The following is a 127,500-nucleotide window of genomic DNA, read 5'->3' on the forward strand; positions in this document are numbered from 1 at the left end:
CTTAGTTTGTTCCTATAATGATAGAAGCCTAACTAAGAGGTGAATGAATCACCGTTGGGATTCAAGTTTGACAACATTCGCTTGCAAAACAAAATAACTAGTTGAAAATGACAGACTTCTTTCAGATGAATCTTGCCCTAAATATTAAACACTGAGCTATGTTTCACCCTATTGGATTGCTGATATAGAACTGTGTTTTTTCCTTGCATTGAGAACACCATGTAGCATTGTCCAATGTGTAAACAAGACAACATAAATCATCTCTCAGTGGGCTATTGGGATTAGGAAGCATAAAGGTGGAACATTGCACATCAAACTGAACTCATCATTGCAGATATTGTGTGTGTTCCATCTATCTGAAACCAATGGACACCCATCGCCTTGCCCGCAGGGTAGAGTGCTCAAAGTCTTGGTTTTTATTAATTTGTTCATGAGATTATAATAAGAGTGTTGACTTGTCCCTCTTTCAAATGTTAAAATATAGACCGTAAAACCATCTAATTGTGTGTGTTCTTGCTTTGGATACGCATCGCTATGCTATAATATTATTAAATCTTTCATCTCAGTAGATAATTAAAAAGGGTAATGGGCATAATATCTACCAAACTTGGTAGACCTTCAAGACCATGTCCTGTGACTTGAAATTCTGATCGTGACCAATAGGCCAATGTGCTTGAGATTAAACTCATGTATGCCATAATTATATTATCCATGTAGGAGCCATGAAAAATGAGCAATGCAAATAAAAGAAGAAAAACATTAAATAAAACTATAATAAATATTTCTGCACAACACTCGCTTATAAAATAAAACACATATAAAAAACATGCATAGTTTGCATGTGCCCTCCCTCTCCCTCTCTCTCTCTTAATTTATTTCTGCCTGCTCTCTGTAGGACTTTACAAAATAAATAAATAAATGTGACCCATTTTTCGCTGCTGTGAGGCACACAGAAACAAGCACCGGCAGCCACCATAATGGCTGGTGCCACCGTTTCCGTGTGTCTACTCTCTGGCCGTCTCTTACGGTGATTTCAGGCTCGGTGGATGTGCCCCCAGCCCACCTGAGAGGGGCTGTAGGGGGTCAGACTGAGGAGCGACCAGGTGGGCAGGAAGAATACGAGAGTAGAGAAGTAGAGGAGTGAATGAAGTGAAGAGCGGGGGAGAAAGAGAGAGAGAGAGAGAGAGAGAGAGAGAGTATGAAAGAGAGAGAAAGAGATAGAGTAGGAGAGAGAGAGAGAGAGAGAGAGTGCGAGTGAACGAGAGCGCGAGAGAGAGAGAGAGAGCGAGCGAGAGAGTGAAAGAGAGTCGTTATATCAACTCTAACAGGGCTGATGTTTCAGACGAGCCCGTCGCCTTGGTAACTGTCGGAGCATAATTTGTAAAGCCGAGTGGTATTAGGCTAAGTGAGAGCCGCCGTGGCCAGAGTGAGCCGAGTAGGGTTTACTTGGAGCGGGAGGGAGAGAGAGTGGGGGAGAGAGGGAGGGAGAGAGAGAGAGAGAGAGAGAGAGAGAGAGAGAGAGAGAGAGAGAGAGAGAAAGAGAGGGGGAAAGGGAGAGAGAGGGCGAGAGAGAGAGAGAGAGAGAGAGAGAGAGAGAGAAGGAGAGGGAGAGGGGGAGAGGGAGGGAGAGAGAGAGAGAGAGAGAGAGAGAGAGAGACAGAGAGCGAGAGCGAGAGAGAGAGAGAGGGAGAGCGGAGGCAGAGCTGGAGGACCGCGAAGGCGGGAGGACGAAGGCGACGAAAATTGGAAATCCATCCGCTCATTAAATGGAGCGAGGCGCAGCATTGTTTATTCAGCGTAAATACTCCACCTCATAACGCAGAGCCGATGATGAGACTCCGCAGCTATAGCGGGGTGATGGATGGCTTGCATTACTGAGCCCAGATCCAGAGGAGAAGCCGGTTCAGGAGTTCATTGACGCCGCTTTAGAGCTGCGATTGATCGCCGCCTTCCCTCAGTGCACAGCAGTGGTGAACTCACCACTAAGCAGTGCTAATCTGGACCCCAGTCAAGAGGCTCAACTGGTGGATAACCAAGGTGGCAGTGTGTATTAATGCCTGGCACATAACCAATATAACGCTAGGCTGGTTAGTCTTCAAGACTAGGAGGCCAGAACTCAAATCAAGGGTTTGAGATTGATTTTGTGGATCAAATAGGTGGAAAACACAGTGACAAATCAGAAGAAAAAAGTATCAATAGGCAAAACAGTCAAAACCACCAAAAATCTGAAGACACGGTGAGAGCTTGAAAAACAAAATGACACATTAGAAAAAACACCAGGGCGATTAGAACCGCACAACAACTCCAGTCTACGAGCCACATACCGTTAACGGTAAAACAAGCGTGCTAAAAAACGCACAAGAACCAATCGGAAATAGCAAGGTGAAACAGAAACCACAACAACAAATCAGAATCCACCACCACAAATCAGAAGACACAGTGACAGATTGAAAACACAACAATACATTAAAAAACCACCACGGCGATGAGTCATGTTTTCTTTGGGATTTCCGATATTTCATTATGATTTCTGATATGTGGTTGTGTTTTCAGATTTGTGGCTGGGGTTTCTGTGACGCCGATTTGATCTCAGATTTGTTGTTGTGTATTCTGATTTGTCATGGTGTTTTCTCTTTTGTTATTGCAAACATTTTTTTTTTCTATTTGTCTTTGTGATTGGCACCAAGGGGCCACTATACTTTTGTGTTTTGGACTCAACGCACATTGCGTTCGTATGTAGGCCTATATAGTTGGATGAAACTGTGAACAGGTGTAAAAAACGTCTTATCTTATCACAAAGACCTAAGTGCAACTACTATAGTCACGGTTGAGCCTAGCGCCTTCACACGCTCTACGGCAGACTCGGCAAAACAAAGTGATTTTGACAATTTCTTTGGAGAGACAGTTCTGAGGGTTTAAGCATAGACTGTACTTAGTATTGTCCTTTGGCCCCCCTTCCTCCGTCACCGCGTGCTGTCGTCAACAAGGTAAAGTTACCCCAATTAACTTGTGAATAACAGAAAAAGGAGACTTTGTGTCTTTGACAGACGGAGTGATAAACAGCATACTCTAGGGCAGTGGAGGCAGCTGCCAATCAAGTGAAGCCATGAGTGTCGGCATTGGGAGTCTCCAGGCAGGGGAGGGAGCTGCACACACCACTAGGTCTGAGCGTAGGCCCGCCTGGGGAGCAAGAATACAGGTCTGAGCTTAAAAATAAATAAGTTGTTTGGGTTTAGCTATGTGTGGTGTGTGTTCTCCTTTCAGAATGTTTACTTCAATTGTAAGGAAACCCTTTGATTCAGCTCACAATCAACCTAATCGTAAGATCGAACGTTCTACGAAGGAGGGGAGGCATGTTATCCTCGTGGTCACGACCAACAGCCACTTTGTGATACTTGATTTAGCTAATACCGTTGTTCACTGTACCATGTATGATAAATCTAACGAGAGGCTGTGTAGGAAATAATCCCAACGCCTAGGTGCAAATGCCAGAGAAGCATAACTCTCTCGGACCTGTCCTGTCTTTAGCAATGTGCATGTGTTCTGTGTTAAGAAAGGTTCAACTAAACAGAGAGAGGCGCTCGGATAACGGCAGAACAACCTGACACCCAACCCAACCCAACAGTCTTCAGCATAGGCGCCGGTGTTCTTCCAATTTATGCCCCCTTGTGTTTGCTACCTAGTTAGTTCTGCGCATGCGCATGACGACACTATTGATCCGCGGTGTAGCGCTGGTGTAAAACACACATAATGTACCCCTGAAATCCCCAATAAAGACGTATTAATACTGTTTCAAATAAAATCAAATAAAATAGCATAAATTGGCCGAACACCGGCGCCGCTGGTCTTCAGCTCTGGCGAACACTTTGGGGGGGGGGGGGGCTGTTGTGGGAGAACAAGTGCATCAGTGATGGATGCACGGGTGAAGCTCCACCGTTTCTTACAGCAAGCGCCCATCCGTCTTACTGTCGTCCCGCGGAGAAGGAGGCCCCGCCGATTGCAAAGCAATGATTGGGAGAGATCGCTAACTCAGCGCTGACCGATCACTCAACACACACGGGTCAGGGCGTCCGACGAAACGTTAACAGGGCGGGAGAGGAGAAAGGTGGAAGAGAAAGAAAAAGAGGAAAAGAAAAGAAAAGGGGGGCCAGCGATGAACGCTACGACATGCGGCGGCTTCTGGTTGTCATGCCAACCTCGAGCGAGTTGTCACGGCGCCGACAAAGACGGATGAACCGCTGGTGGCAGAGGCCAAGCGGAAGGGGGGTCTAAACATAGGCCGTCACTGGTGTGTCACAGGGTGCGTGGAACGCTCTGCTAGTGAAAACACACATTACACTCAAACCCGTGTCCAGACTAAAAACACCTCACACGCTGGGCTCACAGCTCCGTCTTTAGACGGCGGTCTGACAGCAGTAAGGCCCTGATCCAGAAGACTTCAAAAAGGGAAATGGGGTGAGCACCGGGGGGGGGGGGGGGGGGGAATAACAACACGGCTCATCAGAGTTGTTCAACCACTCAGGAAGCCCATGGAGAGGAGCCATGATGGGCAGCTCCGGCCAAAGGACAGGAAGTACAGCCCGCGGTGCCAGAGGAGCTGTTCCAGGGGCAGATGGGATGCAACGGGTCAATCTCCGCTTGGCGGCAGAACACTTGTTCTGAGATTGTGAGCCAACAACCTTTTTTTTTTATGTGTGATGGTTGCTTGAGCTTCAGCTGTTCTCTGCCATGTGGGGTCTTTGCAGGGTCTCGTTTGTGCCCCATTGATCAGACATCTGTGACTGATCGTGCAACATGTAGAAAGGTTTAGTCCTGCGGTGAATTGCGTCGCTGTGCTGATGAGTTTCATGGGGAAACCGGTAACGATCCCTTTTTCTCTTTCTGGCATTTTGTTATTAGAGTGAGATAGAGTGAATGACGGCAGGCAACAGTTATCTCAATCGAAATTAATTAAATTAAATTAATTCACTCCATTATCACAACCCCTCTCCTTGTTAATTTACATAACTATAATTTTCCAAATTAAATTATCCCGTATTTCAATAATTAATGTTTATTTCAAAAATAATAAATTAAGTTGTTTACTGATTATGGATGTGGTAGGTAACCATCTGGATCCAATTGATTATTTTTTATATCAAACAGGCCCAAATGTTCCACAAACTTAAGATATTTGAAGACAGCAGTATACCCTACCTCTGTATCATACATTTACATTGTGGCGATGCCATTTACGTTCCACACCAGCTCCATGCACCCTCAATCTTATAGTTATAATGTGACCTGAGGCTGCACTGTAAACCTAAGGGTACAATTTTACATTTTTACTTAATAATATATTAGAATGTAATAGGTTACATTATAATGTAACCAATTAAATGATGATGTAACCTATGGGTTACTTGATAGTGTAATTTATCGGTGACTTTACAATGTAATAGGTCAAATCATAACCTATACATAATGAAGCAACCTATAGCCTCCATTCCTTTTCTTTCCAGCGCTACTGTAAACGGGCAGCTCCTCTCGCAGCGACCCTCGTACCAGCCTGCTGCGGATGGAAACACTTCTCCTTTCAAAAGATGGCACAGGCTTTGTGAAGACGACAGAAAACGTCAATAAACATCTGAGCTGTAATGATCCAGGTGGCAGCTTCACACCGAGCACCACATGAAGAGAACAACGTGGGCTGCGCTGCCTTGAATCTCCCACACACCGAATTGAAATAGCATTTGCACAGCTGAGCCCAAGGCATGACCGTCAAGGTAAAATGCAAACGTGTGTAAATTCTTGGAGACAAAAGACACAATGCCAACAAAATGAACCTTTGGATGTATGAACAACACACAACTCGTAACCAAGGCCTGTATCCAGTCTGTGGAATTGATTTAACAACCTGAATCAAATGAAATCCTCTGTGCACTGGTTATACTGCCATCAACTGATGGCTTGTTGTTTCATTCATATTCGTGACTGTAACTAACTAATCAAGTCTGTGGTGGTGACTTATAAAGTCTGTGGTGGTGACTTATAAAGTCAGTGGTGGTGACTTTTAAAGTCTGTGGTGGTGAATAATAAAGTCGGTGGAGGTGAATAATAAAGTCAGTGGTTGGGACTAATATAGTCAATGGTGGTAAATAATAAAGTCAGTGGCGGTGAAAAATAAAGTCAGTGGTTGGGACTAATAGTCAGTGGTGATGACTAATAAAGTCAGTAGTGGTAACTAATAAGGCTAGTAGTGGTGACTAATAAAGTCAGTGGTAGTGACTTATAAAGTCAGTGGTGCTGACTAATAAGGCCAGCGGTGGTGACTAATAAAGTCAGAGGTGGTTACTCACAAGTCAATGGTGGTGACTAATAAATTCAGTGGTGGTGAATAATTAAGTCTGCGGTGGTAACATAGAAAAACCTTAAGCCCCGATAATGAAGTGAGCCTCACCTCATGGCCTCTCATCCTCTGGAAGTGGCCGAGGGCGTCGCTGATGGTGTACACACGCACGTGTCCCATGTGCAGCCTTCCCGACGGGTACGGGAACATGGAGAGGACATAGAACTTCTTCCTGCCCTGAGCAAAACACATGTGTTTTCAGATTAGACACCAATTTCTACATCAACATTTTCTCACACCGCTATCTACCACAAGTTTACTTGACTAAGTTCACTCGGTCAAACAACTGAACGAAGTGAAAAAATAACTGCCTGCTAGTGTGAGCTCTCCAGAGCGTTCTTGGCTACCAACAGTGTGGATCAGCAGTTTCCAGAAATGGGACTGTGTGCTCCCAGCAGAACAACAAGTGTGGGAACACCAGGGTGCTTCATCTTGTGACTGACGCTAAATATGAACATGATATATGTACGGTTAGTGTTATGTCCTTCCTGGGGTAAGGGCTTCTTAGCAAAAATGTGATTGGAGAGGGACAGCGAAAACTAACACTGAGCACCGCTGATTGTTGCCGATTGTGATTGTAGGTTATTCAGTGTTTATGTTCACATTTGCATTGTAAACACGTGACAGGCAAATCAAAGTGGAAGTGTTTTCCTAAAATGTTACCAAAAACATTGGTAACATTTGTCTTTTTTATGAAATAGGTCTTAAATGAAAATAAAAGGAAATAAAACTGTTAAATCTATTTGTTCCTGCACCTGTGCAGACGTCAAGGAAAATACATTTTTTTCAAACAAAGTTGTCAAGTTTGATAAAAATCATTTAGAGATTGAAGTCCATTGGATCTCCATTCATTAGCTGAAGTCAACAAAAGGAAATAACTTATCAGTCCCTTTCAGAGACGATGATCCTTTTAATGGCCAGACTATAATAACACAGCCTGACGCCAGGCTGTTGTCACACAACAGACCTTCCGTGGAAACAGACTGACGACTGCAGCAGGAAGTAACTCTGTCTAGCCCTATAATTATTACTTAAACCCTAACTTATAAGTAATTTATAAATGATTTAGCACAGAGGCTGCCATTAGTCTCCCTGATTAATGTTAGCATGTCCCTGGAATTACATTCAGGCCTGGGAGACACAATGTGAGACTCTCATTAGATTGCTTCATGATCAGACGAGGCTAAAGGTCCTCGCAGTGGATTAAGGTCCCTAAACACACCCAAAGATCCAGGAGAAGGACGCATAATATAAGGCCTGAGGATGCCTTAGCTTCACTTTATCCTTTTCATCAAAATCTAAAAAGGCCAATGACATGAAAAGATCAGACTCCTCAGTTGTGTGTTGGCTAGAGGTTTTAGACCTCCAGCTGAAAGGTTCTAGGTTCAAACCCTGCCACCGTGGAGTCCGTTCTCCTTTACTGCTGGGAAAGATGCACCCTGATTCCCACCCTACAGAAGTCTCTGGATGGGTGCTACACCAGAATGCTGCGTGCAGTACTAAACATCGACCAGAATGGGCATGTTATCCAAGCGTGCGTACGACGTTGTCTACCCCATACCTGCGCTTAACTGACATGTATGAAGAATGTCATGCTTTGGATAAAAGCAGCTACTAAATGACTACATAGCTCAAATAAGACTAAAAAATATTAAGAATAATATTAATAGCAATAATAACATAACAACAATAGGAGTAATATGACAGCTGAGCATGTTCACCTCCTGAGGCAGGTCTCTCCTCCACTGCTCCATGATGCGTGGGTGCCACCATTGCTCTACTTTGCGCCGCGTCTCCGCTCGATAGTCCTTCTCCCACAGCCCCGTCTCGCTGAAGAGCGTGCGAGCGCCGGGGAACCGCACGCGGGGCCCAGCCCTCTGGAGAACACACCTCAGCCGGCCCACCTGGTGAGACCGAGCGAGGGGATGCAGAGCCAGGCTGCACACGGACATCATGTGCATGACTCAGGCCACCTGAGCACCACAACAGGCAGGGGAGATCAGATGATGATTATGGCGCTTGTGTGTTCTGGAATGAATTTGTCCTTTAACGGGGATAGGAAAATGCACTTGCAGTTGGAAAAGATGTTAACGAAATCTGAGTTTTGTGCTGCCCCTGTAGTTTGTTTTAGGTGTTTAATCTAGGCACTATGCAAGTGTTCTGCAAATAGCCAGTGTTCCAAAGTGTTCCAAACCAAGGAAATAATTAAATTAATAATGTATGTTCTGATTAAACAAATATCATTTTGTACTGCTACTCACCATTAAAAAGGCGAGTATACAAAGAAATAAAGTTACTGAGTGCTCCTTGAAGTCGTCCCTCAACAGCCTCCAGCTGTAACACATTTTAAACACTTCATTTGAGCTCCCCAAGGGCAAATCATCCTATTCATTGTGTTTGCTGTTAAGCCAATCAGCGTACATACATACTCTGTCTCTCTTTCTGTCTTGCACAAACACACACACAGACACATACATATACATATACATATATATATATATATACATATATATATATATATATATAAAACAGAAGAGCAGACTGTCACTCAATTAATCTCTTGTTTAATCTGGTTTTAAAATATCTGCCATCCCAGCTTGAATTAAAGGCTCTCTCTCTCCCCTCTCTCTTCCTCTCTCGCACTAGGAAAAACGCAGGTCTAGCAATCTTTGGGCTAAACAACTCTGGATAAATATGTATGTCTAAATATATGCATATATCTCTGTAATTTTACTGTAATTTGTGTTCTATAACCGCAAAATGGTATGCGCACACAATAATCATACACAAAGACACACTTTGAGAAGACATCCACATAGCATCTTTGGCTGCAAAGTATGACTAGACCAAGGTTCTTTGTCTGTTGTTCTGATTGCCATCATTTTTAATATGTCGAAAAATGTAAAATGCAGCATCCCTAGCGTGACTAAACCATAGTGTGGATTCTGAAAGTCAAACCGCTCTAACTCCTCACCCATTGACAGCTTGTATTAGCTGCCTATCCAAGCACAAAAAGTTATACTTTTCCTTTAAATATTGCAGCACTAAGAATCACTTTGCGGCTTGTATGGCAATGCTTGTTCATTTTACATGGCTGGTAAATTATAATATGATTCCATCCATACTTTGTATATTTGTAGTGTAGTCCCACTAAGTCCCCAGTCAGCAATGAAATTAGGGTTTCCCTCTTCAGTTGAAGAGTTTTACCTTTTTTACAACGCCTGTTTACTACCCGTGTCTTATAGTTAATTTAAGTGAAGGTGGAATAAAATAGTCAAAATAGCCTTCTGCTTTCCACACAATATATATCGGAAGCAATGGGTCAGAACCTTGGAACAATGGGGTGTGTGTATCATTTATCTGATGACCAGGTTCCCAAATCAAACCAAAATCAAAACAAAAGGCAGATAGAAGCCAACCAAAGGGGATGGACATCACCGGTTGTCCATGAATGGGAATGTTCAACATTATTTATAATAACCATGTCTGACAGATCATGTCGAGATGACATGCGATGACAAGGAAATGTTTCTAACGTCAAAATACCATTCATTTTACTTTTAAATGATAGGCTCATATTACAGCGCATTATAGTCCACGCTGATTGACAGAAAACCTATTATCTATTCTTAATAGAACATTAATGCAATAAGAATAATGCCATTACCAATCCTATTTATTTGACTTCTCTATAGCGATCACCATATCAACACCAGATGCTAGTGTCCGCACAGGGAATGTACAACATGCATAGTCAAGTAGCAAGTAGCAACTCACTGTTCATCCAAGTTGCCTGGTTTATATAGGCTGTATGTGTGATATTTCATAAAGATGTCGCACAAAGAGTCACTTATCCAACAGTTTATTCATTGAGATGACCTGTTCCCGGTGCTCACGATTTCAGTATGGGCGGCGCCATCTTGTTTTTTAAACAACTTTATCAAACCCACCTCCAATGACAATGTGTACGGCTGCGAATTGATGTTTCAAATGTAATATGTATTATCTGTTAAGATATCTCTCTCTCTATATATATATATATATATTCATTCATTATGTACAGATATATATCATATAATGTCTGTATATATATAGATGCATTACATTAAACAGCAATAAATTATAAATAAATATATATAGATATAGATAGATAAAAGGTTAAGATCCAGAAGTTAAACTTAAGGTGATGGTGTGTGTGTGTGTGTGTGTGTGTGTGTGTGTGTGTGTGTGTGTGTGTGTGTGTCTGTGTGTGCGTGTGTTTGTGTGTGTGTGTGTGTGTGTGTGTGCGTGTGTGTGCGTGCGTGTGTGCATGCGTGGGTGTCTTGGTGTGTGTGTGTGCATGCGTGGGTGTGTTGGTGTGTGTGTGTGTGTGTGCGTGCATGCGTGGGTGTGTTAGTGTGTGCATGTGTGTGTGTGTGTGTGTTTGTGTGTGTGTTTGTGTGTATGTGTGTGTGTGGCGTGTGTGTGTGTGTGTGTGTGTGCGTGCGTGCTTGGGTGTGTGTGTGCGTGCATGTGTGGGTGTGTTGGTGTGTGTGTGTGTGTGTGCATGATTGTGTGGGTGTGCATGGAGGAAAGCTTCTCCCACTGACGTAAGCGAGCTAAACTGGGGGCTGAGTTTCTCTGTCATACATCAGAGTCAGAGGAGCTGGCGCCCCGGGCAGGATGTGGCTGAGAGGAGAAATGGGAGAGGGAAATGAGTTTGGACGCGATCGAGACTCTCCTGGTTCATCACAGAGAGCAGAGTACGGAGACGCAGGGTCGGGGAGGGGGCGGTGTGCTCTCCTTGATGAACATGAAACCTTGTCCCCAGAGGTTAGGTGCTACGAGTACCACTGGATTGCATCCATTCAAAGTGCTTCATGTCCTAATGGATGAAATCAACACCTACAAAGACAAGGCGTTATACCCCGGGGTTCTGATTAAAATATTGAAATATTTCCATCCCTTGTTTAAATAATGTAGTGTTTAATGTACAGTAGTTCATACATTTAACCAAACCTATTCCCAGGATCATGTCCAGCTGACCATCCAGCTGACCATGTCCAGCTGACCATCAAGTGTGTACAGAGGGCAGGAATAAAGCTAAATATAGATTCCTGGAATACATTGAAATTGGACTGCTGAGCCGTGTGGCAAATGAGCACATCATCAATGTCCAATGATGATGGGAGATCCGTGGACATTTGTATTTATTGGGCAAATTGAATTGTTGATTGTCATCTGTGGGAAACGCCATGTTGCTGCTTCCTGCCTTGGCAAGGGCACTCTTGTTTTTTGCTGGTTAAATAAAGGTTAATTACACAAATGTCAAAGAGCTGTCATTATTACTATTATTATATTGTGTTCCTTTGTGATTAGATCTGGCCCATTCAATAAACATTGGATGAAGGGCCGGGTGAATTACAGAGCCGTGCACCATTATTTTATTTTTATGCATAAGGTTAATTATTATCGAAAGGTTTTACATCAAGCCTTGATTATATAAGTGAATGGGGGAATGGGACTTGATGAACAATCAAGATTACAGAACGAGAAACTCACATAATACTACACTCACAATAACCACTTCATAATAAATAAAAAACAGTCAAACGTGACCTCGAACTGTTTCAATATTGTACGATTTGTGATGCTCTGCTGGCAAATTACTTTTGGACTTTTCTGTCAAATTTGTTATTTACTGCTGTCAGTGTGTCTAACCCAAATACAATAAAATAATTCAATAAATAACACACAAAAATAGCTTAGGAAAATGCTCATTCTGGCTTGCTGATAAGGCGTCTATTATTTATTTATTTATTTATCTATCTATTTTTAGTCGTGTTTGTCATTGTTGTTATGTCTGCTCTACGTGCCTTACCTTTAATTGCCCCCTGGGGATAATTAAAGTTTTCTTGAATCTTGAATCTTGTATTTGCTGTCTGGATATCACTCTTTTCAGCCTTTCAGGACAGGCCTACCTCTGATAAGCGAACTCCCTGCCAGAATGTTGGTTCACTGGCATTCACTTTGATTAAGTTGAAGCAATGTTTTCTAGAGCCATAGCTCTACAGAGGTGGTAACAGGACGGCTGTGTTTTCAGGGATCTGGGATCAGTATCCCCTCCTTCCCTGAGCAACTTTCCCTCCCCCAACCCCCCCACTTAACATCCCATTCCTGTTCTTCCCTGCAGCTTACAATTTCCACAATGACAAACTGCCCGCCGTGATCATTCCCTTTCAGTGTGTCACAGAACACGGTAACATTTCCCTGGCCAGACCTTCAGATGACAAACTGTACGGCAAAGTGTATAAGACAATAAGGTTGGGGGTGGAGGGGGTTTGGGGGTGGGGGGTGTAAGATCTGGCTTGTCCTGACCTGTTCAAGGGTGCCCCTCTTGAGAGATAGTTGCGTGTGATATAAATCCTCATCCCCAGATTCAAGCAGATTCAGGATTCAATCTTCACCCCTCCTCCATTTCCTCAAGCCCGGCCCTGGAGTTGTCTCGTATGCTTTCTGCACCTTCCGTCATTGGTTTTCCTCGAACTGTGGTTCAAAGGGGCAGGTAACCATGTTAGTACCCATGATGTTTCACATGGGCAGCTGCAGCAGGCTCTTTGTGGGGGTCATTGATCTCTTCCAGGGGAGGGCCCACAGAAACAAAACGATACGCAGGAGTCTGATGATTCGTTGAGGCTAGTGCTTCAGGGTCTGAACAAATCACTCATAAGTTTAGCAGCCGTTCTTTATAGTGCATCTGTTTCAAAATGTTCCTTTTATTTTTGTTACATTTGATGATCCGCAGAACTTGTATTCCTCTTGGTTTGGAAGAGCAGCCTTTCAGAACAGTTGTATCCCTTCACTGAACAAGCATTTAGGAAACCTTATCTTTGTGCATGTTACTAAAATATCTACTTTTGTCACCATTCGTTGACACATAAAAACGATTGTGATGGTCGGCATTGCTATGGCTGAAATGGGATGGCCTATGGCTTAGTATTTGCCTGCTTTGTGTCTGGTTTTTGTCTCATTAGTGCTGCATAATTTATGGCAGAGAAACCAGATGAAAGCTACCTATTCTTTGCAATTAATTAAAATCTACTTCAACTTACATTCATTGTGTGATGCTGACCATCCTTTAGAAAAATGGTTGGACCCTTATATATGATTCTAACACAAAATAAGGCAACGGTTAAAAAACAAGTGATTACAATTTGACTAATATGAAAAGACGACAAGCCAATATCAAACCATATCCACCAACAGCAGTGATACGATTAACACACCAAATAACAAGCTGCTTATCTCCAGAGAAATATCTTCCCCACTTCACATGTAACTCTTCCTCGACTTGGTTGAACTGAAGAGCCGGTATAAGGTTTGGTTACCGTGGTGATGAGCCAGGGAGCGCTTAGTTATTGAAGGCATAAAAAAAGATTAATGAAGTCAGAGATGGACGTGCACCAGTCACAAAAGACAAAGAAAAAATAAGTATAGGGAGAAACCGAGTGGACACGGCCATCCCAGACTCCAGCCCTAATGAAGACAGCGTTTATAACGTGTCTTCGGCTTGATAGAGGCTGGCTAGAGAACACTACAACTCTTCTTCTTGGTTGTACAAAGAGACACATTTTGAGGAAACAAATATTTTATATATTCTCCTTTGGCACAAGAGACTTTTATCTCTTTGACATTTGCATTTTGGCACTGAAGCAATTTACATTTTTATAGCATAATTAATGAACACGAAAGTCATTTACATTTTTTGCTGTTCGCCAGCAGATTGCCTCAAGAGAATCCTGTGCGGAGGAGGTGCGAGTGGAAATGGCTGGGAGTGTTGGGGTGAACTAGTAGGATGTCTGGAGAGGACAGGAAAGGGGCCTATTCGTAAAAGAGACCAGAGAAGGAGACGTATTCTAATTACACTAAGTCATCAGCGCCTTTTCATTCAGCTGGCCCTCACATCAAATGCGCTCAGGCAGCACTAGACTAAATCACACCATTATAGGGGGACAAAAAACAGTTTATGTAAGTGGCAGCGTTCGTATTCTCTGATGAAGATTAAACAGAATAGCTAATGGTTATTTATCCCCACATGAATCAGCTGATTATGTTCTTTTAACTGACTATTCCCAATGATGAAAATGTGCTTTGTGTACGTGGGCTGCATTACTTTCCTACTAGCGTTGTGTCAGGGGATTATAAGGGATTACGCTTAAATACAATTTGGGGATCCCAAAACGTTTAGTAGGAAGGGAGGATAATATGGATACCTCTGCTGGGAATATTCAGTGTGCATCTGTGTATTCTGCTAACAGCAGTATATCAGTAAGGCAAGTGTAAACAATGGACGTTTGGCAGCTCAGACTATCGCCCACTCGACAGCAGGACAGTCGTTGCCTCTTGGTTAGGTTTCATCTTGGGCTTGATTCCCTTGACCTCAGCCTAGATAGATTTGTGAAAGCATAATTTAATTAACACAAAACAGGGACCAGAGTGACGCACGTAGGAGGGGAGGCGGTTTGAGGCAGCAGGAGGTGCCACAGAAGACCAGGTGTGTGTGCCACTACAACGGGTTTTATTAGAAGCTCTCAGGAAGAAAGGAACTGCAGCTGCGTCCCCGGTTGTAATTTTGATTAGAAACAACCATTGCGTGTGTCTGTGTGTGTCTGTGTGTGTGTGTGTGTGTGTGTGTGTGTGTGTGGGGGGGGGGGGGGGGGGGGGTACTAAGCTAACAAAGTAGTTTAGTAGTTACGTTAAAGCTCTTGTAATCCTGATGGTTGATTATTGATGCACCCCCCCCAAACACACACTCTCACACACGTGTGCGCACACACACATGCGCACGCACAAACACACGCACACACACACAAACACACTCACCCACTCAGACAAACGAGCACAAACACGCACACTCAAACACACACAGACACACACACACACACACACACACACACACAGCCTAAGGTGACATTTACAATAACCACAGAATTAAGACTTAATATCTCATTATGCAATATAAAGCTGCGGGTAACAATTATGGACCACATTTTGGGAAACTGAAAGTGCTGATACCGCAATAAGACCTGCTATTAGTTTACAGATCTATTCAAAAGAAGATGAGTGAAATGGCAATTTGTTGGAATAGGAGTCGTGTAATATTAAACAATTCAATGTTAAGAGATTATGAACACCATGGCACAGTTTTAGACGAATTATTGACATTGAAAAACATGTTTTTAATAATAAAATGTACTAGCCTATGGGCCTATTCCATTTAAATTGTTCGGGGGTTTATTGTCAATCATTAAAATTTTGCGTATAATGCACGTTACAATACGCTATCACACTATTTTAAAACGAGACTTGTAGTCCTACTGCTTTAAATCTCATGTGGCTCAACTTGTATTGTTATTGCTCTGCATCTCCAAGCAGGCAACGGGAGCCGCGCGCGCAGTTGGAAACGCGCGGCGTGTCCCCGCGCAGGTGGATCTTTCTCCCGCCACTCCTGACTGCAAGCTCTCGTGCTCAACGTTCACAGTACTGACGACGCAAGGGTTTGAGCACGGGGGGGTCGTGCATGGCGAGGACAACTCGAAATATGCCTTACATCTCCCCACCCTACAACACGAGACGATTGAGAAGAAGAAGTCATCAAGGTAGCCTACTTCAAGCACAGAACCCCCCAAAACCACAGGAGGAGTAGAAACCTGAGTGACATTACTATTTCTAGTGGTCGGGTGTCGGTGTGTGCACAGCTCTCCCACCAGGACTACAGTAGGACCCAGTCCGCTACCTATATTTCGTGTGATCTGGTGGCGTTCTACGGCTCTCCAGCGGGACTACAGTAGGACTACGGATCTGGTTCCCCATCCCCACCGGAGAGGACAACCAGGGAGCTCGGCTAGAACACGGTCCCCGGCTGCCCAGAACACCATGCACAGGGCAGAGACGCGCCCAATGCCATGCTGAACCTCTCGCCGCCGACCCTTCTGCGGGTAGTGACCGCCGTGGCCGGGCTGCTCCAGCTATGCCACGGCTGGAGCGACGAAGACCTGCTCCTGCCGCCCGTCAACTCGACCAACAGGTTCCTGGCCAACCTGGAGGTCGACGTTCGCTACTCCAAGAGATCCGCGGTGGAGGACAGCGAAGCCTCGTCGTCGGACGGCTCCCTCCAGACCCCGTCTCAGTGCAACGTGAGCGTCCAGCGGCTCCTGCCCACCTCGCTGGTGGCTCGCTGGGACAGCAACTTCGGGTTCCAGTGCGACGTGTTCATATACACCACAAACAACCACGGAAGGGCTTTTTTCTCGGCTTCCTTCAACAGGGCCATGTCGCCGGTGGTGATCGAGCACCTCGGCGTAACCGGTGGGCAGCAGGAGCTGAGGCTGTGCGTGGGCTGCGGTCTCTCCCGGTACAGGAGGTTCGGCCAGGGCAGGTCGAGGGGCCAGCAGGGGACCGGGGACTCGATCAATTTCTGCTGCGTCGATTTTAGCCTGGATGAACTCAAGGGGGACAAAAGTTGGAGGCTCAACAGAAAGCCCATCGAGTCGACGCTGGTGGCGTGCTTCATGACCCTGGTCATCATCGTGTGGAGCGTTGCTGCTCTCATATGGCCGGTGCCCATCATTGCAGGGTTTTTGCCCAATGGGATGGAGCAGAGACGGCCGAGATAATTCAAGTTTTTGTTTTTTCTTTATTTTTTCTGGATAAAAAGCCTGTGCTGCCTATACTGTTTGTAGCCATCCCAGCGGAGGTTTGTAATACGTTAAGCCAAATGGGGTTTGGTTTAGATTTAGCCGCTAGACCTCAAGGTGAGCTCCTGTAATAATGGAGCATTGTCTATTGCCTAGGTGTGTTTGTTTTTAACCCGTGTAGGCCTTTTTGTAGGTCAGCGTAACCGTGCTAACTTTTATCCTAAAACTCTGTATAGTTTTGGAACTTTATAGATTATTTTACTTTTAGGCTTATATTTAGGAATAGGATTTTTACATAGAAAATGTTCTTTAAACTGTGCTGTCATATGATATAACTTATTTAGTCGACTTTAAAATACACATGTAAGGTTTAAAAGTATATTCTTAACATATTCTCAGAATATAAAAGGTTTCTAAAGATAGAGATGATGCCAACATTTATATTGTCCGATTTATAATATCAAGTTCAACTTAAGAAAAGTGATCAGTTGTATTTATGTTAAGATTACTATAATGAAAATAAAACGATATAATATTTACAATATCTTCCCAGTTTCATACTCTTATTTCCAAATGAAGTGTGTGTGTGTGTGTGTGTGTGTGTGTGTGTGTGTGTGTGTGTGTGTGTGTGTGTATGTGTGTGTGTGTGTGTGTGTGTGTGTGTGTGTGTGTGTGTGTGTGTGTGTGTGTGTGTGTGTGTGTCTGTGTGAGAGACATAGTGTCTAGTAATAACGCTATAAAGAGTAATAATTTCATTTTAAGATAGCAAGGAAGTCTTAGTTATTTGCATGGAGCACATGGCTTACATAGCGGCCTACTGGTCGGTTTATGTTAAAAATGTCTCCAATCCATTCATTTATTTGGAGGGACTAATTGGACTAAGCCTGGAAAGCTCGTAAAACTTTTTTGATAAAACTATATTGCTCTAATGCCTAATGGCTGACAGATTTAAATGGCGGTAGCCTACTACTACTTTATACACATTCGTATACGCATAGGCCTGTACTGAACTTAGAGACGGCAGGCTACTAGAGGCTACTAGATGGTATGGAGCGTGAAACGGGGCCTGGTGCCCCGCCTTACCTGGAAGAGGTGTGGTGTCCCACTACAGGAAGTAGGCAGGCAGTTGGGGAATAATCAACAGGACGTTGCCATCATTTTCGTCGCTATGAATTTTCTTCCATCATGAAATACAACCGCAACTTTCCAGGGGCTTCGACTTACCACCACCTGTTGTTCGACCATGGTCTCATCAGCGCTCCGACGGGCCGTAGGGGTGCTCCTACTCACAGCTGCGATTCTCAATGTGTCAGGTTAGTCACGTCCTCCTCTGACTGTGTGGCTGCTTGATGACATTTTTACGAGGGAGAGCGTAAAACGTGTTGGAGTTCTGGATAAGTTTCTGCTGTTATGCTATCTCAATAATGAAGTATGGGTGTGGGTGTGTGTCTGTGTGTGTATCCACATGTTTTTAGTTTTTTTTATAGTCGCCGACCCTTCCTACCTATTGGTTGAATGAACGCCGAATGATAACATCTGATCCGATGTGTGATCCATTTTAAACCTGGACTCTACACATTTCGCCTGGGAAACGTATCTGTATCTCGTTGAGAGATGCCCGTTGAGGAGAGAAATAAATCGTTGTTGTGTGTGTTTGTGTGTGTGTGTGTGTGTGTGTGTGTGTGTGTGTGTGGGGGGGGGGGGGGGGGGGGGGGGGTGGATGGTGTTTGTTTGTGTGTGTATACAGGCCACTGTTTGTACTGGAGTGGGTACATCAAGGGTGATTGTGTGCAAAGCCTAATCTCTCCCAACACAGCTCTGTCCTGCAAATACAAAAATGCTCTGAATGGGAACACAAACTATTTCCTATCAAAAACCATGGTGAAAATGTGTAGGACACAAAATCACAAGAAACAAGCCACCGCCTTTCGCATGGAAGTCCATCCTTTCATGTAGAAGTTGTAACATACAGGACATGTTTGTTAATGTGTGTCCGTTCTATCCAGGGTTCCAGATCCGGAACCTCAGCCTTGACAGGGGCACTAGCTACAACTTTAGCAATAGTAATGATGGCAGACAGTCAGAGTGCCCTGTGTGTGTTGGGGAGGGTCAGAAACAAACATGCAATGCATGGGTTCTGCTACAAGGCCCTGGCTCTGTCTCAGTGGTGTTCAAGTGCCCCAAACCGGAAGACGTCATCCACTTGGAAGTGCGTCGGAATATCGGTAAGGATCGGTTCGCATGCGCCACTGAGCACAATGGAACGGAGGGTTGCCTTATGTAACGATGCGATCATGTTATCCATTGGCGCTGGATACTCACAATATTTGCTCACGTCTTTGAACACTCTCTTTTCTGTTGCCATGGTAATTGTGCTCTGTAGAATGCACGAAACAATCCTGCAACGGAAATATCACCATGGAGGAACCAAGCTCCCTATTGGGGTTCAACCGCGCCTACGTTTGGACCCTGAAGGCTGCAGCACCCAAAGCCTTTCTGATAGACTTCACCAGGACCGGTCTGAGACAGGTCCATTCCTCACAAGTGTGCCCAGACAAGCACATCTACACCCTGCAGTCGGTGGGGAGAGTGGACATCGGGAGGTACTGCAGAACCGGCCCCATCGGCCAAGCCCAGGTGCTGAACCAGGGATCCTTCTCTGTGCACGTGCCCGCCAAGGAACCACTGCAAGCGGGAACCTTCAATGTTTCAGTCGGGGAAGAGATAAAAAGTGAGCGTGTTGCCAGATTGGATGTGTTATAGGTTCACGAAATGTGAACAATTTATATTCATATGGATTTCATGGGGAAATCTCCTGCCATTCAACGGAACAATACCCTTGATTTCTGCCTCCTTTCAGCTCTCGCCAAAATCAAAGTGATCCTACCGACGGGGAGTTCGTCGTCGCCGGTGGAACTGCTCTCCCCGAACTACCCGCAGAGCTTCCCCGACGACGACCTGGTCCAATGGGAGATCCAGGTGCCCGGGAAGCACAGCGCCGCGGTCCAGGTGGTGAACCACACGCAGCCGGCCTGTCGGAAGAAGGGGACCGCCGTGGTGTATGGCGAGGGCGGGAGGGGCATGCTGGTCCTGGGGCTGTCGGACCCCCAGCCGGCCCAGGAGAAGCACAACTTCACCATGACCCTGAAGAACTGTGAGATGGACCTCACCAGGAGCAGCCCCCGAGGGCTGTCCCTCCACCTCAGGGTGACCGCGACCCCCACCGGCCAGCCAGGTCTGTGTGTGTGTGTGTGTGTGTGTGTGGCTTCCTGCTGGGGTGGGACATCACTGGTGTACTGGGGTCTACTGCTTTATCATTACTGGGGAACGGGTGGGGACTCGTTACTGATATGCTGGTGTATACTGGTGTATGCTGGTATAATATTAATGGTATACTGGTGTACTGCTGTATCATTACTGATATACTGGTGTAAACTGGTGTATCATTCTTGATATACTTGTGTACACTGGTGTACTGGTATATCTTTACTGATGTATTGTTTTATACTGATGTATTGGTATATCATTACTGATTTACTGTTCTTTACTGGTGTATTGGTATATAATTTGTGATATACTTGTGTATGCTGGTGTACGGTATATCACAGATTTACCTTTCTATACTAGTGTTTACTGATATAAAATTACTGATATACTGGTGTATACTGCTGTACTTGTATATCATTACTGATATACTGGTGAACTGGTATATCATTCCTGATAGATATAATTCCTGATATACAGCTGTATACTGGTGTACTGTTATGTCATTCCTGATATACTGGTCTGCTTGTATATCATTAGTGATAATCTGGTGCCATGACTACTGTCAAAAGTTATGACGTCTGTATTTATTTTAGTGCACGTTTTTAGGCCTCCCTAGTGCACACGGGGAATGGGATTGCTTGCAGGTTTACAGCCACTCCCTAATTAAGATGGCATCTCACTGTCATAAACCATTTGCCTGAAGTCCAGCAACGAAACGTTGCATGAAAATATTTTATTGCAAGTTGCAAGTTTGTTTTACACTAGTGTTCCCTTTCTGTAATGTATTCTTGATTTATATACCAATCTGAGTCACATCACTAGTAAAACATATGACACTCCATTTTATTGTTTTTCCCTTAATACCAGTTCCATTCTCAAAGGTATCCACAGACCACTTTAGACAACCCTCCTTACCCTCTGAAGGGGCAAGAAAAAACACATCACTATTGACTCTGTTGGGAATGTCCAATATAGAGACATAGACATTGCTTTGTCCTCTAGATATCCCATCTTGTTAGAACACAGCCCACCAGGTTAATACCAGACTTCCCCCTGTTGGTTTTAAACTACGTAAACTTGCATTTGGATATCCGAGTAATGGTGGGGAAGCTTTTGGAAAGATTAAGCATTATGCTCCGAATTTCAGGGAGCTCCCAAGATGTGCTAACCCCTGAGTCATGTGTGTGTTGTAACTCGGCTGTGGGTAGACAATTCATGTTTGGGCAAGCAACAAGGGAAGAAAATAAGGGTAGATACAGGTCACTGTCTGTGCACATTATCGATTTTCCCATCTGTTATTATTGAGTGTGTTTTTCAACATTGACATTTCTATTTGTAGAAATGTTGTGTTCTGTGGACCTGGGGCAAAGTCAGGGTCTTTCCCTGAACCTTAAGAAGATCCGACCTGACTCGGAGTGTCTGATGACAATGAACTCCGTGGCCGAGGGGACCATCCTGGTTCCGTCATACGGGGTTGCGCAACTGTCTTTCCAGGACTGTTCTCCAGCCGACGTTTGGGTCACGGCCAGCAGAGTCATCGGTGAGTACATTTTGAGTCATGTTTATGTATCAATAACCTTATTGTGTGATTTACCCCTCCTAAAGAACAGACTATAAAGTACTGAAACCAGCACAGTGTTGTTGTGTTCAAAGGGTACGATAGATCAGATTCTATGTTTTTCTTATGGTAGACATCCCCATTGAAAGCATGTGTTTATGACCAGCTGTAGCTCTGAGTAAATATAGATGCTTAACTTCAGCTTGGTAAACGTCCTTTGTTGCCATAGAGCCACTCAGTAGTTTTGGTCAGCTGTGTCCACCCTTATAATTAACTTGACTATTGTACCTTTCCTAAAACGTGTTGAACAGCACTGGTTTTTATGCGGTCCTAGCAGTCGCTATGAGTGCAGCGAAGATACCACAGAGTGCTGCACACTGAGGTTCCTTTAAGCAACTCATTTTTTTTCGACGAGCTGATAAAAGGGCTATCTACCTGACTATTTTGTGTGTATTCCAGAAATGCTAGACTGCTAATCAGAGCAGCATTCTCCCACTTGGACATTTCAGCTGTAATAAAAAAAAGGAGAAAAAAAAATTAAACAACAATTCAACATTATCCTCAATCCTTCAGTAATCATGAAACCGTTCTGTGTATTTTCTTCTTTCCCAGAATGCCGTAGTTTAAAGGCCTGCTCCAGGAAGCCCTTCCCCCTGCGGGTCCCCTCCCTGCCCTCCTGTCTCCCAGCCCCCCTGAGGAGCGTCACCTGGTCCCTGGTTCATCCCGCCAGGGGCAGCACGGAGATCCTCAGCCCCGGCGACGGACTTAAGCGCTCGCTCCCCGGCCAGCCCTGCAACGGCAGCCTGGTGCTGGCCGTCGCCGAGGACGACGGCCGCACGTCCCTCGGAACGTTCTGCCCCGGGGGGCCCATCCATAGCATCCAGTTCCGCTCCAACGTGTCCATCACGGCCTCCGTCGACCAGGGGAATCCGAGGGGGGTCCAGCTCTCCACGCCTCAGTCTCAGCTGGGAGCGCATTTCAAGGAGGAGATCACAGGTGAAGCCTTTAGCGTACTGCGCCAGTGGGTCACATTATACTGATAGGCTGGTGTATGCTGGTGTAGTATGACTGATATACTGGTGTATACTGGTGTATACAGTCTATGGGCTATACAAATAAAATTGAATTGAATTGAATTTGATGTTTGATCCGTCGTTCCCTCGCTCTTTGCTCCGTGTGTCGCCCAGAGGACAACATATTCACCCTGTCGCCGAAGGGAAGCGAGCCCACCCTCCTGGCCAGCCCCGGCTGGCCGACGGGCATGCAGTCCTACTCCAGCATCTCCTGGATCGTCAAAGTGCCCGCCAAGCAGGAGGCCCACTTAGTGTTCATCAACCTCAGCCAGCCCAAGTGCAGCAACCGCCACACCAGCATCCGGATCCGCCTGCTGGACTCGGCCGAGGAGATGTACAGCCGGCGGGAGGACGAGGAGGCGGAAGAGCAGGTGGACGCCCCCGGCTCCTTCTACCTGAACATATCCAACTGCATGATGGAGAAGGGAGAGTTCAGCATGCTCACCGAGATGACGCTGCGCAAGAGCAGGAGTAAGCAAAGCACGCAAATGCATTCAAGAGATCCCAGAGAGAGAGAGAGAGAGAGAGAGAGAGAGATTATTATTTTGGTAAAGCAAGGTTTCATGAGTGTTTTGTTCTTGTTTGGTGATGCGCAGACATGCTGACCGTTATCGCGAGCGTGGTGTCAGTCCTGCTGGTGATCGCTGCTGTTGTGTTGGCCGTGGTCTGTGTGGTCATCAGGTGAGCCACCATCTGGCCAATATGGCGTCGGCAACGTTGCATTGTTATCGATTTGTAAATAGTTAATTACACAATATATTCTCATCCTTCCAAAATCCATGATTTTATTTCAATTACAATTTTATAAATTGTATATATTTTATAGGAATATCCTAGTTTATACTGTTGTTTTTTTGGTGTCGTTTTTTAAAGGGACTCTTTAAAATCGACTCACTTCCATTCATGTATTCATCTATCTATTTATCGCCAATGTTCTCAGGAAGAAGAAGAAGGAGCTAAGTCGCAATCAAGTGTCCATCTACAACCCCGCCGGGGCCGTCTTCCGTCCTGGGGAGAGTAACCTGCCCGGTGAAGACGAGTACCACGTCTACGCCTCCATCGAGGACACCCTGGTTTACACACACCTGCTGAAGAAGGAGCTCAACATGGAAGGGGACGCAGACGTGGACACGTACCGGCCGTTCACCGGGCCGACAGAGCCCCACAGACCACCGTCCGCTATCAACCCAGAGTTGGACACGTACCGGCCGTTCACCGGGCCGACAGAGCCCCACAGACCACCGTCCGCTATCAACCCAGAGGTGGGCACCTACCGGCCGTTCCTGGGGACGCCTAATATAGGCCCGCCGGTGCCTCGACCCAACCGAGCCAGTCGAGACCAGTCCATGGTGCAGGACGACCCGCAGGCCCCCGACGGCCAGAGTGACCTCGGGGCCCCCGAAGAGCCCGCCTCTGAACGGCCAGCACTGGGGAATCGGATTGAGCCGGAGGGCAGTGACTGAAGAGAGAGACCGCTCGGGACCCCCACCTTGTTTCCGACGTCGAGCACACATTCCCTGGAGTGGATGTGAGAACCCGTGCTAACGCAGCGCCTTATGAAGAGGCCATCCACCTCTTTTCGTCGTTTTAGTCCCACCAAAGCCACAGAGGATGAGAATAGGATTAACTTGGTCCAAGCCCTCTTGGACCAATCCATACCTGGTAGGAATGCCTCGGTGCGAAGACGCTCACTGGGTTAGTGAAATGGTCAACGGATTTGAGACATGGAGAGCTAATACACTCTGTGTTTGGCAGAATTTGGAATATTTGCATTTCTTTGGAGTAGTTTATTGTTCGAGTATTTATATTTGTGTTATGTGGTACAAAGTACTGTGGTACTTTGTGTTATGTGGTACTGGATGAGGGTTACAATATTATTGTATGTTACAACATACAATATGTATATATTGTGTTCTGTGTCTCTGTTTTGCTGAGTAATGAAATGCGGATTTCACAATGACAAATTAATATTAAATCAATCTTTGTATGATTTCTTTCAACTAACCAATTTGTGATCATCATTTTAATTATTGTCATATTCACTCATCACTATGATTGGCCCCTTTTAGTCCCAGGCCATTAAAAAATAGGTGAGCATCCTGTGTGAGATTCAGTCAGCTCAAAATGTCCAACGAGAGCTTTACAGCTTAGGGACAGAGAGAAAACGCTGTATGCCTTTGGTTTTCCATGGCGTGGAAAGGTCCATTTCCGCGCATGAGAACTTCCGTATTTGCGTAATCACACCCTGCTGTCATGGTTATTTTTCTCCTAATGCAAAATATATTGAAATATCTGATAACTGACATTGTGGGATTTGTAGTCAATGTAGAATTTGTGCCAAACAATTATTCACTGACTCAAAATACCTTGTGGATGTGTAAAGTATACTCAGGTTGCAGGCATCGATCAGATGATGAGAAACATCCACGCATCAGGTCAGAGACACACGTAAGAGCTTCTGTTGCTTACTCAACTCACCGCAGCAGAAGACCGGAGAAGAACAGCAACTGAAGTGCTTTGCATGGAATACAGCCACTGAGCTCCTATGACTGTTCGTGATCAAACATTGCAGCCACCAATTTCCTATAAAGAACCTCTTCCGACAACCAAAATGTGCAACGGCAAGGGCAGAATTATCGTTCAGTTTTTTTGCTTCTAAAAAATAAATGTAGTCTGCAATCAATGTATAACATGTATAACGTAAATGTATGATACATATAAATGGAGTCAAATGTAATGCTGATGTGTTTATTAGTATATTATGACACAGTATCGCGGGACTTAAGACTACAGTTGTGAAGCAGCAGGACAATGTTTTTAGCTTTCTCAGTCCTGCATTCCTGACAAGCTACGTCATTTAATTACGTTTTAGAAATGAGTAAATCGGTTTTGTTTTTATTTGCATGCACAGGTTACAACTTCCTATGAATATCGGTTCACACAAACATGCTTCATGTTTTACAAAAGGACAACAGGGGCAGTCCTCGTTAAATGATATTAAACTCACACACAGAGACCTTTTCAGCGCGGCAGTTTTCGTCAAACCATTTCCCATTGGCCGAGGTGGACATGATGGCACAGTTCTGGCCCCGCCCACCATCCGGCTGCAGAGTGATGACCGTCTCCCAGTTCTTGAAGCGCACACCTTGCCCTGATTGGTCCAGCCACTGGCCCTCAGTGATCATATCATTGATCCCTAACCAGACGTGCTCCTCTTGGCCGATGCTCTGGAGCACGTACTCATAGAACCGGTCGTTTTCATCCCCGGTCACAGGGGTGCCCAGGCTGCCCCCCTTGGCGATGCAGTCTTCACTGGCTGCGTGGTAGTTCTTCTTCACAGGATCCGCCAGGAAACACTTGCCCAGAACCTTTGTGCCTCGCAAGCAAACTTTGCGGTAGTGGTAGCAGTAGAACAAGTTAGAAGTCAGTTCTAGTATGTTGCAACCCAAAGTGCCTTTCATACACTAGTTATATAAGCCCTAGTCAATGTTTCATTAATAATAACTTAAATCTAAAACATTGTTTGCATAGGAGTTGATTGTTGGCAAGAGATCTCTTTCAGGTACTATACCTGTTTGTAATGCTTGATGTTCTTTCAGTAGATTCAGCTCTTCTAAAATATCATCAATCTGTTTCTGCATCTTCTCGATCACAGCATTGTTTGCAGCCTCTGTTGAAGTAACAAGAGGAACCAAATGAAGATCAAGATCTATCCTTAGGCAATCTTGGCTTTTGTTTCTTGACTTTTGATGAGCGCCCTGTATTTGATGAGCTGCAGAGACCACGAGGATGCGCGCAATTAAATGAGTTCCTCTGAAATGTCGAGGAAACATGCCTTACCTTTCCTTGCGTTCTTCTTCCTTGCACTTGCAGGGGTCTGCTGAAGAGTGGTGTTCGCCAGTAGAAGGAGACATAATATCAAGCAAGCCCCTCTATGGTCCATCACAAAAACACTTTCAAAGGTAATGTTAGGGCTGTTTTCATGTACTGATGGTGAAACACCAAAGCTCTGTGTCGCTGCGAGGACTTGGCCAAAAGCAGATGTGAGTCTTACACCCCAGTAGTGGCAGCACGGCATTGTATGATGAAATCCTTTCTTGAACACACCAAATGGTTTACAGATGTCTCATTATTGTCTTGCATTGTTGCCTTTGTTTCTGCCTAATGCAGGACTCCAGGGAGATGAGTCTGTATTTTAACAGCATAATCAATAGCTACTTTGGCTGTTTCCAAAAAGAATTGGGGGCCACTAAAGAGACAAAGCAATTAAGCAAAAGACTATTAACCAATCTTCATTTAACATGTGTTTCAGAGAATTCCTGGCTGCCTGCTAATCGAATTGAACATAAATCCCTCAGTGTTTCTGGCACACAAGGCCTGCTCTATGCCTAGTGATGGCCAGCCAGAGGTGAGTGTGTTTTGGCCCTTAGTCCAGGGTCTCCATCTGGTTCCGCTCAGGAAACTGGAGCATGCCCAGCAGACACATGGCAGAGGCTTACATCATGTGCAAAACATTCTGTTTTGGTTGTTTTCATTTGTTTTGAACATGTCTTCCTTAGCATGCTGTCCTGACTTTTAGCATGGAAAGTCAAGCAAGCGGAACCCTCTGAATGCTGCTTAAATACATTTTTCCTTGTCGTTTTCTGGTTTACAAGCAGCACAAAAAGCCATAATAATTAACCTTTCAAATGTAAAGCCTCAGCAGGTAAAGCTCAGTTATGGTTCACCGTGTGAAATACTGGTTACTCAACTATGAACATATTTAGACTACACTTTTGTTTTTCTTCTATTACTCGTATATAAGACAATGCCTGCCAATGAACAAGGACATGTCTTAGTTGTATTATTTATTGAATCATTTGTACATAATCAATTGAAAATCAAGCATTTAGCCATTCCACCAATTTAATATTTGTCATAAAAGAAGCAATGTAAAAAATATCCAGCCAAGGCAGTTTGACCATTTGATCAAATAAATAACCAAGTTAACTAAATAACTAAGTTACCAAAAGTTAGGATTTCACTGTGCAAAGTTCTCACTGAGTGGGTGTAAAGGGAAGTTCATTACGACGTCTGATTCAGAGATCCAGTCTGTGTCTCTGTGTTGGAGGAAGCGCAAAGGTCACTCTTCTGTACCAACTGCATAGGGAGTTAATGAGTCAACAGTCACACGGCAGTGCTGTGTTTCAGTCCTGAGAACGTGGCCTTGGCATTAAGCAATACCCCTTCCTTTAGATCCGATGGGGGGGTGTCTGCATTGCTAATACCAACTGTCCAACAACTTAACTAAACAGTGAAGATTCTGTCTACAGTAACAATACTGAATTGCATAATAGGGTTTTAGTTTTCCCACACCCTCTGTGGTTGGAGAACGGGGTGCAGCAAGGCAGAGAGCCATGGGCGCCTGTACAGGGTGCAAATAGTCTCTTAATGATTGCTACAAGGTTGGGGAAAGGGTGCATCTAGAGTTGGGAAATAGTCTCTCACAAAATACCTCTCCAATATCCAAATACTAGAGCTTCTGTATTCACTATTGTTGTATATTCTCAAAGGAGCTCATTTAAAACCCACAATATGCAAAAAAATGAACTAAAACTAAACAATCAAACAATACTAACAGATGAAAACGGGATGTCTGTTAAAACATTGATGCCGTCAAATTACCGTAATGGACGTAAAAGAAATGAGGCGTAAATGAAAACATGAAAATATACGTTTGGAGGAATAAATAAAGGATGGTAATCTGAAAACACATGACGAGTCCTCTTCATCTTGGTTACCATGTTGAGCATGGTACCCCACTCTCTGCTAGAAGCTTCTCCAGAAAATGTAGGCACACTCTCTCTGGTTCACGTCGGACAAAGCACTGCAAGGAAATTACATGTAAGCATTTTAACAAAAGATTCTCCAAAGTAATGCTTGGGGGACTGGGGTAAAGAAAACACGAGGAAGAGGATCCATTCTTTAAGGAATACTTAAAGGGAAAGAGGACAATGTCCAAATACAACTAAATGGTGATAGGATGATTGTGATTTGAAGCGATGCGTAGTTGTAGCATCATGGGTTAATACTACCATGCAGGTTGGGGTGCCAGTGGCGTCACTAGGCTGTTTCATTCGGGGCTAAAGCCCTGGATATTATTTAATTAGCCCCGAATCTTATTAAAAAAGAAAGAAAAAGAAACGTCCTTTTTCTTTTTTTTCTTTTGCTTGCTTTACACTAGAAACAAACATGGGGATTCCAGGGGCATCTCAAAGTATCCTAGTCCTTCTAGGTAGTCCTTCTGGCAAGAGATTTAAAAACACAACCAGACTGTTTACCACGTCAAGTGAATCTCCAGTCATATATATATATATATAAATATCAGAGTTTCCTTTGTCCGGTAATTACCGGTCATTGACCGGAAAAAAATGAGGAGGACCGAAAATTCTATATGTCTCCGGTCAGAATGACCAATGGAAATAATTCTCTGCACAATTTGAATTGTGTTTAAATATGCTAAAGTGGTAATTTGTTTAGCCAATTCATGTTAAACAATGAGGGTTTTGATTGACCCGACCCGGCCGGCTGATATTTCCCACTGCTATCCTTGAGCCGGGTCGGGCCGGGCCTTTGATCGAGCGTTTGTGTTTTTTTTTGTTTTTTTTAATCATTGCTTTATTGGCCTAATCTGAGGAGAAATCTATGCCATAATAAGAAATATTATAGGCCTTTATTACACAGGTCATCTCAATGCCGGGTTCACTTGCATGGGTAGTAGTCCGGTAACTTGTCAACCCCAGCGTCTTCGGTTGCTAAGCGACGTCAACGTCTTTGGCGGACTATTTCACTGCTGATCAACACTACGTTTGCTGGTAACGAATAAATTGTAAAAAGACACACCATGTGAAGTTATTTTTTCGTTTTGGCAAGTAGCTGTGTAATAAGCGGGATAATGTATAAAACGTCGCCAGTCATTATCGAAAATAAGCCCCTTCAGGGCGAACAGGACACCGACGCACAGCCCCTGTTGGGGCGGCGTTCGATACATTATTCCTTACATATATATTTAGCAGAGTAGGCCTAAGTAACAAATGTGTACAAAGTTACACATGTATTAAAAAAAATGTTGGGTTGAAATCGGGCTCGGGCTCATAATTACAGTTCATGTGTCGGGCCGGGCTCGGACAGAACGTGCACGGGCTCGGGCCGGTGCGGGCTTGATTTTCTGGGCCCGATCTAAGCTCTAATAAAGACTGCTCAGCGAAGCTGCCTTGGGGAAGGAAGAGTCACAAGGCTTATGCGCATTGCAAGCAGCAGAGACACTCTCCATACATTTGACTTTAAGTCAGCAGCGGCACGCTTCACAGCTGCCAAATATCGAAAAAAGTAAAAAAAAAAAAAAACGTTAAAATAAAACCTTCCAGGTCACGTGACCGGCACAGATTTTTTATGTATAAGGTCTGTCTCACTTGTATTCATTTTACTCTCAAATAAGAGAGTAAATAGATTTCTGGGGATGAGCAGCACAGCAGTCAGGAAACTATTTAAAGCTATAATAAACTGTGTATTTTGTATATTTATGTAAAGCATTTTGAAAAAACGTGCATGCGCAATAAAGCATAAAAAGTGTATTGCCGCTAGAATTAATTTTCCCTTTCCCTCTGGGCTAAGCCCCGGTTATTTCAGAAACCTAGAAACGCCCCTGCCCTGTACGATTGGCAATACATCTTGTGACACCAAAGAAATTCTACCGTTGCTTAGGTCAGCAATTTTGGAAGAGGGGGGGTAGGTGAGGAGAAAAGGAGAAGTCGGGACACAGTTTGCACAACAGCTGTAGTGTGGGGTGGGGGGGGGGGGGGGGGGGGGGGGGGTGTGTGTGTGTGTGATTGGGGGGGGGGGGGGGGGGGTGAGAGGGGGGGGGTGCACCGACTGTGGGGTCCAACAGCGCCCCACAGTGTGCAACATGAGTGATTACTTGCCACGAACCTCTCCGAGTGTCGCTCTCACATCAGAGCTAGGGAGTTTATTATTAGAGGAGGGATGGAAACAGAAGAGAATGGAAAATAACAAGAAATGAATGCAAAAATAAAATAAAGGGTGTTCTTCTGGCTGTTACCTGGAAAACCATGCGTTCAGATATTCGCTAGAATTTATTCATTCGTTCATCCACAGCAGTTGTTTGGTCGTTCAAATACACACTCCAGGGTCCCTTCACAAACTACACAACCGTTGGTCAAACCGACAGAACAACAAACTTCCCATACTGTAGGTCAACACAACAGGACAACCCAAATCCAACAGCTTACCTTTGAGGATGTAGTCTGTTAGTAGACTGGGCACCTTGTCACTGTTTTCCTTCATAGCTTGAAGAACTGCAAAATAAACAGAAGAAATAGATGCAATCCTACTTCACTTGTCTAGGATTAGCGATGCAGTTGGTGGAAGACGAAAATCACTGCATGACTTGTCTAGTTCTGGCTTAGGGATCATGAAGTTAGTGGAAGATGAAACTTACTGTTGGTCAAAACTTGCAGGTCTTCAATTGATGGAGGACCAACTCTTTTCTCATAAGGTATTAATGTGGTCAAATACTGGGGGGAAAAAGGGACATGGAAGATCCAAATTTTTATATGTTGCAGTTGAAATACCAACATAATAATAACATAAATCAACACTGGTTTATGTCATTCTTCCTGGTTAAGAATGATTGAGAAGAAGGAAGTCGTTTCAGGTCAGGAAAAAAGAGATGTGTTTCTGAGTTATATTATTATCCTCTCTTCACAGAAGTCCTTCTGTCTGAGAAAGTAGAGAGTAACCTGCTGAGTTTCACTGCATCCACTACCAAAAGTTTGCCGGAAGCCGTTTTGAAACACAGAGGTAAATCCCTCCATGCTGAAACGCTGGAGAGAGAGAAAAAGAAGAGAGAAAGAGAAAAATATGATAAGAGATTAGGAGACCAGCAGGAATTAATTTAGGAAAACCAAAGCAGAGATCGGTTTAGCATAGGAGTCACACAAGGAATAAAGACGGATTATAGGATCAAAATTAAAATCAAAAACTAAAAACGTTGTAGTCTGCCACACACTGTGTCCGAGAAGCTTAACCCTCCCTTGGAACATGGACATCAATCACTGCCCGGATGGAGCTCCACACAGCCACACACACACCCTGGCATTATACTATGTGTCTGAGAAGCCCTCTCTCCGCCGCGGACTTCAACCACAACCATCAAAGGGGTCAAATAAAAAAAGGGTCAAATTAAACTGACTGCTCCACGGGTCTTCTCAGGCTGGCTCTGGGGGTTCTTCAGCTTCTTCCTCCTCCTCAGCGACTCCCGGTGCTCCTTCTGCCTGTTCTGCACGTCGATGAGGACCGAGATGAAGCTGTTCTTCACCTCCTTCTCAAAGTCCAGCTCCTCCCGAAGAGCCAGCTCCTGGATCAGCTCCTCAGAGAACGTCTGGATGTTGGTCTCCGTCTCCTCCAGGAGCTCGTTCAGCTCTGCAACACTCATGGCCCCTAGCCCTGGAAACACACACACACACACACACATGCACGCACACGCACGCACGCACACAAACACAAACGCAGACACCGTACGCACAGGGACACACACACATAAGCAAATGGATGCACAGGCCCGCACGCACACACACACACACACACACACACACCCACACACACACACACAAACAGGCACACACAAAGTTCAATAAGACAACAGTTTGAGTAATGACCCACTGAATTGGCCCAGATAAATATCATTGTCTTGTGAAAAACATCATTGTATATCAGAAGGGGTCACGACCCATCATGAATATCAGCCCGCCATGGTCATGTGATCACTCACTCTCCTCGTAACCGGAGCCTCGGCGGTTCTCCAAGGATAAGGAGGCCTCCAGGTCGAGAGAGTCCTGCATCATCTCCTCTAGCTCCTCCATCACCTGCCATGAGGGACACACACAAACACAACGATCAAACACACGCAGACACACAGAAAAGATCAATCAACAAACACACATAACAAAGAACAATCCCACACCCAAATACACGCACACACATACACACACACACACAGCAGAGAACAATCAAACACACACACATGGCAAAGATCACACACACAAACACACACACACAAACACAGCAATTAACAATCACACACACAAACACCCATAGCAAAGAGCAATCACAAAGCCAACTTTAAGACAGCCAAAAAAACAATCACACACGCACAAAGCAAATAAACAATAAAACACAGAGATATACACTCAATGTATCACAGGTAAAAAAATAAATCAGTCTTGAGGATAAAGTCCTGTGTGCTGACCTCATCCTTAGGCTGGTCGACACGGATGCTGAGGTGGTCGCTAAGGACCGGGGGAGGACGGCCGGGGATGCTTACCTGCTCTGCTGTGAAGAGGGGCTCCTGGTTTAGGAAAGGGACAATAATGGAGTGCATGTCCAGCTGTTCCCTCAGCCCCTCCTCCTCCTCCTCCTCCTCCCCACCAGACAGCTCTGTGGTTACATCACTCCTCCTCTGCCGTGGAACCACAGGGGGAGGGGATTTCATCAAAACACTAAACCCTGGCACAATTACTATTTGTGATTTGTGTGACAAAAAGATTGGTGGGTCGGGGGAGGGGGGGACGGGAAAGGGGACAGAGGCGGATCAGTTGGGGTTTATCTGGGATCCAGCAGTCTGCTATGCTATAGCAGAACTTCAGGGGGAGACGGCACAGAGCCTGGGCCGGAAACAAGAAACTGCAAAGGACGGGGTTACACTTTGTTGCCTGTTTTGTTACGGAGATATTGTAGCGAAGAAAGTTGACTGGAAGAAGCTCTCATGAGGGGATTCTAATAAGTGTGTTTTTACAGTAGTTACTCTACATGGTATTTTTTTTTAGAAACCTTTCACAGACCCTTTAATTTACAGTTAAATACTGCAGGGCGAGTTTGTGTTATACTGCATGTAATTGTGCACCAATTACATGCATATGGATCCCTGCCTCCAGCCAAATCATTGGTCGAAAACCAATGTGAAGCAAAAGATACCGAAACGCCCTGTTCACAAAGATTTGGAAGAAATCTGCCATCAGATTTTATCTCCTAATCTTTAGATATGAGTCTTAAGTCTGATTTGTGAGACTAGAAGGCACCTGTCTCACTTGGCTGGGCCCCAGGTTGAGAGGGAGTGTGTGCAGGGCGCGCGTCCGGGAGTGCTTCCAGTCGATGGGCGTTACGCAGCCATAGCTTTGAGTCAGAGAGTTCCAAACCCTAGGTGACAACAGAGAGCAGACAGACCGAATAATTGAGAAGTATACGTTTATAATCCAAGTATAACATGTTTTACCTTTATAAATGCATTGATAGAGGCATTAGCTGCTATTGGGTCAATGGAAGCCAAAAAGGTCTGTTTTATTGATTTTGCTTACTTATTTTATAATAATACAATGGGTTCTTGAGTAATGTGATTTATTTTTGCCTTGATGAAAGTTGTAGTTAGGTATGATTCTTACTTGGTCATCATATAAGGCAAAACCAATATGAAGTCAACTATGATCCAATGTGGTCCTCACTTTGTCCACACATTGTTATTGTGTATTGTTACCATGTCATCACGCACTTCCGGAGTGGTCTCCTCCAAAAATGCTATTAAATCTTCATGCATAATTCATGGTTGCCCATTATACGGCCCTCGGGAAACCAATGACGGCGGAATCCAATCCGTCACATTTCCAGAGCCGATCTTGTTACAACACTGAGGGTTATCCCTAACCACCTAACCCTAACCTACAGAGCATAAGAAACACTTCAACAACACTCACTCGTCCTGTCTCAACCACGTGTCCTCTGTGATTACGTAGGCGGGAGAGACGCTGCCGTATTCTCTTTCAGCATTTGGGAAGCACACGGATACAAATAACTTGTCCTCAGCATCTTTGACAAGGTTTTCCATTGACTTGGAGCTGCAATAAATATCTCCTGGGTTACTTCTGTGTAGTTCCGAGAGGCTCTCCAAGACTCCCGTAGCGTCTTCTGCCTTCGTCTTCACGCCACTTTTACGAATTTCGTGATCTGAAACCATTGTACAGACGAACGAATCCTGCCGCTCATCGTCGAATGGAGCGGCGAGCGCCGCCATGGCTGCCTGTCCGCGCGGACCAGTGTACGTTCCCTGATGAATGATGCACGAGCCAGAGGAATGCCAAGCCTCAGCATCCTAGGCACAAGGACGAGAGAGCATTAGGTATTGAAGCGTTATCCCGGTCTACCTCAATTTCCGCTGTAATTGACATTTCTGCCCTCTCTCTCACCGCTGAACCCATGTAACGGAAGTTCACGCCCTCTCTCTCACAGCTGAACCCATGTATCTGAAGGTCCCGCCCTCTCTCTCGCAGCTGAACCCATGTATCTGAAGGTTCCGCCCTCTCTTTCGCCAGTAACTGTAATTTGGAGCATCCCGTCGCCGGCGGTCCGCGGTGAGATGAGGACGCGTGGAGCCACCGATACATTCTCTGTGTCAGTGTCACTCAAAAGCAGACCCATCCCGACCAGCAAAGTTCAGTACTAAATACAGTACAAAAAAACGTGATAGGCTTTCGTCATTATTTGAGTAGGGGAATCAAGTTAAATAAATAATTAAAGATACCCGGCCGGACCTACAAACACGAACAACGACACACAGTGGAACAATGAAGGAATTAAAGTTTCCCCAATGGCCTGTAGCCTATTGGTTACTAAAGGCAACCGATTTCAAACAAACCCTTCTTTCTGGTCCCAGCGCGTCAACAAGCCCTGACTGTGTCCACTAGGTCATATTTACATTTTGCTTCAACGCGGCTGCGTTTTTTCAGTCTGTGAAGGAAGGCGCTTGTTCATTTAAAAAGCCAACTATAGTGAAGCCCTTCATTTATAAGCAGAATGACCTCGCCTTTATCCTTGTTGAAGAAACAAAAGCGCGTTGCTTTGCCGGGACCCAGCGGGTGAGCTTTATAAGGTTTTTTAAGGTTCAGGCTATGGCTGGTTCTGCATGGCTGCAGGCCATAGAGAGATCAATAATAACTATGAGCCTGCCTGCCAAGAAGAGATCAATAATGTCTGTAATGTAATCTATATTTGAAGCTGGCTATCTTTTTTCTACAGGGGCCTGAGCAGTGATGCATTTAGGGGTCAGCTGTTCCCAGGTAGGGTTACATGTATAACAGTCTGTACATCATGTTTTTCTGTATGCCTGATTCTAAACTACTAAAAGTAGTTGATTTTGGTAAATGTACAACAAGGCCTAATTGATTCAACTGAAAAAGGCAAAAAAAAAAGGTATTCATAGTTCATAGTCATTGTATTGCAATATTATTCCCCAAGGGATACATATATATACTTAAAACAGAGCTACGTGATAATAATCACCAAATGATTACATCATAATGTAGAAGTCTGATGTTGTCCACCAGAAGGTCCGCCCAGTGACCTGGAGCTCCTGTCCTCCATGATGCAGAGATTGACTCAGCTTGAAGCGATGGTCAAGAGCCAAGCAAAGGAGCTGGAAAACAAGGTGAGCCCTTACCAGATCCACCAAGAGACATGTCTTAACTGGTTAAATCAATTCAATAAAAAACTATTTATTTGTATCACTGCTTTTGCACCAAAAAACTTAATAAATCATTGCTTGATCAAAGTACTTTTTATATTGCTTAATACACTTTCTCAACCGTTTTTCTTAAATTCTTTATCATCCAAAGGAGAAAAAGATCACAATTCTGGAGAGAAAATTAAACCTCACAGGTAATTATCTAAGGAGGATTTTCCTGATGGCAGTAAAAAGCTTATGACCACGGTTATGTTTGCAAGGTGCCTGATGAACTAACTCAATTTGGCCTATCTCTGTATTAATATCTGAAATTAGAGCCAAGGAAAGATGTGGCTGACCAAGAGGATCTTATGAAGACCTGTCGCCGGCTCCACACTCAAGTGACTGAAATGGAGGTACTTCCATTGACGATCAAAGAAGTACAATACAAGGAACCCATAGTCTCAACATCACTGGAATCATAACATCAACCAATAGAGCACTTTTGTTCTGGGCAGAACTTCCTCATTGACTACGGTCTGATGTGGGTGGGAGATGGAGAGGTGAGCGATGAAACCTTCCAGCTGGAGGTGGAGGAAGCGGAGCAGGAACAGTCCCAGAGCACAGAGAGAACCCTATGGCAACCAGGTTGTTCAACCAGTTTAATACAAGAATATGTTGAAGCTTTAAATGTGCTGAATGTAAGATTGAAGAGTTGTAAAATCAATATTTCTATATATATATAGATATCTATATAGATCTATATCTACATCTATGTAGATATATCAATATCGCTGTATATATATATGTGAATATTTGTGTGTGTGTGTATATATATATAGTTAATGGCCATTAGTTATCAGACCATTCTCTCTTCTAGACACCTCTGCAGTCGCCGGCTTCCAGGTGAACTTTGACCTGCTCTTGCAGAACATCAGGCAGCTCAACCTCCTGGCAGGGGAAGGGGAGTCCTTTGTTCAGCCCACGGCTGTAGGAGCTCAGCTGGCTACAAGGGAACCCATTCAGCTGCGGCTGTACAGTAACGGCATCCTGATGTTTGAGGGGCCTTTCCGCTCTCACCAGGAAGCCAGTACACAGGTAACCTCATTAGCAACCCAGACAATATATTCTCAATAGATTAGATAGAAATAGATCATTACTTTCTTTATGACATCGATATTGCTCTCGGCTTCACAGCGGTGCCTGCAAGATCTGATGGATGGATATTTCCCCTCTGAGCTGCAGGAGAGATTCCCTGAAGGAGTGCCTTTTCAAGTGTGTATACATCTAGAGCCTGACATTCAAAAGGTTTGTTTGTTGGTTGAGAGATCTACTTATAATTGTTTAACCTTGTTTCCCAGGTCCACGACAACCGACATGAGGAGTTCATCGACAGGCCACTTTTCTCTGGAAAAGGCCTAGCTGTTGGTGCAGTGAGAAACACTATATCCTCTGTCCCTGGTGCGTTCACAGCTCAGCACATTTCACAACGTGCAGAAACATTCTGAACTGTATAAATATTCTGAATGATCAAAAGGGCTGATTCAACTTGATTTACAGGCAGAAAGTTGACTAAGGACCAGTTTCTGAACAGATTGCCGAAGGTGGTAATAAAGGGTGGTAAGGTGATTGATATCAGGAGCTCTGTGGAGGCTACACTGCAGGTGAGGCTAAAAGGCGGTCTGATAAGAGACTTATCAAACTGAAATGGTTCCCACATTCACAGCAATTGTATTACGTTCTCACCACTATACACACTGTTTTAATCACACACAGAGGGTGCATTAGTGGGCTTTTGTAAATAACCGTTGACGTTTGTCAGGTGACCTAGAGCCAGGAAGTAATTGAAGCAATGCAAACAGTTGTATCAGCATACTGTTCATGTTCCTTCTATCATGTTGTCGAATGTTGCGCATGTACATGTTTACAGTTAGCATTAGGCCTCATTGTTGGTAAAGCTCTGGAAACTATGCCTTTTCTTCTAATCAGTCTTTTACCTCATTTTATCATGTGATCAATGCTTTTTAAAAAGGGTTCATCCAGCGGCCAGAACAGTCCGGTAATCTTCATAGACACTCCAGCACTGAGGGCTATGAATGAGAGGTACTCATCCCTTTATCCAGCTCGTCTTGTTCTAGAAAAGAAGAGCCTTGTTCACCACATATTAGCATAAACACAACAAACTCTCACACTCAGGCTGGAGATACGTGGCTCCAGTAGTCACCCGTCTGCTGATGAAGATGTGGCTACACTGCGGGTCAAGTCTGAAGACGGCAATCACAGTTACATTCTGAAAATGCACATCTCAGAAACCATAGGACACCTGCGCCAGTACCTGGAGAAACACAGGTGAGGCTGACCATATCAAAGCAGAGGACACTTATCTTTAGTCTTATCTTTATCGGTTATTTGTACTGAAATAATGAAAGCACTGAAGCGATGACCGCCAGGTGTAAACAAAAGGCTTTCCTCATTTCCTGTGTTGCAGAGGGAAAGCTGTTCCTGAATATGACGTCTTCAGTGTGTTCCCACGGCGATGCTACAGTGATGAATCCCTGACACTTGCATGTTGTGGGCTAACACCAAGTGCTACTCTGCTGTTGAGACCTCAGAAAGCCTCTTCCCAAAGTACTGATCCCTCCAATTAAGCAAAGCTAAAGATTGCATAATGAACCGTAACTGACAAAAACTATGTTTAAGTCCCTGGTGGTCAAAACTAGAAGCAAGCTGGAATTATGGTTTTCCTACCAGAATAGTTTTTAATAAAGTCTTTATTTCTAAGTTTCGAGTCAAGGGCAACCATATGAAAATATAAACATCTCTTCCATTTGACAAACATTAGAAATGGTAAGGCATGTGGTAGCAGACTGCAAAACAAATAAAACAAATGCTAGCTAGCCAACACTGTTATCGCTCCTCAATAGATCCTCTGTGCTTGATATCAAGTATCTTGTATTATAACCAATCACCAGAATAATAAGCAACAACACACAACAAAAAAAGACTGAATCCAAGTGTAGTGTTTATCCTGCCTATACAAAGAGTTGCTATCCTATATAAGCCAATTGAAACGTAAACGCTGAGTGACATCCTCTAGATAGGGCTGAGTCTACCTAGAATCACAGGATGTAGCTGCTCTTACACAGTTCATGTTTCTACAAAGAACAGTGAACAGGCCTCTTCAGGCCTCGGGATAGCCCTGGAGTATTTGTTACAATCACAGTCTGGGAATGTACTGATTATTATGTTTGCTGATACACCAAAAAGGTGGGAGATTAAAGAGTTAATGGCCAATTGTGCTTTAAAGTTTAAATTAATTGAATTTACAAACATCACAAGCAGAGGCACGCTTTGGATTAATTCACTCAAAACACGGCCTTACTTTGGAAGAACACAAAGTTAATTCAAGGAGAAAATACCTCTGCTAAAATGTTCTTTCTTGCAAACTCCTAGCACTGCTACCGTCTTCTGTAATACTACACCGTCCGCCATCTTTAATAATGGCATAAAATGTAACCATTCCAGTTTAATGCACTCAAAAACAAAAACAAGTTATTTCCAGTTGATTGTCAACCACGTCCTGTTTTCCCCTCCAAGAGAGAAAGTAAGATATTAATAAGTTATATCTACGGCGATAGTTACTGATATAAGAAGACAAAATCTATACATCGTTGACAAAAATAAAACACTTTTTCGGCAAGCGTAATGAAACCATTCAACAGAAAGAAAACACACAGGACACTGATACATCCGTCACGGCCGTTCAGTTCCTTCCATTTACAAGAGGTTGGACTGAAACGATTAGCTGCGGGATGAGTTCCAAACCACTGGGACACCCCAGAAAAACGTATTGGAGCACAGCTCGGGCCGAGGAAAAACAATGTTAAAAAGGGTACCAGTCCACATCCAGAGTTCATTCATAACGTCCTCCTGGACGGAGGAGGGGTCATTGGGTGGTGCAGTTCTCCCCCATGTCCTGTGCGTAGCGGTCGGAGACTGTAGTGCGTAGTTCCTCCACGTCCCGGCGAAGCTGCTTTGCCTCGACCAGCTTCTTCTGCAGCACCTCGGGACTCAGCCAGTCCTCCACCTGCTCTCCCGCCGTGGGGGGGCCTAGACCGCAGAACAACCACAGAGTCATCGACACAACCTCTACACCAGGGGTTCCCCAACTGTCTCCAAGTCAGAGTCTTAACGCAGAACTTAAGACCTGACCAGGGGCTTCCCCAAACCGTGTCCATGCCGTGACCACTACTTACCCTTGGCCCAGGACCCTCCAACCATTATTTTGCAGTGAGATAAACAACACAATAACACCAAAACACTTTCTAAAAGGTCTAAAGGTCTTAGGTGACGTCTGTCGCGACCTAGGCCAGCGCTGCCTACCCGTGATGCCCAGCAGGAGGGAGAGGTTGGGGTCCTGTCCCTGTGAGCGCTGTGTCAGCACGTTGCACAGCGAGCGCAGGTCACACAGGCACGAGGACATCTCGCCATGCAGCCGCTGCGTGAGGCGGCCCGCCGCGGGCTGCGGGCCGGACGAGGCCTGGTGCTTCCACTCGCCGTCCGCCACCCTCTCCTGCAGGGTTAGGTTCTGCTCCATCAGGTCCTGGTTCTGGACGCAGAGCTGGAGCCATGGGGGGGCAGACGTCGATAGTGTTAATGGGAACGCGTTTCCTGCTTTCTTTAGTTCCGATGAGTGGTGGGAGACCACAGCTAACCCAAAAAGAGTTCTCTTGAACTGAGCGTCGGTTCAAGTCGCAGCTCACCTCCTTCATGGCGGTGCGGAGCTCTAGGAGGCTCCGTTCCTTGGAGAACACCTCCTCTCTGAGCGCCAGGGAGCCGCTGTCCTCCTGAGACACCTGCTCCTCTAAAGCCTTTATAAACACACACACACACACACACACACACACACAAAATTAACTAAACTATCCTGACTAGGCTGTGTGATAGTGACAACATCAAGCAACCCTCGTGAACTCGTCAATACCCGAAGCTGGGATCCGAGCTGTTCCATCATCCTGTGTTGCTTCTCTATGACCTGCAGAGAGAGGACGTTATTACACAGAGGCGGTGATTCCCTTCTCGTCGTGTTACACGCTCAGATGAGAGCAGAATAACCACCTTCTTGAGCCTCTGCTGCTCATCCCTCAGGACACCGTTCTCCGCCCGGAGCGCCTCCGCGTCCAGAGAAGGCAGCCGTGCCCCGTCCTCCAGGCCCTCCTGCACCCGCTCCTGCAGACTAAGTGCACAGGGACCGACGGGTCAGACCCACCCGTGTGCTGAACTAGAGCGTCCTGAACCCCGGGGTCAGTGAGCGAGGGAGCGTACCTGGTGACGGTGGTCAGCAGCTGCCGCTCCTTGCGTCGCTGCTCCTCCAGCAGGGCCTCCTTCTCCCGGGCGTGTGACCGGGCCTCCTCCAGGCTCACCCCCAGCTCCCGCAGGCGGCCCTGCAGCTGGGCCGCCTTCTCCTCCGCCTGCAGCAGCTGAGGACCAACCAGTCAGTCACGGGACGCACTTGTTCCCTATGTAGTGCACTGAACCCTAAAGTGTTGAACTGTTGTGTTGTATTGTTCGAGTGCACACATCTGGCTCCCTACAGAGTGCAGTACTTAATACCAGTGATACCACACTCAGTTCCCCACTTTATCCCATGTGGCATAGCAGTTCCATTGTCCGTGAGTCATACAATGGCGATCATTGTTTGACGGCTTGTTTATGCGACCATAACCGGGCACACCGAAGGATTGACGACACCGTCTGCTGAAGCCCCAGTCTGGCGAAGCAGCCCAACGGACTGCACCCTGAATGGTGAGTTCAGGCTATGGTGGTCAGTGGACTGCCTCCTCACCTGTTTGTTCTGGCTCTGGTAGTCCTCCATGGTGGGCAGGTCTGCTAGGTAGCGCTCCAGGGTCTCAATGCGCTGTTGCTTCTCTCTGTTCTGCTCCGCCTCCTTCTGGCACTTCTTCTTCAGGTTGTTGATGTGCTTGTCTCGACTGCGGATCTGCAAAAGGGTCACGCACGCGTAGGAAAGAAAGGGGCAACGACGACGAGGTTATGACTCCCATCCGAAAGGACCTGGGTTCTTCCCCTACCGCTCGGACCAATAAGTCCCGATCACCGCGCCGCTCACCCTCTCCTCCTGCTTCCTGAGCTCCTCGCCGTGCCTCTCGCCGCTCTCCCTCAGCGCGTCCGTCAGGCGCCGCGTCTCCGCCTCCACCGCGCCCAGCCGGCGCTCCGCCTCCGCCTGCTCCTGCGCCGCGCAGTCAGCCCGCTCCGCAAACTGAGCCCGGAGGAAGGCGTTCTCCCGCTGGACCTCCTGTGAGCGGGAAGCGCAGTCGGGGCGTTAGGAATCCGACGAACCGGAGTCACACCGTCCGCAGCCACGCACCCCCCCGGCGAGACACACACCACCGACCTGCAGCCGGAGCATGCACACGTCGGCGTAGGGGGCCCCTCGGCCCAGGAGGGCCCCGTGGACCTGCAGCTCGCTGTCCCTCAGGCGCTGCTCCAGCTGGACCATGTGCTGCTTCTGCCTGCAGCCCACACGGGGTTATTAGACTACTGACAGACACTTTGGATCACATTGTCGACCGTGTGAACCGCGTGACGCTCACCTCTCGATCAGAATCTCCTTCTCCTTCAGCAGCCCCTCGTTGGCTTTGATCAGAGTCTCCCACTTCGCGGCCTCAGGGTGTAGGGAAGAGGAGTATAACGAAGGGTACGGGACATTGATGCCCAACCCAGAGGACATTAACTATGGCGGCATGGACACAAACACAAGACGTGGTTTTGGTTAGAAAATACCTAGTGATTATTTTCCCAATACATTTTCGGTATGCCTTCATTTGCTCACCTGCATTTGTTCCACTTGCAATCGCAGGCTCTCCAGCTGCTGCTTGTGCTGCTGCTGCTGGTGACAGCTGGACAGAGCGCTGCATGCGTCCTGAAGGCTCTGAGCTTCATAGGCGTTGGCCGCTGCGTGCTCCCGCAGCAGAGCCTGTGCCTGCAGGGGGCCCAGGGAGCTGGGGTAAAGGCCCGCTGACCCGGCCGCACCGGCCTGGCTCCCCCTGCAGGCCTCGGACCTGGCCTCGGGGAGCACTTTGTAAGAGTTCTCCATGCTGCCTTTGTAGGCCTCCGTCCCGCGGTCTAGGCCGTCCCCGCGGCCGTGGGACTGCATCCTGAGTCTCACGTCGGGACACATCCCGCCCATCAGAGCCGTCTGGTTGAGGGTGGGCTCCACCGAGGGGGTGTCAAACCTCTGGCTCTCATCGAAGCGGGTGTGATCCCCCGAGGGGAAGAGCGAGTGGTCCAGTCCGTTGACGAGGCTGCGGAACCTGCTCAAGCAGTCGGGCTTGGGCCCCGTGGGGTCCCCTCCACCGCCGCCGCCCTGAGCGTCCAAGTTGGGCGAGGAGGCAGACTTGGAGAGCGAGGAGGACTTGGAGTTGGAGCTGGAGCTGCTGGAGGTTCTGGAGCCCGAGGAGGGCCTGTGAAGCTCAGCGCTGGCCTGGGGCTCCTCCGGGGCGCGGAGGTGGGGTTCGGAGGCCGTGGAGGGCATGACATGCGCGGTGGGGATGGGAATCTGACTGCGGATTGGCTGGAAAGAGGGGCCGCTGCCGACCCTGCAGAAATCTGAGGCGACATAGTGAAATAAATCGACGGTTAAAAACGACCTAGGAGTTGCAATCCTGTGCTGTAATATCCAGATGTTGCATGTTATGTAAGGCAGAGATGTGTAGTGACATTGTATTTAGGGTAACCTTGCTTTTGATTAAGAGTTGCTATTAAGAGGCTATTATTGGTTAACATCATGTGACTGAACCATAGCAGAAAGACCCAAAATAGAATTGAGCAATACCTTCAAAAACATGTTTACTTGGTGGTGTGTTAACAGAATACACTTATGTAAATTAAATAAATATTAATACTTGGTAAGATATCAATCTTCAAAGCATTACAGGAACAGACTTGTGTGATGTTTATTTATATTGTAAATAGGCAATTATTTGGTATACAGTTCTCTCCCTCGGGCAGTGCAATTCAACTGTCAGAGTGGCATGCTGCGTTCATAGATTGAGTTCAACTGTGGCCATTACTATATGAGGTTTCATGCCGTTATACAATAGTGTATATATTTTGTCATAAGTACAGAGGGAAATTAACTGCTATTAGTTAAGCAATACGGTGCTCTGTCCCACATTTTCCTGCATTTAAGCATACCGAAATATAACCATCTGAGCAACAACAACAAAAATAGACTCTACGTCACAACAAGGCAATGTTTTGATGCTGGTTATTAAACGACTTCTAAAAGACATTAAAAAAAAGTTACCAGATTTCTTGACAACAAACAAGGACGGACAAGCACCCTCATATTAACAGACACACACTTTTAGTCACGCTTTCTCAAAGATTGACAGGACCTTGGCTAGAGGCAAGAGCAGAAAAATCCACTACACATCTTGACAGTCGACAAAACAAAACCATGTGACATAAACGTTGTTTGAACAGAACAGCACAAACCTGAGTGTCACTCTGCATTCATTCCACCACAACAAACTCGTTAGCTGGGGCATGTCTTCACAGCTGAGCCAAGCCAAACATCCAAGCACTTCAACCCCAACCAAATGTCTCCCTTCTGCATTTCTTTACACTGCGAAGAATTTACTCTGGACCAAAGACCCGACAGCGGAGCGGTAGGCCGGCCCTGTGCCCAAAGACGTATTGTCCGGTGGTTTGACTGAACCCCATCTGTACCCAGAGCGGAGCAAACAGGCACACAGGAAAGGTTAGTGGTATTTATAGCCCACCTCTCAAGTTACAGGGTGATCTGTGGGAGCCGCTTATTTAAGCACCTTGCCTCCACCCACTGTGTCACACATCACACGTGTGTACGGCCAAAAACATCGGCTGAATGAGGGAGGTGCACTGCTGTTCGTCAGGTTGAATCAAAACAACAGCCGCCACTTGTACGGTGGAAAACTTTCCGAGTATCAACAGAACTCCATAGGTTATAACTAGCACGGTATTTTTGGCAGCCATACACGAGCTGCTATGATCTGATCAAAATGAGTAAGGTGCCTCCAGGCTCCACTGATTCATAGCTGGCTGGAACAAGTCTAAACTAACTCTGACGGAGAGCGAAAACCCTTTGGAAGCATTAATCTTTCAAACTCTCCCCACTAACTAAAGAAGCACAGCAATCCTATACAATCTGGATAGTTAATCCTACATTAGCTTTATAGTTTTAGCTAGTTATTACCTCAGGCTATCGAACTGACTCAATCTAGACGTTAGCCCGTATTTTAATTAAATATGAAAGCAGGTTGGATCTCATACAGGTTTGTCAGGAACTATTACCTCTCAGTATACAGTCATTATTTGTTGATAGCCAGGTTCTATAGCATGCAGAGGGCTCCCACTCAGGGTCAACCAGCCCTCCTGATTTTCCATGTGGCCACCTCACGTTGCCTCCTACCTCCTAATTAGATCCAGCACCAACACACTGTAGCCAAGCCTTGAGGCATATTTGGCCAGGAATATAATCTGCTGCTTCAAATCTTCTGGGCATCAAATGATCTTGAACACATCTCTTCACTCTATAAATAGTCGGGGAGGACAACAACACGCAGAAGAAGGGACGATCCCTTACTCAATCACAGGACAGAAAAAGCATAATTTCTGCAAAAACATCTGCCAACAGACATTCCAGGGACTCCCTAATTACAAGTTTGAAGTGGCTGAAACCTCTCCTTGTTTCTCAGTCAGTTTAACACCTGATCTTTACAGTTATTACTTTTCTGAGTTATTAAACACCTGATCTTTACAGGAAATGAAATATATGGAGAGCACTTATGAGAAATGTCCTCCATTCAAGTAGAAGTATAATGTATTAAAGATAAACTATAACATGTTGAAATCCATGGCTCCATAGCTCTCAGACCAGCGTTCTTCTATTCTAAAGCATATATGTAAGCAGTCAAGTGTAAAATGAGCATCATCCACAGGAAGGACACTTTAAACCCCCCATGACATAACACATAGTGGAGGGAGCGAGGAAGAAAAGCGTCACCTTCTGTGCTGTCAGATGTCAAGGCTCCACCCCCAGTGTCCCCACTGTCTGCCGTTCCAGGCTGCCGGCCAAATCGACTCTGGAACTTCTCAGACACAGCTGGTGTCTGCCACTCCATGTCGGGGAACCTGACCAACATATATTTATGTAATATTAAGCCCTGTAAACAGTGCACCATCCCCCCGGCCCAAACGCATCCTAATCCATGTATGCGTTTGCAATTCCCCCCCCCCCCCCCCCCCCCCTCTTATTTGTTAAGATTAGAATACCTTTATATTTTTGCAAATCTTCACTTGTTAATATATAATAATAATAATAATAATAATAATAATAATAATAATAATAATAATAATAATAATAATTGTATTCTCCAACATTTCACAACCAGTTTGAGCAAGTCAGTGCAGGTTTTTGATAATGTTTGGTGACAAGAGGTAGGGATGTTCTAGTCAACCTGGTCCTTGCTACAGACTTAACCTTTAAGGTCTCATCCTAAAACTATCCTGACTCATGATAATCGTAGAATAGCACTGGCCTCATTCAGGGAAGATTTCTTCAACATATTGAACTCATCATGATACTGAATAGACAACTATCAATGTATTTCCAGACCCAACACAATCGACCATGAATGCTTGTCTTATTGATAACCATGCCGACTAATCGTTCTTATTGATGACCAGTTACCAGGTATAGCTAGCTGGTTCGCCTATTTCTTAGTGATCATTTACCAGGTTTAGTTCACCTAATCCTTCTTATTGATGGCCATTTACCAGGTACAGCTAGCTACTACTAGTTCACAAAAGTTAAGTTTCATATCACGTCCTTCTTCAATTGCCTTCCTAAACATAGCTAAAACCTTGACTTAATACATGCAGTTAAAATAACTTACCAACATTGGTAGTAAAACTAACTTACATGTTACAAAAGAAAAAACAAAACAAATGCTCCCAACGTTAAGTGACTTAACGTTGCGGTTAGCTCCTCAAGTTAACTTTAACATTTCCTTACTAATTCCAGTTAACTTCAATTGAAACAACAAACTATTTCTAAATAAGAAATGTACTATACCTTTTAGAAGATATACATAGATGACCAGGGTTTTAATAAAATGTCGAAAAGAGCTGTGATGTTGGCGAGATGTCCGTCCAGATGGGCTAGTAACCAACAGCTATTCAGCGCATGCGTGCTAGTCTGACAAAACGAGCGCTTGTTTCGTAGCTCGGCGATCCCCGTTAAATGGCCGTTAGTGTAATGACTTGCTTTTTTTTATTATTATTTTTATTTCCTTTTCAAATACTTAAAAACAAACAGTGGTTCTAGTAATAGTCCAGGATTATATGTTTTATAAAAAGATATCTACATGTTTGTATTTTCTGTGTCATTGGACGACTATACAGTAATTTGCTAAAACTCTATACCAACAAAACAAGTGTACCCAGTAATAGATCCCAAATTCAAAGTTCCGTCCATAGTGCATGCTAATTTCAACCTTTTCAAAATAAAGGACCATTGTCAATATCTGTCAGAGTAGGACTACAACCATGGATGTTTGCAGTACCAAAGGCAGTTGATCGAGGCTGCTGCAGCCCTCTGTTTATGTTATATCCGCGATGCCTCAAACAAAAGTCCATTCAGCAGGAAGGGCCTCTCACACAACGATTAACAGTAACAAATTAATTTAAACAGGGTGCAAATGTACGTTTAGAAATCAGTGTACATCTGGTCTATCGATACTCGGATTTAAATTATTACTTTTAATTAAATACATTTTAGGTAACATTAACATTCCTGCAGTCGCAAGATAAAGCAGTTAACAGAATAAAATGGTTAGTGTAGGAATCCAGAAAAACACTTACATACGCTATATTCGTAACTGATAATCAAAACCAACGCGTTACTCCTTCCACGTTAGTCCATGTTCTCTGTGGGAGGTTCAGTATAACTCTGGGTAACGAGAGACGCCTGAACACATGCTGCTGGTCTGTGATAAATCCATCATATTCAATGGGATTGACTTGACAACATTCATTGTGGACCCAGGCGAGTGCTGTGTTTTTGTACGTAGCCTGTAATGTTGGAATCCTGTCGGCAGTGTCTGTGTTGTTAAGCTCGTACTCAGCTGCTCGTTCCAGGCGTTTTCCTCTAAATACAGAACGCCTGGAATGAGATGCTGCAAATGAGCGTTATTGGCGAGAGAGGGGCGGGACTTTCAGTTACACCATGGGTGCGAGAGAGAAGGAGGAACTTTCGATTCAAGTTATCTGTTTCCGTTACATGTTTTGGATATAACTTTGTCCAGATTTTTGTGAAAACTCTGTATTTACTTTCCTTGTCATTGTTGTAATGCTTGTTATGGTCTCGTTTTTCTCGCTCCGGTTGGCAGGGCGCCTGTTAGCTGGTGTACAATGCTCGGGAATTTACAGACCAGAAATCTCGTTGCGGTAGACCGGTATAACGCTATAGTTCAGGATCATCTCTCAGCCTAAGCTAGTATGCTAACTCTGATGCGTTCTCTGGTAGACCACAGTACTTTAAAGGCCTGGCAGATAGGTGGCTAGCCTTTCTAGCACAACACCTGATACTGATGTGTTTACATTTGGGGTGTTTTGAATCGATTCACTAACTGTAACTCAGTTGTAGATGCTCGACTTTTCTCGTGGATCCTGTTAAAGTTAGCGGAACAAGTCCACTATTATGTCTGCGTTTAGTAAACAACAGAGCAAAGTCAGTTCACTAGCTCATGTTACCTTCATGGTTTATTATACTTTATAAAGTAAGATACACATTATACTTTACTCGGTTTTGTTTTAATGTATATACGACTTAAACTGGGCACATATATGCATGTAAGTAATATGGTGAAATGTCTGAATGTCCTTTATAATGGTTGCTATACTTGGCATTTAGTGGATTCATCTTTACACATTTTGGAACCACGTATCAGTAGTATCGCTTCTGTTCCCTTAATAATTGATTGTCGTCCATCTCAATGAAGACTATGCTCTCGAGGGATTTAATGTTCCTGTCATCAGAGGTCTGAGACCTGGAACCATCAGACCATAGTCTAAATATTATTTTGGAGAGGCCATGTCTGCTGTCAATATCACTAAAGACCTCCTAGGCAGACAGATCAGGGTGAGTAAATCAATACACACATCCTGATTCTCCTGATTTGTATTATTTGTTGTATATTATGCTAATCATGAAATATTCTAGTGTGCACATGTTGCAAGGGCAGTCTCATACTGGCAGAAGTAACTTGAATCAATCCACCCAGAAGAATCGAATGATCTTGAAAGAGAACTGCAATTCCTAATATATACAATCTGCATTCAGGAAAAACATATAATTTCTGTATGTCTTTATACTAAAGCAACAGACCATGTCAGTCGTCTAACTCATTTGCTTAAAGTTGAAGAAAACAAATGACGTGTTTGGTAAAGAGATGCTTTGATTCGTGTCATCAGGACAAGAGAGCATTGGGCTTTCAAAGAAACTACCATGTGACTGACCCCTTCATCAAGAGACTGGGTCTGGAGTCGGAGCTTCAGGTGCCAAGCCCTACTGTTCTGCTTTTGTGTGCTTGTTTATGTGTGCGTGTGTGTATGCGTGCGTGTGCGTGTGTGTCTATCAATTTTGTAATACTTGATGTTGATTGTATTAACAGGGCCACACTGGGTGTGTGAATTGCCTAGAATGGAACGAAAAAGGAGAGTAAGTCAACCCAAAACTATCCATTTGAATGTTTTACTACTTTTGTAATTTCAGTTAAAATTAACATTTTTTAAAAGATGACTTGGAAGCACATGCAAATATGTGGTTGTCAAGGTTATAGTATATGTATACTAGAACCACAATAGTCACAATAGTATATTCATTCAAGACCTTTATTTGTCCCGAGGTAAATCGGTTCTGCCGGTATGGCAACAAAAGTCAACAACACAGGGCGGGACACATACACAAATACATGCATAACATACACATTTACACACATACATACCATACACATACATAACATTCATAACTTACACACATATATATATATATATATATATATATATATATATATATATATATATATATATATATATAACCCTTGTGTGTGTCCAAGCTTTGAAGGTCCATTTATGTCCAAGCTATGAATGTCCATCCTGGTATTTTTCTTTCTTCCAGCCTGTTAGCTTCAGGCTCAGATGACCAACATGCCATCATCTGGGAACCCTTCAAACACAAAAAATTAACAACTATGCATACAGGACATGCAGCCAACATCTTCTCGGTGAAGGTGTGGTGGCGCTCGAGTGACATTGACTGGCATGCACTAGATGTCACACAAATATCGCAAAATTCCAACGTAATAGCAATGAGTTGGTTTGTATCATGTGTGTGTGTGTGTGTGTGTGTGTGTGTGTGTGTGTGTGTGTGTGTGTGGGGGGGGGGGCAGTTCCTCCCCCACTCAGGAGATCGGATACTGGTGACCGGTGCCGCGGACACCAAGGTGCACGTTCACGACGTCTCTGTCAAGGAAACCATCCACATGTTTTCTGACCACACCAACCGGGTGAAGCGCATCGCCACAGCGCCCATGTGGCCAAACACCTTCTGGAGTGCAGCGGAGGACGGCATCATCAGGTCCCCACAAGCACACGTCTAACAGGAGTTCACCTGCTTTTAATGATACATAGAAACTCAGCAGGCATTATGTATCTATATATTCTATCTTATTATTCTATTTCTATATATTATTCTGATTATTATTATATGTCTATATACCATATATTATTATTATATTATATAAACAATATATTAATACTATATATTATTATAATATATTTGTTATATATATATATATACAATATACATCTATTGCTGCACTTAGACACATCATCAGTGATTGAACCTGGGGTCAATGGGTGTTTCGGTTTTTCATTATTATTATTATTATTATTATTATTATTATTATTATTATTATTATTATTATTATTATATCTTAATATTATTATATATCTGTAAACTATACACAAGATGGCCTCCTCTATTGCTACTCGTTGTGCCCTCCAGGCAGTACGACCTGAGGGAGAGCAGTAAACGGTCCGAGGTGCTGATTGACCTGACAGAGTTCTGTGGTCAGCTGGTGGAGGCTAAGTGTCTGGCTGTGAACCCCCGAGACAACAACTACATGGCGGTGGGTGCCAACGGGCCCTTCGTACGCCTGTATGATATCCGGATGATCCACAACTACAGGTGCGTGCTGACTATTGTCAAAGGAGATATTGATAAGGGATTAATGGGGCCTCCCGCATTACTGAATGGAAAGTGTTTGATTTTGTTAATTAATAATGACATATTCATTATAATACAATGAATACAGTATTATTCACATTTAATGTAAGTTCATAATGTTTATGTTCACTAACTCAAACAATGAAATAACAAGCACTGAACAAGAATATATATTGATGACATGTTTTCTATTGTGTTCCTTATGACATCACACAGAAAGTCCGTAGGTCAGAACACATCAGCTGCGGTGCACACTTTCTGCGACAGACAAAAGCCCATCCCTGATGGAGCTGGACAATATTACGTTGCAGGTGTGTCATTGTTACATTGACTTTCTTTCATGGAAAAATGTATGCATTTCTGCATTCAAATTGCTTTGGTATTAAATGCTCCTCGTTTGTGTCCCTTTGACTTCAGGACACATACCAGTGAAACTCCCAGACTATAATAATCGTCTCAGAGTCCTGGTAGCCACTTATGTGACCTTCAGTCCAGATGGCACTGAGTTGCTGGTCAACATGGGCGGAGAACAGGTACCGTTCATTTACACGATGGTTGCAGTACAGTTCAAAGAGCTCTCTGCTACTTTCTAATGTGTCTTTTTGTCGTTTGATTTGTCGTTCTAGGTGTATTTATTTGATTTGACATTCAAACAAAGGCCATACACGTACCTTCTTCCACAAAAGTGCCAATCATCAACTGGTATGACACACATAAGAAAGCTATTGCGTGTGTATGTTTATAATATCTCTGTATATATGGATGTGTTTGTAACTTTGATATCCTAACAGATGTTCTGAATGGGAAGACAGCCAATGGAGTAACAAATGGTATCCACCTGCCTGCCAGCCACCTACGTTTAGCTCAAGGCAACATCTTTTCTAGGTAAATATTCTCTGTTTCAATGTATTTTAGTTACACTCTGTCTGCCAGACTAGCCAGCAGTGCTATCAGCCGCACAGACAGGTGATTATATCTGTTCGAAAGACCACTTTGATACTAGACAGATTGTTCTGCAGGCTGTCTGCTGCTGATTCACAGCATCGGACTATAGTTTGACTATAGTTTGACCGAGTACTGCATACTCAACACTTCCACAGTTTGGTTGCCTGGTGATGAACTGGCAATGACGTGTGTAATAATGACAATGATTCTGCTGAATAGGAATTCTGCTTTTGATCAAGATAATAATGAATAAAATAATAATAATAATAATAATAATAATAATAATAAATATAATAATAACTGTTTGGTCTCCAGGTGTGGTGAGCTGCCCCCACACCTGGAGAGGGTGAAGCAGCAGGCCAATGACGCCTTCTCCCAGCAGCACTGGACCCAGGCCATCCAGCTTTACAGCCTGGGGATCCACCAGGCCAGCGACAACGCCATGCTGTACGGGAACCGGGCCGCCGCTTACATGAAGCGCAAGTGGTAGGCATCCGGCCGCACGCACGCACACTTTATACTGTACATCAATAGAGTCCCTTCTGAATCCGACTAGCTAATACTGTGGTGCGCTCCCTAGGGACGGAGACCACTACGACGCCCTCAGGGACTGCCTGAAAGCCCTCACACTTAACCCTGCCCACCTGAAGGCTCACTTCAGGCTTGCTCGCTGCCTGTTTGAGCTCAAGTACGTGGCGGAGGCGCTGGAGTGCCTGGGCGACTTCAAGGGGAAGTTCCCCGAGCAGGCCCACAGCAGTGCCTGCGACGCCCTGGAGAAAGACATCAAGGCGGCGCTCTTCATCAAGGCCGAGTCAGGTGGGAAACGGGTTCACATGGAACTGGTTACATTGACATTCAGGTTCCTCATCTGTTCAATTAAAGTGAAACCGGCCATTCTTCATAAGTAATGTTTTTTTTTTCCTATTTTTTAACACCCCATTTCCTCTTTGAGCATATTTCTGTGGCTTCCTCTGTTAATCAACCCTGCTGTGTTTCTCGGTCCCAGGTGAGGACAAGAAGGCAAACAGTTCAATCCGTTTCCACTCCACTCCGCGTAAAGAGTCCATCCCAGAGGACGAGGTCGTGTTGCGGGAGCGCAGCTTCGACTACAAGCACCGCTACTGCGGTCACTGCAACACCACCACCGACATCAAAGAGGCCAACTTCTTTGGGAGGTTTGTGAATCTACCCTCCAGATCCATCTGTCAGGAGACAGTTATACCCACAAATGCACACAAGGGACTAGTGTCAAAATCACTGTATGCAGATGGGGCTGTTGTCTTCCCATGAAGAGAGTTGTTGCTCTCTGCTTAAGGCAGTACTCCCATGAAGCATTAGGGTTAAAACACGCACTTTGCGGGGCTCAAAGCAAATGCTAAAGTGTTGAGACATTTCCATTGACCTTTCAAAGCAGCACCAGTGATGTAATAACGGGTTGCAACAGGAGGTTGCCAGAGAAGGGTTAGGAAAAATGTCATTGCTGTTTTTGTGGGGAACTTGTCTTTTACAATGGTACCCTTACAAAACCTCATGAGCTGACCACGCTGTGCATGTCTTTCCTGTCTTTACAGTAAGGGCCAATACATTGTGAGTGGCTCTGACGATGGCTCCTTATTCATCTGGGAAAAAGAGACGACTAACCTGGTGCGGATACTGCAAGGGGACGAGTCCATAGTCAACTGCCTGCAGCCCCACCCCAGCTACTGCTTCCTGGCCACCAGTGGGATTGACCCCGTGGTCCGGCTATGGAACCCCAGACCAGAGGTAAACGCAAACCAGCCTTTATATCACTTGTGTTCTTTCTTCTTTCTTTTTTTTTTACAATCAGACTTAATCTTTTAAGTCTTAAAACAACAAGAGATAGATAGATAGATAGATAGATAGATAGATAGATAGATAGATAGATAGATAGATAGATAGATAGATTTATTAATTATCATTTAAATAGAAAAAATCCCGGTATTCCCATGAATACAACATATTAACTATTAAATTGTGTTTTTGCTTGTTATCGTTAACACCAACGGAATTTACAGATAACAAAAGTTAATCATAAGAAAAAAAAATCAAATGTAATTGGTAGTTGAAAGTCTCTACCTCTACCCTAAAAACAATATGATTTAGTCAAGCTGTTCTCTCCTGGCTTACCGTTTACGCTGTTCTCTCCCTTCATGCGATTCAAGTGATTCTCTCCTGTCACACTGTTCAAGCGGATCTCTCCTGTCTCACTGTTCAAGAGGTTCTCTCCTGTCTCATTGTTCAAGCTGTTCTCTCCCTTCATGCGATTCAAGCAGTTTTCTCCTGTCTCACTGTTAAAGCTGTTCTCTCCCTTTCATACCGTTCAAGCTGTTCTCTCCCTTTCACACCGTTCAAGCTGTTCTCTCCACGCGTACCGTTCACCTCCTGCGTCCGGTCCGTCCCCCTGCAGGTAGAGGTGGAGAACGGCCGCGTTGTGGAGGACATGGAGGGCGCCGCCCAGGCTAACCAGCGCCGTATGAACGCCGACCCACTGGACGTGATGCTGCTGAACATGGGCTACCGCATCATGCGAGGCGGCGGGCCCGAGGACTCGGACGACGAGGAGAACTCTGAGGGACAAGTACAATGTCGGCCGAGCTAAACACTTCCTCATTGACATTCTGTAGAATGGAGGGAGGACACAACGCACTCCCTTAGTGTGTGTGTGCGTGCGCGTGTGTGTGTGTGTGTGTGTTGGCAGGTGTGCGCGCTCACATCGATGGGGGAAGCACCTAGATATACTTCATATTTTTTCAATGTTCATCCCCCCCCCCCCCTTACCCTTGAGCTGAACGAAACCTTGGGTGAAGTCCTATCACACCTCAGCACTATGCACCGCCCCCCCCCCCCCCCCCCCCCCATTACCCCCCATTGAAAGCAAACCCCGGGGGGGGCAATGGGGGGCGGGGTGGTGGCCCCAAAGCCCCTTCAACAAACTGACCACAACTCAGCTACTCGTCGTTCCTGCAGGTTCCTGTCTTGAGTCGGTGCATAGAAGGCCAGAGTCCACCGTAGGGGGAACTATTTTCAGGTTATAGTGGTCATGCCCCCCCCCCCCCCCCCCCCCCCCCTTGACCGGATGGGTCAACACTTCTCGTATTCCTGTCTCTTCTACCGTCGCAGCGAAGGAATCCCAGCGCCCTGCTCAGATGGGCGGCAACGTCAACGTTTGGAAGCCTGTCAGTGCGCAGTGTGGGTCGTCGGTGGCGGCAGATGAATTGTGGGTTATTGAGTTTGCACACGTTTTTTATGTTGTTTAACTAAAGAAATGAAAAATGTTCCTGTCCAAAGTTATTGTTCTGTGTAATTTGGTGGTTTTTTGGGGGTTCTAACTAAATTTAAACGAACAATTATTCTTAGTTATTGCAAAAAAAAGTTTAAAATGATTAATATTATTTTGTATTATGTGTTGCCCTATCATGCAGAGCTTATTTAATTCAGAATGGGATCTGTTTTTTTGGGCCTTTTGAAGCTTATATTTAAATGTCACTTATATTTAAATGTTAGTGGCTTGTGTTTTTCCTTTTAGTCCCTTTTGTAATTTCAAGTTTGATCTGAAAGCAAACCAAATGCATTTCAAAAGTACTATAAGTATTGAAAAGGGCTTGTCCCACCTAATAGCCGTTTGCCCCGACCACCACTAGACCTTCTGAAGTCTGACTAATGAGACTCTCCGTGGGCTGTTTTGCTTTTAGGGCCTATGCTAAAACAATAGCTGGTCGGGCCCTCCTGTTCCTTTCCTGGTTGAACATAAGGATGATGTCTTCATTCGTTGATAAACAAAACTCTAGGCCTCTGTGTTTCTTTTGTTCAAAATCATTTAAAGATGGTCTGTATATTTTTCTTTCAACGGTCATGTTCAATTATTTGCTGCAAACAAATAAAAGAAGAATACTGTTGAAGACTGCTGTTCTACCCTATCAACAGGACATCAGGGACGCCTTTGTTCCATTGGTGTAGAGTTTCAACATGTTCCCTCTTATTGGTGGCTAACTAGGTTGGCAAGATGCATGCCAGGATGTCCCAGGCTGTCCGCTCCCTTTCATTTATCAGTGTCTTTTCAGCATTGCTTTCGCTGACTATGAGGCTTGGAAACATGCAAGCACACAATACATCATCAGCATGCAAGTAGCACAGTGGGCCAAGTTGTGGGGAATTGTGTCACGTGACCCACATTTGTTAATGAGGTGACCCAGCTTGAAGAGGAATCGCGCTTTTAATGATAAAGCACTTCGCCATACTCCTCCAGCAGGCATGTGTTTTCAAGTTTAAGTTTTCATTCACACATTTACAACATTTATCACACATCCTTGTAAACAGGCAGTCTTTGGCAAATCATGGAGATGATCGGTAGCTGCTTGCGACATCTAAACTCTGAGGCAGATACACAACATCGTTCACATTGATACAGACAACGACAGAGTCAGATTACGGAAATAGTGTGTTACACTGGCTCTGCTCAAGACGGTAATATAGATAGAGTTCAAGTAAAAAAGAAACAACTAATGGTATGACAATACAATTAAAAATATATATATTATATCATATATATTCACACAAAATAAATTGAAGACTATCTTATATAGCCAGCTTATGTGATACATATTTGGCTATATAAGTAAAAAGTGTCTAACTTAATTGCTGAACATAATTTATTCTATGGCACAAAATGCAATCAGTCTATTTTATCACACACAGACACAAACACTGCTTGGACCTTTTTCTTCTATCATCAATGTATTTCCGCCTTTAAGATGACGTCACGATGTTCGCCGTCACCAGCTGTCACAACACTGATGTGATGGCTGAAGCGGAGGACACAGACGTAACGATGAACTACCACGGGGACTTTGAAAAAAATGACCAGAAGAAGAGTCGCTATCCATATTGTATAGTTTGGACCCCTATACCAATATTATCGTAAGTACATGTGTGTGTGCGTGGCTGTTCGTATAAAATACCTGGCTAGCCTGCAGCTTAATGGGATCACGTTAGCGAAGCTATACTGCTCGCTTTGCCCCACGACCGTGTCATACTTACGCTGGCTATGCTTAGCCTGCATGCGTTTTTCCAATATATACATCATATATTTATACTAATGCTGAAGCAGCGTTTGAAAAGATGGAGTAACCACATTGAGATGATGAACGTTGTCCCTGCATGGGGTGCCTTTTCCAGGTGGGTGCTGCCCCTCATTGGTCACATGGGGATCTGCACCTCCTCAGGGATCATCAGAGACTTTGCAGGCTCCTACTTTGTCTCGGTGAGTAGATTTTGAGAAGGTATGAGTGTTGTTCTTACTTCCACTTTAGGTATTGTTAGGATGAAACTGCATATATCACCACAACTTAGTAAGCTGTAGTAGCCTACTACACCCACATTGTAATAAATGAGTCCACAGTAATGGTAATCAATAATAATACGATTTTACTCTTACAAACCACAGTTCTTCATACACGGCCTGTTGTTCTCTTCTAGAAAACATCTGTGCCTTAACAATCAATTCAACCCATCGATACAGGGGATAGGATCTGTTATCGAACTGCAATCGAAAAAATCACTGGCTTTCTATTTTCTAAACACCTTTTTTTTTCAGGAGGATAATATGGGCTTTGGTCGGCCTACAAAGTGAGTAACTAAATGCTATTTTCTATTGAATTTGACGTTAAAGCCTGGGTGCAGCTCTATTCACAACACAACCTACTCCCTCAGGTATTGGAGGCTGGACGTGGACAAGGTGTGTGGCAGCGGCCCATCAACATGGGACAAGGCAGTCTATGACGCGTCTGAGGAGTACAAGTGCCGGCCGGTATGTTGAAACATACTCTTTAAATCTTCTCATGACCTTTTTGGAAAAATGTCTCTGTTGGGTAACCTATGAATTTCAATATAATTTCTATATGACTTTTAATTTTTGTGTGCATATGAAACCATTTTTGATGTAATGATTATGTTTCAAATACTACTCACATGGATAGTTACCCTGAAAATGATCATAAAAAATAAATAAATAAATGGACATGCCGACAGAGTGAGTCTCTGTACCTTTTGCCTCTTCATTTGATTTAACATAATTGGTGTGTATTAATTAAAACCTTTTTGTTGTTATAGCACAACCTGTGCTGTGATAACTGCCACTCCCACGTTGCCATGGCGCTGAACCTTATGCGCTATGACAACAGCACATCCTGGAACATGGTGAAGCTCTGTCTGCTGTGTCTCACCCATGGGAAATATGTCAGGTACAGTTGAAACTATCGAAACACAAAATGATGTATACATCTGTGGTCAACAACAATACATATAGAAAACGTTGCAACACCAGGGCCCGAGGCATCGTCAAAACCTCCCTAGAAAACCCAAAGGGGTGGATCCTAAGTGGTTCTACTAGCAGGTGATCGCACCAAACCCAGAAACATATGGCTGAGAGAAACTCTGTCATTACTCTCTGTTGACCCAGTTTGAGAAGTGCTGGGCTTACAGTTTGCTTCTCCTACATTCTCCTCCCAGGGGCCATAAGTCTTTAAACAGGAGGGAGCCGTGTAATGGATCACTGACAAAAGTGCCCCCCTCAAAGCCCCGGTAGAGGTCACCTCTCCACCCGGGCTTTCTCTGGCAGGGTGCAGTAGGAGAATGGAGGGGAACGGCCAGTGGGACCTTGTGTCGGGGGGTCCCCCAGGGAATTGCTTTCTATAGGTTGAAAGACCCTCCTTCATAGAAGGACAGAAAATGCAGATATTCTTGATGGAGGTCAATGTATTCGGCCTCTCTAAGACACACAACATATCATTTACCGATGTGGATGTTTTGCTGAACCCTCTCTCTTTCTCTACCTCCCTCCAGCTGTGCTGCCTTCCTAAAGACCTGGCTTCCCTTTCTGATGCTCACTGGCATCATCACCACCTTCGCTTTAACTCTCAATCTGCAGTAATCCCTCAGGACGTGAACATGGATGAAATATAGACTTTATTACCATCAGTCCCACCCAACCCACTTCTCATTGGACTGGTCTTCAACATACTATGCCTCATTACCTTCAGTGTAGAGTTGCCTTCAAGTCATTCTCAATGCTGTAATGAATAGATACAGCGTATAACATAAAAAAGCAGATGTTAATGAGAGTATATAGCTGCTTTAGTAGATATTTAAAACATATTTACTTATTTAGTATTAAAGGACAAAAGTATCAAAAATTAAGTAGCGGCTTGCAATTGGCAATATATGCGCTCCACAAAATGTTATCAAAACTGTCCTTTGAGATAGATTTTCTTGTTTTGTTCACCATTTACCAGACATTTTTTTAACTTGTTTATGATTGTAAACATGACTTCTACTATGTTAATGGTTTTTTTTAAATTATGAATTGATTTGCCGTGTGTCAATTTCGGATATATTTATTGAGATAAATATTTCAAAAATGTGCATTATTTCAAGTCTTTTCTGCATAGGCTGTCACAGTGTGGATCACAGTGCCCCTGCAATGGCTGTAGCTTTAAGAGAGCCATGGAGCTGCAGTATTCCTCCACTATTGGGTGTGCGTGACATGAACAGCCATCCACTTACTGGAAGACCTAGTCCCTGAGAGGCACAGAGGAGGAAGGGTCCTCACACTGGCTTACTGGACTGAAGAAAACGCATCTCTAACAGGATCTGGGTAGAAGAATCTTTATTTGTTTTCTGCCTTCGTCCTGAAAAAGTTGCTCCCACTTCATGGCTGACCACATAGGCATGCGTATGTTTACGTTTTTTGTGCTTTTTTTCTTTGTGACACCATACCAGTGCATGGAGTGTCATTTTGGCTGCACATGTTTTGCAGCCACAAACACAGTGAGATGTGTTTCTAAAGATCTGCGCTCAGTGCCGCTAAGTATTCCAGGAAATGCGAGGACACTTATCGTCACAGGGAACAACATACCTCAGATTGGACCGCATTCATTCCCAGAATTGGAGAATGTCACCAACATCTGTCTAAGCAATAACAGGTGAGGATGTTTGTCGATGCTTGCTTCTATGTGAAACCCTGTCTTTTTTTTGTTTCTTTGTTTATCTAGGGATCTGAATTAATATTCTTCATCTCATAAACAAGAAAGAAGCAAGCCTGTGCGAATGTGTCTTGCTTACCCTATATAAGATAAATATTTAAATTATGCATTTAAAATGTACATCAAGATTTGCTTTGAAACCTAGAAATACCCTTTAATTAATCACCAGAAAGTTCCAACACAGTTCTGTAAAGGGGCTCTCTCTCTCCCAGGATCACAGAGCTGGGCGCCCACACCTTCTCCTCCATGACCAGCCTGCGCTCCCTGGACCTCAGCAGCAACCCGCTGGCCCTGATCCACCCGGAGGCCCTCAGCATCCCGGGCAGCCCCCTCCTAGAGCTCAACCTCAGCCGCTCGCTCTACAACAGCACCTCCCTGACGGACCTCGCCACCGCCATGCGCTGGGGCGGCCTGGGCGGCTTGCTCCTCCTGGACCTCTCTGGGAACCGCCTCGCTCTGCTGGCCCCGGCCACGTTCTTCCACCTCCCCAGCCTGCGGCACCTCCTCCTGCCCCACAACTCCTTAGCGTCCGTCCCCAGCGGCACCTTCTCCGGGCCGCAGCGGCTGGAGCTGCTGGACCTGAGCCACAACGCCTTCAGGGCGTTCCCAGCGGAGGCCCTGGGAGAGCTCGGAAGACTTGGGAGAGCACGCCTCCGGCTGGGGAGGAACCCTTACCTCTGCTCCTGTGAGAGCCACCGTTTTGCGGCGTGGCTCAACAGCTCCATGACCCCCAGGGTGGAGGACTCTCAGGATGTGCGGTGCGCCTCACCCAGAGAGCTGCGAGACACCCCCCTCAGTGGGGTCGGTGTGCAGGCCGCCGGGTGCGGGGTCCCGGTTCAAGGGGTCGCGGCCGGGGAGGTGTCACTCCAGACGTCCTATGTGTTCCTGGGCCTGGTGCTCGGCTTCGTGGGGATGGTCTTCCTCCTCGTTCTCTATCTCAATCGCAAAGGCATGAAGAGGTGGATCACAGAGACCAGAGAGGCCTGTCGGGACGTGCTGGCCGGGTACCACTACCGCTACGAGATCGACTCGGACCCCCGACGCGGGCAACCGTCGGACGGGGACGGTGTGGGGATGGGACGTTTTGGAACGGCCCCACCGCCTCGGCTAACCCCTGACACGTGTGATGGCGGTCAGATGCCCACAGACATGCGGCTCAAGGGGACGGTGATGGCACCTGGGAACTAGAGAAAGAGTACATGTGCAAAACTTGTGTACGGTATCTGTGTTGTTGTTTTGGGAGGTTTTCTTAATATTGGTAAATGGAAAAACAATAAAAACATCCAGGAACTACTTTTTTTTAATCTGTATTTACGGTAGCTCTTTACTACTTTACTTTACTTCAAATGAAAATATGAAAGAATATAAATATCTGAGATGTTCAGTTCACTTAATTGCATGAATGAACCATAAAGTATTTTTATTAAATCCAAGCGGATGTTTTGTAGATTCAAAATATGAATGTATAGGCATGATGTACGTTAAATACAAACATTAACATAAAGAAGTCACCCATTACACCTTTGTGTGATATGAGTGGCCTTTTGGTTTACAATAAAACTATAAGTTGTATTTTTCGCTTGCATGCTTTCTTCATTCTACTGGGACGTGTTAGCTTGCCACAACTCAATGCATGGACATATTCCTCATAAATAGATAATATATAGACATATCTCTTGGTGGAGAAACCAATACTTTTACTCACATTCCATCCGGTAATATCAGGGTGTCTATTCATGTCTATTATTGATACAAATATACACACACAGGTATGGTTATTCCGCTTCTTCAACACACGCGCCAAATGCGCACGGACCAATAGGTGCTGCGCTTTGATTTTGTACTTTTTTCTTCCAATTCATATCCGGCAGCGTGACGTCACGATTTACCTGTGGGTGGGTGAAGGGTTTTGGAATTAGCTGTAGCCGCAGGTAATAACCCAGCACTGGAAGACTCGGGAACCCAAGCCTGTGGTGTGGAATTAATCAAAAAAGGACACAACATTGATCGGAACCGGTGACTCGATGAGTTGTGTGTACTCTCTGTGTGGGGCTGCTCGGAGAGACTCACATAACCCGACTTGACTCGAATGATTTCTTTCTTCTAAGATCGAGAGAGAAGTTTGTCTTTGAGACTTCCGCGGTCTCTTGGTCGCTGCTTAAGTTATCCGGGCAAAAACATTCAAGACTTTCCCGCTTATGCGGTAAGTTTATGTTTGCAAGAAAATAAGATACTGTTTAGCCTGAATATTAGTGACGCGATTATTGTCCGTGTCCTTAGATGTATGCCAAACAAAAGCTTTCTGGGTGCGACAAGTGAACCAAATGACCATCAGGGCATCCATCAACGAAGTCTTACTAGTGTATCTGAACCTATAAGTGCATTGAAGTAACTTTTTTGATACACGTATTGAAAGGCTTTAGTCGCATACACCTTTTTTTGCCTGTGTGAACGGCTAGTGTGGAATGTGAGTCTGCTGCAGGTCTAAAGGGAGGTCTCTGCCTGATTTTAACTTGACCCTCTCGCACCAGCTCTTAGGCACTCTTGCGCCATGCCTGGCCACAACACAGGGGCATCCCACACGGCCCGCCACCATAAAACACACATTCACAGCTCCAGAGCGGAGCGATACCGCCAGGACCGGAATGCATTCCGGGAGAGCAACACCAGCCAAGACTCCTACAAGGACCCCCATCATGGAGAACACACGAAAGACCAGCAGCACGTCTACCCCTCGCGCTACTCAGAGAACCCCCACGGCCGCCGGGGCCACACGCGGAACGCCAACGGGAGGGGCTCGGAGACCATCGGGTTCATCCCCGGCTCGGCGGACAACGCCCCCAGCGGCAGGCACTCCTGCGGCTCCTGCACCTCCATGGGCTGGGGCAGCTGCAAGAGCCTCATCTGCTGCGTGCTCACCTGCGGCTTCTACGGCAGCCGGGAGCCCTGCCTGCCGGTGAACGAGAGCACCACGGACCCCCCGTCCAAAGTGGGCGGCAGCGGAGAGGCTCACGGTTCCCACGGTACCAACGGCATGGACCTGTCCAACCCCACGTGCGGCATCGCCATGGAGCCGACGCGCCCCGTCGCCAAGCCCTCCAAGCTGCCCACCAGCGACAGCTTCCGCTACCCGGACGTACGCATCGGGGGCCACACGGTGGTGTACCCCTACCCGGCGCCCAAGCACGCCCACAAGACCAACAAGGGGAACAACAACAGCCAGCGGCCCGTCAGCGACACCAGCGTGTACTCCCGCGAGGACCTGGACCTGGACGACCTGAGCGACACGGGCACGGACATCGACTCGCTCATCACCAAGAAGCTGCTGGAGCTGTACGCACTGCACCAGATCGACCAGCTGGCCAAGTGCACCTCGGACTCGTCCTTCTCCCGCAAGACCAACGAGATCAGCGAGCTCATCTACAGCATCGCCCAGGACTACAACCTGGAGAAGCAGGAGGCCGAGTGCAAGCTGGTGCACGGGGTCATCCGCATCAGCACGCGCAAGAGCAAGAGGAACAAGAACCCTCCGCTCCCCTCCTCCGCCGTCGCCGCCACCACGCAGCGGCCCCACGCACGCAGCGACGGGACGCTGCCCGACAGTGGCAACGAGACCATGACCTTCATGAGCAGCGACAGTAAGATTGTTTTTGGACAGAACACTGCATAACGCTATATACTAGGCCCGGGTACTAAAACTACTAGGACCTAACGATACATAACACTACAGAGAAGGCAAAGGATGGAACACTTTATTGTAGGCCTGCGACTTAACACTACATAGTAGGCCTGGGACATAACATTACATAGTAGGCCCGGGATATAACATTGCATGGTAGGAACAGAACATAACATTACATAGTAGGCCTGGGACATAACACTACCTAGTTGATAACCTCGAGTGTGGAAAAAAAAGATTCCAAATCCCGTTTTCGAGAAGTGATCATATAGTAAATGATAACGATAGTGAAACAATTTGGTTTATTATCATTTATAGATAACCGGGGAAAGTCCTACAAACACACACACCACACATGCTATCTATGAAGTGCCTTTTGTAATGTTGCCAAATCCTTTTTACATCCACCTTCAGTCATGAATCTTGTTGTTTATGGGCATTTGTGGAAATCAACACAATATATTTAGCAAAAGAATATTTGTATCACAGTAATGGATATAACATCATGTTCTTCTAAAACGCCGTTGCCTGTAGCCTCGGCAGCTATAGTGACATTTCATACGGTGTTCCGACCCACAGTGCCCGAGGTGAAAGTGTCGGAGCTGACGTCTTCAGACGAACTCGCCAGAAAGATGAGATACTACAGCGGGAGAAGTAAGTTCATGCGATGAACAATACCGTGCTGGTCAGTGGTCCCCCAAGTTTCAGTGTCTGATAACGTGTTAAAAACACAATAGTGTATGAAGTACTGGGGTATCATGTATTTTTGATAGACGTAATGAGCAGTATTATGAAACTTGCCGATGCTGTGTTTCATGGGTAACCGGATGAAATGCCCGTAGGTGAGCGTTGGTGAGATGAGCAGATCTCAGTGTTCACCCCCGCCCCCCCTTCTCTACTCCTCCATCTCTACTTTCCAACATATATCATACCAATGGCTTTGATGGAACTGCCGAAAAAATCCCCTAAATTCCTTCCTATTCATTCCATTTCTATGTTCAGCCTCTTACTCATTTAGCCAACTCCTCCTACACCTCTTCCTCCTCCTTCTCCCTTCTCCCATATTCCACCTCGCCCCCTCTGGCTCTGTGGGGGTAGGTATGCTGAAACTCCAAGCAGATCAAATCCCTTAAGTATACACCATATAGCGCCCCTTTGCTTCGTTAAGTAATTAAGCAAACATCTTGGGTTACTGATGATTCACGAAACAATGGCCTCTTTTTTTTTCTTCGGTTGTTGTTGTTCAGCTGTTCAATCTGTGACAAGAAGATGCTTATCCTGTTACACACTAGGCCCCGGACCAAAATCTACCAGGACCTTCAGACGCTATCACGAAGGCACTCCTTGTGTTACACGTCTTTTGTGAGTGTTCCTGGGTGCTACATTATTCCCTCTGACCGGGAATGTGCCAGGGTCCCACGCAAAACTATAATTGCTAACATGCTACAATCTCACAGATGGACAGATGTAACGAGGACTTTCGATGAGAAACAAATGATCCGATTTGCTGCAAATTTATAATTGCTGGGCGCCCCCGGTAGCTCGCCGGGTAGAGCGTGTACCATTTAAGGCTCAGCCCTGATCGCAGTGACCCGGATTTGATTCCTGCCTGTGGTCCTTTGCTGCATGTCCTCCCCTCTATCTCCCAGACCTTCTGGTCTTTCCCACTCTATCATAGAGCATAAAAATGCCCAAAAAACGAAAACTCATTATGGATATGTCACCCTGCTGTGCTTCTCCCCAGCGCTGTCGTCCGGCTCCTACCAGCAGGACACCCAGACGGATTCCTCGGGAGCTCCCCTGCTGGAGGTCCTCTGAGCGGCCCTACCTCTACCGAGAGGCCTTTTTACTGCTTCCCTCGGGGACCGCTGTTCCTGCAAGGTCACTGTTCCCGCTGACGTTGTTTCAACCTGCCTGCATGCGGAGCTGATGCTGTTACTTACGCACCTGGGAGTGGTGGTGGACGTTTGTCAGCGCTGAGGATAGCGAGCGCTGCGGTGCCATGAGGAACGTTCTAGCCCCAGTGTCGTCAACGGCCAGATTAACCGAACCGCCAGTATTCCATGAATGGACTTCTTCTTTCTTTTTTTTTATACTTTGATCCAAGTTTTTTTGTTTGAATACAGGTAGCAAAACTCCACACCCTAATGCGAAGACTCTGGTCCTATAGGACGGACCCTTAGGGTCATGTGGTTCTAGGTTCTGCCCTTAGGGTCATGTGGTTCTAGGTTCTGCCCTTGTACGGGGGAGGTGAACGGGTTGAATGAGCATTCGTCCGTCTGGAGCGTATTTTAAATCAAGACAGTTCAAGCACAGAACTGTAAGCCATATTTTGTAAATAAGTCGATTTTTTTTTTATACCAAAATAAAAAAAAACTGTATATAACCAATGCTTTTTATATATGAGACCAAACTTTAACGTTCACAGGTGTTGATATTGTCAATGTTCACCCGTACAAAGAGAAAATGTTGTACCTTATCAAATAAACAATAAGTACAATAAAGTGTCTCGTACTTTGATATTGAGGGCATTTTAACAAGCTAAACCACAGGGAAGGGAATCCTTATATGTATTGTCAGTTCTATTATATTCGTCACCTCTCCTTTCTTCATCAGCCTTTTTGTAATTTTCCACACATGCACACACACACACACACACACACACACACACACAGTTCCCATTTGCTGGTGATTTCACGTGCTTAATGCTGCACCAGTGTATCCTTCCACCAGCGCTGCTAGGCTCCGCTCTCCCCTGGATCCCTGAGCCACAACAGCCTTCCTCCGCCCTGAGTTGGAGGAGGAACTTGTTTGGCTGGTTCTGACAAAGGAAAGGAAATGAAATACTGGGGTTTGTCTCTGCAAAGAAACACGGTAGAAAAGTAACCTTGTGACAAGACCATTTATTTTAGTATCCTGAAGCAGTGAATCTAACCAGTTGAGAAGTATGCAAGAGTTTTAAATGGGTCCATAATAGGAGAAAGATGTTCTCATCCCTTCAGCTCTTAGTGTTGCCTTTTTAAAATAATAAAGTTTAGTTCCAACAATGTAAAATTAATAGTTAATAAACGGTAGCATCCCGTTTTACCCATGTCCATATGACATCCACAGCTGATATTGAACATAGTGTTTGTTAAATATTGCTGAGTTAGGTAAAACAAGCTGTTATTCACTGAAAATGCAGGGCAATGTCCTCGTTTGCACATTTTAAATGTAGGGTGATGGCTGGATTCCCTCCTTCCCTTCCGTGGTAACCCTGAAGAACCTTGTGCCCCCCCCCCCCCCCCCCCCCCCCCCAGCACCGCATTCCTGTTTTACCTGTTGAGATATCCTGCAGCCAGTCAGTGTCACAACATCAGCCACCGCAAAACACTAAAGAGTTGCACACTCTCAAAGTACCCAAAATAAGTAATTCAATGTCGGAACAGGAGGATGAAGAAATGAACTGTTCACTGTTGAACCCTTCCTCTACTGTGGATTTGATGCACAGCCTTGGTGGCTGTTTGGTCATTGTATTTTTTTTATGTTTTATGTTTTTGAGTATTTATTTAGTTTCTTCGTTTTGGGGTGATGTTCATGCATGTATTGGTGTACACAAGAGGAAAAAGTTCTTTAGATTATTGCATTTTAGATGCACGTGTGTCAACTGTTGGCTTCAAGGCTTGTGGCTGCAGCCCAGTGAAGGGAATAATGTGGAGGAACTACCACAAGATGGAGACAAAATTCAATGGGAAAAAGGCACCTAATATTTGAAATGGGAAGCTAAATCACTAGCTTTATATCTTAACAAATATGTCCCCATTCTAAGAGGGTCATGAATATGGACCATACATGCATGTTACATATTTCATTCTCTGCGCTTATGTTTTCAATACAGACAAATCAATTTGTCATAAACAGAAAGGGAAAACTAACAAGAACCGGTGGCTGTGTCATTGACCCAGTTGGAGGAGTAAAAAGGGGTTCACAGCTGTTTATCTGTGATACCAACTGCACAAATGTGTCTGAGACATGGTCGATATTGTGTGGTTACTTTCTTCTATTTTTAATAGGATCCAGTTTTATATATTTCGTTTTAGATTCAATATGTCTATTATATAGAGATAATATATGATCAATATAATAAGTATTATTATCAATACATTATGTAAGGTGCATAAAGTAACATACAATGTTTCATTAATTTTACTCTAATACCCAGTGTGTCTGAGCCACAGTCATAGGAAATGCTTGGCACATAGGCTTTCTTGTCAATATCAATCGAGGACTGCAGTTTTTAGTGTACAAAAAATATATTTATTTTAAGAAAAAGAATATCTTGAAAAAAATATTTACAACAAACGTGAGGCAAATCCTATTCTAAATCCCAAAGCATGTCACTTATGGAACCTATTATTTCATACAATTTTTTTGAGAGTTTGCTACTATCTGTGACAGATAGGGATTTTGTCACTGATCTCAACTCATTTAATCAATAAAGACATGTACAGTGACCTTCCATCGAATGTAAATATGACATTGTGGTATGCAATGCAAACTTTCACCTATTTTATGTGACAACGGTGCATGTGCGCGCCTTCATTTGTGGGGAACATTTTCCTGACTATGAGAACGTTCCTTGTTCATCAATGTCATCTAAACAACAGCATTTCGACCAGCAGCTCCACCAGATCGGCCTGGCCTATCAGGGGCCGGAAGAACAGTTCAGTGAGGAGCGTGGGGGTGATGGTCTGCAGCATGGACGCCGCCAGCAGAATGCGTGCAAAGCGTCCGTGGTCGTCTGGGTGGAGGGGCTGCCCCACCTCTTTCAGAGCCTTCTGAGCCTCCTGCTGCAGGCCTTCAATGAAGAGAGCTGCGTTCAATTCCGGTACGTCTGTTGGAAAACATGGAAATAGAAATGGATGAGTGACCTGATTTGATGGAAGGCAGTAGTCCCACTTAGTTTAACATTTGGAATCGCTGAATATGAAGATTTTACATGAAATGTGTCTTAGTTCAGTATGAACACTTACCAGGGTTAAATATCAGGGTCCCTTTGAGGTATGCATACTCCTTCGGACTCAAATCCAAACTGCCAAACCTCTTGAGACAGGACTTAAGTTTACTGACACCCGCCAAGGTGGGCTGCTCTCTCTCCATGTCCAAACTCTCCTGACAGTTCAGCAGGATCTTCTTCAGCATGCTGTCTGCCGGCGTGTCCGTCACCTCAAAGCAGACCCCTTCCTGGGCCAAACCCAAGATGAAGAGCGGCGCCCAGCACTTCTGGAGGAGCGAAAACTGATCGTTGAGTGGCAGCTGGTTAAACGCCGGCAGGTTCTTCATAAAGTGAACGGTTTTCACCAGCACTGCGGATGCCTCCTGGCAGGTCTTGGAAGGCTTCTTCAGGCAGACCCTCCGTCGTCGGTCGCAGTGGCACGGATGGGAGAACAGGCTGTGGTTCGGGTTGCTCTGTCGCGGGTCCCTGTACTCCATTTGGCTGAGGATGTTGTATAGGATAGCGTTGGTGTTTCTATCTCTGTGCTCTGTACAATGGCACGCGGTATCCATGTCTGATACTTCTCTGTGGTCCTCTATACGATAAGGTGGAGAGATGCTGGTGGAAATGACCTGCTGTCTCTGAGCTTGTGCTGCAGTACCTTTTGCTCTACCTTCTTATTTATAAGGCCGGCCTATTCTGCGTGTTGGACCTTGACTTGTCAATACTGTGAATGAAGAAAACAACTATGTGCGCCAGCATGCTACCGATGGTCATGTCATGCTGGTGCCTTATCGCTGGAGAGGAACTAATGAAGTAATCCCTGGGAGCCTTGGGGGGGGGGGGGTTAGGCCTTATCTTTCATTTGTGTCATTAACCCAGGCTGTGCCAAGCTACCAAGGACTGCAAAGGCAATCAACATAATCGATGAACTGTACCTTTCCAGCTCACACCTACAAGGTGGAACGAGGCCAACGCAGAGGGAGCATTGACCGATAGGTTGAATCCTTGAACATTGTCGGTAGCAGTTTCTCTCGAGGGAGATAAAGAGAGAGAGAGAAGTAGTACTATTATTAGTAGTACTCCTAAGAGAATTGAAAAAAATAGAAAACATATGTATGTATATATATATATATATATATATATATGGATCTATCTATATATCTATATCTATATCTATTTCTATATCTATGTATATATATATATATATATATATATATATATATATCAGACCTTTTGATTCCACAATATATTTAGTTGTAATGAAAAGCAGTGTGGCTTGTTATCTCAGCGGTGCCTAGCACAGGGGTACCCCAGACTGATAAGCCAGTCACTTTATTGTTCATAGTGCGCCCAGTACACACGCCACACATCATCAGACACAGCATGGACTTGATACAGAACAAACAACTATCAAGGACGAATCTTTTGCCCTGATAACTGCTTATTTTCACTAAAAGAGGCATATGCGAGCAGTAGCGTGTGCCAAAGGGAGAGCCACCTGGTACAACATGACACACTGAGTCAAGGCCAGTTCACCAGGTGAATGACAGCAATAAAAACGTTTATGTGCAGCCGACACAACGGGTAGCACTTGTCATTGAAATATGGTTACTTGTCCCCTGACGTTATAGTCTCCTCGCAACATGTCAACAGGAAGTATTGCATTTGTGAAGCAGTATTTTATTACTTGAACAAAACTCTTGTCGTATTTGTATTCGTTACCCACTGTTGGGTCGTTGTTTGCTAAAATGCTGAAAGAAAATGCAGAGCACATACTACATACTAAATACTACATAATAAAACTACCTTAGCAGAAACACAGTCTCAAGCTTAGAGATGCAGTATGTATGTATATATGTATGTATATATATATGTATGTGTGTATGTATGTATGTATGTATGTATGTATGTATGTATGTATGTATGTATGTATGTATGTATGTATGTATGTGCTGTATGTGTGTATGTATTTATATATGTATGCACGTATGAATGTATGCATGTAAGGTATGTATTTTTTTGAATATACAGTATGCATGCTTAATGTATGTATGTATATATGCTTGCATGTTTGTATGTAAAGTATGTTTATATGTAAAGTATGTATGTATGTACGTATGTATACACAGTATGTAAAGTATTTATTATGTATGTATGTACGTACATATGTATGTATATACAGTATGTATGCATGTATATGCGTATATGTATGTACAGTACGTAGGTATGCATGTATGCTCCCACACATGTAATTATCTTCCACTGACGTATTGTATAAGCACACGTCCCTTCATCTGTAGTAACCTCAGCGGGGAGGTATGCTGATGGTTGTAAATGCTTGTGATAAGGCGCATACATTTATTGGGCCTGGGAGCAGGCAGAGACGGGCACGGAGGCCAGACACTTATCAACACCTTGTAAAACATTTGATATGGCCTTCATTTCTACAAATAGAAATCGAGTTGCTGAATATTATTGAAATCTTGCTATTTTTTTATTTCTGTGTTTTTTTCAGAAACTATAATCCATTTCATTTTATGAAGTTTTTGAGACACACAAAAACAAACAATATCGAATAATAATGATAATAATAGTATTAAACATGTCTTATCTGATATGTTACAATGTCAGTTACGCATAATATTAAATGATGTGTATATTTTTCATTTTTTTGTAAATATTACGTTGACATTCATCTTTAGGATGAATGTCATATTAATAGAGTAATAATGACTAATTAATGTAGGAGTATGACAGTAGTCATTTTTAAAAGCCTGATGAAATCTTACATTTCACCTCCATATCTATTCCTTTCCAAATATGTTATTTATCCAGATTTCTACTTGGTTTGACCTGCCTTGGTCAGGCGGAGGCTGCCTGGCCTTCACTTGGCCTTGAACCTGAAAGGTTAGCGCAACAAAAACTGCTCCACGGATGCCCCTCTCTGAGGTCAATGACCCAGCAACACAAGACAGAGCGCTTGTGAAAGCTTGCAGAAACCCTGTTAGTACAGGTTGTCTGTGGACTGTTCCGGTCCAAGCCATGTGAACAACCGATGTGTCTTCAAGTTAAGGTTGTTGGAGGAATCTATAAATGAATCATCGCTGCTGTTACGTACTTTTTATTTTGTCTTATTAGTCTTAGTAGGATTAATGGGTCTACGGATGATGAAAAGCCACTTTGATTTGAAAAAATGTATGCAAATTAAATAGTTTACACATTTAAATCAGATCATATCATTTGCAAAAAGTATATTTATTGTTGCTGTTGGCTATAGTCATAGCTAAAGAATAAAGGGAAAAGCTGTGTTGAGAATAATAAAGTTGGTTTTCCTTAACAAAGAGAAACATCAACTTTTTATCGAAATGTAACTCTAGCTAAATTGAATTGAAAATGAAAATAAGTAAACAACATAAAATATAAATGCTAAATTCAATTGAAGATGAAAATAAATGAACAACATAAAATATAAATGGTAGCCTCGCTTGGGTCACCAAAAATCAATTTTATCATGTTATGTGTCAATTAAATGGATGTCAAATAAATATATCAAACCAAAGCCACCTTTTTGGGGATGCTTAAGGCCTAAAAAAGTCTGACTAACCTGAGGAATATAAAATGGTGTTTCATTTTATGTTATCTATGTAAAATAGTGGCAAGTATACTACGCAAACACAGCCAGGAAAGTCCGAAACGAATCACATGAAATGGTGACGTAATGACGTATAGACGTGACGACGTACAGACGTCGTGACGAGAAACAGTCCCTTGAAAATAAACAATAATGGCGGATGCACTACCAGTTGTATATTTCGCTGTAAGTAATATACCTGCCATATTCCGTTCGGCGGACCTCAGGAATTACTTCAGTCAGTTTATTGAAAGTGGAGGTTTTCAATGTTTCCACTACCGCCACCGACCCGAGGTCCTCTGGGGATCTGAGGGCCCACCGGATCCCCACGTCGCCCGGGGGTCTGAGGATCTGCCGGAGCCCCCCGTCCCTGACACAAGACCTGAGAGTGGACCGCCGGAGCCCAGCATCAACGATAAGGGCTCCCAATCACCCGAAACCACAGAAAACTCTTCCGTTTCTAAGAAAAGCGTAAAGTCGTGTTGCTGCATCGTGTCTGTGTTCTCTAAACATGCCGACAGGTTTGTTAAAATGTTCGGAGGAAATCTGTGGATCGACTCGACGGGGAGCTGGCTGTCAGGTCGCTGTGTTATAAAGAGAGTTAAAGTCTCCCTCGAAACAGGTCAGTAGTAGTATGGTCTCATGTTGTGGAAATGTTACATTTTGGATCGTTGTCATAGCCTGGTTTGAATAGTAGACGACAAAAACCATTAACAAAACTTGCATCGTGTGTTTCAGATGTGGATTCTTTTCCGTATAAAACCAAGCATGAGCAGCGACACCGTGTGTCTCTATCAGACCGCTTCACACAAGGAGACTTAAAGGGTTTACCAGAGCTCAATCCACCTAGCCTGATGCAGAACGGAAACGTGGGGACCACTGTGAAGGTGTTTCTGCAACTTATACAGGCATGCCGACTACCTCCACGTCTCATCAGGAAGCTGGGGCTTACTTTCCCTAAGACCAGCTCCAATCGCCGTTATGGCAATGTGCCTTTCGAGTACTATAACACCTACACAGTAGAAGCCTCTGAAGATAGCGTCTTCACGGCAGCAGGACATGAAATAGCTGGCCCCAGCGGTGTTAACAGAAACACAGCAAAACTCAGACAGCCACGTGGCCATACAGAAGCCAAAGTAACGGAAACCCACCAGGATGATGAGGAAGATGAGCTGTCGAATGCTGATGATGTGAGTATAAAAAATAATAAAATGCCATGATAAAAACTAGCCTTGTACATCCCGACCATAAACTGGAGCTAAGATCGCCAGAATCACGCTGGCTTTGCGAGGCAAGATGTAAGCTACCTACTATGCAAAAACATAAAACTTTTAATAGGGTCAGTCAAGTATTCATCAATATTGATAGGATCAGTAAAGGCTTAAGCAGGAAGACTAAAGCAATCAGGAAGTTGTGCATTTCTCAATATGTCTTATCCTTTTGATGTTAGGATGATGACCGCTGCGAGGAATGGGAGCGCCACGAAGCCTTGCATGAAGACGTGACGAGTCAGGAGCGCTCCAAGGAACGGCTGTTTGAGGAAGAGATTGAGCTGAAATGGGAGAAGGGAGGATCAGGCCTGGTGTTCTACACTGATGCCCAGTACTGGCAGGAAGAGGAAGGAGGTATACTCGATACCCGATGTTGAAAATATATTGATATTCTGAAACCTAAACATATTTGCTATAGAACGGGTTTTATATTTCTTTGGTTTTGGTTCTGCTAAGGTTATTTCTAGATGGGTTATTTATGTACGACTAGGACATAAGACTTATTTTTTCCCTACTACTTTGGTATTGATGCTGCATTACCTTGAAATGTGTAAAACCAGCTGGGACAAACTTGCATACAGACAAACAAAGTACGGCGGTCAAATGGACTTTTCTCCTTATTCCTCAGACTTTGATGAGCAAACAACGGACGACTGGGATGTCGACATGAGCGTTTACTATGATAAAGGTAACTCGCGTTCACTTTATTTATATAATTTTTAGATTGTTTTGGATTTCCATTCAGGGTCAAACAGACATTCCCATTAGATGTATTTCAGATACTGTATGTTTACATCACTCCTCCCAACTCTCAAATTATTACTTTTCAGAAGTGAACACACAGAAGAAATACAATAATAAGAAACTATAATTATCAAGTTCACTTTATACTACTACATGGAATGCAATAGAAGCGACTGCCCTCGACTCAGCCTCCCTTCTCTTTGCAGACGGCGGTGACATGGACGCCCGTGACTTTGTCCGCATGCGGTATGACAAGAGGATGAGAGACGGCTTGGAAAACCGATCTGGTCACACTCAGCCCATCGGTAGCTTCGAGAGATTTACTAAGGTATGGTGCCCTGCCATCTCGTAACCTGGGTTACTAGATGTGCGTCTACTTTAGGATGCTGCTTCTTGGCCAAGTCCTGGCTTGAAAATTCTTTTATAAATCTAAATCAATATAATAAAATCAAATAAATTTAATCACAATGGGTTTATATTATATGCAATTTAATAACAAACAAAAAGGTTTTGCTTTCACCAACACGTCTGTGCTTCTCTGGGTCAGGGCTTTGGCCGCCGCGTGATGGAGAAGCAAGGCTGGAAGGACGGCGAAGGCCTAGGAACCAGCCGGCCCGGGATTCCCGATGCTCTGGAAAACGATGGGCAACATCCAAATTGCAAGAGGGGCTTCGGGTGAGTTAAAATAGACTACAGTTTATATTTTTCAAATTTCATCTTCCTAGCTGTGAAATTCCAATCTGGAATTGGTTCCAGTTATAACATGCATTTGAATGAGAGCTTGAAATGGCAACACTTTTCATAAGGATTCCTTTTGAACTGAAGTTCAAATGGAATTTAAGTTCAAAAGCTTGTTGTGACCTAGAAATGTGTCCTTTGTCACAGTCTTTCAAGTTGGAGGATTTCCTTTCAGCAGTTCCATAGTAACAAACAACTACTTTGATAGAGCTATTGTGTATTTTTCTTTTTGTGTAGGTATCATGGAGAGAAGTTGACCTTGAATACTGGAAAGAAGCCGAGAATCAATTATCATATAAGCACTGTGTACGATCAACCGAAGGACGTTGATAAACCTGAACCCTTATTGAGACGTCTTCCCACCACTAACATAAAATACCGAGAATGGCAGCCCGGGGGCACTATCGGACCGCGAAGATGACGTTATTTATTATTGTTTTATATTCCTCTGCTCTATTAAAAATGTTTCATTTTTTTGGAGTTGATTTCATTTCACTTTACAGCCCTCAGGTGTTCCGTAGCTTATGCATTAAATGTGTATTTCCTTGCATCTGAAATACTATATATAAATCCTTCACAATCTCTTACAATGCGTCCATGTTCACGATGCACATTATCAGGAAGACGACGTGCACTATCAGGAAGTTCTTTACACTAAAAATCGCGCATTTATTTATCTTCAACAACCATAAAATCATTATTACCATTGGATCCACCATGGACAGCTAGAGACACCTACAGGACGTATAATGCAAATGATTTGGGCAAGTCTGTTGTACGAAATACGTTATATAAAAACGAACTGACGTGTAAAGACTTCTAAATCTGTAATTTAGTAAATCTGAATTTGTTATTTTTAAACACGTTAGCACCCTTCATGATGTGATAAGCATAAGCTATAACTATAACCTTATTTATACAATGGCTCCAACGGTGCTTTTATTCTGACAGCTATCATTGTCCCGGAAGTACTTGCAAATTAATTTAGACTCATCGTTGTTTACGTGGTTGGTTGACAAAACGTGCATGCACAATATAAGCTAACATGTGAGTAAAGGATTATTAACACAACCGATCTAATTGTTGTATTACAGCTAGTCGGGATCCTTTGTTACCGTGTATCTCCAAGCAGCCCACGAGGTGCTACATCATCGACCCTGTTTTACAAAGTATCCATTTATCTAACTGTTTTGACAGGCGAAAAAATATCAATTTAGACCATTTTATTGAAATCCGATGTGTTTGGATGCACAACATCTCCTGTCATATATTAGGGGACATCTGGACTGACTGTTGCCTCTGGTTCTCAACAGATGTGAAGCTGAGTCTATATAGTGGACTGCCATAGTAGCAATGGCCAGCCCAGCATCACCACCACCATCATTGCGCTTCGGCCAGGTGGTCATTGGACCCCCAGGGTCGGGTAAAACCACTTACTGCTTAGGTATGCAGGAGTTCATGGGCCAACTAGGACGAAAGGTGGTCGTGGTGAACATGGACCCGGCCAACGATGGGCTCCCCTATAAGTGTGCTGTGGACGTTTCGGAACTGGTTACCCTGGACGACGTGATGGATAGTCTGAAGCTTGGGCCGAACGGGGGTCTCCTGTATTGTATGGAGTATCTTGAAGCTAACCTCGACTGGCTCGAAAATAAACTGAATCAGTACAGTGACTATTACTTCTTGTTTGACTGCCCTGGGCAAGTTGAGCTGTACACTCACCAAAGTTCTCTCAAAAATATATTCTCACAGCTTTCCAAATGGAATTTCAGGGTGAGTCTTTTCATACAATTTCAAATATTTCCCTCAGATTTAATGAGCTGGGTTCAGCCAGTACCAAAGTACAAATAACCAACGATTACAAATGATTATGTATGCCTACTTGAATTTTAATTGATCATATGTTAATAACAATGTAGGCTATTTACTTTAATTTAGTCATTTAGAGAAAAACTTTTTGTTTAATGGCACACATTGAATTCAGATACATGTAAATCAGAGCGGGTAGGAATTTCAGTATCATGCTGAAGGATGTCTCCTGATTACAGTTGAACACTATCATGCCCTCTACCTCCACTATCCTGCCCACTACCTCCACTAACCTGCCTACTATCTATCCATTACCTATAATTTTCTGCTGTCTTTTGTAGTCAATTTAGCAGTTGTTGTGTGTTCTCTTTCAGCTGGCTTCAGTCCATCTTGTAGATTCCCACTACTGTGCCGACCCGGCTAAGTTCATCTCAGTGCTCTGCACGTCTCTTGCCAGCATGCTGCATGTGGAGCTTCCACACGTCAATGTCCTGTCCAAGATGGATCTAATCGAGCAGTATGGAAAACTAGGTGAGATACAGGTTATCTAGCTGACCCACAATAGTAATACAGCTTATCTAGGTAACCCACAATAGTAATACTGGTTGTCTAGTTACCCTAAAATAAAGCCAAAACAAGTTTACAACAGATTGCACGTCTAAATGTGTGCTACATCAAAGCACACGTTTTAATGTTCTGCCCAGCACTGCTGTTAGTTGGATCTAAAATAAACCTTTTGGATTTGTTTTTCACTGTGCAGCTTTCAACTTGGACTTCTACACAGAAGTCATGGACCTCCACTATCTCCTAGACCATCTTGCATCAGACCCCTTTTTTAAGAAATTCCACCAACTAAACCTAAAACTGGCTGAAGTTGTAGAAGATTACGGCCTTGTCTCTTTTGTTCCTCTCAATGTGCAGGTACAACCGCTGTCTTGATACATAATGTGTACAACACTATCATTTGACTCAAATTCAAGCAGTTTAATTAAGCTAACAATCGAACGTGTCCTGCATGCAATACTTACAGCAACCACATGAGCGCTCTACCCAGATCAATACCTGCGCCACACCTGCCAGCAGTCGTGTGTCATTTTATTCTGAAATCTTGATATTGCTACGTTTGCTGAAAATCACAATAACAAAACATGCATACGGTTTTGGTATTCATTTTAAATCTGATCCACTCATGCTGTGAATATTAAGATATTTAAACAAATTACACATTTATAGTAATTAGTAACACACGCTTGCAAATACATTTTCTGCCGTACATTGTTTTGGGCGTGTATAAGGAAATGCATGAAGTGTCAACACTGTATGGTAAAAGTATCTTTTGCTTGACTCATGACTGTATGCATTTTATGGAGACCTGTGTTGAATTACCAATCATTTATATAGTTTAGCTTCCAATAGTGATTCTGCATACTTTCTGGAACATTATTATGGATTCTTGTAATATGTATATTGACAACATTTTGAAATCCGAACATTGAGCAGGTATATTTCTGTCATCCTAACCCTGCATCTCTAGGACAAGCAAAGCATGACTTCGGTCTTGCGGACTGTGGATAAAGCCAACGGCTATTGCTTTGGAGACCTGGAGGAAAGAAATCTGCAGGCCATGATGTCTGCCGCTGTGGGGGCCGACTTCCAGTTCGACTCGTATCCTAGACCTTCTTATGACCCATTGTTCCTCCTTTTGTATGAACCAATGTGCAGGAGCCGAGGATAGTAATGAAAACATATGCATCTTTTCTCCCCTGATTTCTCATATGGCACCGGGACTAACACTCAATTTAATTTTCCAATGTGCAATTTTGTTGTGATTTTCTTTAACAATAAATTCTGCAGAACTCTTGGAGTGCAAGAGAGGTATGTCAAAACCCAGGAAGCCACCGTGGAGGAGGAAATGATGGACCTGTGAGTAGCGTGGCAGGAATGCAAGGGAGAAGTGATCGACGTTTGAGCGCTGGCAACGTGGGTACCTCATCTCGTTTGGCCTGAATCTCAAGGCTTCAGCACTGAAGCATCAGAGTGCAGGATCCAAATCGAAGCAACGCAGAGCCTTCAGAGCCACACCTTCAGCACTGAGAATAGCAGAAGACTTTGGAAAGGCAAAAGTTGTGTGTGTGTGTTTTTGTGTGTGTGTGTGTGTGTGTGTGTGTGTGTGTGTGTGTGTGTGTGTGTGTGTGTGTGAGAGAGAGAGAGAGAGAGAGAGAGAGAGAGAGAGAGAGAGAGAGAGAGAGATAGACAGACTGTATATTACATCACACATAATGGCATCAAAAGATCCCTCTGCCTATTTCTGTTCTATTAAAAAGGCATACCTTGAACAGGTTTTCTTTCAGATGTGTAATAAACAATGATATTTTTTTATAATTTCTACAAATTGTTTGTTTGAAAAATAAAAGTAGTCCCAGAGTTTAGTGTGCACCTTTTTCTGAAGGGCGGGGGAATCAGAGAAAAAAATTATCATGCTTTATATTAATTTGTTTATTTTCTTTGTAGATCTAGCCATGTTTAGTGGGATGTTTGCTTTGGATTTCAAAATCTGCATAACGTCCGTCTTGTTTTTGAATAGAACCGCGAATATAAATAAACTACCAAATCAGGCACATAAATAGCGGTACTGCAGTGTTTGTGTTTCAGTTAACGGACCATAAACAAATAGCGCCAAACACCAGTGATATGAAGCTCCATAGAGAAAGCTATACTGGTTCGGTTTATTCCAAACCAGCCGTGTATTTGAAGAATGTATTCGGCTAATGAGTCCACGATGTTGCGGCGTTAAGTTCCCCTTCTAGCCAGCAGATGGCACATGTGGTTGCCAATCCTTGTTCCAAATCCATGCATTTTCTCTCCAGCTTTTCATAGCAACCAGAGCAGAAAAATTAAGTCAGGCGGGGAGAGGAAGCCACATTAAATCTGTGTTTCTGCACAACTGGGCCTGTGTCTCTGTGTCTGGTCTTAGGGATGGAAGAGCCTATCTTCTAAACAACACAAACTATACTTCAAATAGATTTCCCATTGTTTCCTACTGCTCTTACACATTGTATGTACAAGAACAAACATAATTTACGACGAAGCCATTTTCCACATGTATCTTACTGATAATTGCACGATTGTACACGGTCTAGCTTTGCAAGCTGTTGTAGTTTTACATTAACCATGTTGAGTTTTTACCTTTGTTCCGTTCAGATCACATGTTGGTAAGGGAATAATAGCTACTCTGGCCTGCTAGGGATTTCTCAGCATGTGTTAAGCCTGGATTCCTCTTTGAAATCTCTGTACATTAGGGGGTGTGTCAGGGTGAATGTTAAATTGTATTCCGATGTTTGTACATGTGATCAAGTATGCCTCCTCGCTGCTACTTCCTGCTTTTTTCCATTAAGCCCCCTAGAGGTGTGTGTGTGTGTGTGTGTGTGTGTGTGTGTGTGTGTGTGTGTGTGTGTGTGCGCGCGCGCGCGAGACTGCGTACGGACGTGCGCGATTGCGCGCATGAGAGAGAGTAGATGGAGGAAATTCTAAGACTAAAAACTTAAAACTATCTTAATCCCACCTATATTCGGAATTATCAGTAATAAAAGAAAACAAACATATTCAATATAAAATATGTGTTTCGCTCTTCATGGCAGGCTACAAATACTTTCTCATTCCAACCCCCCTCATTCAGTTGTAGCTTGAAAAAACTCGTGTATTTATAGTTTTTTCGGTGAGGAGGTGGACTCTAATGTGACAATACAACGTATTTAGATGAGCGAATGCAGCCATGGTTTCTGTATTTCCCTCTGCGAGAATCGGGCTGTGTTTTTACAGCTAGTTCAATGTGAGCGGCTGAGAAGCTGCGCCCATCCCCCACACTCACTAGAGGAGTGTTCTGCTTCCCCGGCTGCCGCTCGGAGTGAGAGACAGACAGAGGGGGTGGGTAGCAGAGAATGTACACGGGTAGTCTCGTTGGCTGCAAGGCGTCCTTCTGTTCTGAAAACCCTATCTTAGTTTTGGTTGCCTACACTAGGAATCTGGGTTGATAGAAGTAAAAAAAAACATTGTATTCGTGTAGATTTTGTAGCAGACCCTGAAGGTGAATAGGCATGATGTGTTTCACCATGTCCTTTACCAGTGGGGAATAATGTAATGCGATAAAAATAGGGGTATACATTATCATTAAATGAACTCGTATAGCTTCAATCAGTAAGTGGCTATTTCACCCTGCAGTTTGAATCACAAGAAGCAACGTGTTCTAACATTTGTGTCGTTCAAAGTACACATAGTACAAAAGTAATAGCACATACCAAAATACAATATTTAAGAACAATATGTACTATGAATGAGGATAGCATAGCCTGCAATCCCTAAAAAAATACCCTATGGTATAAATTCAGACTATTAGAGACAGACTAATATTTGGGTTATGCAAATATCTACGCTGCTAGTTGCTGAAATACAAAGTTATGTTAAACTTAGATTGCTTTATGGGGGCAAAATATTCCACAGAAAAGATAAGCTACACCATGATACACTACAAGGAGAACTCCATCCACTCCGCTAAACAATCCACTCCATGTTTTGCCACCGCCTGTGCGCCTCAGTAAGATGGCTGTCTGTAGCCTCGTGCTGCTGCTCCCCGCCTCGACCCGCTCACAGTCACACAACTCAGTCACACAACTCCACTACACTTTCTGTCGGGTTTTACGCATTGTATGGACCCTGACTCATTAAACTAAGCGACTACGGAATACGACGCTCGAATGGTACCCGGATTCGATCCGGTGTAGAGGTGGGAATGAATCGGCACCAGGATGCTTGGTTCTAAGCTATTATTTCTATTCAATGGTAGCTTTTGATTGTGCCTGACTCGAGAGAGAGGGGGAGAGAGGGAGAGAGTATCATGGCCGCTCAGGTCGCCACTCTCAACACTAGCCCGCCTTCAGAACTAAAAAAGCCGGATCGAGAACCAAAAGAGGAGTCGGTACCGGGGGAAAAACAGACGGATAAGAAACCCTCGGGATTAGACAGCGGATCACCGGGACGGGGAGACCTGCAGGACGGGGCCGACGGAGGAAATGCAGGGGGAGGAGGGGAACCTGAGATGAAGAACGGGAATGGGAACCCGCCCAGGCCTAATAATAATCAGAATGATTCTATCGGACCGGATGGGAATAACCACCCTGGTATGGTTCATCACCACGGGTCCGCTTTTCCTCCACCCTCGTACGGATACAGTCAGCACTACGGTCGGGCCCCTTTTCATCAACATGGCGGACAACAAAGCCCTGGCATGGCAGCTGCTGCAGGTCCGGTCGTGCAGTCGAGCAACATGATCGACCCATATCAACCCAACTCGCACGACCATGGATTTTCTAGCCATCCGTTCAACAATTACAGCCCCTTCCCAAACAGAACTCCCTATCCCGGCCAAGGATACGGCATGAACTCCCCACGCAATACCCAGGCACCGACAGCTGGGGGACAGCCAGCTAAGCAACAACCAGCGGGAGGACCCACAGCAATGGCTGGATCTTACAATAATCAGAGATATAATATGGGAAACCCTCAGCCCACATCCACCCCGACACTTAACAAACTCCTAACATCACCCAGTTCTACCCGGGGGTACCCCAACTACCCGCCCGGTGACTACAGCGGTCCAGAAGGCGCTACTAAGGGACCAGCAGACATGGGCAGCAGCGGTCCTTATGGAGGCAGCAACCCGGCCTGGCAACAAAGAGCCCATCACCCGTCGCCTATGAGTCCGGGAAGTGCCGGGCCACCGCTTGGCAGAAACCAGGTAAACACTAACATGCCGTGGACCCAGACTTGTGTTCGTACGGTCTCATGTACTGTAGCTGGTTCTCAACACAGCAGGCCAGCCATTGTCTATTGGTAGTTCGCAAAGACTCTAAAATGGCTGCCTCTCATTTTTTTCCCTTTACACCAGTCTATCAAAGTGCTCTTTTAGGTATATTTGTAGGCGAATTCAGGGACCCGAGGACGTAACTCAACGTAGATATAGGCTGTAAATCGGGTGAAACAGCGTCCAGGTAGCAGAAGGCCCGGCTTTAAAGGGTGTAGGTGTAAATACACTGTAGGGCAACGTCTTGTTTTTCCGCGATCGGTTGCACGTACGCACACACAAAACAAATTGAAATTGAACGCGTTTTTCCCTTAACATGTGAGTATACACGATGCACTCGGCCAGAACACTGAGCTTTAGTGTTTGCGCCTAACTGTAAAATGAAACGTTGTGTTTAACTTTTATTAATACAAGTATGAAGGGGCTAGATGCTAGATATGTTGCAGTTGTGTGGATTGGTTGAGTAGTGCATGACATGTCGAATCACTCCTCGGAATTAAGAAAGATGGAATATCTGGTGCAGATATTCGTTAAATAAAAGCAAACTTGTTCCAAAAAAAAAGGATGAAAATGTGTAAATAATGGTGTAGGCTTTGTATTTTGTAGAAGTTGCGTATCACCCCACACATTGCACTGAGCCTGTGTAAACGGTGGCCTAAACGAGATGAGTAACTGACTGCAGTGTGCGTATTGCTTTGCTCTGGGATTTGAATTGTGGAGGTAAAAATCCTTCTGTCAAAGCCAGGAGACAGTTGGTCTTGGGTTGACATGCGAGCTGAGATGTGATTGGCTCGGCATCCGGAGCTCATGGCCATTAATAATTACATGTGGTTTAACGCCACGGTGGCTGATGTGAAAACAGCATTAATTCTTCCGAATGTCCAACATATAGCCATGCTCACTCCTATTCTTGGTAATCTCTTTCCCCATACCCCTCTTTCCCATACATATTTATTGGCCCATTTTAGTTCACATATTCTTGATATTATTAATGTTATGTTTAAATATACATATATACCACAGAACATGTGTGATCTGTCAAATGTATCTAATCCAATCTGTCAATGGTATATTAATTATACTTTTAACACCCAATCACAAGCAATCACAGACACAAGACTATTTTATCTCACATGTTGGGACCTGATGTGTTTAATATGCATTGTATGTATGCATGTGAAGACCCAAAGAGATTAATGAAAGATACTAAATTCATACTTAATTTATAATTTGAATAACACTTACCATGGTTAATAGAATTTCAAGCTGCACTGCTATATTTTTAATACCCCTTGATATATTCACAATAGAGACAACCTTGTCTTTCAAAGCTTTATTCATTAACAGTAACAAGCATGCTTTAGGCTCTCTTTTGTCTAGACACCACGACCGAAGGCAAATGAGAGCAGCCCTGCTTGCGAGGTTGAGTGTTGCTGTGTCTGGCATGCCACAGAAGTTTTACTATGTGGCTGCAAATAATTCCCCCCCTAGCCCTCCCCCCAAGCCAATCAGAACACAGTCCACCATCTCTCACCAGCCAAGGGAGTTTCCTCTCTGTCTTATGCAGATTAGCCATGTGCTCTTCTTATTTATTTCATTTTATTATCTTGGATCTGGCAAATGTCACGTAGGAGGACTATTTGTAAAGGGCATTATTCAGCAGGGTAGCCTCTCACCTCCTAAGCATAATGCACAGGTGGGAACTGCTCCATGTCTTATGCTCCTAAGAAATGGTTAGACTGGTGAAGTTATAATTTGTTATTCTCTGTAGTCCACTCAGGATTGTATAGATATTGACAATAAAATGAATTATTCTGAATGGAAGACCCAATTACTTATAAGTGTGTCCCTCAGGTGTGCTGATTTATGATTGTAGCGTACGTAGTTTCCTGAATGGTTGACGATGGCCCCGCTATGACTTCTTCACTGTCAGGTCTGGGCCACTCTGCTCTGGTGTCATTCATTCAGAGCCAAAACTACCGTCTCCTTACAGGCGGGAAAAAAACCCAAAGGCAATCTTGGACTAGGATCAAAACAGGATCCCAGCTGGGATATGTTTAGGAGTGGGCAAGCTGCCCTCCTACTCTAAAGTAGCATTATGTGTTTATAGAGCTCTGTTGAGGACTTAAACTATGGCAATGTAAACATGACCCCAGAGAAACCTTATGGGCATGGGAAATGTAAAAAACAAACAATACCATGTCCAATGAATTCGGAAGCACGGTTAAGGCTGCCAATGTTTTGCTTTTGTTAATCAGAGAAGACTCAAAACAGTACCATGCTTGTTGTGAAAAATCCATTGTATGCATTTTGTAACAAAGTGTCTGTCTGTACGATGTCTCTACAGCCTCCTGGGCCCATGGACCCCATGGGGAAGATGCGAGGCCAACCGTACGGAGCAGGAAGTCCGTACTCCCAGCAGCCTCCGCAGGGGCCCCCCACCGGGCCCCAGCAGGGACCAGGCTACCCAGGCCAGGCGTACGGCCCCCCGGGTCCACAAAGATACCCAGTGGGGATGCAGGGACGCGCTCCCGCAGGCATGGGGGCCATGCCTTACGGCCCACAGGTGAGCCTCTCCCGTCCTAGTCGCCTCTGCTCTCTGTCTCAGTCTGGGTCTAGTGCTGTGCTAATTCTCCCCGTCTCTCGTGTTCTGCTCAGATGGGATCCTATGGCCAACAGGGACCAGGAGGTTACGGGCCCCAGTCCCAGGCCCAGTACTACGGCCAGCCTGGCCAGGCCCCTCACCCTGGCCAGCAGCAGACGCCCTACGCCCAGCCCCCCTCTGGACAGCAAGGTGGGCAGACGCCTTACCCGGGGCAGCCCCACCCGGCGCCCTCATCCGCTGCCCATAGCCAGGGAGCACCGCCCTATCAGCAGCCTCACATGCCCCCCCAGGGCCAGGGGCCGCCGCCGGGCGCGTCCCAGGGGCCACCGCAGACACCGTATTCCCAAGCTTCCGCACCTCAGTCTGGCCAGTCCCCGTATCCCCAGCAGCAGGGGCCTCCCGGCCAGGCGCCCTCCGGCCTGCCCCCTTCGCAGGCTGGCTCTCAGGCTCCGGCAGGGCCCCAGAGCCAGTCCAACTACCCGGGGGCCACGCAGGGGCCGCCACAGCAACAACCATCCCAGCAGCAGCAGCAGCAGCAGCAGTCCTCCTCCCAGCAGCAGCAGGCAGCCAGTCAGCCCTCACAGCAGACCCCAGGCCATGGGCCCCAACACCCACCCCAGGGCCCGTCGGGAGCATACCCCCAGAACCCTGCTGCTGCACCTCCTACTACGCAGCAGCAACAGCAGCAACAGCAGCAGCAGCAGCAGCAGCAAGCACAACAGTCTCCTTACCAGCGGTTTCCCCCTCAACAACAGCCCCAACAGGTACGCCAATCCTTAGTCATTCTCTCTCTCTCTCTCTCTCTCGCTCTCTCGCTCTCTCGCCAGTGTGTAGGTGTGCACCTCGGAGTTGGTTTCAGTTTTTATTCCTTAGGGGGGAGGACTCTCTGTTAGCTCCCGAAGCCCCAACATCCCCTGAAAAACCAGAACCAGCCTTCCTGTCAACTCAGCCGACCCTCTTGGGGTTTCTGCTGGGAAGGCTTTAGCATGACCTATAGTTTTTTTTTCTTCCTCAAGAAGAAATTATTTTTTATTAAATGCCAAAATGTCACAAGAAAAACGTGAAATTACTATTTTTGCAATGACTGCTATTTTGTGTAAATCTTAAAATGTTTTAAAAAATCTAGCAAATTTGTAAAAAATGAAAAATGCTTTTATATCCCAAAATTCCCCCCTTATTCCTTCGATAAGGATAAAAGATGGGCTATGGTAACATTTTCAGAATACGGAAAGCCTCTACTTCAACCGTCCACAGTCGGACGTTGGTCAACGACGAGAGACTAGTAATGTCAGGATCCCGTTTGAATTGTGCCATGAATTACACACATCACGTTTTAAGAAATCCAAAGTAAATTTTGTCGTCAAACAGTCAAGTAACATTCAGTTTTGTGTGAAGCCTTTCTCTGCACTACATCTCTAGTCTCTTAAATGATCCGGCCTGATGTGTTTTATCCAGCGACCACTATCCTTTTATCCATAGAAGAGCACGACCAGTTGCTTGTGTGACTAAATCCTGGTGCAAGACACGCGGGCATCGTGTAAATGTTGGCTTCGGTGGCTCTGGGTAGCCTGTTAAAGTAATGACGTCACCAAGGGCACTTTTGTGTTTGTGTCGTCTTTCTAATGACATATTTTCACCGTCTCATACGTGCACAGTTTTGTGGTCCACCGTCAGGGGAGATACTCAGGCTCTCTATTGCTGCAGTGTAACCCTCAACCAATATTTGTATTTGTATTTTATTTCCCCTGTTTTTGCTGCGTTTTGTTGTCAACACAATAAGAGTACACCATGTTGTCTGAGGCTCAGAGACAAGCTCTGTGTAAACAACTAGTAAATTGGAGCCGTATTCTGAGGGGGGGGTGTGCGCGCGTGTGCGGTGTGTGTGTGTTTTTGTTAGTCTTGGTCACATGGCAAGGCTACCGCTGCACGCTGACTCAGCTTACATCCTACAAACCTTGGTAACCATGACAACCCTCTAGCACTAATGTTGCACTCTTCATAGTTATTTATTTATTTAGTGTATTGAAGGATAAATAAGGACAGATTTGTCTGTGGGCTCGGGTGAGTTTCTTTCGGTGCCTGAGCTTGCCTGCTTTGAAAGCACATCCAATAAAACTCCTTCTGAATATAAAAATAAAATCAGTTTCTCAGTTGCCAAGTCAATTAAAGGCGGGGGATTAAATAGGTTACCTGACAAATCTTACGTTCTACGTATAAGGTCAGGGCCAGAAGCCCCGAAGCAACGAGTTTAGAGTAGCCTATGCTTGCATCTTTATATTCTAAAAGCACCGTAGATGTAATTCAAATTTGACCCCCGAATGTAACAATTGTTCAAATCTATAATATCTGTATTTCTGACTTGTGTCGTTTAAAAAAACTCAGCCTTTCTAAGTGTCCTCTCCCTCGCTTGTGTCCAGGATCTGTCGGGCTCCCTTGACGACCTGCCCGTGGGCACCGAGGCGGCCATGAGCCCCGGCGTGAGCACCCCCGGGGTCAGCACCCCTGGGGTGAGCACCCCGGGCGTCTCCAGCAGCCAGGGGGACCAGAGCAACCCACCCTTCTCGCCCCACACCTCCCCCCACCTGCCGGGCATCCGCGGGCCTTCGCCGTCGCCGGCCGGCTCGCCAGCCAGCGCCGGCGCCGGCCGCAGCGGGCCGCTGTCTCCCGCCAACATGCCAGGTAGGCCCGCCTCACTTCCTGTCCCCATGGCCCCCTCCCCCCCCCCGTCGCTCAGACCCTGTAGCTGACCCAGTCGTGTAGATGCAGAGGCGAGGACGGTTCTAGTTGAGGGGGGAGCCGACTGTGTGCTCATACTTTTTCGTTTTCAGTGAAAATGGCTGTTGTTGTGTGCGCCTTTGATCAATGTTCATGATTGTTTTTAGGCTTTTAATTATGAGAACATCAAAGCCCTCGGATTGTTTAGTACCTTTTTTTTTGTTATGCCGTTTGAAGTCCAAACACGCCCGCAACTATTCTGGGTAACACTCTTATGACTGCAACGAGACCTGAATCTGTGTTCGTTAGGCAGATATTAAACGCACGCTAATTGCAACTCTGCTCCAGCTAGATAGGCTTATAGAGAATCTAACCAATTACAACCCACGTATCACTCCAGTGCTCAAGTTCCCCGTGTATAACTCAAGGGCCTTCGTCCTTCATTTGTAAGCTAAAGGATTTATTCTGGTTATGTTTTTGTTTCATCAAAGAACATTAAGAGACTGTCATTTGAAGGTAAAGTAAAGGTTAGGCAAAGAAGGTAAAATAAGAACTACCAGTGCAGACAAGTAGATAGACATGGAGGTAGACATCAGAGCTTATGTTTTTCAGATCCAAGGTGAATAAAAACTATTGAAGCTTCACAGAAACGATTGAAATCTCATTCAAAGCTACTAAACCTGCCAGCAATGATAGTTGCTAGTAAGGATGCCCAAACAACTGGGCTCTGCTCCCCAATACTCACCTGGACTTATACTCCCATGCTCAGGGACCCAGATGCCCCCAAGGCCGTCGAGTGTGCAGTCCGACGGCAGCCTGCACCCCTCCATGAGCCAGTCCCCCATGGCCCAGGAACGAGGTACAGCTCCCCCGCCCACCCTCAAAACACAAAGATGTCTGCAGATGTTGCCCTGACAAGTGCTCTTTGTTGGAAATTTAAATATTAACAATTTCTCAAATCTGTAACATTATGTCCTAGTGTTTTTTTTAAATTTGCTTTCATTTGATTACCAATGTTGTCAGACTGGCAAATTGGTAATGGTATTTGGCAAAGGCGGAGCTTTGAACCCCCTGTTTATGTATTGCCTGTTTGAGTGTGGTTGTGGTTGCTTAGCGCCAGCCGCTCACCTCTGCCGTCATTGGTCCATCAGGGTTCATGCAGCGGAACCCCCAGATGCCCCCGTACGGATCCCCCCAGTCCACCTCCTCTCTGTCACCACGCCAACCCTCCGGAGGACAGATGCATGCTGGGATGGGTCCCTATCAGCAGAACAACTCCATGGGCGGCTACGGGCCCCAAGGGGGACAATATGGACCCCAAGGTGAGGCTTCTGCGTGTGTGTGTTTGTGTGTGTGTGTGTGGGGGGGAGGGGGGATTGAGGGGTGTTTGTTTGTGTGTGTGTGTGTGTAGTATAAGAAATAATTATGTCTAAGTTTTTATCCCTGCAGTCCCATAATTCTCCTTTTAAGTGGAAATAAATAATTTTTAACAGCTGAGAAAATATTTACTTTTGAATTGCTCAATTTATCACTCACAAGTTCCCTCCAGCGGTGAGGAAATGGTTCCCCCCCCCCCCCACGTCCCCCACGTCCCGCTAGGAGCCAAACCTATGGAATACGTCTGTAACTCTGACAGGAATTGCATTCTGTAGCTCGTTCCCCCCCCTCACTCTGGTGCAGCTATAAATAGTGGTGGAGCAGAGAGTCAGCTGACGTAGCGGAGCCCAGACCGTGACGGAGGTTCGGAGCTCACAGCATAGCGCTGCTGCACGCTGTAGGAACAAGATAATTTGCTCCACACACTGTTCGCCCAGAAGCCCTCCCTATCTGGCCCTCATACCAGCCTCACCACACGTGCATTTGAGCCCAAACTGCTTTTCCCAACCCTCCTCCTAGCCTTGACATTTGCACTTAAGTTAAAGCTAGGGTAGACAATTTGGAGAAAAGCAGCAAGATAAGCTCGATTTTGAATGTATCCGACTGGAAAAAGTCCCAACCTGCCCTCCAGGCCCCCCAGCAGAGCCACTCCCCCAAAGCACATGACTAGCTCGCTGGCTTTAGCAATAGGTTGTGGGAGGCTCCAGTCATTGGCAATAAGTGCATTGGCAGTGCCTGTAGATAGGTCGGTAGACAGACAGGTAATGTCTGTGTTTGAACGGGCTTACATCAGGCCTGCCAGATCCACAGATAACATAACAGCAATTTATTCATAGATTGTTTTTTGGATGTAAAGAGAATTTCCACAATTATGACCAAAAAGGCTTATAAAGTAAATCCCCTCACCTAGATCAAACGACTAAATTTCATCCAAAATGTGTTGTTGTTAGTTTTGCTTCAAAGCAATTTGAATCATAACCATCTAACCATCTGTGTTTTTTCCCAGGTTACCCCCGGCAACCCGGCTACAGCAACATGCCTAACGCCAACTACCAGGGTCCGGGCGTGGGGCCCATGAACCCCATGGCCACCCAGGCCGGAGGGCCCCCCTACACGGGGATGCCTCCCGGTCGCATGCCCCCCGGGCAGATGGGAGTGCGCCCCTACGGGCCCAACATGGGCCCCAACATGCCCCCAAACATGGGCAACATGCCCCCTAACATGGGCAACATGCCCCCTAACATGGGCAACATGCCGCCCAACATGGGCAACATGCCCCCCCAGGTGGCCTCAGGGATGTGCCCCCCGCCGGGCCTGAACAGGAAGCCCCCGGACGGCGTGGCCATGCAGCACGCCGCCTCCAACTCCATGCACAACAGGTGGGCTCCCAGCAGAAGCTCAAACTACTCCAGGCAGAGCGACGTATGAGAGCACAGATGATCATGATGCCCGTAACTCACTTCTACTCCATTTAAAAAAAACCGGGTCATTGTTCCCCTCTTTTTATCACAATGTATTTTTAGGCATCCTGTTAGATTTATGAGGAAAATAAAACGATGGAGGGCTATTGTGTTTAGTGGCTCATATCTGTGGAAGCTATTCCATCGGAGTGCCTTGCTGATAGAGCAACGGCACTCTGCTTCACTGCTCCCCCTTCATTGATAGCGGAAGTATTAATGGCAGGTGTGAGGACAGCGGGCAGGTTTAAAGGAGTACTCCACCACTCTAGTTAACACTATATTCATTCAGAAGATGCAGGGCAGCAGATTGAAAAGTACTCCACTACTTTAGTTAACACCTTATTCATTCAGAAGATGCAGTGTAGAAAAATACTTTGACTTGGTTTGACCAAAATGTCCTTCCTTCGCAGGATGCCTGGCTACCCAAACATGCCCCCAGGTATGATGGGCTCCGGCCCGCCATACGGCCCCCCCATGAACAACATGTCCGGCATGATGAACCCCCAGGGGGGCTCCCCTTACCCAATGGGCCCCAACATATCCAACAACTCCACTGGTAAGTTCAACTCTCATGTGCAGGCCATCCGTTTCAAGTAATGAATATCAATAAAGCACTCAATAAAGAGTACCAGGTTTCTGTTCTAGTGAAACTAAGCTGACTGTTAACCTCCCTTGTGTGTCCAGGCATGGCCCCTAGTCCAGAGATGAATAATAAGATGAACAACAAAGTGGATGGAAGCGTGACCCCTAAACCGGAGCCCAAATCCAAGGTAATCCAGAGGTTTTTTTTAATGCCGATCTTCCCCCGTAAGGCCAACACCTCAATGAAGTGGATGCTCCGAGTTTTCTCCCTCGCTGACACGCCCCTCGTTTCTCCCCCCCCCCCCCCCGCGTTCCCCTAACAGAAGTCCAACTCGTCCACGACCACCAACGAGAAAATCACGCGTCTGTACGAGCTGGGCCCGGAGCCCGAGAGGAAGATGTGGGTGGACCACTACCTGGCCTTCATCGACGACAAGGCCATGGGGATGACCAACCTGCCCGCCGTCGGCCGCAAGCCGCTGGACCTCTTCCGCCTCTACATGTCGGTCAAGGAGATCGGCGGCATGGCGCAGGTATGACGTCCGCCCACCGCGTCGGTGGCGTCCCCCCTAGCATCCGATTGGCTTGTCCTTCATCGGTTTCTGCGCAACGATGACTTAAGACTCCATTCAAGACCGCACAGAACTCGGGGGGGCGGGGGTGGGGACGACGACGATGACAAATAAACAGCTCAGACTTCGCTAAAAGTGAATGAAACGGTGCGACAGGGCGACCTTCGTCGTTAATGGGAATTCAATTATCGTAAAGATGTTTGTTGATGATCAAACACTAATTTGGAGTGTTATTATGCAAATTGTGTTGATGCGTTTACATTTCGCTCTGATTATAGCAATAGGGGGAATCGTGAACAGCGTCACAGATTAAATTAGCTAGCCAGCGTTTCCAAAATAAGCATAAATTGCTGCTGCATATGTCCGTTGTGCAACTAAACTTTGGGCATCCATGTCTCCCGCTCGACTGAACTCCCAACAGTAACGTATCGATGTTACAAGTCGGAATATCTGAGGTCAAAGTTCAGAGTCTGGATTTGCCTTGTATGAAAAATAACCTCTGTGCGGCTGTTGTCGTCGTCTCCCCCCCCCCCCCCCCCAGGTCAATAAGAGCAAGAAGTGGCGTGAACTGGCCACCACGCTCAACGTGGGCACATCCAGCAGTGCCGCCAGCTCCCTGAAGAAGCAGTACATGCAGTGTCTGTTTGCCTTCGAGTGCAAGGTGGAGCGCGGGGAGGAGCCCCCGCCCGAGATCTTCACTGACAACAAGAAGAACCAGGCCCCCAAGGTCCAGCCCCCGTCCCCCGGTGAGTCCCCGGACCCCCGTCCCCCCAAGTTAAAGCCGTTTAATGTTATCAAGTACCCAGGACCCCTCCTGTCTCTCCTTTGCCACCCTGCTCCCGGTTTCCTTGTTATTAAAGCCGTGTATCCTATCTGTCTTCCCCTCCTTCCTCCTTCTTTATTTCCAAACTGAAGCGTCCCTCTGCTCCACAGCCGGGTCGGGGTCTCTCCAGGGCCCTCAGACCCCCCAGTCCACCAGCAGCTCCATGGCGGAGGGGGGAGACCTGAAGCCCCCCACCCCGGCCTCCACCCCCCACAGTCAGATGCCCCCCCTCCCTCCCGGGGCTAGGTGAGTCCCGCTCTGCGTCATCAAACCATTCCCGTTGGGGTTCTTTGTCCCACACCGTCAGCCTCAATGTGTTACACATTGAAAGACGCACCAGCGTTTAAAACCAACTAAGCTCTTTTGTTCCTCTGCCTCCCTCTGTTCCTCCCTCTGGGTCGCACGCCTCTCCTTCGCTCCTCCCCGCCGTGCCCGCCCCTTCCTCTTCCACCCGGAGCAGTGTCAGCCTGCAGGATCCCTTCGCCGAAGGGAGCGATCCGGCCTTCCCCCGGAGGAACCTGACCCCCAACTCGGGCTATCAGTCCGGCATGAGCACGCCGGAGATCCAGGGCCGCATGGGCCCCTACGAGCCCAGCAAGGACCCCTTTGGGGCCATGCGCAAGGGTACGTTTGGCACGTGGGTTAGGGTTGGGGGGGGTCCTAGTGTGTTAAGAACGGGGTAACAGGGTTCAAATGGACTACGTTGTGCCAGTGGGATACGGTAAGGGCGTACAAGTAGGTTAGGTGGTTCAAATGGGTGGGCTGTTGCTCTCTGGTTTGATTTTCTCTTGGAGGACGTATGTGATGTATATGATATATGTATAGGATGTATATGATTGTATTTCATCCCACTGTATTATTGATATGCCCCTGATCTATTGTCCAGCTGTGAGTAGCAGCCTCACTCTCTCTGATTTTGTTATTGAGCGTATGGGTGTGAACTTGTGTCCCCAGTGGGTGAACAGTTCCTGCCCGCGAGCCAGCCCCCAAGTGGCGGAGCTGGGGAGCCGCCTCAGTCTCAGCCCCCGCAGCAGCAGCAGCAGCAACCTCCATTCAACAGGGGGCCCCCGGGGGCCATGGGGAACATGCCAATGGGGCCCAGGCAGCAGTACCCGTACGGGCCCGGATATGACAGGAGGTGAGCATGGGTTCCTAACATGGAGGGGGATGGATCTCCTAGGACAGAGCTGGACATTATTGTCCGGCCAGGGCGGGGAATCGGCTTTGGGCCTCAACTCGGAGTGTAGATTACGCACATTACGTGCAGACATTACGTGCGGCAGTTCACCAGGTCTCGATGCAGCTGTTAAGCTCTGGGTGCGTGGTGCCGTGTGAGCCATGGGGATACTGAGGCCTGATATTAATACCCTTCTGATGTTGATAACATAGTGCTGCTTTTCATTGGAAGACTAACTTCAACTCCTATGCAGTTCATTAAAACAAGTAGACACACTAAAATAGATGATTTACTCTATGTCCTACTAAAATAGTTGGATGTTATGATTACATTATTTTGCAAGCTAGTTTTTTTGTTATCTCTTGACTTAAAGTGTTTGGTGTGTATCTCCTACGATGTATTATATGTACCCAGTTAACCAGATGATTTCCCCAGCGGTTAAAGGAACCCAAAAGGCAAACATGGGTATCATTTCGATTTTTCTTTAACCTGGATTTGACAACATAAAACAACATAAGATCAGTTTGCCTCGTCTAGATTAGTCATGCCATTGTATCATACTAAGCGACACACGTTGCAAATTAGATTTAGGCACGTGGAACTGAAAGTATCATACTGGCAATTTTCCAAAATATATTTACTATTGCATATTTCATAACCGACCAAAATATATTTACTGTTGCATATTTTATAACCAGGAACACGGTATCAGAGGGAAACTCTGTTTATTTATTAAGTAAAACAAGAGGCGCTCTTTAAGAATACACTAGGGACCCCAGCAACACTAAGAGGGGAAACACAATCCGTCGTATTGACTCTAATTAAATAAAGCGGATAGGATGCTGTAAATGTAGACCTTGGGTTTAGTGGATAATTATCTGAAGAAGAGTCATTTAGTTGTAAACCCCAACATCGTGGGGTAACAGAGGTAGAGTTAGACCATTAAACCCACCGTAGTGTGGTAACAGGTAGTGTTACACCAGTAAACCCTAGTGGGAGAAGAGAATGTATTCAAATGTTTTCTGGAAAAGTTCAGATTTAGATTCTTCTGTGGTAGCGATTGATGGTTTGCTCTATTCTTACACTTCCATCAAATTTCTTGGCAAAGTCAGCCACACATCAGTGATGTGTTGAGTATACTACAGGGCGAAATGCCCCATAAGCCAATAAGTGTATTAAAGTGAAGCCCTTTAAAACAATGATCTCTTACCTGCCCAGGGGGGCTGCAGTCAAACATCAACGTTTGGCTATCGGACGTAGCATCTGGACCCCATGTTCCGCCGCTTATCCGTCTGTTAGCAGCCCATGCTGTGACCGTTCACCTCTGGCTGGCCGCTCCCTCACTCATTCATTCTTTGTTTGTGTGTGTGTGTGTGTGTGTGTGTGTGTGTGTGCTCCCAGACCAGAGCAAGGGATCGGCCCCGAGGGAAGCATGGGCCCCAGCGGCCCCCAGCCAAACCCCATGATGCCCGCCAACGCTGAGGCTGGGATGTACTCGCCAAACCGCTTCCCGCAGCAGCAGCAGCCACGGTCAGTTCAGTCCCATAATCACGAGAGGGACAGAGGCGTTTGATTTGAATGTGCCGGTGGGTTGATTGCAGGGGATTCCCCATGGGGCCACAAGGTAAATTGGGAAGGCTTCAGGGAGCCGGTAGAGTTTAGAATTGATTTAATCATTAGTTAATGTCTTTTTACGATTGGCACTCAGAGGTAAAGCGTGGAGAAATGTACACTCTTGCACGTTATTTCTTAGATTGCCTTCCGTCATGTTGCTTTTACTGTTTTTCAATATTTTAACTGCACTCTACGAGAACCAAATGAACTTCAGTGGAAAGGCATAGATTTCTTCTTGGAAAATGTCAATAGCCCGTTTTAATATCTTATATTATTAGCTTTCCTATTAAAGAATATTGGGAGCCATAATGTGTTACCGGCCCTGGATTAGAGAACATGACTTAAATGCTCCAAGCACATTCTAGGATCCAGCGAGCCAGATTCAGTTTGATGAAACCACATTTATATGCATTTGAATTTGTCAAATCCAGTCAGCAAGAAAATGCAATATACCTGTGATCTAGTGTCCTACACAGACTGAGGCTAGATTCATGCTCTTTATATTTATACATAAAGCTAGCGGATAGAAAATAGGCAATGTCTTTCATCTGGGTTTTAGCACAAAAGTTCATATTTGTGTGTTTTTGTAATATTTGGTTTGACAGTGAATACACTCTTTTTACTAGATAGTGGCGATTTGCATTTGAATGGACAAGCTAATAGCCCTGAATGTGTTTGCAGGCATGATTCCTATGGTAATCAGTATCCTGGCCAGGCAACGCCCCCTAGTGGCTCCTACCCCAATCCGCAGCCCGGGATGTACCCCCAGCAACAACAGGTAAAGGAGCCCTTCCATTCCCCAGTATGGTGCGCTGGCGTCGAGCGAAACCGTCCCTGACACCATGAACACATTGATGAAAAGCAATTGAATTATTGAGAAATTTAATGAATAGATATATAATCTACGTCTATTAATTAAATAAGCGAAACTATTTGGCGTTATGCTGATGGTTACTCAAATCCAAAATGCATGCATTTGCGTCAGCATGGACCTGATGGGTCGCCCCGGCTGTCTGTGCCCCTGGTTCTGCGCAGAGCTACAAGCGGTCCGTGGAAGGGGGGTACCCACCAGCCAAGCGGCACGAGGGGGAATACAGCGGGCCCTTCCCAGGGGGGCAGCAGCCCGCCCAGCAGCAGCCGGGGGGCTCCTCTGCTCCCCCCGCTGGCCAGCCCGACTCCTACAGCCAGTACGCCGGTGGCGGGGCCCCGGGGCCCTACTCCGGCCCTGACCGCCGGCCGCCCGGCCCTCCCGCTGCCCAGTTCCCCTTCGGCTTCGGCCGGGAGCGCATGCAGGCGGCGGCGGCGGCGGCGGCGGCGGGCCCCAGCGCGGCCCAGCCCAACATGCCCCCACAGATGATGCAGCCGGGTGGCCCTGAGGGGCCCCCGGCGGGCATGTGGCAGGGCCGCGGGGACATGAACTACCAGAACTTCCCCAACCGGCAGGCCGGGCCCGGGGGCTCCGGCCCCGGCTACCCGGCCATGAACCGCTCGGAGGAGATGATGACGCCCGAGCAACGCATGGCCCACGAGGGCCAGTGGGGCGGCCAGATGGGGCCCCGGCAGCCGCCGTACGGGCCCGGGGGGGCGGGGCCGCCCATGTCCCGCTCGCTGCAGCCCAACTACCAGAGCCCGCAGGGCGTCCAGAACCACATTCCACACATTCCAGCGGCCTCCAGCCCGGCCTCGGTGCCCCGCCCTCTGGAGAGCCGCACCTCGCCCAGCAAGCCCCCCTACGTGCACGGGGGGATCAAGATGCAGAAGGCCGGCCCGCCCGTGCCCGCGTCCCACATAGTGCCCCCCTCGGTGCAGTCGCCCCTGATCCGGCGGGACATGCCTTTCCCGCCGGGCTCCGTGGAGGCCACCCACCCCACCCTGAAGCCCAGACGGAGGCTCACCATGAAGGACATCGGTAGGACATCTAATCACCCCCTTTTTGTTGACTTCCCTGTCTATCATTGACTTATTTACCTCTATTTTGGTTTGGTTTCATCAACCCCCCCCGCCCCCCGCCCTGTGTTGGGCACAGTCCTTGCCTCGCTCTCTAAGAGCATCTCCGTGTTAAAAGCGCCGCAAACACTCAAGGCGTTCTCTGTCCGTCCCCAGGGAGCCCCGAGGCCTGGCGCGTCATGATGTCCCTGAAGTCCGGCCTGCTGGCTGAGAGCACCTGGGCCCTGGACACCATCAACATCCTGTTGTACGACGACAACAGCATCTCCACCTTTAACCTCGCTACGGTAAGGCCGGGACCGTGATGACCCTGCAGCCGGGTTCAAAAACATGTAAAGGAGGCAGGGGGCCAAATGGTCACGGGTTAGGACTCAAAGCAGCACTGAGGGACAAGAGAGGCAGTTTAGACAAAGAGCCATAGAACACCCTGTACTATGCTGAGGAACAGGGACTTTTTATCTTTTTGGACCCCAAAGTGAACATGTCCATGTTTTTGAAAGGGCCAGTCCTTTAATATAACATGTGTAACATGTAAATGAGTTTGTTGTACCCAGTTTTAAATGAGGATTTCTTAATAAATATTTATATATTTATATTTATTTATAAGTTTTACAGTTTTAACTGGTAGTGTTAATCTGTCAAATCACGTCTGTAAACGGCCACAATAGAACAAAGAAACGTCGGTAGATGTCATGACATGGCAGTAAAAGAGGTTAAGAAATCCGACGTGGAGATGGAGAAGGTGTTCTAATGATCTAACGAACGGTTCTCCTGCTCTCCGTGTGCTCCAGCTTCCCGGGATGCTAGAGTTGGTGGTGGAGTACTTCCGACGCTGTCTCATCGAGATCTTCGGCATCCTGCGCGAGTACGAGGTGGGCGACCCCGGCCAGCGGACCCTGATCGACCCCGACGCCCTGACCCGGGACTGGGCCGGGGCGGAAGAGGACGAGGACCCCCGGGGGGCCGAGGACATGGAGCAGGACGAGGACGAAGATGAGGACGAGGAGGAGGACGAGGAGGAAGAGGCAGAGGTGGTGGTGGTGGCGGCGGCGGGGGAAAGAAAAGAGGGTGTGCAGGTCCGCATCAAAGAGGAGCCCGGAGAGCAGGAGCCGGCGGAGCAGAAGCCGGACGCCGCGCCGCAGAACGGCGAGAAGACCGAGAACGGGGAGGATGTTGCGGCGGCGGCGGAGGAGAAGAAGGAGCCGGCGCCCCTCGCTCCCGGCCAGGCGAGGCCCAAGCAGGCCAGCAAGTTCGACAAGCTCCCCGTCAAGGTGGTGCGGAAGAGGGATCCGTTCGCGGCGGCCCGCACCGGGCGCCGCGGCACGGTGCAGGAGTTCGACAGCGGCCTCCTCCACTGGAGCGCTGGCGGCGGCGACTCGACGGAGCACATCCAGACCCACCTGGAGCCCCGCCGCGGCTTCATGGACCCGCGGCGGCGCGTCCCCGAAGCGGGCCCCCGGAGGAAGCTTCCGGTCGTCGCGGAGACCGCCGCCTCCCCGCCCGGGGCGGAGAAGGAGAAGGCGAAGGAGCAGGACGAAGAAGAGCCGCGGGAGGAGGAGCCCGGCGCCGACAAGGCCGACAAGAAGAGCGACGGCGAGGAGCAGCGGCGGCGGCGGCGGCGGCGGCGGCAGCAGGAGGAGGAGGACGCGCAGGAGGAGGAGATCCGCTCGCTGGGCGTGGGGCTGGTCCGGAAGAGCGCCGGCGGCGCCCCCATCCTGGAGGACGAGCCCCACAGCAAGGACGAGGGCCCGCTGGTCACGCTGGCCAACTGGCAGGACTCGCTGGCGCGCCGCTGCGTCTGCGTCTCCAACATCGTGCGCAGCCTCTCCTTCGTGCCGGGAAATGACCACGAGATGTCCCGGCACCCGGGGCTGTTGCTGCTGCTGGGCCGGCTGGTGCTGCTGCACCACCGGCACCCCGAGCGCAAGCAGGCGCCGCTGACCTACGAGAAGGACGAGGAGTCGGACGAGGGCGTGGGCCAGCGCGACGAGTGGTGGTGGGACTGCCTGGAGCTGCTGCGGGAGAACACGCTGGTGACGCTGGCCAATGTCTCGGGCCAGCTGGACCTCTCGCTCTACCCCGAGAGCATCTGCCTGCCCCTGCTGGACGGCCTGCTCCACTGGGCCGTGTGCCCCTCGGCCGAGGCCCAGGACCCCTTCCCCACGCTGGGGCCCCACAGCGCCCTGTCGCCCCAGAGACTGGTCCTGGAGACGCTCAGCAAGCTGAGCATCCAGGACAACAACGTGGACCTCATCCTGGCCACGCCGCCCTTCGGCCGGCTGGAGAAGCTCTACGCCATCCTGGTGCGGCTGATCGGCGACCGCAAGGTGGCGGTGTGCCGCGAGATGGCGGTGGTGCTGCTGGCCAACCTGGCCCAGGGGGACGGCATGGCGGCGCGCGCCATTGCCGTGCAGAAGGGCAGCGTGGGAAACCTGCTGGGCTTCCTGGAGGATAGCCTGGCCGCCACCCAGCTGCAGCAGAGCCAGAGCTCCCTGCTGCACCTGCAGGGGATGCACTTCGAGCCCACCAGCCCAGACATGATGCGGCGGGCGGCCCGCGCCCTGCACGCCTTAGCCAAGGTGGAGGAGAACCACTCGGAGTTCACGCTGTACGAGTCGCGACTCCTCGACCTCTCCGTCTCGCCGCTCATGAACTCGCTGGTGTCCCACGTCATCTGTGATGTACTCTTTCTCATTGGCCAGTCATGACAGCTGTAGGGAGCTGTGGCTCCACCTTTTTTTCCGTGGGGGAGGGAGGGGGAAGAGGGGAGAGTGGGGGGGGGGAAAGAGAGGAGAGTGGGGAAGGGAGGGGGGTTGGGGGAGGGTTGGACAGCCCTGTCCGGTCTCTCCTGGGTAAACCTGGCTTGTATGTTTAAAAAGGGGGTCGGGGGAGGGGGGGAAAGCTTAGACTGTTTTTAATTTATGCAAAACCCTTCAGATTCCATTCTCGAGACCCCCCCCATCCCCTCCTCTCCGCCCCGTCCTTGCTCCAGTGACATGGGGGGGCGGGGTCAAGAGAGGGTCAGCCCGTGGACACTACTACACTACCGACCAGACGAGACGCAGCGGGGCACTGCGGTCGGACGACGGCTCTGCACTCGGAGGAGGGAGGAGGGGGGGGGGGGGGGGAGAAAGTCGGGGGGTACTTTTAAATAAAGATAAATAAAATTAAGTACATAGCTGAAAAACAAAAACTGTAACCAAAGTTGCTGTCTCGTTTACAGTAAGTTTGGGAGACACGGTTGTGCCCTAGCTCCCCCCCCCCCCCCCCCCCCCCCCCCACGAGGAGTCGTGGGGTCGCTATAGGTGAGCAGGGGCAGAGTCAGAACATGTGGCCTCCTGGTAAAGAGCTGCCGTAACGGGGATGGCTTCTCCCCCCAGGACAGTGGCAGACACACAGCCCCCCCCTCGCTGTCCATCCCCATCTTCACCAGGACGGCCTGTGCAGCGTGCAGTAGATTGTAGGACATTTTCTGTACCGTACTGCTCTGAGTGTAAAGCATACACACACACACATACGTACACACACACACGCACACAGAAGCTGACACGTGGCTGTTCCTAGAGTTCCATGGTCATTTTAGTTGTTATTTTTTTGTCGAAAGAGAAATAAAAAAAGAGAAACAAGACGGCTTTCTTCCCCAAAGTATCGAGAACCTACAACACCCTGACCTCCTCTCTTTCATCCCTTGATTGTATGAATCCCCCGTAGGAGAAGAAATCACCTCCGTGGGACTTGGTTTTCAACTTCAGATACAGCGTTGCTGTGGTGTATATATGATGTTGTACATTACACTTTCCCCTTTTCTTGGTGTCTGTCTCCTGTCTGTGTCACTATTCTCACCGTTGTTGTGGGTGAGGGATTGAGGCTGACAAACGAAAGGACCCTGGTTCATACTCACCAGGCCTGTCGAACCCCCCCCCCCTGCTCTCTCACTATAGTACTGCAGAAAGCTCTCATCTCCCGGTACAACAGAAATAAACTCCAGATGAAGTACACATTTGACAATTCTTTTCTCCTGTAATATGGATTCTGCATATTTGTATTTCAGACTATGTAGCTAAGACATCATGTAAATTCCTCCCTTTTCCTTTTTTGGCTCAATGAATATCATTTATTCAGTATGAAATCTTTATACTATATGTTCCACGTGGTAAGAATAAATGTACATTAAATCTTCGTAAGCTGTTTACTGGTTTCGTTTCTCTGCATGTGATGTCTTGTGTTGCGCACACGAATAAATTTGGTTAGAACCGTGGGTGCTTCTGCAGTTGTATGGGCACATTCTCAAATTGGTCCAAAAAATAAAAGGATCACGGATGGTAATGACAAAGAGTGAACTGTGGGCCCAAAATTAAAACTATTTGAAATGTGTTTTATATATATACAGTATTTTTCATTAAATCAACTTACAAATATACATTGACTATTCTACAGCACCTTATTCGGACTCATAGAAACATAAATACCACCAGGCAAAAACAGGATAATATAATTTTACCACATTGAATATCACAAAATATATACATATTTATTTTCTAAAAGACATGAGCTAAAGTAACCCTGACTTTTTTTAACATAAAACAAAATAAGATTTATTTCAAAACGAATGCTTTAAAGAAGTAAACATCAGTCCTTTTTTTTTATAAGGAATTTGTTCTGCGGTCAATGGCAACGAAGATGATTAATAGGTTGCTGGGAGACTCGGATGCGTGGAATTGCTCGAACATAAATCAACAAGTTTAATAGAGAGACTATTAATTACGAATACAAAATTAATGTGACCCCTAATTAAATTTGGTCGGAGCAACTTGAAAGACATTTGGTTTGTCTGATAACTTTTATTTTGAAGTTCGAGTTGAGAAAGAACCGGAAGTGAACATTTCAATTGAAACCTCTGCCGCTGCTGCAGAACGAGGACATGAAAATAATGAGATCGTCGTGCGTCAAGATGGGAAGTTAAAATGTCATTGATGCTAATCGTCTGTTTTGCGTTGTCCGAAAGTGTAAGACCAAATAGCCATGTTCTGATTGACTCCAAGTTGTCTCGAACTAAAACGATGATGGGCTGAACATTCATCTTGCACCATTCTGGCCCTTGTCTATCAGCTGGTGCAATGCATTTTATAACCAACGTTTGGCCAACATTATCTTGTTTGTTGTGACCATGGATGTCAGAGTAGTTCTACATTTCGCCATCGTTACAAGAGCTCTGTCTCTGTTGTTGCAGGTCAGTTTTGTGCTTTTATGGAACATTTGGTGATGTAGTGAACTCTGTATTGCTTATTGTAATCGACTCGAAATGTGCAGTATGATTCATAATAGCATTGTTATGGTTCAATATATATTGTACTTAGTTAATGGATGTATTTCATGAACTAATACCTTTTTGGAAAGAAATAATTGTAGTAAATGTGTAGTATGTCGCCAGACAGCCAATTCATAATTGTCACTGCTGTACATTCAAATATGTTGTCTCTATGCAGGCTCTGTTAAATGCTGCCATTCCCGATCATGAAGCCGATGCCTTCAGACCCCCAAGAGTCGAGGAGCCTCTGTATTTGGACTCTGCTGTGGAGTGGTGTTTTGGCGGACTTTCTCATTGGGATGCTGAGCATTACCTCTTCATTGCCGAGAGAGGTTACCTGTATGAGCACAACTTCGCCTTCTTCCCCCTTCTCCCGGTGATTCTGCGCGGCCTGGCGGAGACTCTACTGTGGCCCCTCAGCGGTTGGCTGTCGGTGAGAGGAAGGCTGCTGCTAGCGGTTGCTCTGGGCAACAGTGCCCTCTTCCTTCTGAGCGCTGTAGCGTTGTATGCAATGAGCAGAGTCGTTCTGCAGGACAGGCGCCTGGCTCTCCTCTCCAGCTTGCTGTACTGCCTCACTCCTGCCAACGTCTTCATGACTTCGGGCTACTCAGAGAGCCTGTTTGCTGCGCTGACCTTCGGTGGTCTCTTCCTCCTGGAGAAAGGGTTCACCTTCAGAGCTTGCCTCGCCCTCGGCATCGCTACGGCAGCACGGTCCAACGGCCTCGTGAACATTGGGTTCCTGCTGTACCTGCCGTCGTTGAACGCGCTGTCCCAGATCCGCGCGTACCGCACCACGACCACGGGGCGCAGCAAGGTGCTCCGCTACATGTGGGTCATCGTGCGTCTCCTGGTCACCTCGCTGCTGGGCACCGCCCTCATAGCGCTCCCCTTCTGCGCCTTCCAGTACTACGGCTACCGGACGTTCTGCACGCCGTCCACCGCCCTGGAGCGCATCCCGCCGGCGCTCGTCTCCCTGGCCAGGCGGAAGGGCTACCGGATGCCCGACGAGAACGGGCCCCCGCCGCTGTGGTGCATGAGGCCCCTGCCACTGCTCTACTCCCACATCCAGGACGTGTACTGGGACGTGGGCTTCCTGCGCTACTTTGAGCTGAAGCAGATCCCCAACTTCCTCCTCGCCCTGCCCATGGCCAGCCTGGGCATCATGGCGGCGTACGCGTACTACCAGGCCAACCCGGACGTGTGTCTCAGACTGGGGCTCTGGGAGAGCGCCAACAGGCGTCTGGACAAGCCCACGCCGGGGTTTTTCAACCCCAAGGTGTTTGTGTACGTGGTGCATTCCACGGCCCTTTTGGTATTCGGAACGTTGTGTATGCATGTTCAGGTAAGGACCTCTCTGGATCGGGGTATGACTTGCATTAATGGGAAATAGCTGTTTCTTATTATTGCATTGTGATATCTATTGTCTACGGCCTTTTGTAATCTCTCCCTCTTTGGTCCAGGTTCTGACCAGATTCCTGGCATCGTCCACTCCCGTCCCTTTCTGGATCAGTGCTCATCTCCTCCTTCTCAACGAACCGTTGCTTCATCGGCGGAAGACGTCGGTGCCCAATGTTCAGCTACGGGCGCACGAGACGTCCAGAAGCGGGTGCACAAACCCGCTCCACAACCCCGTCAGTGCACTGCTGCCCCACTGGAGGACCTGCTCAGCCACCACCCAATGCATCCTGGGCTACTTCTTATCTTACTGGGTGCTTGGCTTGGCGCTTCATTGCAATTTCTTGCCCTGGACTTGACACACTACACGCCTATTTACTCCTAATGCAATACTTTTCAGTGAGGGCTGGGGGGGGTCTTATTTTACAATGTATTGCTCTAAGTCTTTTTATTTCTCATAATCAAATCACAGTTTAAACGTACAGTGTGGAGGATTTAGTGGCATCTAGCGTCGAGGTTGCAGATTGCGACAAACTGAGTAGCCCCTCCTCCCCTTGGCCCCAACTCTCCCTTTCCAAAGACGTAGCTCTGGCCTGTACGGGGCCAGTAGCAGCAGTAGTAGTATTAAGTAGTTGTTTTCCAAAAGGATGTCATCTTCTATGACAGCATTGAGTAGCAAACCTTCAAGTGATGAGATCCCTTGATAGATTTATAATTGGTATGTAGTCGATTAAACTAAGGTCACAGCTTATAAGTAAGATAGTGTTTATGATTTTTTTAAATTCTGTATAGAGCCCGTAGTCAATTCTAGAAACATGTCGGTGCAACATGACAAGCTCCCTTTGTAGATAAAAAGCCTATTCTAAGGTAACAGAACACAACTATGTATATTTCCATGGGACTATACACTTCAAACATACTTATGATACTTTATCCATTCCTGCCAAGTCCGTTCCGCTATGCCACTAATCCTACATACTACACCTTTAAAAGTCAAAGCCATAAAGTAAGGACTTTATTGCATGATATTTCATTACCAACTCTAAATATAAAATAAATGGCAACCAATTACTTAAAATACAGTGACAGGATTATTAGTAATTATGTTTTTCTTTCATTTAAATTGTGATTCATCATTGCACTTCCACAGCTTTCTCAAATGTCGCAGCTAGGAGGTTTCTGGAAATAAAAACTTGCGTGCTCGCAAAAAATTTACTTTAAACTTTTTGTTTTCACATTTGTTTATGTCGGAGATATCCTTATCTCCTCGGATATGTCTCATTCGAAAAATTGTTAACATAATGGAGAGGGATGTCATATATCTGGTCATCAATATTTGCAAAGTTTTACGTTAAATCAAGTACGTTTATTATTTCATAACAGTGGTGGTCTCAAATAGCTTCACAGGCCAACATGATGCAACACGGCCCTGAAAAGGGGAAGGAAAAACTCCCAAAAACCAAAGGGAAGTGGCCTTGCAATGACCAACTGCATTTGTGACGAATGGGCTGTCAAATGGTTACAAAATATGAATTATTAATCTCGGAAGATTTCAATGTGATTAAACATGTTAATTAAGTAGTAGCTAATCTATTACTAAATGAGACATCACAGTGGTGATTCATCCTAGAATCCATTGACAAAAGCCCTATCATTTACTGTATTACTAAAGTTACAAACTGGGTGTCGGTGGCGAAACTATATCTGGGAGAAATTACCGTTTATCGCCAAAGGTGTCGCTGATGAAAATGCAAAAGAAAAAAAGGCTAATTATTATCTGGATTATTTTTATTCAAAACAAACTAGTGATATATTTCTACGCATATAAAAAAGCATAAATTATTAACCTATAGTTGAAAATGTAATTGGTCTACAATTTTTTGGTCTTACAATGAGGCTCTAAAGATAATTGCATTATTAATTTAGCCGTCATTAACAAATAAAAGAAACGTGCATCCGATAGGAAGGAGAGTAAAAACGGGAGTATGTTAATGGAACAACGTAGATTAGGATTAGCCTGAGGACCAATTCGCAAACGCAAAATCGAGCAAATAAAGCATGAGCTCGCCTGCGTTTCTTTCACAATGTTTCTCCAGATTGTATTTTCTGCCCTCTAGTGTTCTGTTTTTAGGAAGCATAAACCAGCTTCAACGGCTCAACAAACAATCGACTTCCATTTCAAGCATTGAAACACCTTATTTCTTCTCAGATGAGAAGATTTCTTTCTTAAACATAACTCAATGTGCCATAACCTTTGCCTATCAACGTGTAACTATGGAGTTACACACCTTACCCAAAACAAGACGGAACTCTGAGCTCTAATCTTGTCCTAATGATGAATGCTTCTGGGACTGGACTCCCTCGGGGCTACGATGGACGTCCCAGAGCAAGGTGTTTGTCCAGACCCTGAGAGATTTGAGGACTGAGGCTTTGGCTTGGTTCGAAATCAGTAAAGCAGATGTTCTGCAACCTGAAAAAGAGATCAGACGCGCAGTCTATCAGTTATCTCTAACACTTCTCTGTGACTCCACCTTTCAAACCCTCAAACAATAGTGTGGAAATGAAGAAGATAAGAAGTTTTTCGCTCTTCCTCACTCACGAACATGTTCACACTTGACTTTAACAACATGTATGTGAGCAAAATGCCCGTTTCATCTATCAGAAAAGTGGCCCTTAAAGCCACTAAGGCATGCAAAACATACAAATATTCCACTTACACATTCTGGGCATATTATACGTCTTAAAGGACTTTTTGATGGCTCTTTTAGAAATTGATTCATTTTCTGAAATGCTATTTTTGTAGTATATGCATCAATGTGAGTTGTAGGAAACTATTTATAATCAATCTATAATTAGGTCTATATATTTATAAAGGCCTATACAATGTCTATACTAACGTACTTATTTCAACTCATGTCCCAGTGGTATGAAAGGGGCGACACCTACACCTGGTCCTGTCTCAGGTCTGAACAGAGCCAGACCCGATGCTGAAACCCAACCTCACCTCTGGATGGGTGCGTCATCGTCCAAACAGTGACGTAGGCTGGCTGACGCTTAAAGAAAAAGACACGCCAGACATTTTGTAGTGTATCAATGACACAATAACGGGTTTTATGAGTGAAGGTCAATGCTAATCAATGGATTCCCCATCGCAACAATGGTAGATGTTCTCACTTTAGAGAAGGGATTCAACTCGGTCGACCGACGCTGTGGGACTAGCTAACGGTAGCTGCTCGGCTGCTACGCTAACCGCTATCCTCAAGTCGCCCATACAGGATGAATGGCTATCTTGAAGAAGTGGACGCGTTTTGAACACAAGTTATAGTCTGTCGTGTCAGATACATGTGCCTTCAGCCCCGCTCCTACGCTGGACCGGGTCGACACCATGAAGAGTTGTGAGTACCAGCAGATAGACCCCCGGACGCTGTCCGCGTCCAACCCGTCCGCACAGAGCTGCGCCGGCGGGCAGAGCAGCGCCCAGCGGAGCCGGAGGAAGTGGGAAGTTTTCCCTGGAAAGAATAGATTTTACTGCGATGGACGAATAATTCTCGCCAGACAGAGTGGGGTCCTCCCTCTGACACTGGGCCTTATTGTTGTGACTTGTGGCCTTTTCTTTGCGTTCGAGTGAGTATAACTATGCTTATTTACAATTACAAGTTTGTGTCAAATAAAACACTCATACACTTATTAAAGTTACCCCGAATACATGCTCTTATGGTCTCTGATGTCTTCCCCGGCAGCTGCCCGTTCCTAGTGGAGCATTTGACCGTCTTTATACCTGTGATCGGCGGAGTGCTTTTTGTATTCGTGGTCGTCTCCCTACTACAAACCAGTCTCACCGACCCGGGCATACTACCCAGGGCTACGCCAGACGAGGCAGCAGACGTAGAGCGGCAGATCGGTAGGACGGGTTTTGGAGATGCTTACTGGGAACACAGATGGGACGAGAGGGGTTTACCTTCTCAATTCATGGCCAGATGGAACAGACAGTAGAGGACCATTTTCTGGACCTAAGTAGATTACTGTCTGTTCAAAGACATTGATGGGAACAATTATCGTGCAGTACTCGAAGGATTTCTGCAGTCAGTCCTATGAAAACATTACCCATTATCACTTGAGTATCGGTCGCTAAACCTATAAACACGCACTATAAAATCCGCTCATATGTCATTTATCACATGTACATGTGTTTCATGTATGCCTGTGATTCTATTGTTTGTATTTATTTGTATTTTTCCGGCCTTTGGTTAACCTTGAAGACACATCGGGGACGTCTTCGTACCGACCCCCGCCGCGCACCAGGGAGATTGTCATCAGGGAGCAGGTGGTGAAACTTAAGTACTGCTTCACCTGCAAGATGTTCCGGCCGCCCCGGACCTCCCACTGCAGCCTGTGTGACAACTGTGTGGGTAAGAATACATTTAGTTTCTATATAAATGTTTCCTATGCCGTACCATGTTGTGTCAGAAAGGCTAGATGTCAATGCACATGAATGAATCTACAGCCATCCATGCAGTCTGTATTTAAGCGTTCTTCTCAGCGACACACTGGCCTACATAGTCATTGTTGCTACATGTCAACTGCTCACGCAGTGGACGTCAGTTGAGTATGTAGTCTTTTATTGTGGCACATTTGAGTGTACACTGCTTGAAGAATGTGGCCAGATGTTGCCCAGAACACCTCCTAATGCCGTCTGTGCGGTCGGCTCAAAATGCGTCTTGGGTGCATGGCTCCATGTACTGAGAACGTCCACTTGCTATCGGATCACCAAAAAAAACATGTTAATGCTAGGAGTGAACGGGGCCTATGATTAATTAATAAAGTGGTTATCTATCTATATTCTCACTCGAGAAATCGTTAGAGTTGTCTTCTTGTTATGAGAAGTAAATGTTTGCTTCTGGATGTTTTGGTGAATGTGTTGTGATGATGTCTGTATATTTTGCCCTTCAGATACCCGTGTCCTTTCAATGCAATTCTTGTTATCTGTGTTCGCATTTCACCCTCACACCCCCACACTTCCCGGTTAAAAAACATGTTCAGATAGGGTGCTGGGAGGAAGAGAAGCCCTGTTGTTAACTTCTGCTCAAAATGGTGTGTAGCGATGGGTCCTGCACCAAACATGCATTGTTGAGGAGAGTCCAACAGAGGCGATTGTCTATGCATGCGTTACGCTACAGCCTGGCCTCTGATGTGTTTTAGCCTGGACAGTCAGTGGCATCTGACCTGAACCCCAACAGGTATCATGTCTTCATCGCAACTTATTTCTTCCATCTTCAGTGCTAGACATTGGAAGTAGCCTATGCATACAAAGCATACCGGGAGAATCCTGGCGGGCACGGGGTGGGCTTCAATGACGTAGACACTAGTCTGTTGTGCTCAGATAGCCGTCCACAATGTTACGCCATCGGATCCGAAAGATAACCCGGCCGCCTCGGGATGCGTTCTAGCTCATCGGATCGCCCTTGCAATGTGAGCGAGGTCTGTTCTGGGACTGTCACAGAGACCCGACAGTCAATGGCGTCCTGGCGTGATGGGATGACGAGAGCAGCAGTGAAACGACCGGTGTCACCGCGGCCGTGGAGAGACTTGATTATCTTAACTTTCCACTCATCGTCGTGGTGTTTAAAACCTTCAAACCATTTCTTCCAGAGCGGTTCGACCACCACTGCCCGTGGGTGGGGAACTGCGTGGGCAGACGCAACTACCGCTTCTTCTACAGCTTCATCATCTCCCTCTCGTTCCTGACCTCCTTCATATTCGGCTGCGTCATCACCCACCTTACCTTACGTGAGTATAGGCACTTCGTACGCACATGGTATGCACACTTTATTACTCAACAGGAACATCCGGTAGACACGATATTTAAAGAAATGCAAAGTTGACGTGTTTTGCTTGATGCCTGATCTTTATTGGATACTGTTCTGAATATTGATAATATTGTTGTTATATTTTTTCTATTCTACAGGCTCCCAATCAGGCAAAGGTCTTGTCCAATCGATCCAGGAGAGTCCTGGAAGATATCCTTTATCAGCATCATCATTCACCCCCCTCCAGCTAATATCATTTAGCATAATCATTACTCCTTTGCCATCACCATCACACCTTAAACATCAACTTACCCTTTAAGAATCAACATGATCCCTTAAACATAATCATTACCCCTTTATTATCCCTTTAGCATCATCATTACCCCTTTACCATCACATTATCCCCCCCCCCTGTCACCAAGACCTCCGCCTACTGAAGGCGACGCATGCCGTCAAAACAAAAGCGTACCTAGAGATAAGCATGCTGCGGTGACAAGGTGTTTCCTGTGGCTCCTCGGCCCTAAGCCCACACATAATAGGATCACAGAGGGCAGAGCGGAGCGTCACTAACAACCCTGTCGTGGGGGGTGAGCGTGGATCCAATCAGGAGGCTGTTAGGCAGATGGTCCTTGAGGAGGGACAGCCTTGCTGGCTCACGTCTCACTCACAGGATCTGGCCGCTGACCAGACGAATACATAATAATGAATGGAAATTGTATGAATTATGATAAGTCGCTTTCTTCTCTTTTTAATCATTTGGTGCCCCCAATGTGAATCGAACCCAATTGATGACTGCATGTTAAAGTCATGGTAGGCCCACGTGGCTAACAGTCAGACGCTTGTGGAGCCTTGACCTGCCGCTGCACCGTGGTGGAGCTGGTCATCTGTTTCTTCTCCATCTGGTCGGTGATGGGCCTCTCAGGCTTCCACACGTACCTGGTGGCCTCCAACCTGACCACAAACGAAGACGTGAGTCCTAGCGTACTCCTTGTCCTGTAGCCCAAAGCAGCATTTTTGGTCATGTATTTGGTTGATGATGACGGGGACCGTAGCATTGTTCAATAAAGCCCGGGAAGGGAACACACGGCTGTTGGTTTGCTTCCAGATAAAGGGCGCCTGGTCCAGTAAAAGAGGAGCAGTGGATAGCGTGAACCCGTACAGCCACAACAGCGTCTTCACCAACTGCTGTGTCACGCTGTGTGGGCCCATGCCCCCAAGGTAAGTAGACCCGGCCCATTGCTCACACGGCGGCTAATCCATCTATTGAGCGGTTGTCTTAAAAGGCTACATCCTCGGATGGATCATTTTTTTCTGTTTGCCCTTCATTTAACCAGCTTCAGAATCCATGTCTTATGTCATGTTATGTTATCAAGAGGATTTTGTTTGCTCTTTATTGAAACAGCTTCGGAATCCACTTATCATGCATCGAGTGGATTCTGTTCACTATTGATTGAAGCAGCCTCAGAATCCTCTTATCATGCATCAAGTGGATTCTGTTCACTATTGATTGAAGCAGCCTCAGAATCCTCTTATCATGCATCAAGTGGATTCTGTTCACTATTGATTGAAGCAGCCTCAGAATCCTCTTATCATGCATCAAGTGGACGCCGCCCACTCACCCGCTCTCCCCGCTCCTTCCTCCAGCCTGATTGACAGACGCGGCTCGGTTCCCCCCGACGACCCGTCCGCCGCCGCCCCAGAGCTCGAGCTGCCTCCTTTCATGGCCAAGAGCGACACACGCATGGTAGGACGACCCGTCTCCCGTCCCCTCATCCCCCCCCTCCCGTCCCAGTAGCCCTCCAGACCCCCCCCCCCCCCCCTCCCTCCCAGTGTGTGTCGTGGTCTAACCGGTAGCTGGATCCTGAGGTCCACCGGCTCAGCACTCTGGGCCCGGGCTCGGAGCCACCAGGACCAACAGATGCTTCCACACGGTAGCGCCGTACCATGTCACCGTTTCACGGTTATAGTGGCTGCCCCGTGCAAAAATAATGACGACTCCATTTCAGTGGATATCTGACAATTTTATCCTTGTTTACATACTTTTTTAGTATAGCTTTTGTTATAAAGAATATATAAATATATATATATCTACTGTGCCTTATCTTTGATCTACTGAACATAAAGGAAGTGCTACTGAGTTGGTTGTTTTTTTTTGCAGGTTTGTATGGAACCAAATGAGTTGTGAGTGAATGCTCTTGTGCTGGCTCATTCCTAAACTCTGGTGTTCGGATTTGGGGTTTTGTGTTGAAACGGTTTTGCACAGCACTGGTCAAAGTGTGGCCGAGCTGAAAGTGACTATTATTCCTACACAAATGCTATCGCAAATCAAGGTTTTATTTTTTCACTATATCATGTCATATCATTTCAAGGTTAAACATGTTTTTTTTTTATGCTTTAAGTTAATAAATAAACATTTTATATATTTTTGGACTCTTATTGAAGTTTAATCCTTTTCAACTCTTCTATGTTTAATACACTGTGTGGACATTTTGAATGCCTCTTTTATTTGTATGTGTATGCTACTCTGGGAGTATGCGTCTCCCCAATCCACAGCCGCCTGGTAGTTTGAATCCTCGGTGTTGTTGTGCTGTCTCTCCGTCCTGGTCTGGTAGGAGGAGAACTGTCAGGACTTTGCTTTGTCCTGCACGGCCTGAAGGCCACAGCCTGCAGGTCACGGCCTGCCAAGGGAACGGTAAGAGTAGGACGGAACCACCACGCCCCCAAAACCTCAGCTCGCCTTCTCACCATCTCACCGCCCGCTGTGTGTGCCACGCCTTCAACCTCGCTGTCGTCCTTTATCTCCTGTGTTTGTTAATCATCTCTTGGGCGTTTTTTTTTTTATCATTCTTGTTTTCCACACACTAGGCCAGGTAGAGGATGGGGGTTTATAGGGCCATCGGTGATGGTGTTGGGGGCACTGCCCACTGTATATCTACATGCCCTCTCATCTGCGATCCACAGCCTTGTTCTGCTTCACGTCACTCCCTCGGCATAAGATGGAGGTTCTGTCCTCTTGTTCTCTGTGTACTTGTTCTCACCTTGTCTGCTCTAACTTCACAGCCTTTGTGCTCAATTCACTTCATCTCATTGAACCTCACCGATCCTGCCCTCATCGACTAATCAATATTAACCACTTGCTGTTCGGCTGTTTGTTTTGTTCGTTGCTGCTAGGCCTTCAAATCACCCATCAACCATTTCTCTCTTTTGGTTGGTAACCACTTCTTTTTCACCTCTCTTTCCTTCCTCCCCCTCCTCAGAGCCCAAAGGAACTGCTGGAGAGGGTGGTCCGCTCTTCAGAACTCTGCCTCCTAGGTCGCCCCACCATCCCCAAGACCGCTCCCCTGCAACAGGAGGAGTCTGCACCCCGAGACCCCCACTCCTCCTGTTCTTCCCCCTCCTCCTCACCCTCTGCTCCAGGCTGCTGGGAGAGACGGGCCCCCTGCCCCTCCACGGCCACTCCTTGCCACCCGTACGGCCGGGGCCCCAGGAGGGGGTCGCTGGACTCCATTAACCCGGCCTTCCGCCTGGCCTTGCCCTCCCCCACGCTCAGCCACAGCCCCCTGGTGGTGGGGGATGCGGCCAACTTCGCCCCCGTCCTGCAGCACTGAGCGGGACCAGGTGGCTTCCCTGCTGCGTTAAAAGTTCACGCCAGAGAGGATTATGGGAAATGGTGTTTCTCCAAATGTTCGAATCTCAGGATTTTCCGTTACCGATCGGAAGTTGATCGAAGGGTTGTTTTATAGTTTATATTTTTGTTCAGGTTGGAGGTAAACTTAGTCCATATATGGTGTGTGTGTGTGTGTATATATATATATTTGTATTCTTCATACCACACTTGATAGTATCAAGAGTATTAAACAGCCATATCACATCCACAGAACCTCTTATCTTCTCTTTGCAGTGGTTCTAGCCCTAGAACCACAACTGGCATTGGAAGGATTATATCTGCCTTATTCACAGTTATGTTCTACGCTGTTATGCAAACCATAGTCTCCAGTGTTGGACTTCTGCGTGTTTGGGGGACGGGCTTATTTCTTACTTCCGCGATTGGCCATTTATGAAACAGTTGCACCCTGCCGTTGATTAAGATCATCAGAGCTTCACTTTGTAGATCATTCACATTCATTGAGCGTGGTTTAAACGTATGGGTGAATTCTAGTTCGTTCTGAATTACTGTGACCGCATGGTTGTTTTATTTTTATTAAGTATTTATCTTTTTTTATTAGAAACTGCAAAAACTTGTAATGATGGACTTTGTTTTAGTGTGAGTGCAGTATAATAATACTGTTAATGAGCGTTACATGGTTACGTTTTAAGGGTATTTACTTTTGTATTATTTTTTAAATGTACTGTGGAAATCACAATCTTAAATGGCTGATATTTTGGATGTCTATTGAATGTTTCTTTTTACTTACGTTGCATCCAAAAACTTGATTTTAAAATCCAAATTATATTTTCGATTGACTAAGGTTTTGAAGGTCAACCTTTCTTTTTGTCGCATTACATACCAAATGGTAACTTTTTTAGTTATCGAAACTCATTGTGCAAGTCTTGGTAGAGAATGAACTTGCTAGATTCGACATGTGGGTGGTTAGATCGTATTTCCTGCTGAGTGAACTCGTGGTAAAGCTAGATGATGCCTATTTTAAGGCTCAACAACACAGCCAGCGCGAGTGGCATGAAACTAGACCCTCCAAGTCATTGCTTGTACTTTCTGTTGTTCGGCTGTTGTCCACTGGGGGGCGGTATCTACTCTAAAGACCCAAGTATAACCAATGGTACCTAACCCATTGAAGTGGAAACCCCTTTACCTAGTGAACGCTACACAAATGTTAAAATTAGTGACACATTGTTGATCCAGCCTATATAGATTACTGGGCTAAATGTGTTACAAGCAGTGCTTGTATGAGCATATTTCTTATTGTATTTTGTAAACGTATCAATGTCAAATAGGGAATATGTTGTATTTGTTTAATTAAAAAAAGGCCTTGTTTTGCAGTTATTTTATGTTCTTGCTTTTCGAATTATCTATTCTGCATATACCAAACTGTTACTGCAAAATCTTTTCAAACAATGCAAAAAAAGTGAATCTGGTTCCTAACTGATCGGTGCGCCAGTCATGACAGCTCTCGTACGGTACCACTGGAGAGTTTCAACAACATTACAAAATCAAGAGAAGATGTGTGAGCGAGATTCATGGGGCCCGAAACACCATCCAGGAATACCGCCTTGGGACTAGTTGGATAACAAGATACACATTTGCCCATGGAAAGGATAACTGTTTTGAAGAAGGCAGATCGGGCATGAATTACAAATGGGTCACAAAAGCCCATGTCTAATTCCTCTACTCTTTTGCGTGGGTTCCGGCACAGGCTGATTTGTGGTATACAGAAGTTGTCATTTTAAATATAATCTCACCCTTCATACTTTTGGGAAGAGTTATTGTTTTGAAGCCTAGCCAATTAAAAGAAGGCAAAGTTCAAGTAATTTCAGTCCAGCTTTTAGTGTTTCACAAGTAGGATACTCACGGTATGTGTTTCATATCAGTAAAAATGAATGGCTCTATGAATTGTGCAAAAAGTGATTGACAAGTCTCACAGGTTCCAATAAGCTTTCCAAAGTAGCCGGTAAAGTTATTTCATTACTGACATCAAACAACAGGCAAATGCAGCCAAACACACAACGGCCATGAAATGCATTCTAACTCTATCTCCACTTCTAAATGACGAGTCTGAACATGCTGAAGGAGCCAGCTGCATGGACGTACACACTATAACAACATTTGTGTTCTGTTGAACAATGCGAGAAGAAGAGAAATATGAACAACAGAGTATGCTGACTTTGTAATCAGATGGCCAAATTAAACGCTAAATCCTCTGAGATTAAGGACTTTAAGAAATGTTAAACAATGATGTCAAATTTGTTTGATGATGATTTCAAAGGGCAATGGGTGAACTGTTGCTTTCCGTAACCTAAGCCATGTTTGGACTCTGTGTGTGTGTGTGTGTGTGTGTGTGTGTGTGTGAGTGAGTGAGTGAGTGAGTGAGTGAGTGAGTGAGTGAGTGAGTGAGTGAGTGAGTGAGTGAGTGAGTGTGTTTGTGTGTGTGCACGTTTTAAATTGTTGAGTAACTACTGCTTAACAAAGTGTGTTTACCAGAGTAGGCTAGGTTTCTATGATAGGTGTAACTGGGTGTGTGTGTGTGTGTGTATGTGAGTTAGAGTAACTGTGCCAACCAAACCCTTAAAGCTTATCATATTATGTAATTACTAAAAAACCAATAGTTTAGCTTAGCCCAATATATCTTAACAAAGACCATGGTTTCATGTCCGACTTCTATGTTGGCCTATCTTCATGTGATTCTCATATCTGAACCTGAGTGATATATCCCATTGCTGGCAGTTAAGCCGTCTCACCCTGAAAGTCATTCTGTTCACATTGTGACTTGTTTTTTGTTATTCCATTTGATTGGACTAAAGGTCAGTCAGAGATTGAAAATAGTAACCTCTTGTTTTCGGGTTGATCAACATCATTTCACAATATAAAATGAAACAAACAAGTTAAACAAGATACACAATAAGATGTTGTGCAAGTATATGCTGTTTCAAACAGAATCATAGTTAACATCCGGTTAAGGATCAAAAGTAGATATTTCTATTCACAAGCCTGCAAATATCAGTAATCATTTCAAGTTTAGTACCGAGATCTGACGAGTAAATACTTTCATCGAGGTGTTGCACAGTGGAAGAAACTATACTATGAGATATGAGAATGCAATGTTTCAATGGCCAAACCCATTGGAACATTCATTTATCTTTTATTACCCCAACATACTATGACAGATTAGCACAACAGATGTTGCTCAATCCTTCCAGGGGACCCCTCTGGTTGGGGCCCGGTGCCATATGGCACAACATCCGTTTTTTGCAACTGTGTCAATGGTGTTTTGGCAATAGTGAGGCTGAACTTCATTCCGCTGGTGTCAGGACGGTCTTTGGAGCAATAAAGGATAAGCCTCTTTGCACTGACTCTACTACAATGAACAGAAGAGGCTGGAAGTCAGCGATAGTCAAACACATCTATTCTGTGGACGCCCTGGAAGGTTACAACCTAAAGGAAGGTTAATCCTAAAGGTAGGGCCACAGCCAGGATAGTGACCTAGTGGCTTGGGTGTTTCACTCCTCACCCAAAGGCACCGGGTTTGATCCCCAGTGCGGACGTTAGCCCCCACCTGGTCCTTAATGACGTCCCTAATTCACTGTAGTCTAAAAAGGTTCTAATAATAGACCAAACAGTAGTAATAGCAACACGCTGAAGCTACTTAGCTTCAAATTTATCGTTGCACAAATAATGTGTTTCTTCTTCTATGCAGGTTGGAATTAGTATTGGAAGAGGGGAGAAAGTGTGTGTGAAAGAGACAAGGGCAGAGAAAGACAACTGCTTAGATAACAGCACATCATTCATTCCCGCTGTATTGGTTTAGCGTGAAAGCAATGTTGAATCATTCAAATGTCTTTAGGCCGTGTGAGTGGAAACGAGGAGTTAAATGGAGGGTGCTTTGTCATGATCAACGAGCCACACTGAGACCATCCAGGCCATGTATTCTCCTGTGAGTCATCTCTCACCTTGGAAACTTCTGGAAGGCAAGCTGACGTTGGGTATTATTGATAATACAGACAAACCATTAAGTAAAGTGAGGTCTATAAATTGTACTTCAATGTCATTCATGATTAGCAATTCTGTGATGTTCTTGTGTGGCTCTTGGAACCCCAGAGGGTGTCTGACAGATAAATGTATAGGCCGATAGAATCCTCTCTCTTCAAAAATGATTTGAAGCTCCTGGATGAGATTCTGAGAAATTTGGAGAACACAGTTCAGCGCATGGTGATGGGATGCTGGAACAGACTCTTGCTTGGTTGGTAGCATGAAGCAGCAGCACTGTAGTAGTATGTTCATCCAGCACGCAGACAGCTCTAATCGTCCACATGCCACAGACCCTTCATTATGCTCCATACTTCTATAAGACACAAGACCAAGTTTTCCCCTCTTGCTGTGGGCTACCGGATACTTTGTAAGTCAGATTCAGAGAATGAAACCAGAGCCCTTCGGCCGAACGAGGGTTCCCTCATTCTAGAAGGGTCCTTCCTTTCTTCTATCAGAACCATTGGGTCTGCATGAGTCAGGCATTCATGTTGCGTATGGTGAGGTTAGGGATACAGCTACAGAACGAGGTGTTATAAACCGATGAGAATTAACTATTGATGCTATTTAAGATCATAAGTAGATCATCAATAGTACATGTACAATTTTGTAGATGTTTTATCACTCTTAAGGTGCTACGTACCCTCTTAAGGTGACTGTGGTGTGAAGGGACATCCAGACAGGGAGCAGACCTGTGTTTTTACCAGGCCACATATTATTCTAGAGAGCTTCCGCTAGAAGCTCTCTATTCACAGTAGAACAACACTGCATATGGGCTGATTCTCCTGTGTCTAGTCCCGGGCACGGTCATGGAGTTATACGGGTTACCAGTGTTCATGTGTGTTTGGCTTGTACAAATGGTACACTTGGCAAGAAGATACACTGTTAAATATAGCACATGTAGAGAATGTTGGCCTGTTGGGAGGGTGACCAGACACCCCTGTTTTTCAGGGGAGGTTTCCCGTTTTGGGTGACCAGTCCCCAGCTGGAGCTGATGTCCTCGTTTTTTAAAAATAGGATGAAAAATATATATTAATAGATTTTGAAATGGCAAAGGTCATAGCTTGCTTGTGATGCGAATTTTGAGACAGTTGGTAATTAGTCTTGTGTCTATCTGATATGCTGTGAGCCGGCCTCGCTACGTTTTGGTCTTTCTACCGACTTTATACTGAGCAGGCATGACCAAACCATAGGCTATCGATACCATATAGAACGATTCCCAACTTATTCTTTAGCCTATTTGGCCAACATAAGTTTGTTGTGGTTCTTTTTACACCACCCAGAGAGTAAAGTATAACATATGCACTGGCAAGTCTAACTCCAGCCTAAATTTGAACCTTGAGTTGAAGCTGTAAAACTATGCAGGAACTCCGAGCTTACTACAACCTGCTCATGTGACTCAACTCTGGCGACACACAATGTATGCATCTGGAACAATCAATATATTACCCGGCATGCTGGGAGACTACACAGCCAATCTGTGTTTGAACACACTGGACCCATTCTGATCAAGTCCATGGATCAATCGATAAGAACGGTTTGGAGTAAAAGATAGACAAAGCCGGCCAGATGACATGCAATGGAGTGGATGGCAGAGAGGACAAGAGAAACGAATTGCATCTCATTACACAATGAAGTAGCAAACAATGACCAAAAGACCATTCACATAACAAGTTACATTCCTTTGGAGCTATGCTTGAAAAAAATGCAGGAGCGACGATGTCAGGACGTAAAAGTCGTGTATTTAAGATGACATTAGCACGATTTTATATGAGCCCTAGTTTTAGTTAATTTATTCTGCTGGTTGACAATCGATTTCACATTTTAACATTGCCTAGATCCATGAAAAAGGTTAAAATCGGAATTCTGACTTTATGTCCGAATTCTGACTATAAACTCAGAACAGAAGATAATCACATATGGCCCTAATCCTCTTCCGTCTATGGGACCCCCTTGAACCATGGACCTATAAAGAAAGCCTAGAACACACAAAACGTGCCTACATCCGACTTCTTCGGTCAGCATCTGGTTGCCGTCCTTTATGCCGCAAAGGCACTCTCCCTGGATTTGGTTCCTACCAGGTAGCCTGTATATTTCCTTACAGGTAGCCTGTAAGGAACTTCCCTTCTTTAGCCTCCGACATTAAACTCAGAATTCTGACTTTATTGCCAGAATTCAGACTTTAAACTCAGAACTCACAATAAATTCACGTGGCCCTAATCCTCTACCGTAACGACGGCACGTAAACTTCAACCAAAACACTAGGTGTGTGTACTTTCTGCTAGAAATGCTCAGAAGCAATCTGCTCAGCTTGAGCCAAGCACAAACGCAATCAATCAAGCAAGCAGTCGGTGGGAGAGGACTTTGACGTCAAGGCTACGCTGCTGCCCATAACCCAGCTCCGGCATCCCATAGATTGGTTGTCTGCACTGATAAGTCTCCGAGGTTTTTTATCGCCTGTTCACACTGCCAAAGACAGGTATGCCCCGGTGCGGAAGCCAACGGGTCAATCCGAACAGGTAAAGCCAAATTCCCTGACATTGAGCACAGCTGGCATTTTCCCCCCAAAGACGTTGGCAAACGCGCTCGTTTGGCTGACCTAATCTCAAAGGAACAAGGGTCGGCTAATTTAGATTCTGAATAAGGTCAGCAGAATCAAGACTATTGGTCTTATAAACTTCACATATGTGACAAAGCCACTTCGATGCACATACAATAAAACCCAACTTCATTCACTTCTAAAAGTGCAAAATGCAAATATTTTAACTAATATTTCAACATTATATATAATATTTCAAAAGCTTTGTTTGTGTTGGTGTTCTGTTTGTTTTCTTGACCGTGACAGCTGATACCGTGAGTGTGTGTTATCTGGTATTTATTGTGGCAGCTCTCGTTGGCCAATTGATTTACAGCCATGCTTTACTGTTTGCTCTGACGTAGGCTACAACAAAGTAAAAGCATGTGTCCTGTTATCCCTGTGGTTGCTGATGCGCAGAAATGACTCCTGGGCTTCTTGACTTTCCAGAGTCCCCAAAATACAGTATAACCACACAGAATACTTAATATGGCTTTCCATCAGATGTATTTTCAATAATGTTTTGAGTGGTTCAGCTAAGTAGCTTCTTCTGAGTAAAGGGCTACGTCATGGCAACGGCTGGATGTTTGATCAGGCATTGAACAAGATTTGTCATTTATTAAAGGTGTGACCAAACACCAGCTCTATTACCCAACCTACAAGACTCACAATTGTGTAGGTGTGGGCCATTGATGCCAGCTCAAGCAAAGGATTGATGTGTAGACTTAGCCAAACTGAAAGGTAAAAATACGTTTTTTGCTCTCCCATAACCCCAAAATGTCTCACGGCGGCCGTGAGCTCGTCATGAACCTCCAGACCGCTTCTGGTTCTTCTTCCCCATCCATGGTTCACTTGTCTGGGGGAAAAGATCCACAGCTACCATGCGGGGGGCTTTTTGGAGTACGGTTTCCTAGACATCTCCCAGCAGGGCCTGCAGAGGGCTATTGCTGGAGATGCCTCGGCCCTGCTGCCCCGACATCCGTGGATGCGGTTGCTGCGGGAACCGGATTGCATTAACATCCTAGGGTTCTGATCGTAATGCTCAATGCCCCACCCGCATGACATTATTTCCAGCTCAAATATTCATGAAATATTATGCTCATATTCGTGAGGAGCAACCTCACTCTCCTGCACTTTGGGACTTTAAGGCCCAGTATAATACAGTTTTACAATGTCACATTCCAATGTCTCACTGATGTGTGTTGGTGTGGGTGCACTGCACATGCGTCTGTCTCTCACTATTGCCATCTATCTGCTTATCTCTGTCTGCCTCTCCATCACTGATTTTCTGTCTTTCAGTCTATGTTTCTGTTTATCTTTCCATCTGTCTGTCTACCTATATGTCTATCTCTGTCTGCCTAGCTGTCTCTCTGTCAGTGCCTAGACAGACAGTTAGGCACTGACAGAGAGAGAGACAGAGAGAGCCTGCTTACCTGTCTCTCTACCTCCCTGTCTGCCTGCCCTTGAGCGCATCCCACTATGCGTTGTCTGTCTTCTTTTGTTACATTTTACTGCCCAGAAAAAAGGTTAGCGATGAAATAAACATAGCAGCACTAGAACTGGATGTTTGGCCGGCTGTGGCCGTATGACGTATGTGAACAGACTCCCAACGCAACCACTCATGGTAACATAGGATGTTTGGCCAGTGTCACTATCTCAACAAGAGTAATAAATACAACGGCAGTTTTAAAACCTCAATGTTTATCTTACGAGCCGCAGGGCAGGTTTGTATTTCCAATGCAAATTCCCGTCAGACTAAAACGTAATACTTATACGTAATAATTGAGTTGCTTTCAAAGGGGAACAATGAAAGGAAAAAACAATTAAATGTCAACTTTAGGCAGTAGAGTAGAGTAGAGTAGTAAATATTGAGTCAACGCAACACATTATAGCTTTAGCCTTTTTGTCGGTTTAACAAATCATTATGATGAATTGGAAAGTACAAAAACCAAATTGCTTCAACACTGACAATTGGTTAAAAGACTTTATGGATCTCCTGTCAATAGAACGTGCAACCTCGTTCCTCAATGATCTTGACCGTGGGGATGAAGGTCCCTGATTTTTATACGACTTTATGAGACTGTATTTGAGAAACAGGGCATTTAAATGAATTTATTGATTATTATGGATCTGCACCCCCCCCCCCCTTGTTGTACTGTGTATTGTTTTGTAATGTCCTATGAGTATTGTTATCTTGTGATGTATGTATATGAGGTTTGTGATTGTTTTGTTTGATAATAATTGTTTTGATAATTAATGAAAAATATGAATCACAAAAAAAACGAAAAAACAATTAAATGCGTATTCATGAAACTGGATTTACGTCAACACACCACTGAGTTATGCTTTGTGTATATGGATTGTTTTCAAATAGTATGCAGAAACCTATTTCTTTATATCTGCGTTTAATCATGCAGTGAGAGTGGTTGGGTTACGTTGATAAGCAAAGATGGAAATTAAATAGCAGTATCTGAATACCTGTGCCGAATGTACAAAATGGTTATCAGGGGTTATCGGGCCTTAACGCTGATCAAATTAGCGTTACCCTTTAACACTTTGAAGTTGTTGTGGTTGCAGGATTTAGTTTTCCATTCGTCGCCTGGAAAAACAAAACAAAGATAACCTCTCTACTTTTCTCATTAATTACGATAAGAGGCAATACAAATATGTGATATGGTAGGAAGCGAGGGGCCCGTTTTTGATATCTAAATGGAAGTACTATGTGGTTAACAACATGAAATCTGCACAGTTGTTCCGCTCCCTCTGTATGCATTGTTATTACATTTTAAACTTCTTATAGCATTGGCATTGAAAACCCTACAGTGGTTAGGGACTGTGAGATCGTTGACAGTTCTATTATATGTCATTTTATTTGCTAGGAAATTATTAGTGATTGTCAGCTTGTCCCTCTTCAAAGTTACATTTTAATGGTGTGTAGTTACGTATTTTATGTACCTACTTGGCAAATACATGTTAAAAGGGAGTTCTAATGGTGGAGCATTATAGTTTATTACAGTTCATGTCTTGACATGAAATCGGACTTGATTGAGTAACGGTGGCTGGACGCTGTCACCCTGACCCACGTGATTGATGATCCTTCAAGCGTTCTTTGCGCTTTACTGGTGGCACTCTTCGCCAATCAGAGACGTTATGCTAATGAGGTGGCTTTAAACCCTTTCAACCAACCTTATGAATTGGTTCATTGCGAGTTGATCGTAGCTGAACACGCGTGTTTCTGGGAACATAACCCAGAATCAGTCAGTCTTCTCTTGTGCTACTTTCGTTCTAACCGAAACTTTTCAAAAGATCTGACTATCGCTAAGACGTCATTCTTCGTTTTTTTTTTGCTGCTTTAATCAAGAACCTTTTTTTAATTTAGGACCTCGAGATATATCGGAAAGGATTAACTGCGATTTCGCTGATTTTTTGGACAGCTACATTGCAATGTCTTGCGACGATGTCTCCGATCAGAATCGTCGGTTCTGCGTGTTGCCTTGGGACCAGGTGCAGCGTCTGGACTCGATCCTGGGAGAAACTATTCCCATTCATGGACGTGGAAACTTCCCAACTCTATCCGTACAACCCCGGCTGCTAGTTCAGGTAAAAAACCCTAACCCTAACCCTAGACCTACAAATGTGGGTCCATTCTAAAATGCCGCAACCAAACACTGACTTAATTTCAGTGTTTGGAATTAAAGATATACAAAAGCGCTATGGGACTGCGCTTGATATCTTACTTTTTTGTAGGATAAGTATTTCCCAATGTAATTAAACTACTAACTACACATTACCAGATCAGATCCTCTACCCAATGAATCACCAGTTCCTCATGCGACAATCCCTTCGTTCGGCAGAAAGCATCATATTCAGGACAAAATTAGACGTTTGTGAATGCTATTTGGGGTTTTGGATCAGGTTCAGAACCATGGCAGCGCCTGTCATATAGGCTACTCTACGTACATTATGAGGCTTTCTGGTGAAAACTTGCGGTGTAATTCTCTGAACTTTGTGTGTCGTCTCATGGATCCCGCTACTCTTGAGCCTTGGTTGTGCGCATGCCCACTCCCACAAGCATATGACACGACTTTACTATCTATAGACCTAAAATATATTTAATGTCACAACAACTGTGTTTGAGGCTTGCCGTCTACGTGTCCTTTTGATTTGTTATTAACCAACTAATCTGCGCACCACTGGCTACACACACTGACATGTGCCTCTATGGGCCAGTGTGAGTTTCAGAAGAAGTTCTTCCACAGACCTCCATTGTAACCTCGTGGATTCCTTAGTCCAAGGATTTACTCTATCTCTGAACATTCAGATGAGACTTTGATCAAATGGCCCTGTAACCTGCTAAACCTTTGTAAATACAAAATATAAGTGTGTGTGTCCTCTTTGCCTAATGGTTTGCCATTTGTTGTTATAGCACATCCAAGAACAATGTTAACATTGAAACAAGCCAGCCTTTGTTATCACTGCCCCTTGTGTTAATTGTGCCTTGATAGAACCGGTCCGATAACTCCCTAATAAAAAGAGCTGCCTTTCGTGATGTCATTGTTGGAAGGCACTGACGTGCGCATGCTAGCTCTGTGTAGCCAAACAAGAGTGCAGGGTACATTCAGTGCTGAGCTGCTAGACCTCACATGATGGTGCATTATTGTGTTGAATGTATATATATATCAGAGGTGCACCACTGTCTCTGGGAAAGCGCAAATAAAGAAATCCTATTGATTGGTCTGCAGCATGGCACCGCCCCCGGACGTCATTCAGAGAGCGAAGCGAAGTTTAGTCTTTATTCTCTCGTAATATGCAATCAATCTTGGAGCCATGTTTTCCCCCTTTCTCTCACACGCGCATGAACACACACAGATGCAAGCACACACACATGCTCCAATGCTTTCTGATCAATTATTACTCAGACTGACTGAAAAAACCGATCATCGAAACGACTGATTGTACACACAACCCTAGTTTAAGTTAGTGTTAGTAGTAGTATTAGTTAGTTGGTAAGTACATGTGAACTTCTTTATGGGAGAGGCAGCAAGCGAGGCCCTTAAACGTGTTGTTTCAGTCTCTTGGCGCGGTTCTACAGAGCGGGGCAGATGAGTAACCTGTGTGTGTACCCCGTGTACCCCGACTAGGTGGTGCGGGCGAGGCTGGAGGAGAGGGGCGTGTGCGTGCGGAACGTGAAGCTCAACGGCTCGGCGGCCAGCCACGTGCTCCACCAGGACGCGGGCCTGGGCTACAAGGACCTGGACCTGATCTTCGCCGTGTCCCTGGGGGACGAGCGGGCCTTCCGCCTGGTGAGGGACGTGGTGCTGGACTGCCTGCTGGACTTCCTGCCGGCGGGGGTCTGCAAGGAGCGCATCTCGCCGCTCACCCTCAAGGAGGCGTACGTGCAGAAGCTGGTGAAGGTGCGCACCGACACGGACCGCTGGAGCCTCATCTCGCTGTGCAACAACGCGGGCAAGAACGTGGAGCTCAAGTTCGTGGACTCGCTGCGGCGCCAGTTCGAGTTCAGCGTGGACTCCTTCCAGATCTGCCTGGACTCGCTGCTGCTGTTCGACCGCTGCTCACAGACGTGCATGTCCCCCAGCTTCCACCCCAGCGTGGTCGGCGAGAGCGTGTACGGGGACTTTGAGGAGGCGGTGTCACACCTCCGCGGCCGGACCATCGCCACGCGCTCCCCCGAGGAGATCCGCGGCGGCGGCCTGCTCAAGTACTGCCACCTGCTGGCGCGGGGCTTCCGGGCCGAGTCGGAGGCGGACATGAAGCAGATGCAGCGCTACATGTGCTCGCGCTTTTTCATCGACTTCCCCGACCTGGGCGAGCAGCACCGCAAGCTGGAGGCCTACCTGCGGAACCACTTTGCGGGCATGGAGCACAAGCGCTACGAGTGCCTGACGACGCTGCACCGCGTGGTGGACGAGAGCACCGTGTGCCTGATGGGCCACGAGCGGCGGCAGACGCTCGGCCTCATCTCGGCGCTGGCGCTCAGGGTGCTGGCGGAGCAGAACGCCATCCCCAGCGTCTGCAACGTCACGTGCTTCTACCAGCCCGCCGCCTACGTGCAGGACATCAACTTCAGTAATTATTACATAGCGCACGCGCAGCCGCCCCTGCTGGCGTCCCCGTGCAGTGCCTCATACCAGACGTGGCTGTCATGTAACTGAAACCCCCGCCGGCCTCGGCAACCATGTTTGTTTCCAAAAATAAAGTTAAAGAGAAAAAAAAATAAAGGAAATCCATAGTTTCCGTTTTGTTTTTCTTTT

General features: G+C 45.8%; 18 protein-coding genes across 29 annotated transcripts in view; 13 read left to right on the forward strand and 5 right to left on the reverse strand.

Annotated features, from left to right (window-relative positions):
- lars2 (leucyl-tRNA synthetase 2, mitochondrial) overlaps positions 1-10,197 on the reverse strand; it is a 35,428-nt gene extending 25,231 nt beyond the window's left edge. Inside the window, exons 1-3 of the mRNA XM_079731417.1 lie at positions 10,166-10,197; positions 8,110-8,361; positions 6,440-6,565 (exon numbers count right to left, since the gene is read on the reverse strand). Coding sequence (XP_079587543.1) covers positions 6,440-6,565; positions 8,110-8,349 — 366 coding nt within the window. The 5' untranslated portion in view covers positions 8,350-8,361; positions 10,166-10,197. The remainder of the gene's footprint in view (positions 1-6,439; positions 6,566-8,109; positions 8,362-10,165) is intronic.
- A 6,135-nt stretch (positions 10,198-16,332) lies between these two features.
- On the forward strand, positions 16,333-17,043 carry tmem158 (transmembrane protein 158; the record flags this gene model as incomplete). The annotated part of the gene is made up of 1 exon (XM_079733741.1): positions 16,333-17,043. The coding sequence occupies one exon, from the start codon at positions 16,333-16,335 to the stop codon at positions 17,041-17,043; it is 711 nt and encodes a 236-aa protein (XP_079589867.1).
- A 1,157-nt stretch (positions 17,044-18,200) lies between these two features.
- cdcp1a (CUB domain containing protein 1a) lies at positions 18,201-25,640 on the forward strand. The gene is made up of 9 exons (XM_079731536.1): positions 18,201-18,377; positions 19,071-19,289; positions 19,448-19,795; positions 19,925-20,299; positions 21,671-21,871; positions 22,502-22,885; positions 23,077-23,433; positions 23,559-23,643; positions 23,903-25,640. The coding sequence occupies exons 1-9, from the start codon at positions 18,308-18,310 to the stop codon at positions 24,423-24,425; spliced, it is 2,562 nt and encodes an 853-aa protein (XP_079587662.1). The 5' UTR covers positions 18,201-18,307; the 3' UTR covers positions 24,426-25,640.
- Positions 25,641-25,843: 203 nt separating this feature from the next.
- On the reverse strand, positions 25,844-26,918 carry clec3ba (C-type lectin domain family 3, member Ba). The gene is made up of 3 exons (XM_079733846.1): positions 26,803-26,918; positions 26,534-26,632; positions 25,844-26,350 (listed from the first exon to the last, which is right to left on the reverse strand). Exons 1-3 carry the CDS (start codon positions 26,903-26,905, stop codon positions 25,950-25,952), a joined length of 603 nt encoding a protein of 200 aa, XP_079589972.1. The 5' UTR covers positions 26,906-26,918; the 3' UTR covers positions 25,844-25,949.
- Positions 26,919-27,868: 950 nt separating this feature from the next.
- Positions 27,869-35,235, reverse strand: fez2a (fasciculation and elongation protein zeta 2a). Of its 4 annotated transcripts, XM_079733048.1 has the most exons (8): positions 34,767-35,235; positions 34,098-34,215; positions 33,344-33,478; positions 32,792-32,885; positions 32,213-32,466; positions 31,460-31,535; positions 31,251-31,316; positions 27,869-28,828 (listed from the first exon to the last, which is right to left on the reverse strand). In XM_079733048.1, the coding sequence occupies exons 1-8, from the start codon at positions 35,081-35,083 to the stop codon at positions 28,812-28,814; spliced, it is 1,077 nt and encodes a 358-aa protein (XP_079589174.1). In that variant the 5' UTR covers positions 35,084-35,235; the 3' UTR covers positions 27,869-28,811. The 4 variants fall into 4 exon arrangements, with proteins under 4 accessions (XP_079589174.1, XP_079589176.1, XP_079589173.1 ...); XM_079733050.1 differs by lacking the exon at positions 27,869-28,828 and having other exon boundaries at positions 31,099-31,316; positions 33,344-33,367; positions 34,107-34,215; XM_079733047.1 differs by lacking the exon at positions 27,869-28,828 and having other exon boundaries at positions 31,099-31,316.
- A 627-nt stretch (positions 35,236-35,862) lies between these two features.
- Positions 35,863-39,177, forward strand: ubxn11 (UBX domain protein 11; the record flags this gene model as incomplete). Its single annotated transcript, XM_079732485.1, is given in 15 exon segments — positions 35,863-35,924; positions 36,085-36,125; positions 36,372-36,376; positions 36,380-36,493; positions 36,681-36,723; positions 36,845-36,924; positions 37,027-37,156; positions 37,389-37,606; positions 37,706-37,783; positions 37,870-37,969; positions 38,069-38,172; positions 38,541-38,611; positions 38,705-38,857; positions 38,997-39,153; positions 39,157-39,177. Coding segments are annotated over 15 exon segments (1,377 nt in total).
- A 107-nt stretch (positions 39,178-39,284) lies between these two features.
- On the reverse strand, positions 39,285-48,471 carry cep85 (centrosomal protein 85). Of its 3 annotated transcripts, none has more exons than XM_079731657.1 (13): positions 48,434-48,471; positions 46,575-46,702; positions 43,359-44,134; positions 43,120-43,259; positions 42,921-43,038; positions 42,636-42,821; positions 42,354-42,506; positions 41,834-41,988; positions 41,627-41,744; positions 41,493-41,543; positions 41,272-41,379; positions 40,892-41,129; positions 39,285-40,618 (listed from the first exon to the last, which is right to left on the reverse strand). In XM_079731657.1, coding segments are annotated over exons 1-13 (2,337 nt in total). In that variant the 5' UTR covers positions 48,436-48,471; the 3' UTR covers positions 39,285-40,454. The 3 variants fall into 3 exon arrangements, with proteins under 3 accessions (XP_079587783.1, XP_079587784.1, XP_079587785.1); XM_079731658.1 differs by lacking the exon at positions 48,434-48,471 and adding an exon at positions 47,646-47,746; XM_079731659.1 differs by lacking the exons at positions 46,575-46,702; positions 48,434-48,471 and adding an exon at positions 45,026-45,121.
- A 52-nt stretch (positions 48,472-48,523) lies between these two features.
- On the forward strand, positions 48,524-56,673 carry wdtc1 (WD and tetratricopeptide repeats 1). 3 transcript variants are annotated; one of them, XM_079731945.1, is made up of 16 exons: positions 48,524-48,617; positions 49,573-49,712; positions 50,045-50,128; positions 50,245-50,291; positions 50,751-50,862; positions 51,022-51,209; positions 51,639-51,821; positions 52,077-52,171; positions 52,278-52,393; positions 52,487-52,562; positions 52,652-52,745; positions 53,121-53,291; positions 53,386-53,621; positions 53,812-53,980; positions 54,377-54,569; positions 55,234-56,673. In XM_079731945.1, exons 2-16 carry the CDS (start codon positions 49,665-49,667, stop codon positions 55,423-55,425), a joined length of 2,004 nt encoding a protein of 667 aa, XP_079588071.1. In that variant the 5' UTR covers positions 48,524-48,617; positions 49,573-49,664; the 3' UTR covers positions 55,426-56,673. The 3 variants fall into 3 exon arrangements, with proteins under 3 accessions (XP_079588071.1, XP_079588073.1, XP_079588072.1); XM_079731947.1 differs by having other exon boundaries at positions 48,544-48,634; XM_079731946.1 differs by lacking the exon at positions 48,524-48,617 and adding an exon at positions 48,694-49,423.
- A 939-nt stretch (positions 56,674-57,612) lies between these two features.
- LOC307073981 (transmembrane protein 222-like) lies at positions 57,613-59,805 on the forward strand. 2 transcript variants are annotated; one of them, XM_079733955.1, is made up of 6 exons: positions 57,613-57,743; positions 58,002-58,086; positions 58,420-58,451; positions 58,536-58,632; positions 58,935-59,065; positions 59,667-59,805. In XM_079733955.1, the coding sequence occupies exons 1-6, from the start codon at positions 57,625-57,627 to the stop codon at positions 59,752-59,754; spliced, it is 552 nt and encodes a 183-aa protein (XP_079590081.1). In that variant the 5' UTR covers positions 57,613-57,624; the 3' UTR covers positions 59,755-59,805. The 2 variants fall into 2 exon arrangements, with proteins under 2 accessions (XP_079590081.1, XP_079590082.1); XM_079733956.1 differs by having other exon boundaries at positions 59,334-59,755.
- A 531-nt stretch (positions 59,806-60,336) lies between these two features.
- On the forward strand, positions 60,337-62,367 carry LOC307072989 (trophoblast glycoprotein-like). Of its 2 annotated transcripts, XM_079732619.1 has the most exons (3): positions 60,337-60,477; positions 60,603-60,805; positions 61,078-62,367. In XM_079732619.1, the coding sequence occupies exons 2-3, from the start codon at positions 60,606-60,608 to the stop codon at positions 62,051-62,053; spliced, it is 1,176 nt and encodes a 391-aa protein (XP_079588745.1). In that variant the 5' UTR covers positions 60,337-60,477; positions 60,603-60,605; the 3' UTR covers positions 62,054-62,367. The 2 variants fall into 2 exon arrangements, with proteins under 2 accessions (XP_079588745.1, XP_079588744.1); XM_079732618.1 differs by lacking the exon at positions 60,337-60,477 and having other exon boundaries at positions 60,524-60,805.
- Positions 62,368-62,779: 412 nt separating this feature from the next.
- kdf1a (keratinocyte differentiation factor 1a) lies at positions 62,780-67,027 on the forward strand. The gene is made up of 4 exons (XM_079732816.1): positions 62,780-63,068; positions 63,397-64,503; positions 65,124-65,198; positions 66,289-67,027. The coding sequence occupies exons 2-4, from the start codon at positions 63,417-63,419 to the stop codon at positions 66,360-66,362; spliced, it is 1,236 nt and encodes a 411-aa protein (XP_079588942.1). The 5' UTR covers positions 62,780-63,068; positions 63,397-63,416; the 3' UTR covers positions 66,363-67,027.
- A 2,148-nt stretch (positions 67,028-69,175) lies between these two features.
- On the reverse strand, positions 69,176-70,296 carry nr0b2a (nuclear receptor subfamily 0, group B, member 2a; the record flags this gene model as incomplete). The annotated part of the gene is made up of 3 exons (XM_079755586.1): positions 69,176-69,417; positions 69,557-70,114; positions 70,287-70,296. The coding sequence occupies 3 exons, from the start codon at positions 70,294-70,296 to the stop codon at positions 69,176-69,178; spliced, it is 810 nt and encodes a 269-aa protein (XP_079611712.1).
- Positions 70,297-73,306: 3,010 nt separating this feature from the next.
- gpatch3 (G patch domain containing 3) lies at positions 73,307-76,349 on the forward strand (the record flags this gene model as incomplete). The annotated part of the gene is made up of 7 exons (XM_079732235.1): positions 73,307-73,775; positions 73,892-74,343; positions 74,604-74,778; positions 75,053-75,112; positions 75,375-75,496; positions 75,716-75,843; positions 76,144-76,349. 7 exons carry the CDS (start codon positions 73,307-73,309, stop codon positions 76,325-76,327), a joined length of 1,590 nt encoding a protein of 529 aa, XP_079588361.1. The 3' UTR covers positions 76,328-76,349.
- Positions 76,350-76,900: 551 nt separating this feature from the next.
- Positions 76,901-80,179, forward strand: gpn2 (GPN-loop GTPase 2). Its single transcript, XM_079733623.1, has 6 exons — positions 76,901-76,953; positions 77,220-77,679; positions 78,090-78,246; positions 78,476-78,636; positions 79,250-79,380; positions 79,570-80,179. The coding sequence occupies exons 2-6, from the start codon at positions 77,260-77,262 to the stop codon at positions 79,640-79,642; spliced, it is 942 nt and encodes a 313-aa protein (XP_079589749.1). The 5' UTR covers positions 76,901-76,953; positions 77,220-77,259; the 3' UTR covers positions 79,643-80,179.
- A 2,197-nt stretch (positions 80,180-82,376) lies between these two features.
- On the forward strand, positions 82,377-101,183 carry arid1aa (AT-rich interaction domain 1Aa). Of its 2 annotated transcripts, none has more exons than XM_079731219.1 (19): positions 82,377-83,506; positions 85,920-86,138; positions 86,231-86,941; positions 88,595-88,856; positions 89,662-89,751; positions 90,044-90,214; positions 91,276-91,648; positions 92,140-92,285; positions 92,414-92,499; positions 92,635-92,844; positions 93,425-93,629; positions 93,799-93,952; positions 94,167-94,330; positions 94,661-94,844; positions 96,285-96,413; positions 97,179-97,275; positions 97,533-98,406; positions 98,601-98,731; positions 99,236-101,183. In XM_079731219.1, the coding sequence occupies exons 1-19, from the start codon at positions 82,607-82,609 to the stop codon at positions 101,150-101,152; spliced, it is 7,023 nt and encodes a 2,340-aa protein (XP_079587345.1). In that variant the 5' UTR covers positions 82,377-82,606; the 3' UTR covers positions 101,153-101,183. The 2 variants fall into 2 exon arrangements, with proteins under 2 accessions (XP_079587345.1, XP_079587346.1); XM_079731220.1 differs by having other exon boundaries at positions 93,817-93,952.
- Positions 101,184-103,373: 2,190 nt separating this feature from the next.
- pigv (phosphatidylinositol glycan anchor biosynthesis, class V) lies at positions 103,374-106,307 on the forward strand. The gene is made up of 3 exons (XM_079732360.1): positions 103,374-103,674; positions 103,931-105,094; positions 105,213-106,307. Exons 1-3 carry the CDS (start codon positions 103,612-103,614, stop codon positions 105,504-105,506), a joined length of 1,521 nt encoding a protein of 506 aa, XP_079588486.1. The 5' UTR covers positions 103,374-103,611; the 3' UTR covers positions 105,507-106,307.
- A 1,899-nt stretch (positions 106,308-108,206) lies between these two features.
- Positions 108,207-114,348, forward strand: zdhhc18a (zDHHC palmitoyltransferase 18a). Of its 2 annotated transcripts, XM_079733426.1 has the most exons (10): positions 108,207-108,771; positions 108,888-109,048; positions 109,407-109,556; positions 110,797-110,934; positions 111,113-111,164; positions 111,821-111,923; positions 112,060-112,172; positions 112,599-112,698; positions 113,567-113,646; positions 114,212-114,348. In XM_079733426.1, the coding sequence occupies exons 1-9, from the start codon at positions 108,533-108,535 to the stop codon at positions 113,606-113,608; spliced, it is 1,098 nt and encodes a 365-aa protein (XP_079589552.1). In that variant the 5' UTR covers positions 108,207-108,532; the 3' UTR covers positions 113,609-113,646; positions 114,212-114,348. The 2 variants fall into 2 exon arrangements, with proteins under 2 accessions (XP_079589552.1, XP_079589551.1); XM_079733425.1 differs by lacking the exons at positions 113,567-113,646; positions 114,212-114,348 and having other exon boundaries at positions 112,599-113,378.
- Positions 114,349-124,450: 10,102 nt separating this feature from the next.
- Positions 124,451-127,500, forward strand: part of tent5ba (terminal nucleotidyltransferase 5ba) — a 3,615-nt gene continuing 565 nt past the window's right edge. The window contains exons 1-2 of the mRNA XM_079732925.1: positions 124,451-124,828; positions 126,370-127,500. The exon at positions 126,370-127,500 is cut by the window's right edge and continues 565 nt beyond it. Of these exons, the coding sequence (XP_079589051.1) occupies positions 124,673-124,828; positions 126,370-127,401 (1,188 nt within the window). The 5' untranslated portion in view covers positions 124,451-124,672 and the 3' untranslated portion in view covers positions 127,402-127,500. The remainder of the gene's footprint in view (positions 124,829-126,369) is intronic.

The sequence above is a fragment of the Pollachius pollachius genome, assembly GCF_949987615.1.
Source record: "Pollachius pollachius genome assembly, chromosome: 1".
Taxonomy (NCBI): domain Eukaryota; kingdom Metazoa; phylum Chordata; class Actinopteri; order Gadiformes; family Gadidae; genus Pollachius; species Pollachius pollachius.

What these genes read in the sequence shown, in the direction of transcription:
- pigv (XM_079732360.1), top strand. Translation starts at nt 103,612, where the DNA reads ATGGATGTCAGAGTAGTTCTACATTTCGCCATCGTTACAAGAGCTCTG. An exon ending in CTCTGTCTCTGTTGTTGCAG is followed by an intron (nt 103,675 to 103,930) that starts GTCAGTTTTGTG and finishes GTCTCTATGCAG; the next exon opens with GCTCTGTTAAATGCTGCCAT. An exon ending in CGTTGTGTATGCATGTTCAG is followed by an intron (nt 105,095 to 105,212) that starts GTAAGGACCTCT and finishes TCTTTGGTCCAG; the next exon opens with GTTCTGACCAGATTCCTGGC.
- kdf1a (XM_079732816.1), top strand. Translation starts at nt 63,417, where the DNA reads ATGCCTGGCCACAACACAGGGGCATCCCACACGGCCCGCCACCATAAA. An exon ending in GACCTTCATGAGCAGCGACA is followed by an intron (nt 64,504 to 65,123) that starts GTAAGATTGTTT and finishes TCCGACCCACAG; the next exon opens with TGCCCGAGGTGAAAGTGTCG. An exon ending in GAGATACTACAGCGGGAGAA is followed by an intron (nt 65,199 to 66,288) that starts GTAAGTTCATGC and finishes GCTTCTCCCCAG; the next exon opens with CGCTGTCGTCCGGCTCCTAC.
- fez2a (XM_079733047.1), bottom strand. Translation starts at nt 35,083, where the DNA reads ATGGCGGCGCTCGCCGCTCCATTCGACGATGAGCGGCAGGATTCGTTC. An exon ending in ACGTGGTTGAGACAGGACGA is followed by an intron (nt 34,216 to 34,766) that starts GTGAGTGTTGTT and finishes GTTGTCACCTAG; the next exon opens with GGTTTGGAACTCTCTGACTC. An exon ending in AGGCTCCGGTTACGAGGAGA is followed by an intron (nt 32,467 to 32,791) that starts GTGAGTGATCAC and finishes GTGTGTTTCCAG; the next exon opens with GGCTAGGGGCCATGAGTGTT.
- LOC307073981 (XM_079733955.1), top strand. Translation starts at nt 57,625, where the DNA reads ATGGCTGAAGCGGAGGACACAGACGTAACGATGAACTACCACGGGGAC. An exon ending in ACCCCTATACCAATATTATC is followed by an intron (nt 57,744 to 58,001) that starts GTAAGTACATGT and finishes TGCCTTTTCCAG; the next exon opens with GTGGGTGCTGCCCCTCATTG. An exon ending in AGGAGTACAAGTGCCGGCCG is followed by an intron (nt 58,633 to 58,934) that starts GTATGTTGAAAC and finishes TTGTTGTTATAG; the next exon opens with CACAACCTGTGCTGTGATAA.
- cdcp1a (XM_079731536.1), top strand. Translation starts at nt 18,308, where the DNA reads ATGGTCTCATCAGCGCTCCGACGGGCCGTAGGGGTGCTCCTACTCACA. An exon ending in GGAAGTGCGTCGGAATATCG is followed by an intron (nt 19,290 to 19,447) that starts GTAAGGATCGGT and finishes TGTGCTCTGTAG; the next exon opens with AATGCACGAAACAATCCTGC. An exon ending in GTGGTCTGTGTGGTCATCAG is followed by an intron (nt 23,644 to 23,902) that starts GTGAGCCACCAT and finishes CAATGTTCTCAG; the next exon opens with GAAGAAGAAGAAGGAGCTAA.
- gpn2 (XM_079733623.1), top strand. Translation starts at nt 77,260, where the DNA reads ATGGCCAGCCCAGCATCACCACCACCATCATTGCGCTTCGGCCAGGTG. An exon ending in TTTCCAAATGGAATTTCAGG is followed by an intron (nt 77,680 to 78,089) that starts GTGAGTCTTTTC and finishes GTTCTCTTTCAG; the next exon opens with CTGGCTTCAGTCCATCTTGT. An exon ending in TTGTTCCTCTCAATGTGCAG is followed by an intron (nt 78,637 to 79,249) that starts GTACAACCGCTG and finishes CTGCATCTCTAG; the next exon opens with GACAAGCAAAGCATGACTTC.
- zdhhc18a (XM_079733425.1), top strand. Translation starts at nt 108,533, where the DNA reads ATGAAGAGTTGTGAGTACCAGCAGATAGACCCCCGGACGCTGTCCGCG. An exon ending in GGCCTTTTCTTTGCGTTCGA is followed by an intron (nt 108,772 to 108,887) that starts GTGAGTATAACT and finishes CTTCCCCGGCAG; the next exon opens with CTGCCCGTTCCTAGTGGAGC. An exon ending in CCTGTGTGACAACTGTGTGG is followed by an intron (nt 109,557 to 110,796) that starts GTAAGAATACAT and finishes CATTTCTTCCAG; the next exon opens with AGCGGTTCGACCACCACTGC.
- LOC307072989 (XM_079732618.1), top strand. Translation starts at nt 60,534, where the DNA reads ATGGCTGACCACATAGGCATGCGTATGTTTACGTTTTTTGTGCTTTTT. An exon ending in ATCTGTCTAAGCAATAACAG is followed by an intron (nt 60,806 to 61,077) that starts GTGAGGATGTTT and finishes TCTCTCTCCCAG; the next exon opens with GATCACAGAGCTGGGCGCCC.
- arid1aa (XM_079731219.1), top strand. Translation starts at nt 82,607, where the DNA reads ATGGCCGCTCAGGTCGCCACTCTCAACACTAGCCCGCCTTCAGAACTA. An exon ending in GGGACAATATGGACCCCAAG is followed by an intron (nt 90,215 to 91,275) that starts GTGAGGCTTCTG and finishes GTTTTTTCCCAG; the next exon opens with GTTACCCCCGGCAACCCGGC. An exon ending in TCCAACTCCATGCACAACAG is followed by an intron (nt 91,649 to 92,139) that starts GTGGGCTCCCAG and finishes CTTCCTTCGCAG; the next exon opens with GATGCCTGGCTACCCAAACA.
- wdtc1 (XM_079731945.1), top strand. Translation starts at nt 49,665, where the DNA reads ATGTCTGCTGTCAATATCACTAAAGACCTCCTAGGCAGACAGATCAGG. An exon ending in GAATGGAACGAAAAAGGAGA is followed by an intron (nt 50,292 to 50,750) that starts GTAAGTCAACCC and finishes TCTTTCTTCCAG; the next exon opens with CCTGTTAGCTTCAGGCTCAG. An exon ending in GCGGAGGACGGCATCATCAG is followed by an intron (nt 51,210 to 51,638) that starts GTCCCCACAAGC and finishes TGTGCCCTCCAG; the next exon opens with GCAGTACGACCTGAGGGAGA.
- cep85 (XM_079731657.1), bottom strand. An exon ending in GACATCTGACAGCACAGAAG is followed by an intron (nt 44,135 to 46,574) that starts GTGACGCTTTTC and finishes ATGTCGCCTCAG; the next exon opens with ATTTCTGCAGGGTCGGCAGC. An exon ending in TGTGCATGCTCCGGCTGCAG is followed by an intron (nt 42,822 to 42,920) that starts GTCGGTGGTGTG and finishes TCCCGCTCACAG; the next exon opens with GAGGTCCAGCGGGAGAACGC.
- clec3ba (XM_079733846.1), bottom strand. Translation starts at nt 26,905, where the DNA reads ATGGACCATAGAGGGGCTTGCTTGATATTATGTCTCCTTCTACTGGCG. An exon ending in GAAGAAGAACGCAAGGAAAG is followed by an intron (nt 26,633 to 26,802) that starts GTAAGGCATGTT and finishes TTACTTCAACAG; the next exon opens with AGGCTGCAAACAATGCTGTG. An exon ending in ACATCAAGCATTACAAACAG is followed by an intron (nt 26,351 to 26,533) that starts GTATAGTACCTG and finishes ACTACCGCAAAG; the next exon opens with TTTGCTTGCGAGGCACAAAG.